The 106,017-nt window shown below is 42.6% G+C and overlaps 5 protein-coding genes across 14 annotated transcripts in view; 3 read left to right on the top strand and 2 right to left on the bottom strand.

Annotated features, from left to right (window-relative positions):
• The first annotated feature begins 6,135 nt into the window (after positions 1 to 6,135).
• hspa12b (heat shock protein family A (Hsp70) member 12B) lies at positions 6,136 to 24,881 on the top strand. Its single transcript, XM_085400345.1, has 14 exons — positions 6,136 to 6,568; positions 8,455 to 8,518; positions 9,093 to 9,175; positions 9,628 to 9,752; positions 9,837 to 10,023; positions 10,236 to 10,340; positions 10,547 to 10,663; positions 13,400 to 13,577; positions 18,735 to 18,821; positions 19,787 to 19,891; positions 19,966 to 20,224; positions 20,319 to 20,422; positions 22,038 to 22,228; positions 22,314 to 24,881. The coding sequence occupies exons 2-14, from the start codon at positions 8,473 to 8,475 to the stop codon at positions 22,785 to 22,787; spliced, it is 2,061 nt and encodes a 686-aa protein (XP_085256471.1). The 5' UTR covers positions 6,136 to 6,568; positions 8,455 to 8,472; the 3' UTR covers positions 22,788 to 24,881.
• Positions 24,882 to 24,979: 98 nt separating this feature from the next.
• cct7 (chaperonin containing TCP1, subunit 7 (eta)) lies at positions 24,980 to 30,393 on the bottom strand. The gene is made up of 12 exons (XM_085400346.1): positions 30,310 to 30,393; positions 28,990 to 29,073; positions 28,807 to 28,876; positions 28,612 to 28,718; positions 28,356 to 28,534; positions 28,096 to 28,267; positions 27,812 to 27,976; positions 27,545 to 27,733; positions 27,231 to 27,328; positions 26,432 to 26,564; positions 25,888 to 26,094; positions 24,980 to 25,796 (listed from the first exon to the last, which is right to left on the bottom strand). The coding sequence occupies exons 1-12, from the start codon at positions 30,376 to 30,378 to the stop codon at positions 25,566 to 25,568; spliced, it is 1,704 nt and encodes a 567-aa protein (XP_085256472.1). The 5' UTR covers positions 30,379 to 30,393; the 3' UTR covers positions 24,980 to 25,565.
• A 1,282-nt stretch (positions 30,394 to 31,675) lies between these two features.
• Positions 31,676 to 38,263, top strand: krcp (kelch repeat-containing protein). Of its 2 annotated transcripts, none has more exons than XM_085400344.1 (14): positions 31,676 to 31,755; positions 31,846 to 31,922; positions 32,227 to 32,388; positions 32,475 to 32,556; positions 32,676 to 32,723; positions 32,833 to 33,073; positions 33,198 to 33,284; positions 34,772 to 34,903; positions 34,992 to 35,179; positions 35,266 to 35,462; positions 35,574 to 35,668; positions 35,766 to 35,820; positions 37,013 to 37,110; positions 37,502 to 38,263. In XM_085400344.1, exons 2-14 carry the CDS (start codon positions 31,861 to 31,863, stop codon positions 37,729 to 37,731), a joined length of 1,677 nt encoding a protein of 558 aa, XP_085256470.1. In that variant the 5' UTR covers positions 31,676 to 31,755; positions 31,846 to 31,860; the 3' UTR covers positions 37,732 to 38,263. The 2 variants fall into 2 exon arrangements, with proteins under 2 accessions (XP_085256470.1, XP_085256469.1); XM_085400343.1 differs by having other exon boundaries at positions 33,195 to 33,284.
• A 5,022-nt stretch (positions 38,264 to 43,285) lies between these two features.
• On the top strand, positions 43,286 to 97,472 carry mark2b (MAP/microtubule affinity-regulating kinase 2b). 8 transcript variants are annotated; one of them, XM_085400336.1, is made up of 21 exons: positions 43,288 to 44,589; positions 67,404 to 67,574; positions 69,159 to 69,212; positions 71,365 to 71,413; positions 71,651 to 71,716; positions 72,105 to 72,175; positions 72,442 to 72,498; positions 74,222 to 74,458; positions 75,518 to 75,637; positions 76,549 to 76,651; positions 76,840 to 76,952; positions 77,193 to 77,231; positions 77,497 to 77,554; positions 77,863 to 78,014; positions 79,368 to 79,462; positions 82,804 to 82,950; positions 87,682 to 87,948; positions 90,236 to 90,262; positions 93,502 to 93,540; positions 94,257 to 94,363; positions 95,087 to 97,472. In XM_085400336.1, the coding sequence occupies exons 1-21, from the start codon at positions 44,539 to 44,541 to the stop codon at positions 95,434 to 95,436; spliced, it is 2,373 nt and encodes a 790-aa protein (XP_085256462.1). In that variant the 5' UTR covers positions 43,288 to 44,538; the 3' UTR covers positions 95,437 to 97,472. The 8 variants fall into 8 exon arrangements, with proteins under 8 accessions (XP_085256466.1, XP_085256465.1, XP_085256462.1 ...); XM_085400334.1 differs by having other exon boundaries at positions 43,289 to 44,589; positions 76,552 to 76,651; positions 77,193 to 77,267; XM_085400333.1 differs by having other exon boundaries at positions 43,289 to 44,589; positions 77,193 to 77,267.
• Positions 97,473 to 100,720: 3,248 nt separating this feature from the next.
• The window catches only part of rcor2 (REST corepressor 2), an 11,390-nt gene continuing 6,093 nt past the window's right edge, over positions 100,721 to 106,017 (bottom strand). For both annotated transcript variants that reach the window (XM_085400341.1, XM_085400342.1), the window contains exons 5-14: positions 105,946 to 105,998; positions 105,690 to 105,851; positions 105,473 to 105,597; positions 105,135 to 105,201; positions 104,792 to 105,031; positions 104,559 to 104,636; positions 104,210 to 104,267; positions 102,545 to 102,612; positions 102,090 to 102,251; positions 100,721 to 101,352 (exon numbers count right to left, since the gene is read on the bottom strand). In XM_085400341.1, coding sequence (XP_085256467.1) covers positions 101,005 to 101,352; positions 102,090 to 102,251; positions 102,545 to 102,612; positions 104,210 to 104,267; positions 104,559 to 104,636; positions 104,792 to 105,031; positions 105,135 to 105,201; positions 105,473 to 105,597; positions 105,690 to 105,851; positions 105,946 to 105,998 — 1,361 coding nt within the window. In that variant the 3' untranslated portion in view covers positions 100,721 to 101,004. The remainder of the gene's footprint in view (positions 101,353 to 102,089; positions 102,252 to 102,544; positions 102,613 to 104,209; positions 104,268 to 104,558; positions 104,637 to 104,791; positions 105,032 to 105,134; positions 105,202 to 105,472; positions 105,598 to 105,689; positions 105,852 to 105,945; positions 105,999 to 106,017) is intronic.

Below are 106,017 nucleotides of genomic sequence, written 5' to 3'. Positions count from 1 at the left end.
CCCATTTCATCTATTTTTGGTCAAAGTCAATGACTCGTGTTCACCCGTTTCCCCCTCGTGCAGTTCTGGAGAGCTGGAAATGGTGTTGGTGAGAGCAGCTGTTGTGAATCAGAAACACTGGTGTCACTAATGACAGTGACATGAACATAAGTGACTTCTCACGGCGTGGTGTGTGCTGAAAACAGAAAATGAGCACTGCCATAGCGTGTCCAAAGGGTTTGAACATTTTCTGTATTATCATCTGCCTACTTATACATAATGCACATAAAATCTTAAGTGTTTGGTTGATTGTTATTTATTGTTTTCCTGATTTTCAACTTAGTATTTTTCTTCTTGCACTTTACTGGAATAGCTGCATATTTCCCAGTTTTTTAAAAAAAAACGTATTTACCCAATACTGGGCCTTAGGTAGCAGCCATGGTGACCTAATACAGCCTTCGTAAGCCAGGGTGTGGGTTTGAATCCCATCTAAGTGAAAGCAGAGTGGTGCAGCCAGAGCATGCTGGGCCAATTAGCCAGAAGGCGATGCGCTGAATCCATCTTCTGCTAGTGTGATTTTTCTGCAGTTAGCCCTCAGGGATTAATAACTAACTTTGCATGACTAGTTTAAAATAAGCTGATTTTGCTTTTTTCCCACTCACAAATAGAATTTGATCAGGTGGGCGGGGCTTCTGCACTCACAGCCACAGCTGTGTGCCTGAGATGACCATAATGTGGATATCAAGTCTCAGAGACATCATACACAAACACTGAAATAGCAACTTCAGGTCAAAGGGATCACTTTTCCACACGTAGTGGGAGGAGTCATCTGCTTCTGAACACGAATAAGACCGGGAAATTGGCGATCGACTTCTGAAGGAGGAGGACGGCTACATGGCCGGTGTCTGTCCTGCGACAGGATGTTGATGTGGTCGAGGAGTACAAGCACCTGAGCGTCCACAGCAACAGTGGGCTCAACTGAGAGATCAGCAGAGAAGCTCTGTCTCCAAAGGAAACTGAGATCCTTCATAAAAGTGTTTTTGTCGTTCTCTCTTTTATTCTTTGAAACTACATTATAGAAAATAAGGAGTCAGTGTTGTCATTCACAGGTTATTTTTAGACACATTTTTGGTTAGCAGCATTGTTTCAACACTTAGGTTTTTGGCACTCTTAACACCTTGCTGAGGCTGAAAGCAAAGCCTTTTAACAGAATAACATTCAGCCTCCGTGCTCTGCCAACATTTCTTAATCCTGGCAACTTTCAGTAGGAAGGGTGCATTACTCTGACATCACAGCGGAGGGCGACTGTTGCACACAGGGTGGCTGTTGGCCTGTATGACGTGCCCTCCGACAGGAACATTATCATTATTATGAAGTAAGTTTGGATCCAAGTAGAGCAGAACAAAGGGAATATGAGCCTCCCGCAATTATTGAAGGAAGCGGACACAGCTTTAGTCACAAAAATGTGCCAGATGACAGAATGAGCAAAGTCATAAAAACGTAACAGTCCATCATTCAGGTTATGACTTTTGAAAACAGTGCAGTGCTCATGATTTGTGTTCTTTTACACACATTGCCCGAGTTCAAAGTCAGGGTCTGGTTTAGGTCTGATTTCTCTGGCACAGACAGACCAGGTTTATACACCACATCACTGCTTTTGACTGTAATCACAGAGAAACAGGACTTCACCATAAATCCTAACTTTAACAGATCCCAAACCTGCTACATTATTTCTGCATTTCAGCTTTATGAAAATACATGCATGTGTGTGTGTGTGTTTAAGTGTGTGTTGGGGGAAAACTCTGTAAAAAAAACCCAGGAGAAATAAAGACACAATGAGACAAAGTTACTTTCTTTATCAAACGTGTACACGGGTGAGCTGCTAAGAACAACTCACAACGTGAACAGAGGCTTGGCACTTTTTATAGGAAAGACAGTGAGAACAGGATAAGAAAAATACAAAACAGATAAAATAAACAACTCCATATGTGGCGCTAGTCTCGTCAGCAGAGAGCTGGGAGAAAGCTGTGAGAGATAAAACAATCTAAAACAATATGTCCCAAAACAGTATGTCTTTGCTGAGAAAGTCTAAAAAGATAATTCTAAACTAATCTAACCATAGACAAAAGGGCATGCTTGCACATTTAAAAGAAGGTAAAGAAACATAGAATCATTTTTCCTGTAACAGTGTGTATTCATATCTTTGTGGGGACCAACATTTGGAAGTTTACTATACTTGTGGGGACTAAAATCCTGGTCCCCACGAGTTTGAAGGCATTTTTGAGACTCAAAATGTGGTTTTAGTGTGAGGGTTACAATTGGGTTATGGTTAGGTTTAGGGTAAAGGTTAGGGTTAGTCATTCACTTTTCATGGTTAGGGTTGGGGTAAGGGGTTAGGGAAAGCATTATGTCAATTAGATGCCCCCATAAGATATGAATACCCGACGTGTGTGTGTGTGTGTGTGTGTGTGTGTGTGTGTGTGTGTGTGTGTGTGTGTGTGTGTGTGTGTGTGTGTGTGCTCAGAAGGAGATGCTAGACATAAAATGAGCATTCAAGCGCACCAGATGTTCCCTATAGTGTCAGCTTAAACTCATGTGTGTGCATGTATCTGTCTGCAGCCGCAGCGATCTCTCCTGTGGGAAACATGCAAAGGGTTAAAGAAATGGTTCATGTCCTTGTGATTAAAGACTAAAACTACAACTAAAACTGCATCCAAACAGCACGCAAAACGAGTTCTAGTTTTTGACTAAAAGAAGACATGCGCTTCAGTTATTTTAAAGGATGGCTTGACAGTTTTCAAGATCTAAAGAAAAAAAAACATCTTAATGCTCTTCCACTAGTTTGATTTAATCAAATCAGCTGGACATCTTCCAGAAGATTTTTTTCTTATGATCAGGTTCCTTCTGTGTGTTGTGCACACGCCTTTCTATGAATAGCAGTTGAGGTAAAGTAACACAAAAGAAGCTGTAACTTTTAAACATACCACTTTTTGTTTGACTAACTCAAACTTCTAAGTTTCAGCTAAACTTTGCAACTCAGAACAAGGAATGCAGGTTTAGTCCCCATCGGGAAACAATCTTTTAATGGCTGCTATGAAACGAATGATTACATCCAACAAAAACGGTCTCAGTGGTCACATGGGTACCAGAGTGTTGCTTCAAGACGGACTTGGAAAACTGAGCATAGATGCACACCACATACATCCACACATATATTGTTATAGGAGTTTGTGGTAAAATAACGAGGTACGCACACATTTGCAGAAATGTTCCCCTCTGACTTTTCCCCCTTTTTCCCCCTCTTCATTGCTGCTGCACCACATCCCCCTCCCTCTTCCCCCTTTCCCTCACTTCCCTCTGCTATAAATTTCATCCCTTGTCTTTTGCTATTGAATCATAAATCATACACACACATCCTGTAACACCCCCACCCCCCCCATCCCCTGCTCCCTATACTTTTTATTACACAATAGCGCAGACTTTATGTCAGAGGGCAGACATACTTAATGTGTTTGTGTGTGTGTGTGTGTGTGTGGGGGGGGGGGGGGGTCTTCCACTCCATCTACTTCAGGCTTTCCTGTGCTCTTGGTCCCCACCCCAGGCTGCACCGGTGACTTAGTCCGATGTAGCTCACACACAGAAACACATTTGCATGTACAGTTTGTGCACACACTGTGGAACATCAGACACACCCTCACACACAGACAAACAGGACATGACTCGTTAATGCACACACACGCAAAGCACCCAAAACTCTAATACTGGCCTTTATTTTTCTGCAGAAACTCAGAATTCTTGCAATATTCCTGCATGCAGGTGCTTATGATCCAAGGTTCTGTTAGCACTGCAATGAACAACAGGCATGCACTGTGTTTAATTTAAGCATGACTAAAAAAAATCCTCATGTTGTACATTTGTTCCTGAAAGTTTGAAAGAATGAGAAACGGCGTTGCCAATACTGCTGCTTCACTCCCCCTCCAGTTCCCCCCGTGTGTTCTACACTGTGGGCCTCAAGTGTTCAGATTCGGGGGCCTCTTGGTTGCTGAATATACTTTGGCTCACATTTATTATGATTTCCATAGTTTATGTATTGTGCCATTGTTATTTACAATCCTGGAAGCTCATATACACACTGCTAAAGTGTCAAATAATGAGGTTAAAGCTTCATTGCTCTAGATGTTGGCAGAGTAGCCCCACCCACCTGCTTTTTTAAACCTTCTGTTTACAAGGGGCAGCCAGTCAGCAGGAACTTGGCTTTAATAGCAGAGAAACAGCCTGTTTTAGACAGTTAAGGAACTGTTGGCTGCACAAAGGTATATGATAAATAAGGATCAGTAAAGTTACTAGCTTTGAAGCTGGAAATGAGTAGAATATGTTCTCTTTAAATGGAAAGGTCTTGCATGTTCATGCTGCACAATCAGTTTGATCAAAGACACTGATAAGACTGAAGCCAGTAATGCCATCAGCAGTGACTTAGTTTATCATAAAACTTAGTATGCTAATTAGCAACATTAAGAAGAGCTAATAAGATAAGATATAAGACTGATTTAATTTATCCCAGATTTAGAAAATTATTTTCTTCTAACAGTTAAAAAAATAGAAGTTGAGATGATCTGGACTTTCTGGCACGGTAAGTTATCCCATGGAAGCAGACGTCTAAAGATGGCTTTAATACAATACTTGTTTGATACTAAGTACTTGTTTTTTAAATATTCTGATGTGTCTGGCACCAACAGCCATACCATGTTCAAAATCACCTTTCTTCACTATTTTGATGCACGGTTTGAACTTCAGCAGGTTGTCTTGACCATGACTGCATGGTTAAATGCAATGAGCTGTTGTGTTCAGCTGATTAGAAAGGTGCTATAAAAGTGTATCATTTACAGAACACAGCGACCTTGATAAAGGTCATAAGCGAAAGTGAAACACATTAGTTAAAAAATAATGTTGTTATTTATACATCGGGTATTACTGGAGTTTTAACTACTGCTTTCTTCCTGCTGTCATTGGTAACCTGAGTTAGCTGGGTGCTGTGACCAAGAAGGAAAGGAACTGTTGTTACGTGGCTCTTCTGCATCAACATTATATGGTCTGATGTTATCTTGGGAGGGAACAGGTTCTCATTCAGGCCGCGTCTGTGACCGTGAGCTATTTAGAGGAGCTGTCTTAGAATTTGTGTTATGGGTGTGTTTCCTTTGCTCGAGGACTTCCAGGGTTCCAGAGATAATGTGGAATTCATGAGAGGAATGCCACGCAGGGGTTCCTTCCTGTCACCTGACTCCATCACTTCCCGCGCTCAGTTTCCGCCGTCTGAATCTCGGAGGAGAATGGTGAGGCTGACGAAAGGGGCAGCGGAACCCGAGCGAGGCCCCTCTCGTAGATTTGATGATGATCGGGATGAAGCCGACTGCTAAACACAATCGAAATGATGAAAAGCGCAGATCTGAAATGTTACCGCTGATGTAAATGATTAGAAAATTTGCAGGAGCAAATGAACGTGGGCAAGAGATCAAATGAAAGGGATTAAACAAAGAAAGAGTTTGCTTTAAATGTGTGTGTGTGTGTGGGGGGGGGGGACATGTGCATGAAAAAAGGCAATAAAGAGAAAGAGAGAGGTGATGGCAGGATCTGTATGGGGCCTCTTGGTTTTTGGGCAGCAAAGGGGAGGCGTGCCAGGTAATGGTTTCCAGACACACACACACTTGCACACTAGTAAGACTACACTCTAATTTGATTTGGAAATCTGACGGGATAAGGGGCGTATATGTGGATGTGTGCGTATGTACCTGGGGCCATTTTTTCCTTCTCACTTCTTGCTTTTTCTGTGCATCTGTGTATCTGTATGATCTGCACGCCTGTGTGAAGAGGTTAAGAAGGCCAGCTGCAATATCAGTGAAAGTGCAAAGATATGAGATTGAGAATGAAAATAGTAAAAAGAAAAAACAGAGAAAAAGATGAAAAGAAGAGCAAAAAGGGAGACAGGAAGAGCTAATTAAACTGTGGAAGGATAGATGTGGAGGAGCGGGTGGGAGGCGAGAGGGCGAGATGACTTAACTTTTCAAAACGACTCCACCCTCAGTCGCCAACGCAAACGGCAATTTCCCATTGGGGTAAATCCCCCACCGTGCCCTGTCATAGCCCTCCTACTTCTGCAACTGGTGTATGCGTGTCTGTGTTTGCATGTGTGTGTGTGTGTCACCACTTTTCTCTGACATTCCTGTGCAGAGCAGGGAGACGGTGAGCTGAGCTGCAGAGAGGCTGAGCTGCAAACCCAATTCAGAAATCCATTTGAAAGCAACTAAGGATTTTCTTTGTTTTCCTGTCATTTTTCTTGCACAAGCCATTGTTTTCTTCCGATTCTTTCAGAGAATCTGCCTGCAAGTCAGCTGGGAAGAAGTCTTGCATTCTTAACACGGGATTCCTAGAAAAGCATCCTCTCGTTTCCTCCTCTTCCCTTTTTCTCTCCATCGCAAACCCCTGGAGATAGATTCCAAGTTTGCCAAGTTCCAGAGTTTGGGAATATTTTTGTGCTGCAGCCAGGAGCGGCTGAAACAACAGGGGGCACAGAGGAGAAAGCAGCACTTAAAGGGTGAGTTAACTTAAAAGATCAGGCTTTTTTGTGGAGTCCAGCTCTTGTTGGCATAATGAGGTTGGTTACTCTCTGAAGAGGAATGCAATAATCCTTCTATTCCGAGCTAAAAAACTTTTGTCTAAGATGGCAAAATCCTGTTTGTGCAGTCTAGAAACTGATAGAGCTTATTGTTAATGGTGCACAAAAGTGGAGCGTTTTGCAAAATCTGTCACTCAGGAGTTTTAGTTGCATGTTCTGCTGATCCACGGCTGGGACTCGGGTGGGTGTGAAGCATCCACCGCACATTAGGCTTAGGAGATGATGAGACGACAGAGAGAAAAAGAATGACATTACTTAGGGGGCAGGTATATGCAAAACGAAAAGGCAGGGAGTAGCTGGGGAGTTTCATCCTCTTTCTGTTTTTAACATCAAATAGTGAGGACAGCTGCTGGGAAAGGAAGCGAGCGATGCACACACACATTATATTCCAGTGTCCCAGGCACAGGCTCGGATAAATGCGCGCAGATGTTGCATGCATGTATGCAAAGAAAGGATGTCAAGATAACTTATGGTTGCTTTATTCTCTCTCTCTCTCTCTCTCTCTCTCTCTCTCTCTTACGCACACACACTCACAAGAAAGAGATTTAAACAAACACATCTTTGTTTCATTGCACTCATCTGTTTAGTTTACTCCTGGCTCAGATCACAGTATAATCCCAGAGCTGTAATCAATACTCATACACACATACACACATAGACACACATAGAGACACACACACACACTGGCCATAGGAAAAAACACACACACACACACATACAGTACTTGCTTTTTTTAGGAGAAATAAGTCAGTTCAGCAGATGCAGCATATGTACAGAGCATGGAGCAGATATACTCCAGCAACAACATAATAACAACATATCTTACTATTTTAATCAACTCTCATTTACTTATATCATGTTATAATCTTTGCTGTGCAGCTCTAACAGCTTTAAGTTTGATGCTGATGTTAGCTGTGAATGATGGTTTGCGTGTGCTTTGTTCACCTCCCCTCCTTCGCTGATTAATGTCACTTTTCTTCGTCCAAAACAACTCCCCATTTTCTTCCTATATCTATTTTTCCAACATGTTTATGCAGCACGTAGCGCCTTCCAAAGAAGTGTCTGCGTCATGCTGTTTGGTGAACAGACCTCGTAATGTGATGCTTTGACTCTGGCACGTTGGTTTTTGTGATGGCACAAAGATCAGGAGTGTTATTACTAATAATAATCCTGACAATGACTTCCAAAAGTATCCCTGAAGGCCATAAAAGTGCACCTGCTAGTGAATTGATGGAGCCATGATATCCGTGTGCTGTTATGTTGAAACATGTGAATAAAAAGGTCAGGTTTTAATCATTGTATCTGCAGCAGATGATAAACTACATGGACAAAAGTACAGGAGCTGCTATGCTGTCTAAACCCATGTCTGCTGCACAGTTTTTGTGCAAGAGGAGGTTTGGAACGGACTTTTACGCACTACGCGGCTCAGCACTCAGCAACCTCACTCTGCAACTAATTTGGAATCACAAAATAACCAAACATTTATATGTTTGGACTGTGGGAGGCGAGAACCCACGCTGGCACAGGGGAAGTATGCAAACCCCCCACACAAAGATCTCTGCTGCCCAGTGTACTCAAATCCAGGACCTTCTTCTTTTTCTGAGGCAACAGTGTTGCCAGTGCGCCTGCCAGATAAGACTTGCTTTAAAAAAAGCTAATGTATCCTATAAATATATCATGAAACTTGGGTAAAGTCCTTTTTCTTTGTGTTAAGAGTCAAATAGGTGATAATATGTATTACAGCAGTGTTTTCCACAGACATCGTTTTCCATTCATCATGTTATCATCGGTTTGTTTCTCTGCAGACCCTGGCTCCTGTAAAGATGGCTGACGTATTGCAGCCAGACTCCAACAGCCTGCAGATACCAAGTGAGATACACACTCAAACACTGACACGCACGCACACACACATCAACACTAGTTTGCTATTGCAGTCCTGTCCAAATGACTTCTCCTTCTTTATCTGTTGGACCGTGGACATGCTGACCTTTCCATGTCCCTCTCCCACTTGGGTATACTACGCACTTCACATTCCAGTGGCATTCCCACGATTCCATTTCATTACGATTATCACTTTTTGATCTAGAGAGGTCAAGTGTGTTTACATTTGACCTAATCTTCTAACATCCACGGTGAAAAATGAGGTGTTTTCTGCAGTTACTCAGCAAATACACTTTCAGCATGTTAGTATCAGTAGCTGAGGACAGTTCAGAACCACCTCCTTTCTTATGATAATAGTGTTCCCATAACTGCATATCTCCTTAAACAGACAGGATGACCTTTATGTTTGTTCTCAGGGAGTGCATGTGGTGCTTTTCCAATATTAAGACTTAAAGAAACTTTCATATTTGAGAGGGGATTCACCTTCACTTCCCTCATTAGCCACATCCCCTGTTAGCACCACTGCATATTCACACATTTCATCTCCTCCCTTGTCTTCCAGGTGAAAACGTATCCACTCCATCTTCGCCTGCCACAGCCAGAAATGACTGCAGCATCACTCCCCTCACACCCTCACCCTCACCGGTAGCTACTGCACGCACACACACACACACACACACACACACACACACACACACACACACACACACACACACACACACACACGGCCACTCACCACAGGCACTCCTACACACTCATTCCTCTCTTACTACTCATTTAACTTTATATAAAGTCCTTAAACGAGGCCTGCAATGCCACATCCACTTCTAACTGCTCTTAGTGGTTTACCATAACATTTACCTTACAGTATAAAACTTACGGAGAGACTGAAATTAGTGGCAAAGAAACACACCAACTTGGCGCCAATGTATGCAAGTAGAGGTCCATCAAAAATAGCTTCTGATTTCTAAGCCTGCTTATTAATTCTGTTCTGACTCTGTCCACTAATGTTAGCAATGTCAGTTTAAAAACACCACCAGGTTTACTGATAGAAACCGTATCCATTCTTACCTCTCTGTCTCTCATCGCTCTCTAAGAGGGTGGAGGTCAGGCCCCGGATGGCTTGTCCATTCTCCGTTGTCATAGCTATAGACTTTGGGACGACCTCCAGCGGCTACGCTTTCAGCTTCACACAGGACTCGGAAGCCATACACATGATGAAGTAAGAGCCTGTGTGTATTCTCATCAATTATATACTCTGTATTTTTATTTTGAAGTTTTGACAGTGGTTCTTCACTAAATGCAGGCGGTGGGAGGGTGGCGACCCTGGAGTGGCCAACCAGAAGAGCCCAACGTGTCTGCTGCTCACTCCAGATTTGCGGTTCCACAGTTTTGGGTTTGCCGCTCGAGACTTCTACCATGACTTGGATCCAGAAGAGGCCCGGCACTGGCTTTACTTTGACAAATTCAAAATGAGGATCCACAGCACAAGTGTAAGAAACAGATGTGAAAATAGTGACATCTCGTACCCGGTGTTAAAGGACATTATGGTGCACTGACATGTGCAAGAGTGGGAGATTTTTATATCACTGCCCACAGCTGAGAAGTAAAACTGTGGTTGAAAGTAACAAGCTTTAACTGGTGCTGCAGACTTCCTGGTGCGGCGTTTTGTTTTTTTCAGCAGTTGTGATTGTGTTTGCTGCAGGACCTCACTATGGAGACGGAACTGGAGGCGGTGAACGGTCAAAAGGTCAGGGCCATAGACGTGTTTGCTCATGCCCTTCGCTTCTTCAGGGAACACGCGCTGAAGGTACACCTCAGATCACTTCATTCACCACTGCAGTACACTGAATACTTTCTCATATTCTAGGATAGGACGTGAATGTGTATTTGGTGTACCTTTGTTTAGCACTTTTAAATGAAACCCCTTGGGAGATCACTTCACTCTGTGTGGTTCACTTCAGAGTACAAGAAGAAAATGATTTTTTTGTGGGGGGGTGGGGGCTCCTGTTTTAGGAGGTGAAAGACCAGTCTTCATCAGTGCTGGAGGGAGATGAGATCAGATGGGTGATTACTGTTCCTGCTGTGTGGAGACAACCTGCCAAACAGTTCATGAGAGAAGCAGCATACCTGGTATGAAAACACATTGTTGTTTTGTTGATTTTTAAAAATTATTTTTATTTTTTACAGCGTATCATGGTGTTGTGCACATGTGGATACACAGGGAATCACTGTGGAGTGTGTGTGTGTGTGTGTGTGTGTGTGTGAGAGAATCGGAAGAATAGGAAGAACAACGGGCCAGTGGAAAGAAAGATAGTGAATAAAGCATGAGATAAGGACTGATGTTCTCACAGAGGATTATTTACAATCTCTTTCACACACACACACACACACACACACGCACATGCACACTGCTCTTTTCCTCTTTGCACATCTTCCCACCCATGCACACACCGTCCTCTATGAACTGTACATAGAAGATGTAGGAAGTGTACGTACAAGCCCAAGAATGCAAGAGGTCCTATCCCAGTATAAATCAATGGGAAAGGACCAGCCTGGGAAAGACTCAACAACCTTTTACTCTTAATGCCACCCTTTCTTTACTGACGCAATGTCACGGATTGCCAGGGCAAGCCGTGTGGAATGTAGAAAAGGACCCAAAGGGCAGCAGCTCTGGAGCAGGTGAGTGTTTATTAACAAAAGAAAATACAAACAGCAATGGCGTGGGTGAAGGTGAAACAGGAAAACCTAAACTGGGTAAAACTAACAAAAACAAACCAGAAACGAAGATGCAGAGGTCCGGGGAAATACATACGGAGAGACGCAGGGAGACCGAGGGGAAACAACACAGACGAACCAGCAATTACTAAGACAGAAAATACAACTTAAATATACTCAGAGAACACAGGGAGATTACACACAGGTGGGAGACACAGCTGGGAGTGATAAACATGACGAGACTAGGGAGGCAAACTGAAAACACTCACATAAGACGCAGACCTTCACAATAAAACAGGAACTTGCACATGAAAGGACACAAACTAAGAAACGCGGACTGGATACCGGAACACACGGGCAGAACAGAGTAAACACTAACCAGAGGAAGAACAGAACCAAAATCGAAGAGAAAACACAAAACGCTGGGTCAAAAGGACCCAGGATCATGACACGCAACAAACACTGTGATTATTTATTTACTTTTATCTGCCATCTACCATTTAGTCACTTTAGTACAGACATGAATAGTCGAATCCATACACTTTTTGATATTAACACTGATACATACACACACACACACACACACACACACTTACCCTGAGCTGGCTCCTGGCTTGATTCTTGGGGCGTGTGCACTTCCTGCTGGTGATGATGTCATCATGGCTAAACAATGAGGGAGACCGGCGTACAAACACAGGAAGTTTAAACTAGACCCCCGCCCTGCACGCACACACACACACACACACACATTGACACTCAACTTTACCCCCAATATATCATGAGTTATGCTTATACACCTCTCCTACTCTATTCAGCGTTTTATCCCAACTGTCAGTGAATTTGCTCCCATTGCTGTCATTCACCATGTGTGTTTGTTTCTATTTATTTGTATCCACTGTAATTCAGTGTGTGTGTGTGTGTGTGTGTGTGTGTGTGTGTGTGTGTGTGTGTGTTAAATAACATTGACATTTGAGTTATAAATATATGAATGGCTCCTTTAATTATCTCTATTATTACAACATGCTTTCACTTTATAATATTTCACTTTATAATATTTTTCTTTTTCTCCCTACATTAGCTATATTTTTAAAATTCATAATACATTCATGATTTCATATTCTAGTTTTCTTGATCAAAATATTAGGGAAATAGTGAATGAACTTGCTTTTAGCAGACAATACCTCCTCCAGAACCAGGCTCGGCAACGGGCAGCCATCTGCTGCGGCTGGTTGGGGGTGAGGGGAGGATGACAGGATAGAAGACACTCTGTGGAAGACAGCCAGAGATTAATAATAGCTAAGGATTAAAATGCACAGTGGTGTGTAAACACATAGAGAGTGAAAAAAGGTGAGTGAAGAAAAAACATTCAGTGTATCACAGGAAGCTCCCAGCAACTTGCCAGACCTATTGCAGCAAAATTAAGGGAGGATTCAGGGTCACCTGATCCAGCCCTAACTATACGCTTTATCAAAAAGGAAAGTTTTAAGCCTAATCTTAAAACTGTCTCCCAAATCCAAGCTGGGAAGCTGAAAGCTGAAGACTATGCCTCCCATTCTACTCTAGGAACCACAAGCAGGCCAGAAGTCTGAAAGCAAAGTGCTATGTGCAAAACTAGGATCAAGAGATATGTTCATGGATGTAAATACAAGGTGCAAACCACTGGTTACACTAAAGAACTTAAAGGCCAAATTAAAATTTGCCAGAAATATTGTAAAAGAGGGGGATCCTTTGGACAATGAAACAAAGAAAGATGGGAAGAAAAACGTATGGAGACGTAAAAGAACAGCTCTTGATGTGAAGCATACCACATCATATAGTGGAGACAATGTTACAGGACGGGCATCTAATGCTGCCAGTGGAATCAGTCTTCAATGATGTTGTGACTGCTAAAAGAAGTATCAGGGTGAATTCAGCCAAATGCTGTAAAACTACTCATACAACACTTCACAGTGCAAATGGATAATACCAGAGAAAGACCAAGTCAACCACCTGATCCTTAACCTACAGTTATTAAATCACTTACTAAAACAAAACTGAGGACGCAAAGATTCACAAACAAGCAACAGCTGAAGGTGGATTTTCATCCAGGTACTAAAAAGTGTTGCCTGTCAGTCAACAATATGGGTAAAGCTTCTTCTGTGTCCTTTATAGGCTGGTCTGGTGTCTCCTGACTGTCCTGAGCAGCTCCTCATTGCTCTTGAACCCGAGGCTGCATCCATTTATTGTCGGAAGCTCCGCCTCCACCAGGTGATTGACCTGAGCATGCAGCCAATCACAAACGGCCTGGAATTGGATGTCTCGCGGCCCTTTGATTCCAGCTTCAGACAAGGTAGAGAACAGAGAGCATGTGTGCATGTAATTTCTGTTGAGCAGGGGTCTTGTTGTTGACTTTGCCATTAGCATGAGCGTGAAACCGCACTGTGTTCCTGGAAATGCTGCTTTTTGATTTCACTTGGGGGTTGTGGGGTCTTTTTTTCAAAGGCTAAATGCGCCTCTGTTAAAGACAAAGAAAGAGAGCGCACTAAGCACAGCGATCTGAATGCAGATACTACTCATGGCTCAGATGACTTTGCAGTTGTGTGTGCGATGAAGTGTTTGGATAGACCATAGGGTCTGATCGGAAACAGACCACAGAAATCCAATGAAGAGGATGCAAGGAACTATTTAACACATCAGCTCTTTAATTAACTTTACGCAGTGCCAGAAAAGCTTTTCCTTAGAAGTGTTTAGTGTTTAGTTAAGTTTGTGGCAGTAGATCACAAGCACTTAACATTTCATAAGAAATCACATGAAACTCTTAAAAAGGAACAAGCTGGAATTTCTACTCCATTTTACACTTTTTAAATGAAAATAGAACTCAAATAGTACTTAAAGGCTGCCACAGTTAGTGCCAAATGACAAAAAAACAGGAGCTTTATATTGTAAGATATTGTTAAGGCCCTACAATAATACAGAGAATAAATCAGATGACTCCCTATGAGCAGGCTCTTGGCAAAAGTGGGAAGGAAAAACTCCCTTTTAACAGGAAGAAACTGAGGGCAGAACCAGGTTCAAGAAGAAGTAGCCATCTGCAATGGCTGGTTGGGGCTGAGGGAAGGAAAAATGTCAGAACAGTGATGCTGTAACAATATAAGTGAAGCATGTAACTGGTTTATTGAATGTCAGTAACAGGAGTGTGCAGTGTGTCCATGTTAAAAATAACAATTTTAAAATACACAAGGAAGAAATACTTAAGATTAGTGTTTTTAATGGACAGGATTCACCAAGTGCTTTGTAGAATATAATCTAAGCTAATAGAAAAAGCAGGTAAATGACACAAAATACAAAAGAACATTTGAAAAACAAATTTAAAAAAGACAAAAAATAATATATAACAAAATTGTAATTATTTAAACATGGCTAAGAGCAGCGCAAAGCCTCAAAGGCTCTATCATTGCATGTCCTTAGATCATAACATGGCGCAAACAGTCATTTCAGATTGTTTGACCTGAATGAGCTGGCTGAACACTAAAGTTAAAGAAGCACGACGACATGCAAGGTAGCGTGACCTTACAATGATCTGTAAGCAAGGGAGAGGATTTTTAACTGGATCATAGATGTTAAAAGAGGCCAGTGAAGGGACATTATAGTGGGGTGATACTGTTAAACATTTACTAAATTAAAAACCAGAAAATTACACGTCAATACAGGGAGCGGTGAAATATTTCCCTGGTGGAAACATTTGTTTAACATGGACAGGGGTTGATCAAGGATAACCTCTAAATTACACATACTGACATTAACAGCAAAGGCCAACAGTCCAGATTATTCTTGATGACGAGGACGACAACCAGAACCAAAATCAGCATCAAGCTGCAGAGTTTTACCATTTTTACTAATCCCTGCTAGCATTTTTGGCATTAGCATTGATAACCTTACAGACCTCATGTGGTTTGAGAAATAAAGCTGGCTATCATCAGCAAATAAGTAACAATTGAGCTTGTTTTAAAACTTTCTATAATCTGTCCCAGAGATGTGAGACAAATGAATAACAGGGGCCCAAGAACCAAGCTTGGTGGGACTCAAAGACACAAAGCCTTGAACAAAGACAGCAAGGTTTCTTGGTATAAGAGATCATTTGAACCATTTTAGGGCTGCATCTGAGTCACGTATGGATGGCCATCAATGTCAAAGGCATCACTGAGGCCTGTGGCTTAGTAAGCATGGGTTCATTAGAAGAAAAAGGTCACTCTCCATCGAACATACCATATAATTAATGATCTCATTTAACTCTTAGTAAGTAAGTCCTATTAACTGAATATGTTAAGTCACTAATAATTACTTTGATTTGTCTAAGTGATGTACTACATTTGGAATTTAATTAAAAGATTAAAAGATGAAAAAACGTCACCAGCTTAAACAAATTAAGGAAATCTGGTTCCTTTTTTTGGTTCTACCAATTTTGGGGGTTTGTAGTGTAGTTGCCAATAGATACACTAAGTAGATCAATACTTAGTCATGTTTTATTCATGAAAATCCAAAGCTATGACCCAAAAGTTTGCCAAATGAAATGAAAATAAATTCAGGCAACATTTCTCGGTGAGTGTATGCCTACAAATTACTTCATTCACATGACACATAGTAATGTGAGCCGCTGTTGCTATAGAAATCTGGATCAGAGCGCAGCTTTAAAAGAAAATTCAAATATGGGGATTTACAGTCGGGAAAGTACCTCCAGAACCAGTACACAAGTGAGAACTTTAACAAAAAGCCAAAATGCAACAAAAAACTTCCAAAACAGAAGAGCGTGTCCTTCGTGCCCACATGAAGGAAATACCACGAAGATGTAGCAATGAAGAAAAGTCATTTCAAGCTGGGGAGAAAGAAGAGTGATGCATAATTCAGTGGGCGCATATGCTGACCAAAATCCCCTGCAAAGGCCCACTTATACATATGCAGTCAGTGACACACACACACACACACACATTCACACACACTAAACACAGGATATTGTAATTGGAACAAGGTGCAGCGAGACTATGATCTCACCCCCTCCTGGCTTGTCAGTCTCCCCCTCCTTCACTCACTTTCATTTTTCCCTTTATTCTCCCAGACTTTCTCTACCTCTTTCGCTTTTTCGCTCGCTTTCCGAGGACTCGAGCAAACAGACGTATTTACACACCCACACTTGGTCTCCCGGTCGTGTTTTTTTACTATCTTTAGCGCGTCTTCCACCTCATTTCATCTCCAAAGATAGCATCGGGGAGTCGTTAACGCACACACATTTTCTTTTTCTGCTGTTTTATGTAAATGGTTTCCAGACTTGCGTTCCATCCATCACCCCTGTAAAACATACACGCAGGCACCGGCGAAATCAAGGCCTGTGTGATTGTGCTTTTCTTCGTTCAGCTTATTTACTATGTGCGACCACACACAAACACACACACACAGAGGTACATACATTACCTTCTGTGTCATCCAAGGTCCTTAAACAACAGTATGTGTATATTTGCTTTCGACACAGTGTTGCCCAATAAGTCTCCAACCTTTGTTCTTATTCCCCCACAAACCCCCGTCCATTACTCTAATTATTGTGGTGTGTGGTGTTCATGCGGTTTGAGAAAACCATGTAAAAACCACTTTCACCAGCACTAACCTCCATCAAAAGCCGTGCTCGCTGCCTATGACACACATGTTTACGCTTGCCTTTCATCAGGCTCACAGTTTACCAAATGACTAGTGCTATATATATATTTTTTACATTTTAACTTTCTCATCTAGTTTTCCATTAATTTGTAACTATTTGGTTCTCAGAACCATTATGTCTCCTTTCATGTGTTCACCTTGACGTGTGCAGGCATATATAGTGTATCTGCTCTGTCAAACAGCCTGTCAGGTATGCTGTATTTTTGCCAGCTGCATGTGAGCCTGCTGTGTTTTTGTTGGCCTCCCCCATCCGTCCACTTAGCCCGCCACTCTCACAGTTTACACGTGGAGAACAAACAGAATGTTGAAATTCGAGCGCATTCTTCATTTCCAACAAATTGCTCCTGTCACATAAAAATATTATGACCGTACGGTTTTCTTGTTTAACTTGGATCGGATGATTTATGCTTCGTCCTGCACAAATGCCATAAACTCTCATATGTAGCATAAATTACAAACATTTATCTCTCCGGTTGAAGTTGAGGAAGATTGTGCTTTGGCTCGAACCTCTTTGCATTGAGGAGTAGTAGTCAGAAGCAAACTTAAGTGTCTGACCGTGCACCAAGTGTGTTTATACAGAGAGATAAAGATTGTTTGAATCCAGGCGAGGCGGTGCATGGTGGTGAACGGTGGTGATGACTCTATGGGCTCGCAGCTGGAGAGAGTCCAGAGAAATTCCTTCTTTTTTTTAAGTGCATTAATCTTGCAATTAGTTATTTGGTCACTTGGAGGCAAACAGTTATATTTATCATAAGTTCTTTATTCCAGATCATATAAATGACGGTCAAATTACTGGACTGCAGGGCTAATGGAGAATTCAGGAGGCAGACCTACTAACAGACACCAGATTTGTCAGCTGCACATCCATGATCCAAATCTCTTTTTTAACCACATCTACTGGATTAAGATCTGGTGACTGTGGAGGCCGTTGAGTGCCTCCTATATGGCACAAGATGAGATGCATACTGTTTCTGTGCACAGCTGGGATTCTAGTGTGTTCATGGTCTGCTCTTCTACTGCTGGGTCACATATTTAGGTTAGCAGATGGGTGGAGGGCTTAATTATCAGTTTAGGCTAACAAGCCTGGTTAGTACGCTGTATCCACGAAATGTGAAAATGTACAGATGGAGATACTTGCTAATTAGTGCTCAGTAACACACTAAGAAAAAGCTGGGATTTCATCAACCAAGCTCAAGTGCAAAAGTCATGGGTGATCAATGCCACACAGCAGGCCATTAATTTTGTTAGATATTTCATTTATATTAAAATGGTCCAAAAAGCCATAAATTAGCAAAGATCGGGGGCAGCTGCTCATCATTCAGAGTGGCTAAAGTGCTAAATTAACCATAAAGACCAAAACTGGTTTTTGTACCAGCCTATAAATATGTTCATGTTACTGATTTTAACCTGATCAAGCGCCTCCAAAGGTGTAATGGATAACACTTGGCAGGTGAAAGGTCTCTGGCTTGATTCCAGCTGGTAACACAAACTCCCCTTGGGGTTGCATCTGCAGGGCATCCTGTGAAAAAACTGCCAAATCAAACATGCAGAGCTACCTGCTGTGGAAACAGCTGATAACAGTGTTTGACAGAGAAGATGATGAACTGTTTTCGAGAATTCCCCTTTGATTCCATGTTTTTCTCCCAAAATTAGTAATCAGAAGCATCACTTTCACCTCAATGCTCAACTTTTTTTTTTTTCGACTCACAGAAAGACAGAAGAGGTTCCGGCTCGTGCCCCTGAATAGCAAAGAAACAGTAGATAAATAAATAAATCATTCTGTGCGTGTGTTCTGTTACAGCAAGGGAGCAGCTGAGGCGATCTAGACACAGCAGGACCTTCCTGGTGGAGAGTGGAACTGGAGAGCTGTGGTCAGAGCTGCAGACTGGTAAGGCCATCTGTGCGTATGTGAGCCTAAGAGACAGGCAGACCCCACATGTGGGAGATATGGATGACTTTGACCTTTAACCCCAGCCTGCAGACTCTGAGGAACAAACCCGCCCACTTTAATAGAGGACAAACCCCAAACCTGATGTTTGCAGGTTCTATTTGAACTGATTTAAATAATCTAATTATGGCTTCCTGATGTGTTTTAATAATAAGATCTTTTTTTTTGTTTGTTTTACTGTAAATATGTATGATGGAAAATTAACAATTACTTTGCATACTTTGCATTTTCCTGGGTTATGAAATGAAAGTTGTTCACTCTGTTGTTGAGGCATGACTGCATTTTGTGGAGCCACGTGCGCCTGCTGACCCTTAGTGCGCTCATCCCTGTCAACACACACACACACACACAGGAAGGACCCAGCCCATGGGACTCTCTGCACGGCAGATACAAGAAGAAGAGACTCTCTTATCTTCCTGCCTTGCAAACATCCTTTGATTCCTCCTCTTGTCTTATATTTTTATTTCTGTTCATTTCCACCACACGCCTTCTTTTCTCTTCCTCACTCGCTTCTACACGTCTCATGAGCTCTCGTGTTTAGGGTGCAGTCGTCAGGGTAGCTACACGAAAACTAACCCTTATCACCGGACATATCACAAACATACACTCTAGCAGGGGAAGAGCAGCAACCACAGATGCCTCAAGGTTGTTTACATTCAAAACACTGCGTGTTCAAGAGTTTCTGGGGAAGCTGCAGACAAACCAAATATACACACACGCATTTTTGCATCGTCCACAAAAATGAAGACACGTTATCTTCCACGATTTCCTCCTACAAGCTTGATGTGCTTGATATGTGTTTTTTTCTTTAAAAAATCTGAAATATGAGGTATGAAAAAGCAAAAAATGTTCTTAGGATGCAAACAAAACAACAGCATGTGTTCATCCGTGCCCTCTCTGTTCAGGTGATAGATATGTGGTTGCAGACTGCGGAGGAGGAACAGTTGACCTGACAGTCCATCAGATTGAGCAGCCACAGGGAACTCTTAAAGAGCTCTACAAGGCCTCAGGTACATCCTTTTACAAAGGACAAAAAAAGCAAACACATTTCCTACAGTTTCTATAGCTGCGGTGTTTCCGCCAGGCGGTCCCTACGGCGCCGTCGGAGTCGACCTGGCCTTCGAAGCCATGCTGTGCCAGATCTTTGGCGAGGACTTCATCCAGAGCTTTAAAGCCAAGCGGCCAGCGGCCTGGGTGGACCTCATGATCGCGTTTGAGGCGAGGAAACGCACAGCGTCTCCGGGCAGGACCAACGCCCTCAACATCTCCCTGCCTTTCTCTTTCATCGACTACTACAAGAGGCACAGAGGGCAGAGTGTGGAGGCTGCCCTGAGAAGGAGCAAGTGAGTGTGGGCTGAGAGGTGCGATGAGTGAACAACGAGCGTACGTGCAACTTTAGATGACAGAGTGATTTTTTACTTCCTTCTGTGTGTGCAGTATGAATATAGTGAAGTGGTCCTCCCAGGGGATGCTGCGGCTGACACAGGAAGCCATGAATGAGCTCTTCCAGCCCACCATCAGCAAGATTGTGAAGCACATTGGTAAGAAAGACAAATGTCCAGAGAAGGGGGCTGCTGCGCACATGCTATACACAAAAATGTACTGATTGACATAAAAGACCCGGGCACTTAAAAACTTCCTTTTCCTTCCACTCCCCACTTATGTTTTGTGTACTTTCACATAACTCTTCTGTTTAACTTTGCAGTAAATCTACTAGGAGAAACCTGAAAAACAACCCCAGGAGAAAGCCAGTGCAAAGGCTTTCCGAGATAAAACTAGTATTCAAGCTCAACGAACGCCGTGCTCGGGCGTCAAGATGAACCTGTGCAGAATAGGCCCTTGAAATTATCGACATTTTTAAGGGTTTTTTGGAACCAGAAGTGACCGTGTTTCAACAACAGGGTAGAGTTGCTTGTTAGCAGTGGCAAAATTCAAGTGCACACATTAAAAACATAAAAAATAGACGCAGCTACCATGAAGTCACCCATTAATCCCATTTTGAAGCCTGGAGCGAGATGAATTTCTGCCATCTTTGTGTTGAAACTGGATGTGAGAGAGGGCGTGTCTGAGCGTAAAACTGCTTGCAAATAGCCTAACCTGGATGATCCTCATTTCTGAAATCAAACGACATTAATATCTTATTCGAAACAAGTGACAAACGCATGTGGGAAGTGTTTATCTGTGTCAAATCAGAGAGCTTTTTCCGCGTAGACAGGAAGTCATTTTGTAATCACAGCTATCGCCATCTGGTGGCCGTTGAAAGGAATGTAGGTTTCACGCGCTGATGCTTTGGCTTCGCAGAAGCTACGTCCATCAATTTATTGTCTGTGAGTGCGCATAACGGGTTAATCATGCGCAATAGATTTCAGCTAATTAGTGCTAGGTAACTGACTAACGAAATAATAGAATTTAACTCATCAAAACTAAATCACCACCTTTTGAAAAAAACAAAAAAACAAATTTAAACAGAATCCTAGCAGCTCTATTAGGGGCCCAGTAATGAAATGCAGTTGTCATGCAGAAGGAAATTAGCTGCACTATTTTTATACCAAGTTGTGACCATGTATTTTCCATCATTCGTAAAGCCTGGTTAGGTTATAGTCTTTTTTAGGACCAATATTTGGTGACTTTTTAATGCAGATTTTTCCAAAACACAAAACAAAAACATAACAAAAAAAAAACGGATTACATGGACTAAAGATGGGACATGAGTTTGCTTAGATTCTTGCACACTGCTTGAACTCCTGACCTTACTAGATTATCGACTGCCAAAAGCATGAAGTGTGCTTATTCAGATGTAAAAGGACAAAAGCTGCTACAGCTACAAATTACAGCTCAAATCAATCAAAACATAATGGCTTTCCTTGAGACCCTTTTCAAGATGGTTGTGATTTCATTTTTATGTTTTCCAACCTTTTCAAAAGAGAACAAAACCAGAAAAATGCAGTCTGTTTCAAATCAAGCACATGCCAGTGGTACATTCAAAACCATGGAATGGTTTCCCAGTATGAATATTTGGTGGTCATTAAAAGAAAACTGGGAGTCAACAAAGGGTTTGACATGAAGAAACACCGGGGACAGCTGCTGGAAAAGGCAGAAATTCTCTCAATGGAAAGACAAATTACTTAAGAAGCTTTATATCTTCTTTCTTCACAGAGGAGCTGATGACAAAACCAGAAGTGCGTGGTGTGCGTTTCCTCTTCCTAGTTGGTGGTTTTGCAGAATCCCCTATGTTGCAAAAAGCCGTCCAGAAGGCACTGGGGAGGACGTGCCGCATCATCATTCCTCACGACGTTGGTCTTACGATACTGAAGGGCGCTGTGCTCTTCGGGTTGGATCCCACCGTGGTGAGAGTTCGGGAATACCGGAAAGTATCGGAGTAGTAATGTGACACATTATCTTACGATCGTTCTCTCTCGCTCTCTGTCACAGGTCCGAGTGCGTCGTTGCCCTTTGACCTATGGTGTTGGTGTCCTGAACAGGTTTGTGGAGGGACGCCACCCACGGGATAAACTCCTCATCAAAGACGGTCGTGAGTGGTGCACGGACATCCTCGATCGCTTCGTCTCCGTCGACCAGTCGGTGGCCCTGGGCGAGGTTGTGAGGCGAAGCTACACGCCTGCTCGTCTGGGCCAACGGAAGATCATCATCAACATCTACTGCACCGCCACCGATGACGTCACATACATCTGTGACCCTGGAGTCAGGAAGTGTGGCACAATAACCTTAGACCTGCCCGAACCGTTACCGCCACCGGGTGCGGTGGGAGGAGCAGGAGCAGGAACCCCAGAGAGAAGGGAAATCAGAGCGACCATGCAGTTTGGCGACACGGAGATTAAAGTCACGGCCGTTGATGTCATGTCTAACCGCTCCGTCCGGGCTTCCATAGACTTCCTGTCTAACTGAGGAGGAGCAGGAAGTGGAGCCGTGGATGCAAAAACACACATTAGCTGATTGGAGGGATGATAATTTTAGAAAAAGCGGTACTTTGGGAGTGGGCGACATGTTTTGTTGGAAAAACACTGCATTCTTAGGAGCAACTTAGGATGCAAGAAGATCAAGAGAGAATCCACGCTTCACAAACACCAAAGTCCTTCAATCTCTTTGAAGTTGAAGAGGGACAAAGTCCGCCATGTCTCGCCTTATAATGTCGTCAGCAGCATTTCCCGCCAACAGTCAGAGAAACACTTTGTGAAAACGAATGAAAGCTGAGCGAGACACAAACTGACTTTACTATCTCAGTGACTCTAACGAAACACAATATGCTACCTAATGAGTGAAACTCGCTCATGTTGATCGTTAAATATACAGACTTTTACCTTTGGGCCTCGTGTAATAAACAATGCCTTATTTAAACCAACGCAACGCTGCAGATAAAACGTCACCGACTGGACCGCAGCCTTGTTTCTCTAATGTGAAAGCACTCCCCCTAGCGGTGCAGAGACTGACCTACAACACTGCCTTGGAATCCGTCAAAACACATACTATAAGAAAAGAACTGTGGCTTTATAACATTTAAAATGTTTCAAACCACTTTGAACAGAAGTTGTGCTATTTGAAGACGAAGCTCATAAACCTATCGTGACCTCTAAAAGTTGTGAGCTTTTATTTTGAGAGGAAACTATTAATTTAAATCCAATGCTTAATTCATAATTCATCAGGAAACATTTGGCTCATCAGCTGATAAACGCCCCACTATGTCCACCAGCTAGTCGCTAACATGTCCTGTTTTAACATATGGACTTTCTCATCCAGTACACAGCAGGAAATAGCCCTCTACAGATGCATCGTTACTACTGGAAACACTAGATGAAGCACCACATGCACATAAGAACTCACTCACTACCTGCAGATGGATGCAGCTTTATGTCTTTAAACTGAAATCTATTGTGAAGTTCCTTAACCCTGCGTTCCTGCCATTTCATTAGGTACACTTAGGCACGCAGACATGGTCATGATGACCTGCTGAAGTTCAAACCGAGCAACAGAATGGGAGCGAATGGCAACTTAAGTGACCTTGAATGGAGAATGGTTGTTGGTGCCAGAGGTGCTGGTCTATTTCAGAAACTGCTTATCTACTGGGATTGTCACACACAACCATCTCTAGGGTTTATAGATAAAGATCTGAAAACTAGATAACATCCAGCGAGCAGCAATTCACACGGGCTCACCAAAACCTGACAAGACTGGAAAAATGTTGCATGCTTTGATCATTCTTAATTGTGCTGCAAGGTTTCAATGATAGCGTCAGAATTTGGCGTCCAAGCAGATAAGGCACGATGTCACAAACTCAAATCACCACACTTCTCAGTGCAGTCGAGCGCCTTTGGGATGTGGTGGAATGGGAGATTTGCAACAACAAATCTGTTGTAACTGTGTGATGCTGTCACATCAGCATAAACCAAAATGTCAGAGGAATGTTTCCAGCATCTTGTTGAATCTGTGCCACGAAGAACGAAGGTCAAAGGGGGTCCAACCCGGTACTAGCATTGGTTACTAATGAAGCAGTGAGTGTGTCGTTTTGTACAACATATATGAGAAAATGCTAACCTGATCTATGCACTCAGTTACAACTTATGTCTAATAAGCTTCAGACCTAAGTCAAAGGTCTTAATCAGCACATGTGTATGTTGTAAATGATGGTCCCCACTGTGGAGGAAAGAGATGATAAAGCTGTGGAAAGCCTAACTGGCAACTACAGAGTTGTTACAAAATATGACTTTGCCAAGTACTTGACATCATAGTTGCGACATCCATCTTTTATAAATACTGTGTAATTGTTACTTTATAGATCTAATAATTCTCAAGATTTGATCAGTGGAGCCTTGTACTGAGTACCTGTACAAAGAAAATCAGGTATATGTGTGGAGCTAAGGTCACGCAGACCTCATGTTTAAACCAGTAACTGTCTTCTTGTGTATTTGTGTAATAACCCTAACACGAATAAATATAATTCCGACCTCATCTTTTATATGTTGTCTAAACTGGGATGCATTTGGATCCACGTCGCTGTTGAACACAACACAGAACTTCACTTGTGTCTGGATCACTTCTTTAAAGATCTGAGTGCTGAGACAGACGTTAGTCAGAACAAACAGTCCAGGTTTCAGCTGTGAATTTATTGATGAGAGTGCTCCAATAAATAGTTTCACACAGCGGGGCTAACAAATGGTTCAGAACTGCTCGACATTGCATCAGTGCTTCACTTTCCATGTCACACAGCAGTTTGTCACGTAACACAAAACCAAATTAGAAGTTATGGAACGACTCCTTCAGATCACAGGACACAGGAGTGTGTTACTAAAGAGGGGGGCTGCTGACAGTCTGCTTTCACTTCACCATTCCTCAGTAAAAAAACATAAAATGTGTGAAAAGATGCAGTGCTTGAAATGTTTAATGGATGTTACCGTGTGAAAGCTTTAGTAAGAAAACCTACAGACAAAAAAAAAAAACCCCCCAAAAAAACAAGAAACATCAGCCGTCGTTCTTCTTCTCCCTGCTGTTTGACTAAACGTAACATCTGCCGTGTGTCTGACTGCTTACAACACCTCATTTTATCCAAAATTAAAATCCAAACGTGGGTAAAACATGTCAAATCTTTGTCTGCATCGCTACAGGAGACACATTCTTTCTGGCGTTTGGATTTAGTCCTTGTTTAAAATGGGGTTTTGCTGTTTCGCGTCGTTAGTGAGCATGGGGTCTCCCGCGGCCTCTGCCCCTGCCGGCGCCACCTGGAGGTCCGTCCACACTACTGCGGGGGTTCTTGATCGTCTCGTCGACCGACAGGATGAGACAAGCTGCTTCTGACGCCGCCGTCAGGGCGTTGATCCGCACTATGGACGGCTCCCACACGCAGGCGACAAAGTTGTCTGCGATGTCCTCGTTGTTGATGTCCACACCGTACCACATGCCCCCCTGACAGGTGACGGATGAAGCGCACAAAGTCACCTTCACTTTAAATACTACCAGGGATTAAAAGGTGTGTGTGTGTTTGTTTGTTTTCTACCTGTGCGTGTTTCGCCCGCAGTTTGTTCAGGATGTTTGTGGCGTCGAAGCCGGCATTGTCGCACAGCTGTCTGGGGATGATCTCCAGGGCCTTGGCGTATGCTCCAATCAGGAGCTGCTGTTTTCCGGGGATGGTCCTCGAGTAGTCCCGCAGGTACTTGGACAGCTCCATCTCTATGGCTCCTCCACCCGCTACAACAGAGTCATTCTAGGAAGAGGGTTGATACAGTTAAGACACTGGAAATCAAAATATACCAATGACAGTGGCGAGCAAAGATAAACCAAACTTACAGGAAACAAGAGTCAGAGACGGGGTCACAGCAACTCAAAAACAAGCTGCTTTCTCCTCATGAAGCATTGCTGAAGCTCTACTCATGTTTCAAGTCAAGCAACCAGTACGCATGTAATTTATCATCATCCAATTACAATCTCACTTTTAAGTACAATCAAATGTTTTTTCCTCCCACGTGCACAAAATAAAAACAGAGACTGATTCTTTAAACTCAACCAGGAATAATCAGCATCTGAAAGCTTGTGCAGCTGACCTTGATGGCTCTGCGCACGATCATGATGGCATCGTGCAGCGACCGCTCCGTCTCCTCTGTGAACTGCTCGGCCCCGCCCCTCAGGATGATGGTGCATGTCTTTGCCTTCGGGCAGCCCTTAAAGAAATTGTACCTACACAGAAAAAAATACACAACAAAACACAAATTTGTCACTTTAAAGTTGCTGCTTTACCAATTTTGCCATTGCAGTGACAGTTTTGTCTTTTCTCACACTGACTAAAATCTCATCCATCCATCAATCCTCTTCTGCTTCTCTTGGGCCGGGGTCGAGGGGGCAGCGGCCTAACGTTGATTTAGACTTTAACCTGCATAGTAACCGGAAACTCCTTTTATCCCTAAACTGCATCCGACCAACATGTAGTTAGATTTCTCAGGGAGGTGCATGTATGCAGAATTATAATACACGTGTTAGCAGAGGAGTCCAGACCTCTTTAACCCCACCCAGACCATTTGAGCAATATAATCTTTCTAGCGTGTCCTAGATCTACCTCACCCAGGAGACGCCAAGTATGCATCCATATCAGCTTTATTCTCGAGCTTTTGTGCTGGGCTGCAACGCACAGAAGCGGAGCTGTGACTGAGACGTGAACTCTGGTGGAGTGAAAGAAACCGTTTTGATGAGGTTCATAACAGCACCGCTGATCTCGTCACCTCTAGTGCAACCCACCACAAACAACTCTCAGAGGGATGAAGAATATGCAAAACTGAATGTAGCATAATTATTATAATATGTTTGGCCATTACACTTATGTATGGTTACAATAGATGCCTCTCTCACCTCTCTCCTCCGACCTGGACCTCTTCAAAGAGCTCACACTGTCCCAGCACATCGTTGGTCATCGCTCCTACAGACGTCTGGATGGAGCCTCCGCAGGCCTAATGGTTACATTACACAGTCAGCTGCTTTCACCCTCAGAATCAGTCCAAGCATCAGCACTTTAAAAGCCAAGTCGGCTCCAACTAGCTGTCATTCTTCAAGCTAAATGACCAACTGCAGTTTTCAACATAATAATCAACTACCAAGATTGATTTTGGATTTTTGGCGTCCCGGTTGATCCATAACAAAAAACTAACAGTTTGTGAATGCCTCACCATCATGGTCCTCTTCAGGTCTTCCTCCTGAACCCGCCCAGCACAGAACAGGTCTCTGTCAGCGAAGAACTGGGTGGCCACATCACCGATGGGCAACTTTGACAGGACCACCTTGGCTCCTGACTGGTAGATCTTCTCCAGCTTGTCGTATAAGATGTTCCACTCTGCATCCACGATGGCCTGGTAGTCCTGCAGCAAAGGTTCAGGTTAGAGGGAGCGTGGAAACAAAACCCTTTCACAAACAGCTTTGTGGCAGCTGATTCGTACCTCCACAGATTTCACACGGACTTCAGCGTTGTCCTTCTCGGCTTTCAGTTCCAGCTCCACATTGAGCAAAGCGATCTTTGGATTTTCGTAGCGTTTGGGCTGCATCTCAAAGCCGGCGTAGGAGAACGTCTTCTTGAACGCAACGCCAGAGACCAGCTGGGACTCCTGAACAATTTAAAAAACCAACATGCTGAGGTAAGACCATGTATGATATATTATCTGCTTCTTTAACACTGTTGTTTTGAAAGATTTTACACAGGAAAATCACACTTCCTGGCACCAACCTCCAGAGCTCCTCCCTGGACCTTCTTGATACCGATCATTTTCAGAGACATGAGCTCCTCCAGTGACATGACTGCATCCACAACCATTTTGGAGAAGAATTCCTTCTGACCGGCGATCAGCTTGGAGTTTAGAGCTGTGGCCGCACATTTCTCCAACAGCTCCCTCTGCTCTCTGGCGCAGTGAAGCAGAAAAGAGGTCGTCAGCTGTACTGCTCACCGGAGAAACATCAAAAGTTGCTCAAGTCAAACAGAGAACTCACTGCTTATCGTCTTTTTTCACAGAGACGGCGATCTCCTTTATCTTGCCGACGGCGAGATTGGTGGCGGTGCGGAACGCTCTGATGATGGTCTGCGGGTGGAGACCCTCCTCCACGTACGACTTCAGCTGCTTCAGGAACTCTGCAGCCAGGAGGGTGACGGAGGTGGTGCCGTCCCCAACCTGAGGAGAAAGACGGTGTCAATCTGAAATTCCTGACAGCATAAACTCTGATGCACGAATGGCCTCAAACAGCTCACCTCAGCGTCCTGGGAGCGAGCAATGTCCACCAGAGTTTTGGCCGCAGGGTGAACCACATCCAGCAGTTTCAGGATGGTGGCTCCATCATTGGAGATTGTGGCCTTTCCTGGAAAAATAAACATTTGCATTACACCGACTGTGCCGCAGACCAATCTAGGAACAATAACGCCTTCTTTTCCCCCCATCCATCTCACCTCTGCTGTCCACCATCAGTTTGTCCATCCCTCTGGGCCCCAGGGTGGTCCTGACAGCCTCAGAAATCACCTGCAGAAGGAAACACGAGCAGCACATTTAGAGGAATTCAAGAATGTTTAGTTAAATTCAGAGCAAATGAAAAATAGACACAGAACTACAAAGAGATGAGTTATTATTCTGACCTGGCAGGCATTGATGTTGCTGATGAGCTGGGGAATACCCTGAGATGTGTCCGTCCCCTCCTTAAGCAGAATAACCGGTGTGGGCTGAAGTAGAGAGGGAGACACAGGAAGACAAGAAGAGAGGGTAAGCAAACTGATAATCTGCTCACACCTGTCAGCAGCATCCATCATGACTGGGCACCTCAGAAATCCCATCATTCTGCTCGTTTCCAGCACAACGTTAGTGTTTTTGGACTCCGCTACAGGAGCTTTGCAACAAAGCCTCTCAGTCTGTCCACTATCTGGAACAAACCATTTTAACACACTTCAGCCTCAAATTTCTTCTGACTGTACCTCACAAATAGAAGGTGGCTGTGGTTCATTTGCTCACATTGGTGCTATTTTAAGTACATGCATGCTGATCTCAGGTGCTTAAAAAGCAGGCAAACAGATTTCTTTAAATTTGGTGATGTTTCCCCTCTCACTTTCAGTTCAGAACTGAAGAAGCCTCTTGGATAAGAGGCTAAATGTCTTCAACCAACCTAAAGAAGTCCACTCGCCTCCTTTCTAAGCTCCTAAGACGATCATGACCCGGATGACTGAGAACCTACACAGACATATACACTCTGACATCACACAAATCCAAGAATAGGAGGAAAAAGTCCTGCAAAAGCACTGTGACAGTGACGATGCGCAAACATCTATTGTACATCCACATTGCCAGAAGGATTGATGTCACATTGTAGGCACTCATAAGGATGAACAATGTGTCAAAGTACAAATGCCTAGGTTATTTATACACGACATCGTTGTAGCAATAGCTTTTGTCAGTGGTGTCAGTGCATGCATGTAGGTTTGTACAGCTCGCATTATTTTCCGGGCCATTAGCTTTCAGATTTTTACTGCTAAAAGCAGAACAACACACAAGCCGGTGCAGCTCCTCAGCCGTACAAAGAGGCTAAACACAGCAGCTCAGCTCATCACAAACTAGGTGGAGGGCGGTATTAAAATCAAATATGTTCAAACGCTGAAAGCGAATCCACGTGAAGTAGATAAATATGTAACTACACGACGCTAGCTCAAATTTTAACACTAGTTTATAGGAAGCCGTTTAGCATCACCGTTAGCATCGTATCCGCCCATTGATAGCGGCTATGCTAGCATTGTCTGGCTAAAAATAATAACCTTTTTAAAAGCTATTTCATAAAATAAGAGCTTTCCGAGACTTCTAACGGCCCGTCACCGACACCAGGCGCACTCCGGGAGACCATGTTCTCTGATAAACTACAGGATGGAGATGGATTAGATGTTGAGTGTGGTGCATGATGTTAGCTGACTCACCATCATCTTTGCAGTTCTTTCGAGAAGCTTTCCACCGGCATCGGATCCCAGAATGCTTTTCGAAAGCATGCGCTGTTGGTGGGGGTACGTTCAAGAACAAACAGCAGTAGTTTATCAACGATTTGAGATGTACTATTTCAGGATGTTATGATACTGAAATAAAACAAGTGTTGGTGATGTGAGCGTGAATTATTTATCTGCAGCATCAAAGTGTCTCGTTTAAAATAAATAAATAAGCAGCATGCAATAAACGTCTTCGTTTGGCTGCTTTATTTAGAGGTCCCAGTGGCAGATCTCCATCTCACTCTATTCCTGGCATCCTCCTCTGTCCTCCTTCACTACATCCAATGATCTTCCGAGGTCTTCCTCTTTTCCTCCTGCCTAGAAGCTCAATCTTCAGCATTCGTTGTCAAATACGCGGCCTCTGCACATGTCCAAACCATCCTACCTCTTTAACTTTGTCTCCAATCCACTCAGTCTTAGCCGTTACTCTGATGTATATGTTTCTAATTTTGTCCATCCTTCTCACTCCCAGTAAAACATCTCCACCTTTGCTTCCTGTCTTTTTGTCAGAGCCACCATCTCCAAAGCACAAAGGTCACTACCATCTTGAGTTTCACTCTTGCTGCTATCCTTCGGTCACAAATCACCCCTGACACTCATCTCCACCCTGCCGGCACTTCTTCTTCACCTCTTTTGTGCAGTCGATTCCTTTGAATGGTTGACCGCAGGTATGTAAAATCATCCACCTTCACTATGTCTGCTCCTTGCATCTCCACTGTTACAGCTGTCTCACTCTCATTCACACACACATTCTGTTTTGCTTCTACTTACTTTCATTCCTCTTCTGCATACCTCAGCCTCCCAAGGCTCTCTTCCACCTGCTCCATGCTCTCAATACAGATTATAATGTCATCTGCAAGCATTAGAGTCCACAAAGACTCCTCCTTCATCATCTGTCAGCCTGTCCATCATCATTGCAAACACTCTTCCTGCACACCACTTGGTCCCATAAAGGTTGTAATTTATGCACACCCACTGTATATAATTTGTATAGTCTATGTTTCTATTATTAATTTGCTGTTTTAATTTCTAAATACCGGATAGGTTTTCTTAATTAGTAAATAGAATTAACTTAGTAATAAAAGTAATGCCTTAATTAAAGTAGAATTCACCGTTTTGTTGAAGGTGTTATTGAACGCAGCTTCTGTTGCGTCTCGCAGCGCCTCCGAAATCAGGCCTGCGATTGGCTTGGAGCCCCCAAAGTTGCAGCCCTGAGTCTGCTTGAAATTCTTATCCGCGTTTGCCGTGCGGGCGGAGAACTGGTTTGCTGTGTAGCCTTCAGCGTCTACTAGAAACTGTGGTGACAAAACACGCGCACCTAAACTGACCCCAGAGCTCGCGCGGAGTTCAGATACTGTACAAACAGCGGTGGCGGGAGATTGGGTAAAGAGTGATTTATTGAGATATTTAAAATCGTACTTTTAAATAAAAGAGTATAGTCGGAACCGGGTGGATGTTGTTTGTGTTTTTCAGGAGGACTTCGCGAGGATGGATGATTTCGGAGTTTATGCGGTTTTCGGAGTAAACGGGCCGCCTCAGAAGCTGCTGAGGTAACGCAGGCTTTCGACTCGCACATAATGTCATGTATTTGTTTTTCGTTTGTACCCGTGAGACGCTCATATGTGTCTTTAAATAGCTCAGTCGCCTTCAGCTAAAATTGCTGGGCTCAACAGCTCTGTCGCTACACTTTTATTGCTCCTCATTGGCGCCTCTTTGAATTAGACCTGTTTACACACAGTCGCTTAACTTCTCTTTCTTTAAAACAGTAAATACTTTTCGCCTCTCGTTTTTCTGCATGTAAATCGAGCAGTGTGCCTTTATTTGCTTGTTTCTTCGTTTGTTTTGCCGTGTCAGCGCTGAAGGCTCTAGCAGGGTCCGTGTTGCAGTTCCACCAAGCGTCCGCCAGGTGGTGCTGTTTAGCAGCGGCCGGTGGGGGGAGCGGATCTGCGTCAACGCAGAGCTCAGCGATTCTGATCGGATGCCCATCACTATTGGAAAACTGACTCCTTATAATAAGTAGGTTCGCCCTATTTATCCGTTTTGTTATTTTTTGTAATGCACTCTAACAGCCTTTCTGTGAATGATGCATATTTCACCTTCAGATGTTTGTCATGGGAGCAGTGGGAAGAGGAGACCTGGATAGACAGTGTGACACTGAACGTCTCTCTGGAGGGAGGAAACCTGGTAAATACTAAGGAAATCTAAAGAGCTTATGAAAACATTAGGATTTTCTTAAGTTAAAACTTTAAGATATGGACAGATGTCACAGGTTAATGTATATAATCTCCCTTTTTTTTCTTTAGTCAACAGAACCAGAAGTCATCATGGCCGTGAAGGAATACACTCCAAAGGTAATCTGATAAGGATGTACTGTGTCTTATAATATCACAAAGAAATGTTGCTGCTGTCGGTGAAAGCAGATAGCGATAATGACATTATTTCAATTGTGCTGCATCTCAGGACACGGCTGCTCCACCCGCAGCCCGAGAGCTCCACGGCAAGAGGAAAAGAGAGCAAACTGCAGAAGAAGAAGAAGGCAATGACTGGACAAAGAGAAGAGAAGAAGAAGAGAACACGTGTCCAAATGCAACTACTGAGAAGACCACACCTGTGCGCAAGGTCAGAGGTCAAGCCAAAGGCAGCCAAAAGCTGTTTGCAAGCGGTGCCGAAACCACCAAGCTGAAGGGAGCAGGTGGAAAAGGTGTTTGTTTTTTTTTTGTTTGTTTTTTTTTCCGTTGTGTTTTAAAAAAAAAAAAAAAAAAAATTTCTTTAGGTGCTATTTCTTCTATCAAACCTGCTTTCTCTCTGTCCTCACTACACAGCAGCAGAGATGCAGGGGACTGTGGGAAGAACGCCTCCTCAGAGTGCAGTCCGGACGAAGAGTAGGCAGGCCAAGGCTCCCACACACACTGGTACTGTTTCTTTTCTTCTTCCTTTTTCTGTCATATTTATTTCCTCTTCTGTCCCAGCAGCTGACACAGCCCATCCCGCATTCACGCATAGATGTTTTCCATTCACTGCTCACTTGCAGGAAAGTAACATAAACCTGGGCGTGTGACTCACGCGGGGCTCGGCTCCCTCCGACTGTTTGATTTTTAGATTGCGCTGTTGGCGTTGTATCGGTATTCCTGCAAGTCAAACAAATGAATCACTTGGAAGAGCATTTGGGGAATTATTAATCTAGACAGCGTTTCTCACTTTATTATCAGCATGTTGAAGCGCTGCTGTGTTTCATCAGCCAGAAATTCGAATTTGGCCTCTCTAAGGTGGCCATCAAACCAAGAGGTCAAACCAGGCCTTCCCAGTAAAGCAGTGAGCGAGTTTGCATTCAAGAGGCAATGTTGGGAGCATGTGACCAATCGCACCTCGTATGCAGCTATAGTCGAATATGTGAATGTGGCTTGTAGTGTAAAGTGCTGGTGTCAGACTGTGTGTGAGCACATAAACAACAAATATGAGACCTGTTTGCAATTACAAACAAGGCTCTGCAGTTTTAGGGCTATGTTGCCATATGTCTGTAGAATAATGAGACTGTCTGCTCTGCTTAATGAGAACTGCTTGCAGCTGGCATCACAAATGGGGGAATATAGCAGGGCCGTCAAACATGCGGCCAGGGGACGAGAGCAAGCCCTCTGCATGGCTATGCAAAGTGTAATAAATTGCAGTCAAGTCATTTTTTATGTCACCATTACTGTGTGGCCATACAATGTCACTATTACTACACAAACTTGAAATGAGAGCTGCATCCACACAGGAAATGATTCGCATGTCACTTTAAAGCTGAAGCCAGTTTCAGGGTCAAGTTGTCTAGGTAAACATCTAATGTAGTCATAAGCCAGTCAACAGTCTCCTGTGCTCTCATTGGTAGTTGAGAAAAGTTTATTTGTTATCTGTGAGTCGCTCAACTTGTTATCGCTGCTGGCTTTTTCACCTCCAGCTGCTTAAAGTCATTGAATATCACTTTCTGTGGTGTCTGGTTGTCACGTCACTGCCAGTGTGGACACAGTTTTAGGGCTTTTGTTGTTGTTTTTTTCACCTTAAAAATACAGGTTTAACTGGTCGAGCTCACTTGAGAACTCAGTCAGTTTGACCCTGACTCTACAAAACTTGCACATGGAGGTCCAGAGCAGGTTATTTCTACAAATCAGGTTACTATGGAGATGTAATCCAGTAATGTAACACTAAAGTGAAGTCACTAAGCCCCAAATCCTGCTTGTAGTACACAGGATTCATATGATAAACATCCAAGCGCTGGAATGGGGAATACAGTTGAATTAGCTGACTTTGACATGGTTGTTGGTGACAGGCAGGCTGCTGGGAGTGTTTCAGAAACATGATCTGAGTGATGATCATGTCTGGCTACTCCCAACAGAACATGACATGTCGTGTTTTCTTGCAGCTCCGTTGGCCAGCCCGTCAGGTCGCTGGGGTCAGACGTTATGTCCCATCGATGCTCAAACAGCAATTCTGATTGGAGGCCAGGGAGCCAGGATGCAGTTCTGCAAAGATCCCATGTGGAAGCTCTGCACAGGTCAGTCAGTTCAACAGCATTTTAGACTCTCGTTGATACTACAGCTCAGGTGAGAGCCGTGTTTAAGGGGACGTTCTGTGCGCAACAGAGGACGTGTCCTGGGTGGCCGCGGAGACTCTGGCTGAGGGTCCGACTCCTGAGGCCAGGATCGGCCACACAGCCATCTACGACCCCGACTCAAGAAGGATCTTTGTGTTCGGGGGCTCTAAAAACAAGAAGTGGTTCAATGACGTGCACATCCTGGACACGCAGAGCTGGAAGTGGACCATGGTAGAGGTGCGTGGTGATCTGTGTCCACACGCTGTGCTCGCTTTATTTCTGTTTTTGTTTTTAAATGACTTCCTCCTGCTCTTCTTCTTCAGGCTCAGGGTAAGGTTCCTCCCCTGGCCTACCACAGCTGCAGTATGTTTCAGGGTGAGCTGTTCGTGCTGGGAGGGGTGTTTCCTCGGCCCAACCCAGAGCCCGATGGCTGTAGCGACTCTCTGTATATCTTCGACCCCCGCCTCTCCATCTGGTACCAGCCCATCGTCACCGGAGACAAACCCTCCCCCCGCTCAGGGTAACACGGCTCAGTCCAAAGCTTTATTTAACGCACACTTTCTAACTTTTTTCTTTTTAAATATAATTGCTCCATATTTTTAACCTCCTCTTTGTTGTTTTTGTCTTGCAGTCATTCTGCATGTGTGATGCAGGAGAGGAAGATCTATGTGTTTGGTGGCTGGGACACTCCTGTATGCTACAATGACATGTACATGTTGGACCTTGGTGAGCAACACACACACACAAAGTATCTAAATCAGGGGAAACGTGCAACTACACATCCATGCTTGCATTATTAAAATGCAACGTGTTTATGTCTTAGGTCTGATGGAGTTTTCTGCAGTCAAAACAACTGGGAATCCCCCCTCTCCTCGAAGGTATCGCACATAACACTTCAAAATATTATGTGAGCGTGTGAGACGTCAGAGCTGAGTTCAGTGTGACGATGGATCTGATCGTGTTACGCGTGCTTTGATGAACAGCTGATGGGCATCCTCTGGGGATACTTTCTTTATGTGTCTTAAGGAGCAGGCAGCTGCGCTTTATTATCCGCTGCAGAGCCATTTGGGTACTGTGTCAGGATGCTGTGAGGACATTTTCAGTTGTGCAGAGGTAGAAAGACACCAGGTTTTGAGGCTGATTTAATTTCCTCAGTTCTCAGAAAACAGACTTTTTTTCCCCCTAAATGAGGCAGTGCCTTCTGTGTGTCCATGGAAATCTTCTTTGATCCCAGAAACCCAAAACTAAAGACTCTTCACGTCCTCTCCATTTATGTTCAGTGACAGATGGTCATTCTGATTTCTCCTGAAACTAATGAACAGCTCTTTGTGTCTCCTCCAGTGATCATTCCTGTCTTCTTTTTGTGTTGTCTGCAAACTTAATGGTGCCATTTGTGTTGTGAGATGGTATCAAGGGCTCAAAACAGCCTGTGGTGCTCCTTTGGAGAGGATGGAGGGGTGGTAGGGGACCCATCCTGATCAACTTTGGCCAGGTTCTCAAGAAAGCTAGAGTCAGTGGGCAGATGGTGGTACAGTATAGTGTGGTGTGGAGGACACTGGAAATGGCAACATCTGTTGGCTTATTGGTTCTGTATAAATCCTGATGTGGGTCCAGAGTAGGTGGGAGTGTGCTTGATGTATTTGAGGATCAGTCTCTTAGTGTTACAGCCTCTGGCCTGTAGTTACTGAGGCAATTTACTACAAACTGTCTGGAAACATGTGCTATAATGGATGTCTTTACCCAGGTGGGGACATCATGTACTGTGATGGGGAAAGACCGATGATGTTTGTGGGTAGCTCGGTTAATTTCACACTTTAGCCTCTGAGACCAGCTGCTTTTCTTTTATGTAGGCACAGCTGTATTATAAACATAACACAAGCAGTAACATTTAGGGACAAATGGGGGCTAAATGGAGACGTTTACGTTCCTCAAATTAAGGTTTAATACGATTTTAATAAGACAGGAGATTAAAATGAGAGCAGAGATTGTTACAATATCGTCTGCAGTCGTTTTAAGAACCTTTAAGCAACTTGAAGTTAAATGTGAACATTGTGTGCTCGTGTGTTTCAGCTGGCACGGCAGCGCTGTGCTGTCAGACACAAAGTTCCTGATCCACGGTGGTTACAACGGAAACAATGCCCTCAGTGACGCCTTCGTCTTTGATATAGGTGAGCAGAGGTTTGGTTTCTGAAAAGTAGCTTTTTTTTTTTTGTTGTTAATGACAGAGTCTGACTGATAGAGGATTTAAGATCAAGACAGAATTATTTTAGGGTTTTGGTAACGTAATTCCCAAACTAGGTAGGAGACACTGCTTATTCTACTGTTCCTGCACAATCCATACTGTAGGTCCGGTTGGTTCTGTGCCCAAAAAATATCTCCTTCACGTCCTTAATATTTAAAATAAAAGCCACAGACCTATAAGCAATAAAGTAGCTTACATAAGTAACAATGTGTTAACCGCCACCTTCACCTGACTGTTGAGTTTATTCTGAACATAAAGTGTAAAAACGAGAATTAGCGGAAAAATACAAATTTCGTGCCTTTGTTTTGCGGTTTCAGACACCAACAGCTGGACAGAGGTGAGCGCGCCTGAGCTGTCTGTACCCAGGGCGGGGCACTCCATCATCACCATGGAGACGGCCGGTCACCGCTGCTTCTCGGAGGAAGATGAAGACGCGGATATGAACGGCGGCAGAACCCTGCTGGTGTTCGGAGGCGGCGACAACGAGGGCAACTTCTACTCCGACCTGACGACTGTCGCCGTGGAGGAGCTGCTCGGTGCTATTTAAAGAGAGAGCGAGTCAGAGGTGAATCCTCTCTGCCTCGCTGGATGTAAAGCTATTTTAACACCCTCACCCTTTGTTATTTATAATCCTGTGGGTTTTTATCCCTTTCTGTCTCCTTTCTTCTTTCGCTTTAAAAGGTTTCCCGGTTTTATTTGATACATCTGAGCAGGATTAAGAAAGATTTCTCTCATTATGGAGCTCCACTCATAAAAACAATATCTGCTTTAAAGGGCAAATTTGATGATGTAAATATGTTTGTTTTCCTCAGGTACTTTTTTTAAAATGTTGGTTTATATTGATTGTGTTTTTTAAAAACTGAGGCTAGTTCAGAATTTATTTATTTTTTCTTGCAGATATATGTAAGTGCATCAGAATTTTTTACAATGTTTATTCCTGCTTTTGTTTGTATTTGTCATCATCTTCAAACTATCAGCGGTGGGGAATTTTCCATTCATGTCACTGGGCTGTACCATTTTGCTTTTTAAAGGTAATTATTGTTTAACTATTGTATTTTCCCTTATTATATATATATATATATATATATATATATATATATATATTTTTTTTTTTAGATTGTGCATATACTGGTTCAATGTATATACACTCAGCTTCAGATTTTGTTTTGTTTTTTTTACCTCTTGGATCAGTTTGATGTCAGAAAGAGCAGATATCCTTAATATGGTCATTATGGCAGAATGCCCCACCTACCTGCCGTGTAAAACTTCTTGCAGCCAGTGGAAGCTGGTTTAAAGGGAGTTATAATGGCTTGTATCAGACAGTATGAATTGATGGATGCACCTGACGCCCTACATAAAATAAACAAGGATTATTTTGAACTATGAATCATGCAAAGCTACTCTAGCAGAGTCCCAAGAATGAAAGTACGCAGCTGCATAATAACTGCTCAATATTAACATTATATCAAGTTAAACCCACTTGCATATTATTTTCTACATGGATAGTATGTAGAGTAGACTGTACAGTCTATGCATTACTGCATGGGAATACAAAATCAAACCAACATCAATTAAAAGAGGTTTGACAGCTTTAAACAGAAAAGGCCGTTCATGCTGCTGTGGTCACTTGACAGTAACGCAAGCTAACGTGAGACCTGCAGCGTGACACTGTTATCTTCAGAGAGCCAGAGCTAAATGGAGACTTTTTAATAAAAGATTAATGGAGCGTGGGAGGGATTAAGTTCATATCCGCTCGGTTCCTGATAACGGTGTCATGACTGTGGCTGTGTTTGAACTTTTTTCACTGGATTAAACAGACAGCCCCACGTTGGGTAACTTGAGATTAACAGAGGTCAGTAAATACACACTTAATTTAAAACAGAGATTCGTTCTCACAGCACTAAGAAAGAGTTTTAAGCGTGCGTCATCGTCATGGCCAACTGTTCTACGTACCTTAATACATAACCTGCAAAAGAAATGCGATCCACATCATCCCCAGCTGTAAATGTATTTAATGCAAAAGTTAGCAAACTTGCATGTTTATCTGATATGTGATGTATGGTGAACATGCCAGAGTCAGCTGATCCAGCCATAACGATAAGCTTTATCAAAAAGTACAGTTTGAAGCCTAATATTTAAAGTAGAGAGGCTGTCTGGATTCTGGTAGCTGAAGACTCCCTCTAATTCATGTTTTAGAAACTCTAGTCAGCCTGAATTCTCACAGTGAAGTGCTCTGTTTGTTTAACATGGTACTTTAGTCTTAACACCTCCAACTACCACATGCGACTTGAAAAACTAATATGCGAGTGATATCATCACAATTCCTAGTCCCTGTCGGGATTCTTGCTGCAGTGTTTTGGATCAACTGAAGGCTTTCCTGAGATCTTTTAGGGCAGAGGTGGGGAACTCCAGGCCTCAAGGACTGGTGTCCTGCGGGTTTTAGATATCGCCCTGGGTCAACACACCTGAATTAAACTATTAGTTCATTAACAGGCTTCTGGAGAACTTCAAGACATGTTGAGGATGTAATTTAGCCATTTAAATCAGCTGTGTCGGATCAAGGACACATCTAAAACCTGCAGGACACCGGCCCTTGAGGCCTGGAGTTCCCCACCCCTGTTTTAGAGAAACCTGATAAACAATTACATAAATTCAGCCTAGAAGTAACACGTTGAATAGCTTTTCAGCATCGTTGAGACAGGATGTTCTAGGACTGCTACATGTACATCAAACCTTTAGTTTAATGACCATCCAACTGAATATTTCAACAGTAAAATTCTGCTTTATTTTACATACAATTAAGACTTCAGTATGTTATAGATATCTTTGTCAAAGTGTCTCTTGGAAGGCGGCACATCTGCTGAGAGAGGCAGACATTTGCAATTTTTCTACCTTAAAAACTCAAAAACAAACTGGTCCCAATCAGTTGGAGGCCATCAAACTGCTTTCACCTACTCCATGGTATTTCCTGTGGCGATACAAAGGAAAGCCCGACTTCCTCAACATATTTTATTTTATACCTGTGGATATAAAACCGTCCTCACTTCATTATTTCACAGACTGTTGGAAAAAAAACAAAACGTGTTGCTATGCATCGTGCTTAATGGGCCACAAAACAAGTCTTTATTATGTTCATCATAACTAACGGTGATGTGCTTCAATCCGTTTATCTAATTACACGGTGTTGCACTTACTGTGATTATAGCACAGTGTGGATAAAAAGCCTGGTTTTTGGCTTTGGTTCTTTCCGTACTACTTTTGCCCACGCTGCGAGTCAGCAGCTTCTAAATTGCTAAGGTTAAGGGCAGGATTTTCACCCAGCGGACTGCTGAAGAAAGAATAATGGTTCTAAGGGAATCACTAATTTTATGTTTGTGTCCTCCACTCTTTTCCTGGCTTCCTTGGATTGCTCCATTTGTTTTATAGCCACCCCTGTGATACTTCATTTAATCTTCTACATGGTGGATAAGCAATATTACACTTTAATGGCCCAAAGCACTCCAGCATGCATACCTTTACACTCAATACAGGTGTTAATTAGAACTATTTGAAACATATGTGGGTGTTAATAATGCTTGAATTTGTCAGAGAACAGGAGATTATAAAGTATGACACAAAACTACAACATCAGTAGCTCCAAATACATGCATGTCATGCATGCAGTGACTTGAGCCATGGGTTATATAACAGTGTTGAAATATCAAAATTATAAAATAGTTAATAATTGCTTAAAATTTTGATTTTTCTCATGCTCCAGTGGATTTATAACTAAATAAGGGTGCTGCTTTAATCAGGTGCTGTAGTAGTAAAGATCTGTATTTTTCCACTGACTTACACACACCCAGGCTGAGGTGGATTTCAGAGGGGAGTTGCTGAAAAGCACAACTGCTGGAAAAGCCTGACGATCACAGATCAAAGTGCTCATGGGGTTTTTTTGGGGTTTTTTTTTTTTATCTGCTCTACTGGGAAAACTATTGACTGTATATCAAAAATAACTGTTACATATTACATCCTCAAAGCAACCACATACATTTGGCACATGGAAATAGTAATTGGAGACTCAAAGGCTGATATATTTTATTTAATGTTCCTCCAGTGACACTTAAAATATGCTTAGATTAGTGCAATTCAGTCTGCGACTCAGCCTCCTACACAGAGTGTTGTTTCTTCTCTACTGCAGCCAGAAAATGCGTTTCAGTGCAAATGGATGGATGGATGGATGTAATATAAGGAAGCCTCCTGCAGATGGCGACACTTCAGCACAGATTTGTCTGTAAGCAGCTTGTCTCCTGCTAAAATGGTCCATGTACAGTCTAAAAAAAGACTGTGGTGTCACTGAGTTTACATATTTACTGTTTTGCTATAGCTTTCTGACATTTCCCCCCCAAACTGGCATCCCTCTACTTTGATCCACCATGAAACTGGACATGATCCAGGTTTATGCACTGAGTGAAAGGTGCAGTGATTCTGCATTAACAAGGTTCATTATTAAATATATAGAGGGTAGATTGATATGCTAAAAGCAGGTGTGTGTGTTTCCTGGAACATACCCAGTGCACATACCCTGGAGTGCTCTCCCTCCATCATCAGGGGGGTGATTTTTTCCCCCCTTCGTTTATCGGGAAATCCTGCCAGTTGGATGCTCTCCCGGTCGTCCCCAACAACCTTTTCATACCCGTTCATATCCTGAATTCTTCTTTTTTATTTTGCACAACATCCTCACATTGTTCAAATGATGATTTTTTTTTGATATTGCACCTCTGCCGACCTCCCAGCTGACAGACTTGTGGCATCACTACTTCCAGTGGAAGTCATATTACCTTTGTCAGTCTATGGCTGTTGCTAAGTAACTTGAAAATGTCTGTACCTGCAGTCAGCATCTCACATTTTAAGATGGCATGAGTTTCTAGTTACATGTTATTTTTACAGCTGTGGCTGCCAAGAGGTACTGTTCTGTAATTGGCTTAAAAAAAATCTGTCTTCAAATGGATTTGTATATCAACCAAAGTATTATTGTTTTAGTCCAAAATATCAAATCCTAGCCAATAGACTAGTTTTAGGCTTAAAGATCGAAGTGTTTATGTGCTCTCCATAAGTGTTGCACTGCACTGTAACAGTGTGCCTCACTAAATGAGCACTGGAATTCTTAGAGGTGTGATGGGAATAAGCTAAACGTGTGACAGATGAAAGGAAACAGGGATGTGACTCAGTGGTAAAAATATCTGGCAACTCTTGTATGTGTTGCCTGCAGAACTGGAGCTTCCAGGGATGAGCAGAAAGAGGCGTGTGTCCATAAGCCTGTTTACAGATGAAATGAATCTGTGCAGACATAATGAGGAAATACTAGTTACTCACTGAACGAAAGTCCAGCTTCTCTTTGGCTTTACTGAAAGGGTTCATGGGACTACGTGCATTCATGCTGTAGGCACTTCTCTGGGTTTTTTTTTTTTTTTTTTTTTGGTAATATCTGTAAAGATCAGAAACTTCCTCCAATCAGCACATTTATAAGTATTGAATATGACCATTAAATGCAGATTAGTGTAGTAAAAAAAGTGCAATCGCTCCCTCTGAAATGTAGTGGAGTACAGTCACATAAATCCGACATACTCGAGTAAAGCTTCTCATGTTTGTAAGATAGTAGACTTACTTGGGTGGGTTAAATTCCATCACAGCTGGAAGCAGAAACATGCACATTAACTTGTCAGGAGCGCTCTGTAAAAGACTTTGCCACAATATTAACAATGCAGGAGGCAAAGAGCCCGATAAAATATTCATCGGCATACTTAAATAAATCAATAAACCAAAAAAAAAAGAGGAAATTAACTGAAAGACCGGTGAACTTTTGCACCCCGGAGGCTCCAAGTTTCTCTCTTCCATTATGTCTGGAGTTGAGCCTTCATTCTTGCCAGGTTGAGGAGAACAATTACAGTCTCCCGCACCTGCCATTTACCAGCATGGAGGAATTGCGGTCATTCAGCAGTAAAGGCTCGGAAAAAATCGAGTGAAGCCGAACTCAGAACTCCCTCCCTCCCCTTTCAAGTCGTGGTGCAAGCAAGCAGCCATGTTGCCGCGAGCTTGTTCCGGTATGAGGGCAGGATCGTGCGCATAGACTGCATTCGGGCGCAGCTCCTCGCTTTTCTCCCCCCTCCCCGTGACACGCACCTCCGAGCAAGAAAAGCCCACTTTGCTGATAATGGATTTTACAACTTGATGATTCCTCCTTCGGTCGGCTGGTGACTGGAATATTAGTCGGTGTACCGACAGGACGAACTGGTATATCGCCACACTGCAGTGCAGCACTGGTGAACGACCTTATTCCAATCACGCAACACAAGGAAGAGCGCCGGTGATTTCCGTGGATTTTGAGCTCTGTGGGTTGCTCTCTGGCAGTCACCGCCACTGCGGTCGCTGGGGAATAAGCTAACGAGCTAGCCTTACCTCAAAAAATCCTGAATTAGCTAGCTACATGGGCTAATGTCGACCAGTTAGCTAGCGGAACAAATTAATTTGTGATTCTCACCTGCCATGTGACCATTTCACAAGGTGCTGCTTTTATTTTTAGGATACCCTGGCCCCGGATAACTCACTGGGAATATTTGAATTTGCTTTGTGAGAGGTGGGAAGGTCGAGACCTCGCCGGGAAATAACTTTGGCCCGAAAGTTTGTAGACCTCGGAGCTGGTTTGAAGACCTAAAAGGAAACATCTCTGCCACAAAAGGAGAAAGACAAACGGCGACACTGCGCGATGAAAACGACGCCGTGTCAACATTTGCTGTAAATTTTGGCAAGCGGTCATTGGTTTCCCCAAACCTCAGTTGGCAACCTTACAAGTTAGCACGATAGCCACCTATCTGAACCTTGTCTTCTTTCAATACAACCATTGCCCAACTTTTTCTTCAGGCTAGCATAAGTAGCTAGCTGATCAAAACGTCACAGCAGCAGGTAGTTAGCTCGCGTCTTACATCCGTGCTATACCTCACTGTTCGCTATCGACGCAGATCAACTTGAACTGGGAACTGAATGCCTTCACACCCAGGCCGGAGCTGAAGAAAACATTAGTTTTTCCCATTTTCTGCTTGTTGACAAACATGAGACCTGCGGTTGCTGCTGCTAGCTAGTTTCGAGCTAGCTGGCTAACTCGGCTAGCCGCTGATGGTGGGATTCAACTTGTTGATTCACAGGCTGTCTGTCGCGCTGCTAGCTGGCTAGCACTGGACATCTGTTGGAGATTTTCCTCAGCTATCAACTACACAAGTTTTAAATGCTCAGCAGAGACTGACGAATCGTACTAGTTTCAAGGTTCCTTTTTCCATTTTTAATTTTTATTTTTTTGGCAACACAGACTCCTTCAAAAATGTCAACAAGGCCCCCACTGGTTCAAGTAATTGAAAATTCGGCCGGGCAGGTAAGATGTCCTTGTAAATGACTCTTAAAAATGTAATTATTTGTGATATTTGTCCACAAAATTACTTGAAGTTCTCATCTGCTGGGGAGAGAGGCCTTTGTTGGCCTTTTACAGGCTTTGGTTGTCTCTGGTTGCTTTTTTTCTCTCCTTCCTCTCCTGTGTCTCTGTTGTCTTTGCCACAGAGCAGTGATTCACCAGCTTGCCTACGCACTCACATTGGATTTCCCACTCCTTACAGGATAGCAGAGCAAATTTAGGTTTCTGTTTAGTCTGTGTTTAGACATGTCCTCCCACTTGACTTTTTGTCAGTTTTGACCTTCTGCAATACAGGCAATCATAAAGCTGAAAGTCAGTTTTCAACACATTTCTTTATCACCAAGTTTGATGAAGACATGTAGATTTCTTTTTTATTTATTTATGCTAATTTGCAACTTACCTGTCCTTCTGGAAGAAAGTTGCTTGTTGCACTCTTTATTTGACAACCTTAAATGTGTCACAAAGCTATCAGACAGAAGAAGTGGCATTTAAATGGAAATGAGAATTTGTATTTCAAATGGGAACTTGCAAGGAGGTTTGCGCTTGGATATATCCTCAGTTTATTAACAATAAACCCTTGTAGATCATTGTTCAAGGGGAAAAAAGTAAAACTTGGATTGCAAGTAGGGCTATAGGGGGTGACTGAAGGCACTCAGGCTGTGCAAACAATACGCATCTTCTGACCTAGTAAAAGCCTGCTAACCCCCATCCATATGTGAAAGAGCTCCAAAAAATCCCAATAAAAATTGAGATTCATCAGTTGCAGAGGCTGTGCAGATATGGTTTCCCGCTTCAAGAACCCTTTTTTGTCTATACATTTGATTAGTAGTTCTTTGAGGTATGTGCTCCAAATCCATACTAGATCGCTGGAAATAAGCTTCCATATCTGCAGCATCTGTCTTAATCTTGCAGACAGTTTTATCTTTCCATTATGAGAAAGCCGCATTTGCTCACATGAAAGCTATTATAGCTTCTAGTGAAGAGTGTGACTCGGGCAGTCCATGTTCAGCATCACGTGGTATTTGCCTCCTCATTAAAATCTCTGAATGTTTGATGGGGAAGGAAAATTGTCTAGGTATTGACAGTGTAGCCATTGGATGATGTCAGCAAGCGTTTGAAGCTAAACCCACTTTGCGGTGCTGTCCTACGAATGCATCTGTGGTGAGGATTTGCTTTTAGCAGCTGATCAGCAGTTTTGACGAGCGTGGGAACTTAACTAGAACTATTGTTTCCGACGTGCAAAGTATTTTTAATGAAACCTTTGTGAAAAATTAGATGCGTGGCTATGTAACACAAAAGAAACACAATAAGGGGAGTGCTACAGTGCACTCTGTCAAGCTAAACAGAAACGACGAAAACCCCAAACTTAAGTGTGAACTGCTGATGCATGGCCCTACCAAAATACAGAACTTATTTTATTAGCCAATAGGAGTGTGTCTTGGTAGTAAACACTGAAGGGTTCAAAGATATTTTTTTCTGTCTTTACTTCCCATAAAAGCAAAATGCTGACATAAGTTTACCAGTAGATACAACGCACGTGTACCGCTGCCTGTCGCCACTTCTGTTAAACCACTTTTTTTTTTCCTTACACATGCAGTGCAGCTGGAAACAACTTCTATTTATTACCTGATGGACATATGTGCAAGAATGCAAATGTCTGATCAGACAAACTGTCTTTAACCTACCAGCTTCCTAATGAGTCCACATGATCAGTCAGATTTCACCCAAACAAAAACTTTTAGACTTTTTCACCTGTTTTCTGAGTTGTTGTTTAAAAACAGCATCAGGGTGTAAAGAAAAGTGGACATACGCTTATATTCATATGTAGGCAAATAAGTAGACACAGTGAGAATGAGACATGCGTACACAGCTACACCCTTATGGGAACAAAGGTCAGCAGTAAGGCAGTAGAGTCATCCACTGTAGCTGCCTTTCGCACACAGTACAAACAGACAGGGCATTTCCATCTCCAGTGGGATCTTAAAAGTTGACGTCATAGTGAAAGCTGGGCGCTTTTGGACATGTTGCTGTAAGAGAGACACGTATAAAGTCATGAGCAGAAGCTTCCTCACTGTGTTCAGTGTGACAGCTTCTGCACAGGACCTTGCCGAAAGAGAAGCGGTTGATTAAAATGTCAGACCTGGCTCCACTTTAGCCAGATCTAGAATGGACAATCAAACATTGCCCATTCTGATAGGCAAATACTTGAAGGCAGAATATGGAGCAGTGTTTAGTTTGTAGCACAGGACACACAAAGCAGGAAGGGAGATAAGTGCTCCTGTGATATCTTGTCAGGCTCATAAGAGTGTAAAACCTAACTGCGGTACCTTGGCGATTAATAACCCCTCAAACTGAACTTGTTGTCGGACGCTGTTTGTGCGGCCTTAACCTTATGTCGGTTTGAAATAATCCTGCTGTTGTTCTGAATGCGTCCATTCTCGTCCCACAGCATCCAGTGAGGATTTAGGGTTGGATTTGAGGGGTAAAAAAAGAGAAAAGTTTGGGGTCATGGCAAATTCTTAACTAGGTTTGTAGGCAAAAGGCCATGGATGAATACTCCCACACAAGTCCAGTCTGTCTTTAAAGGCCATGTATAGAAAGCCTTTGGTGTCAGGTCTCAAGATACGGGACAAAATGGCACCGGGCATGAGGACAGGCTAAGTGTTGACGAGTCTCTCTGTGCCCGTCAGAGATTTAAGTCTAGGTTCTGATCCTTTCAACCCACGAGCAGGTTATGATCCGCTTGTATCTGCTAAAGACGGCTTGATTGCAGTGGTTTGTTTTAATATTTTGAGGAACCCTAATTGGGAGCTGCTTTACTTGGCTTCAGAGTTTGCAAGCTTTTCTTTTTTTCCTTCTTTACACATGACTGCCAGCTAATCTGTGAGTTAATGGTTCTACAGGTCTGGGGGGATTGTGAAGTAAAGTTACTGACCAACACAGTTTTCCATTCAGTCATCATGAACAGTTGCTGCGCACATATAATTAGAGAGCTGTCAAATACAGAGAAGTGACTTATGACATCTTTCTGACGGTGTGAAATGGCAGATATGTTGAGTGGCTTTGATCGGACACGTTCTCACGTTGTGCAAGGGTTCAGGCCTGCTGTTAGTTTGAGGAACTTATTTGTGGTCCACATGAGTGTAACAACATTTCAGTGTTAAATAACAGGATAAATGCATGTTTACTACGTGTTAGGTTGTATTTTTGTGTTTAAACTACCTGGTGTTAAAATATTACATGAGTGCAGTTTGAAATAGGTTTTGGCACAGGTCATCTTGTTAACAAGTTTGCACAGTTTGTCCACTTCCCTAGACATGATCACTGAACTGTCTGATTTCCTGTTTTACAGTGCTCTCCCTCTATTCATTAAGCCACGTCTTCTGACCCACTAATATAGCTAGAAATACTGGTATGGCTCTTCAGGTCTGTCAGTTCATCCTTTTTTGTTTGGATGGTTGCACACTATGCCGGATCTTCCGCACATTATAGAGCCAAGCCATTAATTTGTCAAAGTTGAGACATTTCCTTATTGGGTCATTGGGAGAAAATGTAAAACTAACTGAACTAGATTTGGAAGTGGCGTTAGAGGTTTTGAGTTTTCATGAGGTTTATTTACACAAGTCTTTATTCCCAAAGGACTTGCAACAAGGAACAAGGAAATAAAACACAATAGGAGATAAAGCACTTGCCCACCTCCAGCCAGATGTACATAACAGTACATACAGATGTTACATCCTCACACACTCCTATTAAAATCATTATAAAATGTGTGGGGAGAATTTCCTCACCTTCGGATCAGACATAAACATGTTTTGTGTAGCTCACTGTGGTTGATATGAGGTGGTGGGCACGCACAATGGGATGGAACATAGTGATCTAGTTGTCTGTTTATTTGTTGTGTAACTCCACTTTTGCACTGGCTTTTTCCACTTTAGCTCCTGAAAGAATTTAAAATTGTTTTGTTTTTTTCAAGCAAAAACAAAGGAATAAACAACAAGATAAGCAAACAAATATCTATATTGCTCTGGGGCAGACAGATATTTTTACAGTACAGAATATCATCATCGGTATATCGGTTTCTTTTCTTGTCGTGTACACAGGACTATGGAAAATTTCAAACTTAAGGCATGTTCATATGCTTTATCTTAAACGGCTATTAATGACAAGTGCAGTTCGTAAGCCTTTTTATGAACCGTCATTTCTCCCGTCATACCTCCTTTGTCAAGTGTGTTTCAGTGCTGGGTTAATCATTGAGCATCCTTCTGACGCTTAGTGTGATTGAGACTGGTGCAACGTCATTTTGCATCAGACTGATTGGAGTTCACCGAATTAGTGAATGATTGAAGGTCGTCGACCACGTCTGCCATTGCTTTCAGTCTTGACAGCAGTGCCTTGAGCCTATGGTAATTAGTGAACTTGAGTGGATGGATATTAGCTTGACAACTGAGGGTTAAACTGTATTAGATAGTTACTTTTGACTGTTTTTAATAGTTACTAACTATTCCAAGCAGGATACTTTTTTAACTACTTAAAAACTGTTTAAAAGTATCCTGATGAAAAGATGCGAATGTAGCTCAGGTTTTGTAAACAACCCCCCCAAATCTTATGGATAGTTTGATCCTTTTACCTGTGGAAACCATAATCAACATGAACTCGGGGTTCCCAGCAATATACCTACAAAGTCGATGTGGAACTCTCCAGGCTTAGGTTGGTCAGGGTTGCAGTTTACCCTGACATTGGTCACTGGCAGACACCAGGTTACTTCTAGTTAGTGAGTGGAAAATGTAACTTGTGTACCAAAAAACAAAGTCATTGAATGAAGTGCATGGTAGTTCATTGATCTAAATCAGTTTATTGATTTATAAAATGGTTAATATAACTTGAACTGTTACAGTTCATCAGCAGTAGTTTCTATTTTAGCTTGACCTTTGTAAACGCCACGAGAACTGAAACAGTGATGCTTGCAGATTCAAAATCCTGTTGAGCGTCACAACAGAAAACATGAAGGAAATAGGAGTAGAGCTGAGCACAGTTTGATGCTTTTCACTCGATACCTCAGGCGTATGAAAGAAGGCAAGAATGTCCCACCAAGCTGGGGAGCTGGAAATGTAATATAGATAAGAAAGGAGCACTGAACGTGTGAGTGTGTTTACTTGATCTGTGTTCACCTTTCTTTTTTTTTTTCATCTCTACATTCATGCTCTTTTTGGATGAGTCATCGTGTAAAGGAGCTATAGGACACATGTATGCACACACAAGTTGCTGTAATGCCCAGGAAACCATAAACCATGTCTCTCCCGCTCCTTATTAGAGCCATCACTATGCAGATGAACAGAGAGACAAAGCTGGCCAGGGCCTTAGCAACAGAGAACCTGCCTTACACACACAAGCGTTTACTTCCTCACACTCGGATTTGCTCCTGCCTATACACACACACACACACACACACACACACACACACACACACACACACACACGAGCAGTCTCTCATTTTCCCCTTACAACTGGGTACGTTCAGTTAGTCAACTGCAAGTGCATTTATACCTGAAGGTCCGGGTGCAGGTGCTACCGAGGGATCTGACCGACATGCACTGAAATTCTGTGTGTGTGTGTGTGTGTGTGTGTGTGTGTGTGTGTGTGTGTGTGTTTTGTGTCTTGAGGGAACAGGGTAAAACAGGCCCTACCAGTTGAGCAGAGTGGTAGGTGTGGCGGCCAACTGTAGATGTGCGATTTGAAGAGCCTGACGTCATTTAGGTGAAGGTGTGGGTTTCTTTCACCACTTCAATGTAATTCAGTCGCTTGATATCAGTTTGCTGTGAATACTTGGATTTCTTCCTGTAATCCAGTGTGCCTGGTTTTTGTGTCAAGGAAAAGTTAAAAACTTGAGAACATCATTAAATTGTCACATTTTTGAGTATTAACTTCTTCATAATTGTTTCCTGAAGTAAAGCTATTTATGTAGTTTGACCTTTAAAAAACAAACATCTTAGTTTCAGTTTAAAACGAGGGCTTTCAAACATGCATCCGAAGTGCTATTGTTTTTGCTCTCTTGACTACATTCATGCTGTTGTGGTGCAGCTCAGTATCCAAAACATATTTCCCAAGGCTGAGACGGGCTGTGCCAGAACTTGATTTGCCTACTTAACTGTCTTTTTGAAAGTGGTTTTAGTTGCCCAGCTTAATATTTAACTTCATACTGCACTCATCACTATAACATTTGTGTGGATTAAACACTACAGGTACATTGTTACCACAAACCCATCCAAAACCTTACAGTGTAACCTGTGTCATAACCTGATGGACACTTCCCTAGAATTTTGACTGTGTTGTTGCAGCCCGCACAGGTTTAAATGCTGGGAACGGCGTCAGGCACCTGCTCAGGCTATGTTATAGGCTTAGAGAGACGTCATCTCTGCTTAGGGCTGGGTGCTGCGGCCAGAAATCATTCAAGTACAAGGACAGGACTGAAAGTGAGTTAAACAGCAGCCAGTATCCAAAGAAAAACTTTGAAAGTCTTTCAGAAAACCTGGAGATCTATAAAAATGTAAATAACTTTAACTGTCACTGGGCTCCCTCAGTTGGGGATAGTTCAAAGTTTTTGGAGTTGGCATGTATGAGGTTCTGATCCAGTGTTTCCAAAACCAGATGGAAATCAGTACGCTCCGCATCATGGAGTACTGACCAGCACAGAAGCCAGGCGATCTACAAATGGATTTTAGTAACCTACAAAAAAAATCAATCTCTCTAAGTGTATGCTATATTAAGAACATTTTTAGGCCTTTACTTTCAATCAAAAACCCGTTATGCACCATCATCAAAGCAAACTCAATCGACAGTAATTTTACTTTGCATGATGAGTGAGTTTGCTGCTCTGTCTACAGCCTGCATTGGTTATGTTTTTGGTTTAATTTGTTAGTTTGGATCCGCAAGTTCAAATGACTGTTTGTGAGACTGATTGTTTGAAAAATAAATTCCCACACGACAAATTTCGTCGACTTTTGCCACATTGTGCATTTGTATCAGTTGTTACTTATTTGTGTGACCTAAGTATTGCAGTGGAGCTTTGAGAATGGGCAAGTAAATGTGTTACAGGGTTGTCAGAGAGCATCTTTGTTCAAAGCGAGGTGGCCGGTCGTGGTGCTTCATCTGCATGTAACACGCATGTAACCTTCAGCTTTTCCACCCTGTGAGAGCTACACAGACCTGTTTACTCTGGTGGCTCGCACACACTGCTCACACCCAGTGTTACATAGCAGCAGGAGGAGGGCACACAAGGAAGTGTTATGCAGTGTGTCCCAACTGTGACAGCAGTAGTGCAAACACAAACTCTGAACTGATTTGACATGTACACACACATTCACTTATCTAGGGAGTTTCAGTGTAAGAGAACACACACAACACTACATTGACAGCAAACTGAGATCGAGCGTGACACCACCTTGTTAAAGTTAAGGCCTCTCAAAGATTTACTTGGCCTCATGCGGGGTGTCAAGTTTGTTTGGCTAGTATGGCTATATAGTAGCTGTACTGTACATAACATGTTAGCCTGCAGGATTTTAGAAGGCATGACAAAGAAGCAACATTAACCAGTGTACTAATATTACAATCGCTTTTTGTCCTGAATTCAAATTGAGATGGAGCTACACCTGGATTTATGAATTACTGCTTCAGCTGAAATGTTGCTTAATCACGTCATTGTTCCCTACACCCGAAGGAAGGTGCAAGCTGATATGCATTGGCACATTTCTTGGCACTTGCTATCAAAATTATTTCTCCTTTGTGTTGGCGTCTAACTGTATTTTAAAAACTGTCCATTAGAGCTGGGCGATAGAACGATAACGATATGTATCGCGATATAACTTTTACTCGATAGAGAAATTAAGCTATCGCGATAGACCTCGCCGCTCTTGTCCTCAAAAAAAAAAAAAAAAAAAAAAAAAAAAGGTCAGCCAATCCAAATTAAGTAGCGCGGAGCCGAACCAATCACAGCCGCAGCGTCACGTCGCGTGACTTGTTACCGTATAGCACAAGTGCCAAGCCGCACGTGTGTTTGTTTGGGAAGCAGCCAGCGGGTAATGGAGGAAATGAGTGTGCCGACTAGAAAAATCAACCGAGCGTGACCGAAGAGAAAACAGATGATGGTTCCAATGCCGGAGAGATTGTCGAACGGAAGAGCCATAGAAGTTCCGTAGTGTGAAGGTATTTCGGCTATTTCAAGTCTGACAAAAAACAGAGTAGCGTGCACTGTAAATTGTGCCGAAAGCAAGTCTGGAAATACAATAAACTGGTGCATGCGTCACACTGTGCGCCACGTTATTGTTTCGGTGAAATGAATTTCTACAATACTGTTACTGTTAATTCTACTCTCTGCAGTGTTTAAATGCTTACATATACACACAGTTACTGTCCGTCCACACACACGACTCGGTTCTGCTTCTATGCCCCAGCTTTGTTTACTTTTTCCCACCGAGGCTTCTAGACTTCTGATTGGCCAACATTTCTTCACGGTTAGGAATCTAGCGCCACCTGCTGCTTTGGCATGTTCATAGCAGCGTTTTCCTTCATTTCTGCCTTTATGTGTGGACGGGATTATTTTTTAAAACGAAAACGGAAAATCTCAGTTTTCAAAAATACCCGTGTACGTGTGGACGTAGCCTCAGTCTCTGACTGGAAGCGCTAATTCGTCATTCGGCTTTTGTCAGACTAAAGTAACTGTTAAAACTGTTTGAAAAGCTAAGCTATACAACAAGGAGAGATTGAGAATTTCCTTTTAGTTCTCAGTTTATTTGATATTGACAAAAGTTAGTCAGTTTTGTCTGTTCTTCTGTAAAACAAACTAAGATTTATTTTTAGAATTAATATTTTGTTTCTAAGTGGAATTGACAATTTAGTAGTCTGTTTCGTTTGTTCTATTTTGAAACTTAAACGCTTTAGCGGCTGCCTTTTGTGTAGTTTGCAATATTTGCCTTTATCTATCTGAAAAAGTCTCATGTTCCTTAAGTACATCTACCCTGTTGAACTTATTATGGGAAATAAATATTTAAATAAAAACAAGCTGCTGATTATTTCACATTTTACTTGTGAGCAACGGCATATTTAAATCTTACAAATATAGTTATTTGGCTTATATCGTGATAGATATCGTTATCGCCTGAGATGAAAAAAACATATCGTGATATGAAAAAATCTCATATCGCCCAGCTCTACTGTCCATTATTTATTTATTTTAATCAAATGAACGGTGCATTTTCATATCTGCTCTTAAGTGAGGCATTTTTCAGACACTCGATATGTAACATCAACATTCTGCAAAAGTCTCCCATTCAGACATGGCCTGCTTCTTTTCCTCGTGACTTCATTGAGACATATCATATCAGTGATTTGTGAGTCTGTGTGAGCTTGGTGCTGGCTGATGGGCTCAGAGATACAGATCCCTCTTCTGGAGTTTGAACAGCAAAAATTCATTGTAGATTAATATTTCAATCTTACTGTAAATTAGAAGTGGACACCAGAGATGCATGCTGTCGGGGTATTGTGTGTGCATGAGGTAATACTGCTGCTTTGAAAGTTTTACGTAAATGTTCCAGTCATTGACTGTTACAAAAACACGGCCAGGCTGCTCATTCAGGCATAAAGCATACGGATTCTCTCAGACTAATATTAAGAAATGAAATGTTTATACTGTCCATGGTCTGAAAGCTGAGCAGAAAGCACTCTGTTAAATCCCAGACTCTCCCAGGGGCTTTAGCAGTAGTTTATTACAGAGTAGCCAACCCTTGTGTGTGTGTGTGAGTGTGTAAGAGACAAACGCATGCCCTCCAGTATCTGAGCGATTGACCACTTGAATTAACTTTTATTTCCATTAGCGATGTCTCCACAGCAGCAGGGAAGTCAGTCTGTTTAGAATGAGAATTGTCTGCAGCTAACGTTAAATCTATTTACCGATCTCCAACTTTCTGAACTGTTTTTGCAACATTTAACAAAAGCCGTTCTTTTGTATATTCCTTTTCTTTTCATGCCGCCCACTAAGACTAATTTCTAGGCTATTATTCTAACCCACTTCACCGCTAAAGCCCTGATTTTGCAACAAAGAAGCTGTCTGATAAAATTCCTGTTCACATGAGTCCAAGTGTATAAAGGTCCAGTTCACCGAATGCCAGATGTTCAGAAGGCTTGGTTGACGAGGATGAGTGTAAAATGTAACTCTTACACTTGTACAGCAGTTTATTTTTGCCCTGTAAGTCATGCATAATGCTGATAACGAAGCCTTATTAATCCTTGTCTAAGATGGCCCACAGCTCCTTGCGTTTTATCATGTAGAATTTGTTTAATCTATTTTGTAGTATTCACAAATAACAAGGAAATGCATAGATTTCTGTCAAATAACACAACCAGGATTGATTGGAGGCTGGTTGCCTTTAGTACCAAAGCCCCATTCTGAGCCAGGAAAACCCTGACTATGGTGATTAGATAATAACAGTGTGCTCTGTTCAGATGGATTTTTTCTGACAGTTATGATACACAAAATATTGCCATCTAAGGACAATTAACTCTCTTTGTCACGTACACTTTTTATGTGCTTTGATCTTGGGTTGAAGAAAAGAATTACGGGAAGGAAGAGAGCACAACGGGTAATAAAAGAAAAGAAGTATGAAGAAGAAACCAGCATTAAGATAGATGGCAGGATTTAGGAAGTGACAAATCTCCATGACAACACAGCCATCATGACTTCAGCTTGGTGTGTGTGTGTGTGTGTGTGTGTGTGTGTGTGTGTGTGTGTGTGTGTGTGTGTGTGTGTGTGTGTGTGTGTGTGTTCCCTCTCACTCAGAAAGTAGAAGTAATGCAGCTTCTGTCTGTAGTTGTTCTGTGTGTAGTAAAGTAAGTTTGCACATTGAGTCCAAATGTTGTTGGGGGATTGAATCCTTGATGCAATAGCAAAGTTTTTATGACTTTAAGACTTGAGTTATAACTGTTGTCCCCATATTACCTAATTTCATATTAGAAATGTGCACTAGTCAGCTAGACATGTAAACATTGCTGCCTTTGCTAGTCAGAACCAGAAATGCTCGTTAAACTAAATATTCTTTTTTGGAATAGAAGGATTATTTTTGTTGCATCATTTGCTGGCTTTAAGATGCTCTGCAGCAGCCTCCTATTGGAGCTGCATTTCTGCTAGGTGGAAAGTTGTGATGGATTACAGCTGTGAAAAGCAGCACATTTCTGCACTGTTTTGATCTAGAAAACCAAAGGTGGTATGTAGCCTGTGTCATAGTAAGCTGACATAACCGCTTGGTAGAAGCATCGCATAATTCTATTCATGAAGAACGCTGCTGGTGCTAGCATTTAGACCAACCCTTGGCAAACTGACGTGGCATATGCATGCCAAAAAGTGCTTATAGGAATATGATCAACGTTTTCAAATCGCACACGAATGGGGACCAGCAGCTGCTTTCAGCTGCTTTTTCACAGGGCGCCTGTGTTGATGCCATGAAAAACAAACTGTGCTTTAAGTATCACCTGTAGCGAGAGCTGCAAGAAAAGATTATTTTGGATAGTCAACTAATCTGCCAAATTTTTCTTTGATTAGTCAATGATTATTTCAGTAACTGTTAACACCACTTTCTGTGGGCAAACCTCCTGTTCCAGGTTCCAGTACCTCACCTGCTCAAGTCTGCCCAACTGTGAATATCACCCTGTTGTCTGGTCCCACAGGCAATAAAATTAATGACCCAGGAAACACGTGAATTTGAAAATAGTCAAAAGTATTTTAACATCACTTAATAGGACCGTCAGAATAAAAATTAAATAAATAAAAATAGCAAAAATGAAAGTGCTAGTAATGTTTAAGCAAAAGCTAATGTACAAATGGGGAAACTAAAAAAAGCTTTGAAAGTTCATGAGTTTACAATTACAGTGGACATGCTAACGATGCTCTCTCTCATGACTTCAGCCATTTGTAGCCACTCCTGTTTAATGGCTTACTACTAGCTAACAAAATTGAAATGGTGTTCGCTTAGCAAACATCATTCGGACAAGTTTCTGACAGGTAAGCTAACATAAACACTACTGTACAAACATTAACATAAACTAATTTAACTATTCATTCTGAAACGTCACAGCTCCAGGGTGATGACGTTTTAAATGCTCGTGTGCTGCAGCACTGCTGTCGTGGAAGGAAATGTCCACGTTGCACAGTCTGCTTTAAATTAGTTTTCTGTCAAATGCTTTCACATTTTTAAAAAGAAAAAAATATATATATCTTGTTTCCATTTTCTTCCGTCCTTTGTTCTTCTTCATTGGTATTGCGTGCGGTCTTGACAGACGATACAGGCGTTACTGACCCCATAGCTTCCTGTAGTGTATTCCGGTTACAAAAACGCATTTATGTGACTTAAGGATATAACTCAGCGTCGACATCATCGATTACAACGACAAATCGTTGCAGCCCTACCGATAGGACATTAGCTTACTGCACAGCATTCAAGGACATTGGTAGTGAGCAATTGGGGGCAATAAACTATAGCTTAATAACTTTGTTTCTTTTTATAGCAGCGTGGCTGCACTTGATTAAGCCCAATTTAATTTTTATTAAATAAGATTAAGTTTGGACAAGTGTATTTAAGGAGGACTGCTCTCATCAACTACACATCTTGCCGCCAAATTACAGCAAGAGGCTCGTTACAGACCACCTCAGATTTCCTCACATGGTAAATTGGCTATTTGAAGGCAGCGTACAAGCCTGTTAGTAAGATCACATGTAACTGACATCGCAGCAGCTCTTTTAATGAAGTCAGAGAATCTGGCTGGGCTTGAAAATTTTCCATTTTTCTTGTTTGGATGTACAGGCTTTCAATTACAGCTGAGTATTGTTGTAAACGGTCTTTAAAATTGAAGAAAAGCGAAAATTCTGAGTTTTAACTCTGGATTTAATTGGAAATTGTCCAGCTCCATGCCCTCTTTATAAGTTATAAGCTTTATTTTTTGATTAATTATCAGCTGTTGTTTTCTTCATTTGTAAGGTTATATTCATTACAAATTTATGAAGGAGTAATGATACCTAGAAAGCACGGTTCAGTATAAACCTGCCATGGTTTGGTACATTTCTTGGCTAAATCACTTAAATGCTCCATACTGTCAATAAGAAAATACTCAGCTCTTTACTCTTCACTGCAAAGCAAATAAAAGTGCATTCTACATATAATGAACAGAAATAAGCAATTAAAACTAGCGATGAAGTAGCACTAGTTTTCTACTTTTGTTAACACTGAGGACATGGCTCGTTGTGTAGACAGCTGATTGTCTCCCTGCTTATTATCAGCTGATTTGTAGGTTTTTGCTTTAGGGTAAAACTACAGATATTGATGTGTTGTCAGATAGGAAACTCAGCTCATTACTCATGCATTTAAAAAAAAAAAAAATGAAAAAATTGTTTATCAGTTACTTTTCAGTCTGAAATACTACAGTGCAGTGTGTTGTTTCAAGCTTTCTCTGAGCCTTCAACAACAAACTGAAGTTGTCTTTAGACAAGAATGAAACGAGTCACAAATTTTTAGTTAATCATTTCAAATGAGGGGGAACATTGCGAGAATGTTTAATTGTTAACAGCAGTTTGGGATGTGCAATTTAAAAATGTAATTTGGAAAGAAAAACAGCATCTAATAGTAGCTGCCAGTGTACCATGTTAGTTGTTGCCAACATTGGCAACAAAGTTGCAAGGTTTTAATTGTGTGTAATTGCATTAGTTGACATGTCTTTGTCATAATGCCGCTTTTTTAGAATTAAACTCGCACAGTTTGTTACACTCTACAGAGATGTAACAAAAATAATCCTTCTATACTAATTTCAGGCCGTTTCTCTTATAAAAACTAAAACTTTCAGTTGTGATTACAATTGAATGTACACTTAACACTTAATCAGTTTAATAGTTGATAATTAACTGGCGTCTGGTAGTGGTAAACTGGAAAGAATGAACAGTGTCTGTTTCTCTTAATGTGCTGCAAGTTGGGTAATTTTAATTTCTTACCCTAGCTCAGTTTGTAATGATCATTTTTCTTGGTGTGTTTAAAGTTCACCTGTTCCCTGTTTTTTAAACCTTAGGTTAGCCCTCTGTTGTTGAGGTCAGTTGACACAGGCCAATCTCACATTTGGTTTCGGCTGTCCTACTATTAGTGCATAACGCGTACTTCTTGTGCAGCCCTCCCTTACTTTCGTAACTGCACTGTTGTATTTAAAAGAAAAAAGGCTGAATCTGATTGCCTTTCTCCCAGAACTCAGACTAGTAAAGGTCAGTGATTGGAAGTCAAAACACAGGCAGTACCTTAGATTAGCTCGACTGCTTTGTCTGTGTTGTGGTCAATTGCAAATGCTTGTGCTTACAGTGTAACAGAGAGTGGATTTAAGCTGCAAACATCTTGTCAGTGACTTTCCATCTTGAGTGTGTGCTGGGAGGTGTGTTTTAGTTGGACTGGGTCTGAACACTATACTGCCATTATATTTGTTTTAGAACAGGGCTGTCCTCACTGCAGATTAGTTGAGACGCGGTAGCCAAAAAAGTGTGGCTCTGAGTTTTGCGGGTGGCTTATCTTCCTTTATTTCATTGTACTGCAGATGTGTAACAGGTTGGTAAACCTTGTGAACTTTCACAGCCAACCTTGTATTAAGTAACAACAATATGAAACGGCCAAATTACAAATGAACTAAACTGTAAATTCACTAAAATTTAAATATAACTTTGAATATGGGCATTTATTTATAGTGGGGAAAGGGTACATCTGAGTAGTGTCCTGTGTCACCCTTACTGCACAGGCACACAGTTTCTTTTAGTATGCCTTAACAGTGTCCCCACAGTCTTAAGTTGCAAAGTGTATGAAGATAATTAAAATAACCCCATGGTATCATGTATTGCTTTAAAATTCATTACTTTATACAAACCAGAAACTTGTGTAAACATGTTAATGTTTGTGTGTTTACTATAAGGAAGTGGCTTACAAAGCTGTCAAGACATGTGCACAATGTGCACGTTTTGGTTTTAAGCATTCTATAGATGCTGCAATGCAATCGCCACAGGAGTGTTTAACTAAGAGATAATAAAAATAAAAGTTTTACAGTCCATATTTGGACTCGTTTTTTGTTTTTCATGTCAGCAACATGAATCTCCAAGTACTGTCTTGGAACAGAAGCACATAGTTGGTCCAGAGAAAGTTAGGAGTCACCATGGCAACCAAGAAAGTGAAGTTTTTAAAGAAGTGGCAGCTGTTGTAAGTTTTAACCCAAGCTTGTGGTTTGGTAAACCTGACCCAGCAGCTTTTGATGCCTAAACATAACCAACTTGTTTTTCACATTCAAACCTAAACACGCCCTCTGTACTCCATACACATGACTAATTTGTTTTAGGATAATGCAAGAACTTAATTAGGCAACAGCATTTTAATTATTAGCGTATTTAAAAATGATAAAAATCTGAGATATTAATGACCTGAATTTTGGTCTCTGGTAAGACAGCCATCTCTGCCACCAGAACCTCCAAATTGTGCAAATGTTCACACTGATGGCTGGTTGATGGATGGTTTGTGTGGTTTTCAGTTTGTAGTAGTTAGAATTTTTTATTTGAAAGTGGAAAAACGTCAGTTGTTCATGTATATGTAAGAGAAGTCATGTGCAGGCATCGAAAGTAAATGGTGGTAAATCTTTCTTGAGGAGCATGGGGGGGGATGTTTAAAGTCCAAAAATTCTAATCATTAGTTTTGTAGGTTGTGACTATTTCATGAGATGACACGAGAATGAGTTGACTTGAAGTTGTCTGTAAAATCTGGACTAAATTAACTCTCAGACCTCTGAGATAGCATAATTGAATATTTCAGTTTGAAAATTAAGACTTAAAAGCATGCAGCTGGTTTCACTGGAAAGGTTTTTTTTTTCTTTTCAATTTCATCCTTAATGTCCCTCATTAATGTGCTGGTATTAACTAAGGTTTAGAATTGTGCCTTTAATTTCTGTCCTTATTTTAGCGTTGCTACGTAGATCTGTTGGGATTTTTGTCTCCAATTTACTACCTAAGCTTTTTCCACTGAGAATAGGATCAACTCTCCAATGACCTCTGATGGTCTTGACGGACATGAAAATGTATATTACGCTGAGTCTTTGTGTGGTTAAACTCTTGTCTAAACTGTGTATATTACCAGTTCCACGTTGGTATTCATGAGTCAGAATCAACTTCAGAGTAATATGAGTAGAAAACAATGATGTCACTTATTGTCCTCCGACACGTCTATAATTAAAACTGGGGGAAGTGAGTATGCATGTGTGTGTATACTGGGGGAGGGGGTTTGCATGGTCTGCAGCTGCCCAAAAATGAAGGAAGAATCAGACGACAAAAATAGTCAGACATGAAAGAGGATAGGAGAGGAGGAAGACTAAAGAGCAGAGAGGTGTAGGAAGCATGAAGGAACTTGGAGGAAACGCACTTGAATTGTAAAGACCAGTATTTGCCCTCAGAACTAGTTTGCAGGACGTGCTATCCCAGCAGGAATCTCCACTGATTGTAGCTGTTTAGAGCAGCCACAGTCCAGTGGCCGAGCGAAAAGTCGGCTATCACAGAGTCAGTGAGGATGCGATACTGTTTAAAAAGCCGAGCTAATTGTGCACTTCACATGAAAAAGGCCACAAATACAGTAAACAGGCGAAAAAAGGGAGAACTAGATGAAGTGGTACAATGCCCCTGCACTCTCTCTCTTCATCTGGGTGTGAATTTCAGATGGTATTGCCCTCAGAAGTGAAGTTTCATACTTTACACTGCCTCGGTTAGCCCGTTTACTTTAAATATGCTTTAATGTTCTTCTGGCTTCTGTTTTCGTGTGTCAGTTTCTGTTTTAATGTAATGTATCAAATTGCGTTGTGACAGCAGGCACGCATTAGCCCTTTGAAGTGTCTCTCACATTTACATTCAGTCATTGTTTATGAACTAATGTTAATTAATACAAAAAATAGAACCATCTTTACAACTCCCAAAGATTATGCAGAGTTGCTCATTCACATGTAGATATTGTTCAGTAACCTTGTTGTTACCTGAAATACTATGTGTTTAGAAAGGGGCTGTCCCTGGAGTCTAACATGCTTTTATGGACAATCGCACTGTGGTAGGGAGCTAGAAGTGTAACATCCAGCAATCGGGCAAGAGTTCAGGTCTTCAGCGCGCGTGTGAAAAATTGGCTTAAAGTGTGGGAAAGCATCCTAATGACAAATTGTCCAGTCTTAACCTTATAGTCATCTAGATTTTCCTCTCCTTCAGCAGGAAACTAAAGGATTCACACTCCCACAGACTAAACTTTTGCATTTGCAGTCTCAGTTCAGTGTACGCTTGTCTTTTATTTTTAAAGTTGCCACCCAGAAATTAAACAGCGTGAATGACTCCTGCTGCTGTCGCTCTGGCAGACACAAATTGACAGTTCCTTTACTGCTCAGCAATCGTGATTACAAACTGTTCTCAACTTTACACCGTCACTGTATTGACCCCAAAGCGTGCACAGCTGAACAGTGGCAGTGCTGTGCTGCACCTGTGCTCTCGATGCAGTTTCTTCTGGATTCACAGAGCTGTTCCTCTTTATCTCCTCTTGCGGCATCTTCAGAAGTGTATCTCTGATGGGGATTTTTTTTTAAATGCAGATTGGAGACTAGAGAGCAGCCCTCAAACAGGCGGCGTTGCTATAACTTTAATGCAAGTAAACATAAAAATGTAATGCAATGTGTGGAGGATTACTGAAGTTTGGTTAGTTGACATAACCTGATGCACTTCCTCGTGGTAGCTGCAGAGCTGTGGTTAGGCCGTTATAACCGCATTAGGGAACATGTAAGATGGGGGTTAAATTGTTCCTAATAAGAGGCAGGCAAATGCCATCATGTGACAGGAAGTAGACAGAAAACAGACAAAACACCTGAAACGACCTTATCCACAACACAAGGTTAGTCATTCTTTGTTGCCGTGTGATAAAGTCCTGATCCTAAGATTAGCGTCCACACTGAAATCTTAAATCTCCTCATAGTGTTTCTTTTCTGAAGCATTCAAATATTTGACACGTGGAACATCGCGATGTCTGTTTTTCTCTCTATGTGGCTGTAGAGTCTGAGGCTGACAGCTGAGTAGGTTTCGGTTCACTGGAAATGACTCGACTCTTCCCATGATTTACAGTGTCTCCATCGCCACTCGTGTATTGTAATGCGGTCTGTTTGTGTGCAGTTGTCTTTATTTATTTAACACAGAATGGTTGATTTATTTTCTTAGTTATTGTTGACAGCGACAGCTTCACCTGTCAGTCTGGCTGGTACTGTCATTTCAGTCATATCCGCTGCAGTGAAGTCAAAGCACACATCACTGATTCCTGCAAACAGTTCAGTCATGGAAATGTACAGTTTCTTGTCTAGCTGAAAGTGCACTGAGAAGAAAAAGCCATGATGTGATTTCCTATGTACACATGGAACGTTATTGCAGTATAAGAGAAGTACAGCAATTTTATGTCGTATACTGGGATATTTGTAATTAGAGCTGTTTATATATAGTAGAGCTAATTTGTTAAATTTTGTGGTTTTTATAATGTGTTGTGTTACGAACTCTGAGGACAGCCCAACTGATGTAGAAGCTTTGCACCGTCAGATTGGGCCTCATTGTCTCAAGTAATGCCCACACTGGACATTTTGTCTGTCTCCCTCTCCCACATGTTCCAAAAATAAAAATCATTTGCTTCGCCCCTCACATAAGTGCACATAAGCCCCCTTCTCCTGTCCTCTGGGCTTAATGTAGCTGTCATTTGTTTTTTTTATCTCAATTCCCCCGATTGTGTTGGAGGTCTGCACTGTCAGGATGAGGATGCTTGAGCATGTGTGCGCGGGGGTTTGTCGGGACGCAGACGTTAGATCATACCATCTGGAGCAAGGAACACGCAACCATAGTGAAGTAATCACGGTTATCTTTCTTTCCCGTGGCACAAGATTTGCTAACGGTGAAGACGGTGTTGATAAAAACGTGGTCTGAGGGTATTTTGCAACCCAACGGCAGCTTCTCATTCGCGCAAGCCAAGGGGAGATAATTGGGTGATTAAATGACCGGTCAGTGGGAGACGATGAAAGAAAGGGTCAGTTTGTACTGACATCTTTACTCTTTACCAGCAGTGTGAATTTCACCTGACGCTTTCTTCTGTTGGTATCAAATCTCTGTGAGATGTGTGCAACTCACACCCTCACCTTTGTGTGTATTCTAGTGTGTGTGTGTGTGTGTGTGTGTGTGTGTGTGTGTGTGTGTGACTCGTCACCCTGGAGCCAGTCGTTCTCTCCTCTGACCCTGATCCCCGTCACCTGTCTGCTCAGATCTCACACACACAGACACACAATTGCTGTGACCCTTTCCTGGAGCTGAAATCCAATCGCAGTTGCCAGCCATACAAAACTTGCCAGCACAGCAAGGTTGTGTTTTTCTTTTTTTTTTAAATGTTGGGGGGTGTATGTGTTTGATTCGAACAACTTACTGTCTGCTTTGAGATGAACGAAGGCTCAGTACGACCATGTTAAAGGACTTAACACGTACACATTGACCTTGGACTGAGTCGTGCAAAGAACTTAAATGATGTCTAAGCTTTTTTCCAAAAAAGCCCAGTAGCTGAGTTAAACAGTAGTTACACAAAATATCAAATGTTACAATTCAGAAACTTTTCCTAAATCACTGAAAATATGCTGAAAAACAGTGTTTCATAAAGTCCATCAGCTACATTAAATCTTTTAGTAATATGTAAACATGCTTGTGAAATCTCAGTATGCAAGAGACAAATCCGAAAACCTAATATTAGATGATCTTCATGTGGGACTGCACTAAAAAATGATGTTTCTGTACTCGAACTCGATGGATCGGCTCAGAAACACTTGGAACATCTTTATTAAATGGATCAGTATTTATTTCCTGGTTTTCTACTCTGTATGAGTAAATGCAATTAAAATGACTCTGGGGTAAAGCAGAGAATTGCCATTTTCTGTGATGATATTGTGTGATAAGTGCAAAAGCCACAACTATCTCATACGTCTTGTAAGGCACAGTTTATGCTGAACCATATTTACAAATTTCAGTGCCACATGCTGATGTTCATGGTTTTTTGGGGAAGGCCTTGCATACGTCATCGGGTCCTAATAGCATGCTAAATGTATACCACATGTATGGCTAGCGTAATGGTCTGGGTGCCCTACAGTCCAGACCTGTCACCAGTTGGACACAAGGCCCCAAATTGTTAAAAGCTGAGAATATGTAAACATGTTGAGACTGGGGAAAAATATTTGGCTTTGAGGAAAAAAAATCTACTTAGTAACTAAAAACTTGTTGCTTAAAAACAGGGTCAGCATGTCTAGATTATAACCAACCTCTAAGGGTCTGCTTTTCCTAGTGACGTAAACTTGAGACTGAGCGCACAGGTTTGTGTTGTGGGGATATCCGCGTACCTGCTAATTTTTTGCGACTTTACAATGCACCAACGTCACCTCAGGCAACAGACTTGAAGAAAACCTCTGAAGTGCAACAGGAATGACTACTCGGCCGTCACGTCTCCAGCTGCCTGTGACCACAACAGAGGATAATTGAGGCTAGAGCTGGGCGATATGAGATTTTTTCATATCACGATATGTTTTTTTCATTTCAGGCGATAACGATATCTATCACGATATAAGCCAAATAACTATATTTGTAAGATTTAAATGTGCCGTTGCTCACAAGTAAAATGTGAAATAATCAGCAGCTTGTTTTTATTTAAATATTTATTTCCCATAATAAGTTCAACAGGGTAGATGTACTTAAGGAACATGAGACTTTTTCAGATAAATAAAGGCAAATATTGCAAACTACACAAAAGGCAGCCGCTAAAGCGTCTAAGTTTCAAAATAGAACAAACGAAACAGACTACTAAATTGTCAATTCCACTTAGAAACAAAATATTAATTCTAAAAATAAATCTTAGTTTGTTTTACAGAAGAACAGACAAAACTGACTAACTTTTGTCAATATCAAATAAACTGAGAACTAAAAGGAAATTCTCAATCTCTCCTTGTTGTATAGCTTAGCTTTTCAAACAGTTTTAACAGTTACTTTAGTCTGACAAAAGCCGAATGACGAATTAGCGCTTCCAGTCAGAGACTGAGGCTACGTCCACACGTACACGGGTATTTTTGAAAACGGAGATTTTCCGTTTTAAAAAATAATCCCGTCCACACATAAAGGCAGAAATGAAGGAAAACGCTGCTATGAACATGCCAAAGCAGCAGGTGGCGCTAGATTCCTAACCGTGAAGAAATGTTGGCCAATCAGAAGTCTAGAAGCCTCGGTGGGAAAAAGTAAACAAAGCTGCGGCATAGAAGCAGAACCGAGTCGTATGTGTGGAGGGACAGTAACTGTGTGTGTATGTAAGCATTTAAACACTGCAGAGAGTAGAATTAACAGTAACAGTATTGTAGAAATTCATTTCACCGAAACAATAACGTGGCGCACAGTGTGACGCATGCACCAGTTTATTGTATTTCCAGACTTGCTTTCGGCACAATTTACAGTGCACGCTACTCTGTTTTTTGTCAGACTTGAAATAGCCGAAATACCTTCACACTACGGAACTTCTCTGGCTCTTCCGTTCGACAATCTCTCCGGCATTGGAACCATCATCTGTTTTCTCTTCGGTCACACTCGGTTGATTTTTCTAGTCGGCACACTCATTTCCTCCATTACGCGCTGGCTCCATTACGCGCTGGCTGCTTCCCAAACAAACACGTGCGGCTTGGCACTTGTGCTGTACGTAACAAGTCACGCGACGTGACGCTGCGGCTGTGATTGGTTCGGCTCTGCGCTACTTAGTTTGGATTGGCTGACCTTTTTTTAAAAAAAATTTTTAATTTTTTAATTTTAAGAGGACAAGAGCGGCGAGGTCTATCGCGATAGCTTAATTTCTCTATCGAGTAAAAGTTATATCGCGATACATATCGTTATCGTTCTATCGCCCAGCTCTAATTGAGGCTTAAGCCCACAGTGGTAGCGCCTATCCTCAGTACATAAGAGAACCAGTTTATCAGACTGTTAGCTTAGTTTTAGAGTTCAGCAGTTCTCTGACGTCTACACATGCCTAAATAATAAGCACTGTCATAATGTGGTAGGTGCTACAGGGAAAACTGTGAATTTGAATCTTAAATGTTAGAAAGGGTGTAATGTGAGCAGTCCACCAGCAGAACCGGTAACCTATACAAGTTTTAATAGGAGAAAAAAGGGGAGTTTCCATTTCTTGCTGTATTTTTAATCAGCATTTGCTTCCCAGCTATTTACAGATTTTCTTACATCTGAAGCAACAGATGTGGCGTTTTCTCTATAATGGTGACAGCTGTCGGATGAGGACGGTTTCCAATTACATCTCTAGGTTTAAAATGCGTTATTACTGTCTTCCTCCAAAAGTTCACAGAAAAAAACGTGTGTTTGTGTGTGATGCTTATTTTGTTTCACTTGGGTAATTGTTATATAATCACTGACCCAAATGCTTTAAAGTCGTGTCCTTTTTTTTTTTTTTTTTTTTTTTATATAATCACTGATTCTGTGTTCTTGCAGTTTTAAGGAAATAGGGCTGGTCAGTGGCACTAAAAAGTCAGCGAATCACAAACCTTTTAAATGCCCTGTAATTTGTGCTCTGTCATGTTTCTTAGTTAAATTTCTTTAGCCTTTTGCTTACAAGTCATTACATTGTCTTTATGGTTAAACTGTACTCCCTCTTTCACAGGAGTCCAAGTTATCATCTGTCCGCTCCAGTACGTCGCGAGGTCGAAACTCCGTGGCCACGACCACATCAGACGAGCAGCCGCACATCGGTAACTATCGGTTACTGAAAACCATTGGCAAAGGCAACTTTGCCAAGGTCAAACTGGCACGACACGTCCTCACCGGAAAAGAGGTAGGCATGAGTGCACGCGCCCCCACACACACACACACACAGGCTAGATTGGACTGTACGCTTTAATCTTATCCTGCGGTTCCACTTACAGAGTCGTTCTGACTTTGTGAACTTGGCTTTTATTTTTAGCTGCTTCGATCACATTCAGGAGAAATGCTCTAGTATTGACTCTTTATTTAACCAGAAACAGGCTCGTCAGTGTTTCAATAACAAACAGGCTATGCTAGGGAAACTGCTGAGACATGCTGTCATGTTGTGATGATGAAACCTGATGATCACTGCTGGTGGTGATAATAATAACAATAATAATAGTAGTAATAGTAATAATAACAGAAATAGTAATAATAGTGTACTTATTGACAATACAAGTATACCTGGTAATTAGACTTTGACAGAAAAGAAGCCTCAACCTTTTCTTTCCAGTTAGCAAAGATGGTAAAAAGCAGGAAAAATGGCTGCTAAGTGTTAATCTGTCTTCCTGGTTGCTGAGTGTAGGGGAGGGTTCATGCTGTGCTACACAGTTTGGTCTGAGGCTTGCATGGCTTTGGAGACAGTGCATCTGCTGCAGGAGATTAGTTCACCATTGTCAGCCTGAATAGAGACGCCCTAAATGTCTCCGGTTTACTTTGAATTCCAGATGTGATGTAACCCGGTGATCAGTCCCTTTAAGGGAAAAGCTGGGACTGCAGTGAGCCCATGCTTGGTTCTGTCTGTTGCCCAGTCAAGTCGGCTCTCCAACTGTGTGTGTGTGTGTGCATGTTTGTGAGTGTGTGTGTGTGTGTGTGTGTGTGTGAGAGAGAGAGAGAGAGTGGGGTGGGCGTGCTCTGTCAATGTGTGACAACTCTGTGCCTGACACCCTGATAACATGCCATGTGACCTGCTGGCTGGCGCACACGCACTCTCGCACAAAACGAAAACAAGGGATAGTCAGAGGGCACGAAGGAGTCAGATAGACGAGCACGACCAGAAACGGTGAAAGAAAGACGTTAGTTGACAGGGAAAGACAATAATTGGACTGAGGAGTAGCCCTCCCTTTCCCATGTCCCTTTGAAGACACGATTCTTTGTTCCCCCTGCCTTCATGTCCTCTCTCCTCATTTTCTGCGTCATCCTCTTTTTCCTACAGCTCTCACTTTGAATCCATCCCATCTGTGCATTTCTCTCTTTATATATATTTTTTTCCTCTGCGGCTATTTTGATTATTTGTCTTTGCCCTTATGGCTTTTTGTTTTTCAGTCTCCCTTGCTGGGGACTGCTGTTGGATTATGAGCTGTAGGCCCTTAAAATGGCATGGATAAAAAGCATGCTTGAGCTTGAGAGTGTGTGTGCCTCTCTCCTATTTTCTATCCTATTATGCAACTATCACCTGCTGCGATTGTGTATTTATCACTTAATGCTGTGAAATTGTATCGTGTGTGTGTGTGTGTGTGAGATGTGTCCCAAAAAGAGAGAAGTGTGTGGACATTTGTGTTTGTGCGTGGCTGTCGCAGGCTGTGGTTTTGTGGGTTTGTGTGAGCAAAATGTGCCATAATAAATGAATCAAAGTGTAATGACAAGTGAGCACATTCTTGCTTCTTGCTTCTAGGTGGCTGTAAAGATCATAGATAAGACACAGCTCAACTCCTCCAGTTTGCAAAAGGTGAGTTACCTTGCTTTCTTTCTCTCTCTCTCACACACACACACACACACACACACACACACACACACACACACACACACACACACACACACACACACACACACACACTCCCAGCACAGAATTTAAACCTCAGTCCTTCTCATCCCTTTTCTCAGAAGTCATTTTAAGCCACTCTCCCTGCCCCAAGTGTCTTTTTCTCTCGTTCTCCCTCGCTCTCTCTGGCTTTCTGAAGTGGTCTAGTTTTCGGAGAGAGTTTTAATTACAGGAAACAAGCTGCAATTACTTCCTTTGATCGTGGCAGGGTGGGGTCTGTCCACTTACACGCACACACTGTCTAACCATGTATACGTGCACACTGAATGCACACACCAACCACTCCACAGACAGACAGACAGACAGATATATATATATATATATATATATATATATATATATATATATATATATATATATATATATATATATATATATATATATATATATATATATATATATATATATATATATATATATATATATAACATAACATAACATAGAGTATGTACTTCTATAAACGCCGACGCACAGATGATAAGGAAATGTAAAGACGAAGGGAAAAGGTCACATGGAAGTTAGAACAGGAATTGGCAGGGAATGCTAGTTAAAATACGCTATCATATCTTGAAGTGTCTTTTTCTTTCTTTTTCTTTTTTAAACATTGATTTATATAAAGGCCGAACTAAGAATACGTCAGTCTGAAGCCTCAAGTCTCTAAATCTTAAAAAAAAAAAAAAAGCCAAGCAGTTTTAGTTTCATTCAGCATAAGATTTAAATATGTTTACTGTGGACTATATAATGTGGCGGATTAGTACACGTTTGCACTCCAGTGCAATGTGGCTCATTTATCTGTTTTATTTGGGTTATCAAACAGTTAATACAAGTTAGTTTGGATTGCAATCCAAACTAAGAGGCTGTATTTTTGTGTATTTTTTCTTCTAGCTGCATAGCACACAATAGGTGCAACAGTGTAGCCGCTTTCATGTTAACATAAGCATAAACTCAGCTTTAATGTTTTGATGTCGTTTTTAGATTACGCTCAAGGACGGCAGTCTTTGAAGAAGGTAACACTTGTAACAAAGCAATAAATATTTTACACTGAGATGCTGCTTTAGTGGTGCATTTAGGGCTGTTGGTAACTTTAATAGTTCCTGGTTTGCATAGTTTTTATATGGATAAATAGTTAATGTGCCCATAAAGTGCTCAGTCGGCCTCGCTTGACCTTATCTGCTGACTCAGAAGAAATATAATGAGCAGGGAGCAGCGCATCTTTACGCCCTTTCCTGATATGAAATATGCAATGTTTTATACTACATGCACGATTTAACACTACAGTCTAATACATGGACTCAGAACCTTTTAAAATTTGGGGTCTGTATTTTGATACTTGGCTATTGTGATTATTAAAAAGGCCATACTCCCTTTATGCATTTATGGGAATGCAGGTTATTACAGCTTATAAACTGTGCCTCTGTAGAGAACACAATCTCTCATTTTGGAGAAGCTTATGAATAGATACTGCTGCTGCACGATGCTGGAGGCATGTAATAAACTCACATGAAAGACTTTGAGAAACATCTGGAACCAGTAGCTGTCAATTTGGCCGTGCGGAAACAGACAGAAGTGTTATTGGGTCTGATCTAGAAAGATTATGGTTCTGACTTTAACAGAAAAGTTATTGAGCTGATATGTTCAGATGTTACCTGCAGGAAGTGCTTGTCTAGAAAACGCTAAATAGTCGCCTTTAACTCATTTCTGTTCAATTATGCAATTCTAAATTGCACCAGACTTTAGATTGGTAGCTGAGTTACTTTGATCTCTGTTGGTATATCATCACTAACTGTTTTTGTTTTCCTTCCTCCTCTTGAACAGGAAGTGAGTGGTTGTGTGTCAGTGTCAATTTACCTACCACAAACAGAGACTCTGGAGTCTTTGTAATCACACAGAAATTACAATACTGGCGTTTGTTTTCGCTCCCTGTCATTTGGAGCAAATGCACATAATCAAGTGATAGACATTTACACTGGAGAAATGACCGTATAAATGAGTGTCACAACAAGAACAACTCCCTCTGCAGTCTGATGGCGTGTTTGACGGTCTGTCTCGTTTCTCACAGCTCTTCCGGGAGGTGAGGATCATGAAGATGTTGAATCATCCCAACATAGGTGAGTCACCCTGAAACATGAGGTTCAAGTGTGTCGTCACTTGCTGGGAGCCAGTGTTTTTAAGGCCATGTAGCCAGATAATATTAATCCTGCTATTTGTTTTTGGTTTTTTTATCCCTTTTTGCTTTCATTCTTGCTCTTTGCTCTGCTTCTCCCTTTATTCTCTTCTTATTCCCTTGCCCCATCACTCCCTCCTCCTCCATTCCTCTTGCTTTGCCTTTCTCTTTCCACCTGCAGTCAAGCTCTTTGAGGTGATAGAAACAGAGAAGACCTTGTACCTGGTAATGGAGTACGCTAGTGGAGGTAAGTGCGTGTCACTGTGAAATGATTCCCCCTAAAAGTTGTCATTCTGTGATAGACTATAAGTAAAGGAAAAAAATAAAGACCTTTATAAGCAGGATCATTTGCAAAGAGCTTTATTATTGATAAATTTGCTGAAAAAGAATGCCACTGTAAATGTTGTTATAATAATCTATTTATGTTATTGAGTCAATGTGATGACCAGATTTTTATTTATTTATTTTGGTACTGCTGTTGTATCATTATAAGTCAAGTCTGTAATAAAACAGAGTATCAGTAATAAACTCCTAAACGACAACGTTCAGTTCAGTACTCCTGACCCTTTATTCTGGAGGCAGGTATCCAGTTCCAGCACTAAATCTGCTCTCCTCCTCTTTCTGTCGTCTCCCAGGAGAGGTCTTTGATTACTTGGTGGCTCATGGCAGGATGAAGGAGAAGGAAGCCCGTGCCAAATTCAGACAGGTGTGTTGGGTTGAAAACGGCTTTTCCCCCCTCCTTTCACAGAAACTAGTCCAACTTTGTAAGCGTCGTATGTTTCAAGCCAGTTTGGACTGATATTAAGAGTGTACAGTTTGTACTAAGTCTTGCATCACTAGCTCTATCCCGAAATTGCTTTTTGGATGAACTCCTAATGAAGAGCTCACTGTTTGAACCTCTCCATCCTGTCATCCCTCCTCTCCCCTGCTTCTCCCCGTTCCCTCTCTCTCGCTCACTTTGTCACTCTCCAGATTGTGTCAGCTGTGCAGTATTGCCATCAGAAGTGTATAGTACACAGAGACCTCAAGGTGAGAACACACTCGAAGGCATTATTGAATTAGAGTTGGTGTCAAAGCAACCTCCTCCCCTCTCCTCACCTCCACATTTAATCTTCATACAATTGGCTCTTTGAGCTGAAATCCCACCTCTGCAAACGAGTCACCCAGACGATATTCACAAAGTCTGTTAAACGCAAACATGTATTGTATACATTTCTCCTCCTATGTCATCGTTTTGTTGTTTTTTGTTATTTTTTTCCTTTCTGCCAGCTCATCTTAGATTATCCCAAAAACCAAAGCGCACATTATGCACACACAGATCCAAGGCCTCTGGGTCAGTTTGGTTCATAGTATTATTCAAAGTTGTAAATCCTCTTATTGTCCCACCAGACAGACCTGTAGTCAACACATTATCATGATTAGTGGGACAGAAACCTCCTATTTCAAAGTTGTTTCTAGTCTATTTTGGGTTTTTAATGAAATTTTAGCAGCTTTTAGCAAGGTTGGATTTCCTACGGATAACAGTTACTAATGGTTGTCATTTAAAACACACACACACAATAAAAGGCAGGCTTAGAAGTAAGCCGTTTCTGGTTGAGACAGAAGGATTATCATAACGCTTGCCTTCCTTCACATTAACACAATCACTGTTGATCTGAGGGTTGTAAAATAAAATAAAAATCGAGCACAGGCTTATTTCTAAGAAGTGCTCCAAAAGGGTGGCTGTAGACCTGCTGGTATCACCCATATTTGGCCATAAGGAAATTGGTTGGCAAGGTTGTAAACATGTTGATCTTAGACCCTCATACTTAGATTGACCTACTTTTAGAGCCAGCCTCAAGTGGCCACAAGATGAACTGCAGGTTTAGGCACTAATGCCATGGCTTCATTTTTCAGGGCTGCTGTTTGGTCTTACAGTGAGAGCAAATTTTGATGAGTGTGCATTTTCACACAGAGACTAAAATGACCCCATTTGAGTGCCAAGACTTAAAAAAATAAAAATAAATGAATACTGTATCGTTGATGTCATGCTCTACTGTATCTCTGCTTCTTTTCATGAGAGATAATAAGGTTGATGTGGATGACTAATAGGTGATTAATATCAACAACAAATCATTAAAAACCTGTGATCTTCCTTTTTTTTAATTTATTTTTTTTTTAGCTCAGAGGTTAGAGATGATGTCAGTATTGTATTTAATGTGTGCATGCACACTCTCACACACTCAAACGCACAGAAGCTGCAAAGTATTCAGAGCAAGTGAAAAGGAGAGCGGACCTGTTGCTAGGCAACCCCAGCCTCCTTGCTCACTGGTTCACTTCAAGCTTAAAGATACAAACACGCAGGGAAAAACTGTGGTCTCTCACGTTTACCCATTGTGCGCTGCTTGAACGGCACAGACGATTCCTGTGAAAGCTCTCTTTCCCACACAGCTGTTTATTTTAACCCAAAGAAAAGTGTTTTAGAAATCCATCTGTACCATGAATGTGCTACCTACAAAGCCATTTGCATGTCAGATCATGTTACATTTGATCCCAAGCTAGTCAGTTTCTTAATTCCACTTTGTCAGCAGCTCAGATTTATACTTTTTGTGCCTCTGATCTGATGAGCCCACAAAGCAGATCTTAAGTGTTTTTAATTTTTTGGCACATTTGGTATGGCGTGGTTTCTTTCCTCCTCTTTATTTGCGCTCCTGTATTTTGAACATAGTAAATGCCCCTTCTTCTGACCTCTCTCCTCGCCGTTTGTCTGCAGGCAGAGAACTTGCTGCTGGACGCAGACATGAACATCAAAATAGCCGACTTTGGCTTCAGTAATGAATTTACTCTGGGGAACAAGCTGGACACGTTCTGTGGCTCCCCGCCCTACGCAGCTCCAGAGCTCTTCCAGGGCAAGAAGTACGACGGGCCTGAGGTGGATGTCTGGAGCCTCGGAGTGATCCTCTACACACTGGTCAGCGGCTCGCTGCCCTTCGATGGACAAAACCTCAAGGTCGGAAGGATGAGTGTGTGTGTGTGTGTGTGTGTGTGTGTGTGTGTGTGTGTGTGTGCACGCATTACATAAGTGGAAGTCTGTATTCTGTGGGTGGTTGTAGTATTTGTCATGCTGGTTTCTGTTCCCTCTTCCTGCAGAATGCAGAAATTGAACTCTAGAATGGGTGAAAGTTATTATCTCTCTGCCTGTATTGACTTTCCAAATTTGCATTCGTTGATGATATGTGTTCGGTGTTTAAAGAGAGATTTAATGTTTCCTGAACTGCTTTTGCTACCAATCATTCACACCACCTATCACACTGTGCATTCAGTCAGTACCCACATGAGTCATTCTGGAAGTGCAGACACATTTTGGGTGGGCGATATGACATTGAATGTGATGGTATTGATATTAAAATGCCAGAGAAATATAATCTAGGCTTACTGAGCATGCCTTTTGCTCTACCTCCTATTGAGTTTTATGAAAATGCAGTGCTTGACAGAATAAGCACATTCATTACAGCTGAGTTAACAAGCGTTACTACGTGCATTAACCTGCTCCGTGTCTGAGCACATGAAAGTTGATAAATGAGCTGAACGGTGGTGATTTAAAAAAAAAAAAAAAAAAAAAAAAAGTTAAATTGCGATGGTACTCTGTGCCTGGGAACTGGAAGTGCGTTCTCGTATTAAAGCTAAAGAAATACCCACAAGTCAGTGAATTTCATTTAATGCTTATATCACCCACGTCCTGTGCTGCAGCTCTGATTGAATCAGAGCTTTTTGAAATGCTAACCAGCTTATATGAATATGGTTCCTGTTTAATAAAACTGTAATTCATTTGTAAGCATAGATAATGTTTAGCTTGGCTATGTGGAGCCATATCTGATTGAGGTAGGAGAATACTGATGAGATTTCCTCTTCACTCGCATCATAAAGTGTTTAATCTTTACATAAACCTTTGGATGTTTAGTTGCTTTGCTTTGCCCAAATTTATTTTCAAAGCAAAGCTGTGTTTGTGTTTAAAATTGCTGATTGTTTGCGCTTACTGTTAACTCTTCATATACCTGTCCATCTCCAGGAACTGAGAGAGCGCGTGCTACGTGGTAAATACAGGATTCCTTTCTATATGTCCACTGACTGTGAGAACCTGCTCAAAAAGTTCCTCATCCTGAACCCTTCAAAAAGAGGCAGCCTCGAGGTATAACGCACAGCAGTGCCACACGCACACACACAAGTCACAAAATGCCTTTAATTCAGTTACTGCATTTGTTTCCTTGTGAATGAAACGATCATTTCAGCCACCTATATGTTACTGCGTGAGTCCTACAGATGTTTTGAATGTAGCTCGTTGCTAAGAATGGTGTTTACAGCCCGTATAAGACTGTAAAGTTAGACTTGCTTCATCAGCCATATGTGAGTTTGTTGCTGAGGTGCAAAGTGCTTTTTAAAGACTTAGTAAATACCTGTTAAGAGTAATTTAATTTGGTTGCGCTGAATGTGGATGGAAGGTAACTTGCTCGGATGAAAAATATTACTAAGGTGACAGGGAGGGGGGAAGTGTTGCTGCTTGCATTGGCTTGTCAGGTTGTAGGTTTTGTCAGCGTATGTAGTTATTCCCGATCCTTGATTGGTCATGCTAAAACAACCCCATAAATTCAGTTTAATGTTTTTAAAAATGAGTCATGTGCCTGTTCGTTTAAACCCACTTAAGATTGTACGCACTTGTTTCAATCGGCAAAGTGCATCTCGCTCAAACAATGAACGTACAGTCTATTCTGCTTTAAGAAGCCAGTGGATCAATAACTCTTAACTGAACCCTGCTGTGATTGCGCTCAGCTTTTATCAGACATACAGTCTTTATATAATGTCCATTTTCATCATCGTGGACTCTGCAGCGTATGAGCGATATTGTGGGCTTCATCCTTAAAGTCTAAATGCTTCTGTCAGTGTAGTATCTGAATTGTGACACCGTTAGTTTCCCAGGAGAAAAGTATGGGTGAACTACTACTACTCTGTTCATCTTTCATCCTTCCCCACACTCCTTTCTGCCCATTTGTCCTTTTTGCCAACTCATGCCTCCCTTTATCTGTTTGTTTGGCTTTCTACCAGCAGCAGATAATGAGAGACCGGTGGATGAATGTGGGCTATGAGGAAGAGGAACTCAAACCCTACATCGAACCTCAGCCAGATTATAAGGACCCCAGGAGGACAGGTAGGCAAGAAAAAAAAAAAGAAAAAAAGATGACTCTCTAAACCCCCTTTTCTTCATCACACACAGCAACACCTAAGCCTGTATACATTCTCTCTTTCTCTTCGTCTTCTTTTTTAATCTTTAGGAGTTATATAAAGTTGGTGTCAGCTCACCGTTCTATTTATAACATGGTTTTACTGTATGTGCAGACATCATGCTGCAGATGGGATTCTCTCAGGAGGAGATCCAGGACTCGCTGGTGAACCAGAAGTACAACGACGTGATGGCCACATACCTGCTTCTGGACTATAGGAACTCTGAGGTTACTCAGGTTTTTTTAAATCATGCTTCACCCTGTAATACCAGAGTCATAATAACTATGCAAGGTACTGTTTGTCAGAGCTGAGCTGTCCTTTATGAAGAAGTGACTCTATCTTTATATATCTTCTTTTTAATAATATGTATATGATTTTTTTTTTTTTTTTAGTCCTTTCTGTTTACGTGACCTATACCAGTTTCTTTCTCTCTTGTATTAAGACGTCTGTTTTGGTTTTTCCCTCAGCTTGATGAAGGTGGCATCAAACCTCGGCCGGGAAGTGATGTAAGCAACATAAATGCTCCCCCCCCGCTTCATAAGGTATAATGAGAACACATAATGTCTTCAGCTAGCGCTTAATGAGGTTTCCCCAACTCCAGCAAGCGACACAGATACACTGACTTGACCACACACATGTAGCAAAAGCTCTTGATGTTTGAGGTTCTTAATCATACACATAGGTCATGGCTTCTACATTAAACTATCCCATTGTGTATTTAAGCATGTTAAATGCTGCTCTGACCTTTTGTGTATCTTTTCTCTCTTTAAGGTACAGCGCAGCGTGTCATCCAACCAGAAGCCTCAGAACCGCCGAACCACCGACCAGGGTGAGATTGGTGTGTGTTGAAGGGGAACGGGAACACTGGAGACATAGTTGTAGTTGTGTTGTAGACATGGAAGATCAAGACGAGGATAAGATTTAGGCTGGAATAAAGGTTAAGAAGGAAGAGAAGGTTAAGCGAAGGAAGTAGAAGAGTGAGTGCATGAGTAGAGGGCTTGCTATGACTGCTTCTTGATTGATTAAAGTAAAAAAGGAAGTGACAAACCAGCAGGCAAAACAGAAGAAAGGTCCAAGGTTCAAGCCTATTAAGTGCTGGTCTGACGCACTGTCTTCCTTTTTTTTTTTTTTTTCCAGGCTCCTCCTACTCCAAAAGGGGAGGTCAGACAGACAACCGGTCAGCAGGGGAGGATTCTGGGAGGAAGGGTTCATCAGGCAGCTCCACCACCAAGGTGCCGGCCAGTCCTCTGGCCTCGTCCGACCGCAAGAAGAGTGGCACACCCTCCACCGTGAGACCTAATACCCATGCTGCTGATATATTTGCATTTAAGCCGTATCAAAAACACAAAGGGTTGTATTTGCGTCATCGCTTGGTACACACACAAATTCCCAAACATGCGCACAAGTAACTGCTGCGTCTGCAGAGCTGTAATTTTTGCCCTTTAGTGTATGCTGTCAACAGCCATAATTACTCACATGCTGTGGTCCAAAGATCAAAATAATTCCTAGTTAATTATCAAACTAAATAAAAACAAGTGGCTTTTAAACTATGAACATCTTAACTGCTCTGCGAAAGTGAAACTGTGCGGGTGTGAAGCTGTTACACTGCCGTGCTATGTAGTTGCTTTTACATTAGAAGATGGTTAGATAAGGCCTTTATCTTTAAGTTATGTACACCCAAAACGTCTCACCGGGGATGAGAGCAGCGTCCACAAACCTGATGAAGAACTCGATGTTTCACAGCCTTGTGCCGGGCTCAGGCCTCCGAGAACGAGAGCTCAGAAGCTCGTCTTTCCGGTTACTCACACAACCCTGAACAAAGAGAACATGCATTCCACAGCACATCCGCCCGCATTGGTTACAGCTTCGTTCATTTAATGACATAAGCACGTGTCACATGCTTTAAGTGCAGTCACCTGCTCTCATCTGCTCAGTTGGCATCAATTGGCAGAACCCTGAGGGAGTCTTATAACCTTAACATCTGACACAGGAAGTGCCTGACAGGGATCTGTATTTGACGCCTACCATTAAACTAAAACGTAACTGTAAAGGTCGAGTGTGCATATGAAAAATATTTTAGGAAATTTCATGTCCACCCGTTTTGGTTTAAAGCCCCTGGACAGACCTCTTGGTAGGACTGTGTGGGTGTTTAGAAACTTTGCTCGATGGACTTCTCTCTTGAGGTTTGTTGCACCTGTCAGCTCGACACGCCTTTAGACATTTATTAATCATTTATCTGTGGGCTTTGGTGACATAACAGACATGTATTATAGCTCTGCCCAACCTCAAGCTGTGCAGAGCTTAACTGTCATTCTCATGGAAAGTGCACACGTGGGAGTGGAGAGGTTTCAAATGACTATTCAACATGTCAAGGTGAAAATGAATTGGGGTTTTTTTTCTTGTGTCATTCACAGATAATTTGGACGAGGGTGCATGAAAATTAATTTGATCCGGGAAATTCTCTTGAGCGCTAATTACGGCGGTTTTTCATTCATATTAGGTTGTTTAAGCTGCTTGTCCTTTTTCCATTTAGAAGTTTGCTGAAAGGCTGTTCCCTGGATACCTTGGTGGGGTCATCAACCCTTAATCAAACCTTTGTCCCTTTTTTCTAACATTTCTATTTTGATGCTCCTCCTTTTCAGAATAGCATCCTGTCCACCGGTACCGGCCGCAGTCGGAATTCTCCTCTGACCGACAGAGCCACTCTCGACCAGAGCATTCAGAACGGCAAAGACAGGTACGCAAACGCACGCACACTAAATACACACACAGAATTACAAATGAGAGAAGACAAGGGCAAACGCAGCCACTCAGGCGTTCTCACAGGCACTCTTTCTCGTCATTCAAAGCCCAACTAGTTGCTTTGAGGCAGCGCCGCGTCTTCACTCATATACACATAATACAAACACACACTCACCATGGTTTGTGAATGAAGCAGCCCCACAGCTGTCTCAGTGACTGAATCCCAGACCTTGGCTGGTACTCTCCAGAGCTCTGCCAGCTGGCTCAGGGAGGCCCGCAGCCTTCCCCCAGGGTGGGGTGAGCTCTGCTGGACATGGAAATCGGGCTCTCTCTCGGGAATTTAGGCCAAACCTCCAGAAGATTACAGATTACTCGTGATGGCCTGATGGAGGCCGGGAGAAAGCCCTGACGTGGAAGCATCCAAGTGTGCAGGTTTACGTACGCGATCTTCAAACGCTATAAAAACGCACAATAGAAGTGTGACACCTCCAGTCCCTCCAGAGTCCCTTCAGGTGTCACACCCATGCTGCACCCAGGTAAAAGAAGGTGCAGAAGTGACATTAATCCTATAAAATCACAGATGGCTAAAAGCAGCATTTAAGTTAAATAATTGATTTTCTTTAGCCTTAAGTCAAGCTTCCATCTTTTTCCCCCCTCCTTGTTCACTGGAACGAGCTACTGTGGAGTTTTATGGAGTATTCCCCCTATTTTCCACTTTCTAATTTCTCATTTTAAACTTTCTGCGTGTGATTCATCCTCCCGGCTCTCCTCTCATCCTGGATCCCCTTTCGGTTTTTAAAAGAACGGTCCAAATCTTGTTGCCCTCTGACGGTTCTGCGCGTGCTAACTTCTGGTGTCAAGCAGCTCATAACACGTCCCCGCATACAGCTATACGCACATCACTCATGCTTAACCCAGCCATGTGCTTTGTGGGCTTTTTCATGAGCATTAAACATAAAACCAAACCATAATCCCTACTAGGACGCAGCATTCATGGTCATGGTTCATACTGCTTTGTTTACCTGTTCATGTGTCCGTCTCAAATGACCCCATTGTTCCCAACGTGGCGCACCACCTGCAGTATGGCAGATTCAGTTGAATCCAAGTAGAGGCTGTAAAATCAAGTCTCCTCTGCGTTCACTGTTGGAAACGGTCATTTGAGACAGCATTGCTTTTTTAGTACTGTGGGTCTGTTAACTATGGTAGGCTCTGCTGACTCAGTGGTTGTCATCTGCTTTGATTTTAAAGTTACTTTATTTGATCATCACTAATGCTTTGAAGTTTGGGCTTTTATACTTGTTATACCCTACCCACACCACCCCCCCTTTCTGTCCTTTTCTAATTTCCTTAATTTGGCTTCTTTTATCTGCTGCTGAGCCTCCCTCTGGAGTCGCTCACATTTTCTTGGCACCTCCTTCCTTTGCTTTATTCGAGCTTCCTTTTCCCCCCCTCTTCTTGTCCTTATATTAATCTTTCTTCTTATTTCTTTCTTTTCCTCCCCTCTCTCTAAGGAGATTAGAGACTTGTGATGGAATATTAACTCTTAGTAGCACTATATGGTCCTCGCGTTCACCTCCTAATAGGCTTACATATGCACAAATACATCCACTCACATGCAGAGAGGCGGCTGGGCATGCACAAATTTCAACACGAGTCATACACGCTCACACTCACTACACACTGGGTTATCCAGTTAATATTTTCCATCACCAGCCATGCTAATCCCTGTGTTTCTCTCAGCTGTGTGCTTGTTTTCTGTGTAAATGTCCCTCTTTCTCTGTGTTCATTCTTCCACACTCTCTTGATATCTCTTGTCTCTCCACGGTACCACTCTCCGCTGTCCCTTACACTCTGTGTGTGTGTGTGTGTGTGTGTGTGTGTGTGTGTTTTCTCTTGTGCATGTGGATAAGGTCAAGTTAACGCCGTCGGTAATGTGCAGAGCTTTGTAGGCTGTAGCAGCCTCCTGATTAGCAGAGGGTTCAAAGAGGAACTCAGCATTTTTTTTGTTTGTTTGTTTTCTTAAGTAATTCTTAAGAAATGTCAGTTGTGCAACTTTGTAGGTAATAAAATAGATGGAAAAAGTTTGGATTGTTTACATTTGAGGAGGTATGTGAAAGTGGTAAGTCAGGAACTGCAAGCTCTGATCTCCTACCCAGCTGGTTTACTGTAAGAAACTAAACTTGTTAACGTGTCATTTGCTGGAATCTGCATTTTTGGCATGACTGTTTGCAAAGGAAACAGTTTGTTGTCAGAATTGACTTAATATAGCACATTTTGCTTCTATCAGTAGTATTTATTTTGAAAATGTAACGAAGCAAATTTGTCTTAAAAGAGGCAACAAAGCACATTTATCCACTGACGGGGGAACTTAACAGGAAAAATATTGTTTGTTATTTTACTGTGTACATAAAGGATGTCGAGCTTTCGAGTGTGTTTTTCGTTTTTCCCCAGTGATGTATACACGTAAGGGAAATTTGGCCGATCTCTGCTGAACGCTCTGTTCAGAGGTTTTGTCAGGCTGATGCCTTCTCGGTGCCAGTTTGACGTCTGTGTTGAACTCACAGATGCACGAGTGCAGGTGGTCAGAACGGACTTTGGGGCATTGCGCTAAAGATAGAAGCTACATTACACTAAAGCCTCGCGTTGTCATGGAGGGAAGATCTGGCAGATTTTATACCGAAATGAAGGCACGGATGGTTGTTTTATTTATCTCTTTAATTTATAGGCAAAACTTTGTTTTTACTGTGTTTATTGACTTTATCCACATAATTTGACTTTTTGCTGTGCTGTGTGTGAGAGATAAGAAGCTGGTCTCCTGTGCTCTGCCCTCTGTGTCACGTACATTTTTATATGTAAAGTTAAAGGGACAGGCAGCCTTTTGAATGAGGTTTCACAATGAAGCAATGTTCACAGCAACGCACTGGCCCTCCTCCTTTGTTTCTGTGTGTGTGTGCGTGTGCGCGCGCGCGCGCGTTTTCTGTCGCTCTTTGTTTCTACTTCCTCTGTTCTTCCTCTTGTGTCCTGTTTTCTCTGCTCTTCTCTCCCTCCTCCCTCCCCCCCCCCCCCCCCCCCTTACAGTGTATGATAAGTGCTGCTTCTAACCATACTCCACTTCACCTCCCTGCCCACCTACACACAAACCCCGCCCGGTGTGCTTGTGTTTTGTTTTTGTTTGTTTTTTTTGGGGTGGATGTTTGATTGTGTCTCTGTTTGGCGTGCCTGTCCTGTCTTACTCACGTTTGTGGGTGTGTTTGCATATACGTGTGTGTGTGTGTGTGTGTGTGTGTTGGGCGGGGCACTCCTCCTCCTCCTCTTCCTCCCCGTCCTTCCTCTCAGCCTAAACACTCCGGGTTCCCGCGCCTCCACTGCCTCAGCCGCTGCCGTCCTCTCCTCCTCCTCCTCATCCTCGCGTCCCCGCCACCACAAGTCCCTGTCCTCCTCCAATCATCCATGCCCCTCTGACCTGCACGCACCACGGCCCAGGCAAGTCTCTCACACTCTTTTTGTCTTTCACACACACACACACACACACCTCTCTGCTCAGATCATCATCTTTCCTGCAATGGACACAAAAGAAAAAGAAGAGATGAAGATGGGATAAAGTGATTTATCCCAAGAAAGGTCCTCAGATTGTGTTACACCTGCTCATCTACACTAAATGCAGAATTGATTAAAAGCTTCTAAAAAAAATGCAGCTGATTACAGGACCAAACATCACAAAACAGTAAAGTGTACAGTAATCAGAAAAAAATCCTCTTTTTCTTATGATGGATATCCTGCATAAAGCTTACGGTCACTGTATAACTTCATGGTAACAATTATTCCCCCCATGACGAAGCAGAACTGTGAAGAAACGTGCAGCAGCAAACACACTAAGTAACACTGCCATAAGTGAGGCTTTGCTGCTGCTATTCTTGCTGTGATATGCACTGTCGGCATGTATACATTCTCCACTATAACATCACCATAGTGAGATGGTCAACATTTCTAAGGCTTGCAATCATAGGCTCACCAGTTACTTAGCAACGGCCAGGAAGTACATCGCGGAGCTCAGAAAAGCTGCACAATTGTGGAGATGTTGACATAGCTCGTCTTTGGCCAGTCACTCACATTCAAAGCTCTCATCTATCAGTGGAGACATAACTGAGCAGGCAGGATTTGAGAACAAGATGAGCAGGTTCATTTTTTTTATTTTGATTTTTTTAAGCTGTCCTGTACCTCTGACAGGCCAGAGCTGTTTTTCTACTTGTTTTTGTTTCCTCGCAGCATAAACCATCTGCGGACTAACAAGAATTATGTCTCTATTCTCAGAAGCCTTAATAGATTGCATAAGAATCTTGGTTTGATAATCCTACATCTATTTTCTCAGTCCAGCGTATGAAATAGAAAAGCTGAAGGAGCGGACAATCCCTGCGTTGTGTCATTTAGAGGAAGTAAAAGAATGTGCAGTTGCTCTGGGGAGAACCAGACAAATTACAGATGTAGCTGTGTTACTTTCTGTTTATGTGAAAACACCTTTGTGTTATCTGTTGCATGTCCTCTATAGGTATTTTCCCTTTGTCCCCGATTTGATATTATGGCACACATTGTGTTTGTTGATGAGGGTTTTCCCCGGCTGGTAGAAATGCTTTTCAGCTGTTTGTGGGAATTTATCCACCTTTAAGGTTTCCCAGCCTCAGTGTTTTGTTCCCAAAGGCTCTTTGAGGAAGATTTTCCCCTCATACAGTCTCCTTCTGACATGTGTAATCCTCCTTCAGTTATGAATTTGCCTGGGAAAACCCCATTTTCATCTATTAAGCATTAACTGTGCTCTGACATTGTTTCTGTGAGTCAGTGAAATGGAGTAATGACCCGAGGATCCTACTGGTCATATGTGTGTGAAATGCCTGTGTGTATTTGCCATCTGTGTGTTTGTCTGTATATGTTGCTCTGCTGGCTAGCTCCCCTGCTTCACAGTGTTTGTTTCACGGGCTACTTTAACATTTTTGGGCTTTAGTTCAGACAGCCGTGTCTCACAGAACAAGGTGGAAGGACTGCATGTGTCCCTCAGCTACCTTAACTTCAGTCTGCAGACCCTCCAGCCATTTTTCTGATAGCTTTCGACCCTTTTTTTAAAACAAAAAAAGACGACTGCTAAATGTCTGACTGATTCCACCCATGCACGTGTTAAGGTGGCCCTTTTTGGCTGTATGTGGTTTTGTCTGCTCTATGTTGAAGTCTTGTTCTGTTGCATGCGTCGTTCAGCAGTCAGCTTGAGCTGTTCAGAACCTGGTTGGGAACGCTGGAGAGAAGGTACCGCTTCAACACGTAGACTGTACCCTGAGTGATGATTAGGCACCTTTTTTCCAGAACATAATCTGTACCCTTAACTAGAGCAGGGCGATATGGCCAAAAATATTTATCACGATATATATTTGAAAATTTGCGATAACGATATAACCGACGATATAATTGATGCGAGACAAAATACAACTCCACAACATTACTAGCGCAAAAAGACAACCTTCCATTTATATTCACTTAAACAAGAAGCTGGTTTTTATGTACATTAAAGCTTTATAAAAATGTAACAGTGCAAATGCAAATTCCTTGCTGAAAGTTTAACCAAAAGGCATTTCCAGTAGAAATGGGCTGACATATCCTGAGCATAACCATGTATAATATCCACTGAAGTTAAAAAGAGGTGCTTTGCAACATTAAACTGCAGTGTGCAGTACGTATGTTTCAGACCATAAGGTGCACAGGATTATAAGGCACATTAAGCTAAACAAAGCAGTCAGATAAATCAAACTTTATTAAACTCATTCTTCTTGCTTCCTCCACTTCTGTACCATTGATTCATTAATGTTGAATTCTCTGGCAGCTGCTCTATTCCCATGTTGTTGCAGTATATTAATGACTAACCTCGTATTGTGGATGGATTATCTCAGTTGTTCTCCTGACTGAAGTTTGGTCCGTTTACAGCATCCTGCCATGCGATTGCATTTGTCTCTAACCATGAGGAACCTTCACGTTAACTTTTATAAGTGGAAAAGTGTTAGTGTTTGTCCTCCAGCTTCACTGTTTATGTTATGCTAACATAGCTGTGTCGCTAGCGATCACGTAGCACATCATTATATACCAGCTAGCCCAACTTCAGTAACCCTACAAACGTCACTGCTGTTTAGTTTCCTGTCTTCATTTATGTTGGAAGTGATAGCAGAGCTGTACGTTTGATTTTTTTCAGAAATCTCTCAGTCAGAACATGCAATATCATGCTTAGGTAACTAGCGAAACTAGCGAGCTAACTTCCGCTAGCTTCCTGCTAACTTCTAACTCCGTTAAATGTAATAACTTTTGTTTTCATGGATGCCTGGAAGTTAAACTTTATAGTTACACCTGGTAAAGCAGCAATGCTGATCGTTTTATTAAAGATGAAAGAATTTAGACAGTTTTTAACTCTAAGTGATGCTGCAGTGTTGTTTGACCTGAAGCATACGGAGTTTAGGACCCAGATTACTCCCAGATTTAAGAGCATCTTAGTCCGACAAATACGACAATAACAACGGCCGCTTGCATGTTCTGCAAAAAAAATGTGCTTTGTTGTGTATCTGACGGACAAACACCAAACCAGTTCCACATCACGGAAGTTGCACCATTTTTACAAACCAATTCTGGTTCATCTGTTTCACTCAACAATCGGCCATGTGCGTATGAAAACAAAGGCACTGCGCATGCGCGTTTTACTCCCATTCTATCGCGATATTTCATTTTCCTATCGTTGCCTAACATTATACCGGTATTACCGTGAACGGTATAATATGGCCCAGCCCTACCCTTAACTCACATCCATTCCTGTTTGATACATCTAGTCTGAAATCTTTCTGAGTGACGTGTTCATAACAGTACTGCCATAAAGCAGGTTGGTGCTGAAACGTATATAGGGTAGGAGCAGACTACAATATGACCCTGAACCACCTTAGAATAAGCCTTTTCTCCACTACTTCACTTAATGTGCAATGAGAAGGAAAATAGGTTGAAACCAATCAGAAATATTAACCAGTCTGATTAAGTTTATCATCTTCAACTAAAACACTGGATACTGGTCCCTACTAATCTGCCTCATCCAGCTTTTCTCTCCTTGAATTTGCATCTGTGTGTGTGTGTGTGTGTGTGTGTGTTGGATACCTTTGATCTACTGGACAGCATGATCACATCTACATCAAATTAAAGGACACCCTCGAGCTGTTTTTCGCTCGTCTCACTGGTGCTTTGAATGGAGCCCCTTCTTTGGTCTTTTTTCTTGATTTTGAAGCTGTCAGTGGGATTGTGCAGAACCCTTTGGTTTCTGTTGCACTTGAGAAACTGCATTTTTGATCAGCACCACCTGCTCTCATAAGAGCTCAGCAATCATTCGAGCTAGACTGTGATCATACCAGTTACTGGCAACAACTTTCAGCTGGTAGGCAACTGTTAAGATGGGTACCTGAAGCGTCCGAGCGGACTTGCTACATTGCCAATAAGTGTTCATTTTTGTATTGCTGCTCTTCTGTGTTGGTGTTTATCTGTGTGTGTGTGTGCATGCATTTGTGCTTGTTTGTTGCCATCTGCTGCAGGCGTGCCGCAGCCACACACTGTCATGGAAGATGCACATCCCTACAAAGCAAATCCAGCCTTTTAGCTCAGTGACTGCAACCAGTCACTGAGCTAAAAGCGTTCTCGTGTGTGTCTGTGTGCGTGCATGTGCACGGGCCACTGACCTCATGTGGCTCTAAATACTGACTTGAGGGATTAGATGAAACACGACCTTGCGCTGAAGTTAACAGCACATCAGAAGGTGATTTTTAATCTTTAACTGTTGGACTAATTTTATGTTCCTGTCCCACACTCTTCTCCACTGCAATCCTCTCTCTTCATCCCTTTTCTCTCCTCCTGCATCACCTCCCACACTTCACTTTCGTCTCCTTCATCCTTCTCTTTCCGCGTTTCCTTTATCTCCTCTCTTCTGTTGTCTCCTGTCCCATATCCATCACCATTCTTTTTCATTTTCACCTCCTCGTTCCCACCTCTTTACTTATCGCACCTTCAAACCTTTTCTTGCTCACAAAAAACGTTTCGCACTTCTTTCCTCCTCCTCATGACCACGTCTCCGCTGTCCTTCCTCTGTGTCGCCTTTTCTTTACCATCCTTCCTTCTCTTTTTCTCCTTCTTGTCTTTCCACCTTCTCTCCTGTAGTGCCCCGGCGCAGCGGGCACCCGGCGCCTCGCCTTCTGCCCACAACATCAGCAGCGCCGCCGTGTCAGACCGTACCAATTTCTCCAGAGGGGTGGGCATCCGCAGCACGTTCCACGCAGGTCAGCAGCGTAGTGCCCGGGACCAGCATGGCTCCGCCTACCCCGGCGGGCCTGCTTCTCCATCACTGTCGCATGGCAACAGCCAGGCCCGAAGAACACATGGCGCCACGGGGATTTTCAGCAAGTTCACATCCAAGTTTGTACGCAAGTGAGTAACGGGCGTAAGCCGCACACAAAAAGTAAACACTGGTTAGTTGATGTTTGATTCTGTAGCGTTAGAGAGGAAGGAAGGAAGGAAGGAAGTCGAAAAACCTGAAGTACAGGAGAGGACGTGTGGTAGAAGGAGGAAGCGTGGAGTTTGGTAAATGCAAAGCCGTTGTGATAACAGCTAGTCTCTTTATTATCCAGTTACCAGTGCAGTTTAAAGTCTATGAGGTTTCAGCTTGAACCAGAAAATGACTAAGTTTCCATTACAAGTCATTTTGATGTTCTCCGAGGAACATTGTACTCTGTGGCCGTATCATCACTGAGTACTTTTTTAAAGGGGCTGGTCTCGTCTGTCACTAACCACGCGCTGATCTGTAACTGTGCTCAGAGCAGAAAGGGAGAGGAAGGGAACAGCTGTGCGTCCTCTATAATTTTGCTTGGAGCAGTGGTGACGGAGGAGTAATTTTGGTTGTGGTTCCAGTCTGGCCTAGTTTTCATCTCAGTCTTGTAGTGCAGGTTGCAGCAGTGAAGCCGCTGATCAGGGTACCTGATTGTAATAAAAGCCAGCACTGTTTATTTCGATATTTATAACTTTCTCTGGAAGTAAAGTGAACTTTTCCTGGCTGTCTAACTCTGCTGGGTAAATACAGGATACTGATTTTTACATTTGTCAAATAAATAAGTTTTCGTTTCAGGAGAATTCGATGTTGCTGATGTTAAAAAATGTTTAAGTAATCAAATAATGAGGCTAATGTGATCTAAAGTGTTGTTTTGATGGGTATTCACGCATGTTTCCTACTTTAGCATTTCCAGCAGCAGGTCTGCGTATGTGGACTTTGGACCTGACTCCAAATGAACTGCACTGTCAGTGTTTGTCATATAGGAAGAAGAATAGCATTCTGAGTAAATAATGCAGATTTTAGTGGATTTATTATTGGTTTTATTGGTCTTAGAAGATTTGTTGACTGACTCATTCCAGTGAACTACCGTAAACCACATGAACACAGTTGATTTTAGATGCATGGCCTGCAGGTTGTTTTACACTCGGCAAAGTTGATCAAGATGTTACATTTAAGATATCATATACTTAATAAGAGGAGTTTTTAATGTAGCTACCTCACAGTGAGAACAAATGCTAGAATGAGAGGTGCTCAGGACAGGAAGTGAAAACCTCTGACAAAAGTGAGAAAAGTTCCAAGTGAGCAATGTGCCACAGCCACCATATAAGGTTTTTTTGTTCTTTTATCCTGCGTGTGTGTGCGCGTGTGTGTGTGCGTGAGGAGGGAATATGTTTGCTTGTATTTTTAGTTGTTTTTGTCTGCTTAAAAAAATGATCATATGTGTAGCCTACGTGCATGGTGTAGAGTCTGTCTGTGTGTAGGGTACAGGCACAGCCACTCTCCAGGCCTCCCACTCAGAGATACTGTAGCTCCGTGGCGACAGTATCCATGGTTACTCCGGAGATATCACTTTTCCCTCAACTATAAATACCGCTACTGGGGACACCTTGATACACATGCTCACACACACACAGACAGTTATGTGCCTGTAGCACAGCAGGCAGACAGATTGTGTTGCATTTGTACATTTTGACCAGTCTCTCTGTCTCTCTCTCGCACACACACACACACACACACACACACACACACACACACACACACACACACACACACACACACACACACACACACAGTAAATCTGTGTGTTTTGTTACCGTATCATATAAGGTCCCTGGTCTGGAGAGCGATGGTTTGTCTGTGTTAAAGGAGATAAAAGTTGTTGCTTAACGTCTGCTTTTCTTTTTGTCATTTGTACATGTGTGATTTGTGTTTTTTTTATAGCAGCCGTTCTCTCGCCTTCTCTCTTTCTTTTTAAAGTTTTATCACATTTGAACTTTTCACCTCACAAACGCTTCTTTTCAGGATCATCCCGGACATCTTTGTGTAAGGGAGGGGAGTGTGTTCAGAGAGAGCCCGTTAAATCCCTCTGAGGTGTTTTTGTTCACACATTCACACCAATAAAGGGTACATCTAAACACGTTCAGATTGCACGTCGACAGCAGTGCAGTAACTTCTTCTTTTTGTTGTTGTTGTTGTCCTTCTTCTCTTTGTGTTAACTGTGGTGTTGTTTGCCGTTTCAATCCCAAGTGAGTCTGGACTGATTTTTCTTTTTTCTGTTGAAGTTGGCTCCTCAGAGGGCAGCTTTGTCTTTTACAAGAACGTCATTGATATATGCGTTTTACACATACGTTTTTTTTCTCTTTCTTTATCCCTCTTTTGTTTTTGTAGAAATCTCTCGTTCAGGTTTCCGAGAAGGTAGGCAACATCCCCAACGTTAAATATAACCCCTTGATTTATATAAACACACGTCTCTTCTTTATATATATTTTACATATATATATGCATATATATATAAATACTTCCTCCCCTTTTGGTGTTTCGTGCAGCTTTTTGTTGAGATCTTCCTTTTGTGCCTTGAGCCTTTATCTTTTCACCTTTTCGTTGTTGTTTTTTTTGTTTCTCTGTGGTTTGGCCCCTTTGTTTTTTGAGCCTTCTGATTTTGAGTGCTGTGTTTTGGTCCATTTTCTTTCTCTTTTTAAAAATGTATTTCATTTTACTAACTCCCCTCCCTCACCCAGCCATCCACTCACTTAACTCACTCACTCCATCATCACGTGGCACATTAACACCTCACTTATCTTCCTCTTCGTCCCTCCATCGTCCCTCCCGCCCACCTCTACTTCATCCTCACCCCACATTTGTTTTCCAGTTAGATTGTGTGTGAGCTTGCATCTCCCTGTAGAGTCCCAGATTTAGGTCATGACGAATCCATCATCAAACTCATCCATTCCCTCATTTAACCCGTTCATAGCTTGAGGTGCCAGTCATGTTATTACTCTGGATCATAGTAAAATGTAAAACTAGTGAGGCAATACTAAAACGTGTCATGTCGCTGACCACGGTTTACAATAAATAACTCGGTGTAGAAATAACAGAAGCACAGCAATAGAACCAGTAGTCTCTTTAAAGTGTGGCTAACCATTACCCCAGCTAACCAAACCATCACCCATTTCACCTTCCTGCTTTCATTAGTTTGGCCTCCGTAATCTGAATTGCCTTAGCCACGCAGGCTAAAGGTGTCCTGTTGTTAGATCCCAGTGGGGAGGTAGCTTGGAATAAGTCAGCATACGGTTGTAGTTGTGGACGAAGTCAGAGAGGAGGAGGAGAGGGCCCAGGAGGGACGGGGCTGCACTATTTCCTGGAGGCTGCACTCTTTCCACTCATTCATTGCTCTGTTCTCACTGTAGCACTGGCTCTCTAACAGCAGCAGAAACACAAGTGGATGGCTTTGACCTACAGTGGCTGGAAAAGAAGCTGTTTGTTTTTTGTTTTTTTTTTAATGCTGTGAATATATAAACACAATTACATTTGTTTCACATGTACGCACACAGACACACTGAGCTCAGTGTGTCTGTGTGCGTACATTAAGATAAAAACACACACCTTATTTCCATGTCCATCTACATATTTAGTCTAAATGAAAGACACGTGTTGACACATTTTACATTTCTGTATGTACACAACCAGACTGGACATGTCTCCTGATTAGTGTGTTGGATGATTTTAACCAGCAGGTCTTAGAGTGGACCATTGCTCCACCTGCTGGCTTAAAGCTGTTACTTTATTATCACGGTGAAATTATTATAGCTGTGTTTTCTCTAAGCTGTTTAGTGACTCTAAAAATATTTCAAATTGAAAATGTAATAGTAGAAAATGTCTAACTATAGGGTGAAATCTAAAGCCACTGCTAAACACATGACTAAATAGTAGTCACATATTTCCAGTGATTATCATACCTGTATGTTGGGACTGAGTAAGCTGTATTTAAAATCAATGAATCATCTGATCAGTCTTTTGTTTTCCCTTCCACGGGAAAACAAAAGACTGATCACGGTCACGGTGTTCCTACTCTGGGAGCCATTTTGCATCCCTTCATATCAAGTTAAATGGCAATGGGATGCAAAATGGCACAATGACTTTACATTGTTACAGAATTCCTCATCTACAGTTTGTTTGGGGTCTCCCCACACCCCACGCTCCTCCTCGTCATTTCCACTGTGCTATATTTTTAACCATGGCTTCTTTTGCAGAAGGTATTTGACATGGTGTTTCTGGTCATTCTTCCCCACCCCCCCATTTTCTTTTCAATAATGTAAAACAAGAATTTTGTCTTTGTCCGAAACAAACTGAATTGCAAATCATGTGTTGAATTTTTTCCATGTTTGTGTCACTTTCCAGGCATCGTCTGCACGTGTTTGGCTGTTGTCTGTGTTTTTCTGTTTGTCGTCTGCTTTTCTTGCTTTAGTCTCGTTTGTGTGCGTTCGTTGTTGTTTGCAGGTGTGAGAGAGGATGCGTGTGCATATGTCGAATGTTAGATGGGCTGCAAGTTCATGTGTTGTTTACAGGGAGTGTGTGTTCGTGTGTGTGTGTGAGAGAGAGAGGTAAACAGCTTTCGTGTAGATCAAGTGTTACTAATACAGGTTTTAACGCAGTGCTGGGATTATTAATGCTCCTAACCTCCTCCTAGCAACAGGACTCGCCCTCACCATGCCGACCATTCTCTTCCAAACCATTCCGTTTGGGATCTAAACAGTTCCACTTCATGATGTGTTCCTAACTTTCCATGTTTGTTGGATTCCACTCCACTCCAAAGTGTTACACCAGTTACCCCACCGTTCCATTCTGTGAAAGTCCGTGCTGTTCCATACTCTTCAAATTACCCCCTTTCTGGTCCACAGTGAGCCGTTCCATTTGTGTCTAGCTATTTCATTCGGACTCGCTTCATTCTTAATTTATTTCGACTCAAACATTTTCTCATCCATCCCAGAGCGAGTTGAACCAGTTCCTTAAATTCCACCTTATAACTTTGGGTGTTTTCTAGGTAGAGTTTTCTAACATTAAAACAGGTTGAACAAGTCCATAGTGACGCATTGAATCTTTTGTTGTCGTTGGGTTGTTGTTTTTTTTAGTGTTAGTAAATACATGTTAATGTTGGCAGCAGCAGATGGCTTCCCCTACATGAGCGAGGTTCTTCCACATGTTCCTTCCTGTTAAAAGGGAGTTTTTCCTTCCCACTGTCTGACTGTTGGGGATTTCTGTCTTATTGTAGGGTCTGTGCCTTACATTATACAACTATTTATATTGGCAACTGCTGTTTTGATTTGGCGTTGTTTAGATAAGCTGAATTGAACTTGTTAAATTCCACTGAGTGGTGGTACTATGATAGTGTTTGCTCACAGTGGACTGGTATTACCTGGAACACCTGCAACAGCAATGCATTGTGGGCTGTGGAGTCCTTTTAGGCAGTTGGAGTGGAATTCAATATTTGGCACACACTTGAAGTGGTTGGCTTGGAAGGTTGAGGCGGGCATGGTGAGCGGCGTGACTGTGTTCAGCCAGCTGGTTTCCTGTCTGTGTACGAGCCCACTTGTTGCCATAAGCCCTTAAAAAAATATAAAGACTAAACTTGTGTTGATTTTTTTTTTTTTTTCGAGGGGTCCATATGAGGGAGAGGGTGATGATGAGGGGAGCAGGTGAGATACAGAACAAACAAAAAAACTCCCACAAACCTCCCAGACGCTACCGAATCGCCTGCCAATCAGTAGAGTGGAAGAAATGAGTAGATGATCTGAGCTTGTTGTGAATGGTGGGGGCTGGGGTGAGGGGCGAGCTGTGGATGTGTAATTAGTTGGTGATGGTGGTAACGGTTTAACCAATCAGGGGATGGGAGATGAGAGGTGAATGGTAGCGTCTTAGAGACTGAGAGTGATGGTGCGGAGGGTGATGCTGCATGGTGGTGCCTGTGTGTGAAGGGAAAATCAGAATCCAAGCGCCCCCGATGTGCGTTTGTGCGCTCGCACACCCGAAACGCAAACGCGCACTCGGGCCTGATCGACCCGCGTGCTGCCCGGCGAGTCGCGTGCACAAACGCACATCGGGGGCGCTCAAATTTTTCTTTTTGTCTTCATTCATTTCCACAATCCTCATTATTTCCTTCCTCTGCATTCCTCCTCCTTCCACCTTTTTGTCTCTGCTCTTTAAATAATTCTGATTTCTCACACTTTTATCCTCATTTTCTCTCTTTGCTTATGCCCATCCTCCCTCCTTTTCCTGCCTTCTCCCCTTCCTTCCTTTTCTCCACCCCTCTTGCCCCTCCCCCATCTGTCCCTCTGGCCTCTCTTTTCCCTTTTATCTTTCCTCCTCTCTCGCACTATCTCCTCCTCCTCCACCCTCCCATCGCTCCACACAGGCCTGTGCTGACCAGTACTGTAGACAAGTCCGAGAAGACGTCCGGTGGTTTGTCCTCCTCTTCTAACAACGATGAGAACAACTCGTCTCCAGGATCTGGAAACACTGGTGGGTTCATGACAATTTGACTCTTCTCAACTCAGTTTTGGTCATTTTATATGTGACAGATACACAACACAGCAATGGAGGACATCTAGGCGATAGTATACCAGGGTGGTGTTTTTTCTGCTGCCGCTTCCCTTTTTGCAAAGGTTAAAAAATGGCAGGTTTGATATTTCTGGAGGAGACAAGCTCATGACTCAGAGTGATGCCATTGAGTGGCCAATCGGCGGCATGCTCTCTGTTTACATCACATTTTCAGATCAACTCGGCTCGCTTGGAACCCTGATCGAGCAGGAACTAAAGTACCTGGTACCAGGTGCTACCACTTAATGGAAAACCCTAAAAACAGAGTCCAGACAAGCTGAGTAGGTACTCGTGGAAAAGGGCTATAAGAGAAACTCTACTTTTGGCCACTAGAGAGCGCTGTTGAGATCAGATATGGCAGATTCGATAAGTAGCTACATTTCCTGAAAATTGATCATCTCCAGGATTTTAAAGTTTCCTCATTCAGGCACACTAAATCCACCTCCGGTGCTGTTGAGGTCAGCATTTTCTTTTTAGGCAATCGTCTTAACCCTGGAGAACCCATGGGGTCAAATTTGACCCCATGGTTTCCCTAGAAAACCAATGGGGTTGGCTCTGACCCCATGGGTTCTCCAGGGTTAGTGAGGTTTTAAATTAGACATTATTGCTTTCTCCTCTCACTGTTCTTCTTCCCTACTCCTCCAGGTGGCACTGGCACCCCTCCCGCCATCTCCAGCCAGAAGGACCCTGTCAAGCCGCGCTCGCTGCGCTTCACCTGGTCCATGAAGACCACGTCGTCCATGGAGCCCACGGAGATGATGCGCGAGATCCGCAAGGTGCTCGACTCCAACAGCTGCGAGTACGAGCTGCGCGAGCGCTACATGCTGCTGTGCATGTCCGGGAAACCGGCGCACGACGACTTCGTCCAGTGGGAAATGGAGGTGTGCAAGCTGCCGCGACTCTCCCTGAACGGTGTGCGCTTCAAGCGGATCTCGGGCACGTCCATCGCCTTCAAGAACATTGCCTCAAAGATCGCCAACGAGCTCAAACTGTGAGCGCAGAGGAGCAGCGAAGAAGAGATGCAAGGGTGAAGGATGAGGGCGAGAGGAGTGATGATGCTGTAGGTTGGGTTAGGACGTAAGCTAAGGGGTGGGATCACTTTAAAAACGACACGATTGTTACGTCAGGTCTGACGTCGGGCTGCCAGTTCTGAGACTAGAAAACTTTTTTTTTTTCCTTAGAAGTTTGTTCCATAAGTTCCCCGAGGCGCTCGGATTAGAGAACCGGAGCCGAATTCCTCTGAGTTGTGAAGAACTTACAGGCCGGTCTTCTTCTTCTCCACCCCCCTGTAGGGTGAGGGGTTTCTGTCACGTTCTACTTAGACGTTCCACTCTTCTGCATGTCCGATCTTCTTCTTCTCTGTTTTTTAGGAGGCACACTTTGACCACTCCTATCATTTCTTCCTGCTATTTATTCCGTTTTCTCTGCACGGTTCTGATGCCAGAACGGGACAGGGTGGGGTGGGGTGGGGTCAGGCGGGTGGATGGGAGATCAAAGCAAACAGAGGGATGCTGTGGGGGGGGGGATCTTTGCTCTGAATGATTGACAGAAAGTTCAGAATGGATCATGGAGCCTTATTTTGCTGGAAAACTCAAAAAGAAGTTTTGCTCTGATTCTCCTCCAAACCTGAGTGGACTAGAGCCTGAGCCAGAACACACACACACACACACACACACACACACACACACACAGAAAAATCTAATCCATCCACCTCCCTCCTGCCCTCACACACTCTTCGCTGTCTCTTCCTCCGCCTTCAGACTGAAGTCAGCACAAGCACATCCATCTTCTCACCTTTTCACTCCCTTTCTCCCCCCATTATGTTTTTTTTTTTTTTTTTTTTTTTTTTTTAATCTTTCACACAGTCACGTCCGAGGAGGTCAGTTGATCCTGCGGGCTGCAGCTTTGTAAGTCCGTACTTTTAGTTCTGTTTTGTTTTTTTTAAACTGAATTTCTTTATCGGCTTTTAAAGAGTTGTGCACTGGAAAAAGATCAGCATCTTATTAGAGGGGAGGACTGATGATGATGGAATTTTTCTTTTCATTTTAAAGTTGCCTTTCTTTTGAAGAATCAAATCTGGGCGTTTGTTTTCATTGCCATTTGTCAGCACATAAACGCTCAGATGATTTCTGGTTTCCTGTGGTTTTCTTTGGTACCTCTTGGTTGGCATCACGCCTTCATATCCAGAATGTCAACCCAGTACCGACGCATTTATACGCCCCCCGCCCCAGCCCAGTGTTCCCAAAGAGCAGACACACAAGTCGTGGTTGTTGGTATGTGTGTGAGACTGTTGTAAGAGATCACTGGAAAAACTAAAAAGCAACAAAAACGATTAAGGACGACATTGACGAAGAATGGTGAATTATTTTCTTCTACTTTTGATTTGATAATATATTTTTGTGTCGTCGAGTTTGTACAGATTTGGGGCGCAGTGAAGGCTCACTGTCAGATCACATCATCGCTGCCTTTTTTTAAAGTTTTTTTTTTTGTCCCCCCCCCCAAAGTATAAGCGCACCTTCAACACACGGACAAACCCAGCCCCCCTCCTCCTCTCCGGTGCAGGACATGTCGATGTATTTAATGATGTTGATGGTGGTGGTGTTGACGACTACTGCTCGTTCGTTTTTGGCCTTTTATTTTATTTTAATTCGTTTTCTTTTTTTATATATATAAAGGACTCGTTGGTCCAGAGTAGTTTGGAGCAGAGAGAGGAAAAAGGAAGAAAAAAAAAAAGCAGGAAAGACTTCTCAGAGCACACGTTCACTCTCGAAACCACAAGCAGAAGAAGTCACTTCCTTTAACTCGTTTTCTCGTTGCGTTTGATGCTCCGGTTTTGTCAGTGCAGAAAAAGAAACCACACACAGAGAGACACACACACACGCACGGACAGACGCAGGGGTCGGAGTAAGGCTGGTGCCCGTCAGCTGGTTGTACCTAACTGAACACTTTTCCTTCTTTCTCTCACAATGACACACTGTCGTTTTATTTTTTTATTTTAATTTTATTGTTTTAGTTCTTTCAGTTTTTAATACGTCAGATTTTCCTTTTAAAACGTTGATCATTGTATTAAGGTGCTGGGTATTGGATTCTAATTATTCTGGCTGTTGCTGTTATATTATCTCTTTCAGGGTTGATTTTATTTGACATTATTTCGTTTTACATTGCTGTAATTTACATTGATTTAAATGTGTTTTGAGCGAACTGTAACTGTAGTGGTGGGTTTTTTGGGGGGGTTGGGAGGGGGTGATCAACTCCTGAAAAATGTATTATTTGTTTTGTTTTTTTGTTTCTTTTCTTTTTTTTTTGTGCAAAGACAAAATGATGAAAAATTACAATGATAGTAATAAAAACAATGATATAATGATAGCCGGACTCTGAAAATCCATTATATGAGCAGCAGTTGAGGTTTAGTGTAGTAGCCGCTGTGAATCTATGTCACATCACCTGAGCAGATGTTTGTGTTCAAACTTGGGCAAGTGGATGTTGTACAGGAGTGAGACCTTTTTTTTTTCCTTCTTTCTCTTTCGGCTCTTCCCAACGTGACTGAATCTTGGTTTTCATTATGATTTTTATGAAAGCTTTGAAGTTCAAGTTTGCATATTTATCAGAATATGCTTTGTTTTCTTTCTCGTTCTGCAGAAAGTCACAGAGGTCAAGCTCAGCAGGCTGGTGTCTGCAGCCCTGCATGTGATGAATGCAGGTGATCCAACCTGTTAGAACTAAACAGGGTTTTGATGATTTGGCATTACGAAGTCATGAAACTCCCCTGCAGCACTTTGGCCACTTTATTACATACACCAGTTTGGATGTCCTTTTGCTTTCAGAGCTGCCTCAATTCTTCGTGGCACTCCATATTCCAGTGATTAGATGGCAGACTTTCTGCACTTTTGTCTTGATGGGATTCTCCAATTGCACCACATCCAAAAAGGGGGTGGGAAAACTGTGGTAAAAAGGATTTGCATAGTCAACAACCACACTCAGGTAGCCTCTTGATCCTAAGGGGCCCAAAAATGTGCCAAGGGAACGTCCCGTGCACCATGACACCACCAGGAGGGTGGGAGGGATCCATGCGTTCATGTTGTTCATGCTAAATTCAGACCTAAACATCTAAACGTTGAAGCAGAATTCAAAACTCAGACGAGGAAGCATTTTCCAGTGTTTCACTGTCCAGTTTTTGGTGAGCTCAGAGTTGTCCTCAGTTTCCTGCTTTTAGTTGACAGGAGTGGCACTCAAGTGTGGTCTTCTGCTGCTGTATCCCATCTGGTTTGATGTGTACATTCAGAGATTCTCTTCTGCACACCTTGGTCATAACAAGTGGTTTTGAGTTACTGTTACCTGCACGTCTTGTGGATCATTCTAAGCCCCTATCGTAAATCCTAGTAGAGCAGTATTTTTTTGTAACACTCAGACAGTCCCGTCTGGAACCAAAAGCATGCCACATTCAAAGTTACTTAAATCACCTGCCTTCACCATTCTGTTTGAACTTCAGCAGGACTTCTTGAACATGCCTAAATGCACTGATTTGCGTTAACAAATAGTTCAATATGAATAAAATGACTATCTATGACAGAAAATATAGCTTAGCTGGAGAAATGTCTTCAAAAACCGACATCATGAAGAATTTGGTCATTTGTTTATTCAAAAGAAAAAACGCCTCAAACAGTTCAGTTTCCACAATGTAAACACCTTGGTACATACAGTACACACAAGCAGGGTTTTTTGGAGGAACAAACAAAACAGGTGAAAAAGGCAAAACTTCTATTAAAGCCAAACGTAGCGATGCAGTTTCCGTTCCTCCTCAGTGCCGCGTTCAACTGAACGCTGAAGGCCTCTGCTAACAAAAGTAGGTGATTTGAGGCTACGCTTGGGGCAACACCACAGTTTAAGGAAGCTTAACCACTGACCTCAGATCTGCATAAAAAGGCAGCGATGCAGACAGCTGGATAAGAGTAGTCTAAGACTAGCAACAGAAATAAACAACAAAGGTCATCCAGACAGATGCTTCAATCATCTGCATTTGTTCATCAGGTTGTGCCATACCATCACTTTTGGAAGCACTAGCCATGAACAGAAAACTGCACTGTTGCACAACTCAGAAGCACTCAGTTTATTGGATAAATGAATCAAGTGGCTGACGCTGCAGCAAAGATGTCTTCCAGATCTCCTTTGACCTCTGCGCCAGGACAGCACAGGACTCGAGGCTGCCTTATCTGGACTGGGGGGGGGGAACACAAAGTCATCACCTCTTTGTAAAGTCACTTCTATAAATTACTCAGACACACTAACCGAAAGTCGCAACTTGCACTATTTTGGGTTTAAATGACTTGTTTGGCATTTTGACGAGTGCAGAGAGATACCACTCTGAAGTGGTAATCGAGGCTGCCGCTCGGAGACTGAGACCCTGCGAGAGCACAAACGAGTGTTTCCAAAAATGTCAAACTCTTCCTGTGTAAGAAACAATGCAACCATGTGAAATGTCAGACTCCTCTCTGACGCTCCGTGCCTAACTCTGCGTTTAAAGCAACAAAACACTTTGGCAGGCGCGGCTGTCAAAGATCAAACATCACTTATTTAGAGAATATTAACACCATTATTGAAACATCACAGACTGATGTTTAGAGCTGCACTGCAGATGTTGGGGATTGATCACTTCAAATATTCCTCCAAAGTAACAAGATTTGAACACTGAGCAAATGAACAGCTCCAGAAAGGTGAGACAGAGCATGTTAACGGGCTCTTTTTCTCCTTTACGCTCAGTAATCAAAGTACACCATCTAATCTACTTACAGTAACTAACTGCCTACCTCAGGCACACCTTTTAAAATTCTAGTTGAACCAAAAAAAAAAAAACCAAAACACCACTCCAGTTAATACTAGCAATACATGGCTATGAGGGAAGATTTCGCCCAACGCAGAACGAAAAGAATCAACAATTCAAAACCAAAATAAAAGATTCAGCTTTGATCACAAAGCTTTTGCAGAAGTACCTCCGCTCCCCTTTGAGGGTCTAAATCTGAAAGAAGAAAACAAAATGCTGCGTGTGACGCAGACGCCCTCTCAGGAGCAGCACGTCTGGCTCAGCTGTGGGCCACTCTTCCTCTTTCCCTCATTTATTCCTTTTCTTTCTCCTGATGGTTGTGTGGATGACTAGACCGATGCAACTACAGCATATAGATATACATAGTGTTCATCCACAGTCCTCCAGATGTTCAAGAGTTGCCATGGAGACGTGCAGGTGGATTTGCACTCTTGTGGTTGTGGCTTTCTTTTAACTGCTTCATGATCCAGTGTCTCTTCTCTGTGTTGTGTGCAGGTAGTGTTTGGAGTTCCTAGCTCTGTGTGTGTGTGTGTGTGTTAGAGGACTGTGTTGGAGGTAGGTGTTTGTCAGTACAGTAAAGGAGCTTCACGTCACTAATGACGATTGATGTCACACTGGGGACCTGAGCGTGTCATTTGATGTGGTCGTGTGATGGTCCCAGGGTGAAGGAAGAGAAGCTTTGTGTTTGTGTGTTTTTTATGTGTGTGCGCGTGTCTGCGTCTACTCCTACTGCTGCGTGTGTCTATCAGTGTGAGTTGGGCTGCTCCACTTTAAGCCCGACCAGTGATGGAGGCATCTGAACTGCAGCGGAGGAAGAGGACGAGGTGGGAGGAGAACCCCTGAGACTCCCGGAGGAGGTGGTGGTGGCGGTCACTGCGGGCCGGATGAGCGGAGGTGGGGGGTGGTTGTGGGGAGCTCTGTTCTGAAGCGGGCGCGTCTGAAGAGGAGGTGGCTGACGGAGGAGGCTCGGGGGTGCTGAAGGAGGAGCTGGACGCAGCAGCGGGGGAGGCTGGGAGAAAGAGGACGGGGCGTGAGCGGAGGAGGGGGGAGAGGAGCTGCCTGTGGCGTCTGAGGGGGGGTCCTCCATTTTGACCTGAAGGGGGAGGAAAGAGACAGATGGAGGAGCGTCAGGAGGAGGTGCAAACAGGATGTAGAGAGGAACAAAAGCGGTGGGCAGATAAAAACTTTACGTTTTGCAATCGGATGCTGCGTTTGGCTCTGTGTGCTGTCACCGAGTGAGCAAATAGTGTGTCTGTGAGCACAGAGGCCCCGCCCACCTGCTGGTGGGTCGGACAGAGGGGTTACACCGACACCCAGTGTGAGATACATAGGGATGAGTTTGAACTGTGAATCACTCAAAGTTGCATTACGAGGTCTGTCGTTTTAAATCTGTCAGTGAGACACAGGACAGGGTTGGTGGAGATGGCAAAGCTCCCAGTCCTACTACTTCCAAATATTACTGAAGCTACATGTTGCTTTAACATGCTGTTGCATGTCCTACACTCAGTCATGTGCTCTCCTGCAGCACACGTGTTAATCCACCGCTGAAAGTAGTTCCATCAAACTAATAATTATTTACAGAGATACAAATCTGTTTACAGCCTTTGTCGTGTGTTTAATCCTTTATTAAAAAGCAGAAGGTGCAATTAAGATAGAACAGAGGTGTACAGATTCATGTGCAGCACTCACATGCTGACAGCTTTATATTAAATACAAATAATATTCTTACAACCTGCTTCAGTTTCATGTAAAACTTCTCTTAAACAGATTTCACGTGACAACAAAATCTGAAACTCTTACAGGCACCTCTTGGGTATTAACTGTCCTCACCTCCTCCTCCTCTACGCCGCCATCTGTAGCCGTTGCCATCTCCTCACCACTCCTCCTGGGGTCTCTCTGGTCTCGGCTGGTGGCCACTTGCTCCGCCGCCCACTCCCTTAGCACTTCGTCTAGGTTGAAGCGGCGCCGGTAGCTCACGAAGAACGAGCTCACCTGAGCAAGCCGGGGAGAGATGGAGAGTTGGCGAGGAAGAGAATGAGGACAAAGTGATGCCGATCTCAAGGACACAGAGGCGGACGTTAGAGGGGAGAAGACAAATGAAAGCAGGGATAATGGAGATTACAGAGATCCTATAGAGGAAACCGTTAGGCGGAGGATGAAAGGGAAAATGGAAAAGAGATGAAAAGCTGATAGGCAGCTCGCTCAAGTGCACTGCTGGGTGAGGTCAGAATAAGACGAGAGGTGGTCTTCACACACTTTCAACATGTGAGAAAGAGGAAGCTCACCTGAGCCGGAGTCTTAGTCCCGATCACTTCAGCGATGGCGGTGAAGTCTTTACCATAACGCCGGATAGCTGGAAAAGAGAAGTCGGGTTAATGTCCTGCCTGTACCAAGCAGCATATAGCAATCAAAAGCAACAGAGTCAGCCAGCTTCCTCTCGCTCAGTGAGGGGTGTGTGGCAGAGGATGTGAGAGGAGGGACAGGAAGAGTCACGTATGGTGAGCATGTTTACAGTTAACCTCCATCTGAGCTCAGCTGGCTCAGTGCACCTGCTCTTTTCCCGCCCTGACCTGCTTCACTGCACACTTTCAGGGTTTTTGTTTTGTTTTTTCTGTTGGAGCAGCTGTACCACATGGAGGTACAGGTTTTGCTCAAAGGCACACGGGCTGCAGCTGCTAATTTTACCTTCCACTTTTGTGGCTGATACGCTCCTAACAACTTCTGATTTTCTCTCCTCGTGCTCGCTTTTAAAGCTGAAATAATGCACACGATGAACAGACCTGAAGTTTACGGCACTTTCCAGTCCAACTGCACCCTGTAGCTCCATCGTGTCATGAAAAACTGAAACAAACAGGGCTCTCCCCCTATAGACTGTATACTGGTGATGGAGTTAAACGTCAGAACTGAGTAGATTAGAAGTGCCTTAAATTTGCATTCTGTCTAATGACCAGCAGGAGGACTCATCTATGGGCAAAAAGGGCATTTTAGGTCTTAGAGGTATACTGGGAAACAGTCCCTGGTTCCCTTGCGCTTTGACCTCAGTGAGCACTTTCTTAATGACTTTGAGCTCAAATGCTTGTTTCATACCAAATAAAATGACATAAATTTTGTAAGTTATGGTCTCCATCAAGGACAAAGCTATAGATTAATTAGGACAACCATTCCCAAAGTCAAGAGTGGTGCAGCCCAGTTAAAAAACAAATTCCCACTAGGCCCACCCAATCCTAAACCTTCATGCTAATCAAAATACAAAACAGAAGTGATGCATTTCCTAGGAAATTTGATCCAAAATCAAACAGTGCAGGCGGTTGGCTATACATGGCTAATATTATTATATTATATGCAAAGTGATGAGGTCAATGTGTGACCCTCCTGTCACTGGGACAAAGACTTCAACACAAGGGTAGAGTAATGAGTAACATCACAACCCAACTACCTCCTATTACCACTAATTTCAAATTGAATTTCTGTTATTACTGCGATCCACCAGGGGGCCTCGGCCCTCACTTTGGGAACGAGCTAATGATAAGTTTTTGTAAGTGCTTCACTCACAGTCAGATCACCCCATACTCATGTCTGTCTTTAAAAGAACTAATATAATGAGGGCAAATACACCCAGAGGCTTCACAATAGGACTTCGTCACTTTTCATGTCAAAATAAAAATAAAATCTCTTTTAGGGGCAAAATTAAGCTTTCTAAACGTTACCATCCCTAAAGACAAAAACTCCCACCAGCATCAGCCCATTGCAAAATATCCAAAAGTAGCTCCTGGAGAAATAATCGAGGAGCTTGTACCGTACCAACACATGAGTACAGGCAGCTCCTGTGTGTGCAGAATATCAATATGAATGTCTAATAAGACATCTGGCTGTGAATGGGAGGCAGGTAGAGGAGAGCTGATGACAAGAGGTGCCTCTTGGAGGGGGAGGAAGCTACAGCCTTCACTCACCCTGCACTGCAAGGAGCTGCTCCTCTGTGGTCCAACGAGAGTTCATCTTAGGGGCAGGCTAGGAGAGAAAGAACTAGAGATTAGAATGAGAGTGAGGTAGGTGGTAGGAAACAAGGGGGGGAGAGAGGGAGGAAGATGGCAGTAAGAGAGCAATGAGCAGGTTAAGACTAGAGTCAGTCCCACGAGGGGTGAAATACTGTCTGGAGGGAGTTGAGGAAGGGCCGCGTGAATAGATGAGGAAAGGAACAAACTGGAGCGAGATCAGGGGAGGAGAAAATTGAATACAGGCAAGAAATAAGGGATATGGAAAGGAGGGAAAGGGCATAGAGAGGGGAGTTTCAAGACTTACGTCTGTAGGTCTGGAGCCATCAACACCTTCAGCTAGGCTCTGCTTAAAACTGCTGTTGTTCTGTTTGATAGACTGGACCTGAGACAGAGGAGGGGCAGTGAGGTAGGGTTATTTTTTAGCTGGTAGTTCTTGCAGCTAAAACCTGCTTTGAGAACATTCATGTGCATTTACTCTTTGCATTTATAATCTGATGACCAAAGACATCATTAAATCCACACTGAAAACCCTGGCACCTGTCTCTTGAGTGAAACCAGCTGTGTGTCCAGCTGGCGAATGGTTAGAACTCCAGCATCGTGAGAGGCCGACAGAGACATGATGTCCGCCTGCTCCAGGTGCATGCCTTTGGGTGGCCTGCGGCGGGCTCTGAGCGGGTGGTGTCTGTACTGAGCTCCGATGTTCTCCTTCTTCACTGGACCGGAGCGGCTGGGCGTGGCTTTGTCAGAGCTGGTGCTGCTCGCGTTCTGTTTTGCCGCCTGTGTGCACATCGAATCACAAATATCATTCAAGTGTCAAGGCAGCTCGGTCCTCACCTCACAGAAGTTGTTTCTCTGAATGTGCGCACACACACTTTCTCACCTCTTTCTTGGCATCAATTTCAAAATCACTGTCACTGGCCTGCTCTCCTTCTTCAATCTCATCATTACTGCAAGACAAAAAACATAAATTACACAAAGCACACCAGTGTTTAAACTTTGTGCTGTTTTATTGTTGAAATTTCATCAAACACACGTCTGAAATGCTCTAAAATGTCAGCTGAAAAGACAAGAAATAATATCAGCCTGTCTTATTTATATTCATGAGCCTAGTTTCCCAGGATGCCGCGCTCACTGAGTGTCATTTAACAAAAAAGTTCTCCAAATGTCAGATCTCAGGTGAGCAGTTGTTTCTCCACGATTGGTGAAGGCATCTCAAACCTGTCATCTTTCTCTCTCTTGTTGATCAGCCTCCTGGCCTGTCGGTCCATGACTGATGTCCTGGTTCTGGTCTTCTTCCAGCTGTAGTAGTACTTTACCAGGCTGGAGATCAGCTTGTCTGGAAGCTACAAACACGAAAAAAAGAAAATTTACTTTTCATCACTCGTTTTAAATATTTAGGGTGGTAAGTGCATGTGTGTCTCTCTCAGTCACGCACCATCTGCTGGATGCGGTGGAAGCTCTTGCCGTGGAAGCTGAAGGCCTGCTCGAACAGCACTTTATCTTCAACTGTCCACTCATCCGGGAAGGGGGTGAAGTTTGCCAGGTCGGCCAGTGAGCGCTCCACGTCGTGTTTGTGCCACAATAACATGCCCAGAGCCTGATGGAGCCAAAAGTCAGGAAACCAGGAAAAGTTTAGGTCAGAAGACAGAAAGAAATATAAACATCTGAGCTTTTGTTTCTGATGCCCTTACCTGCTCCATGTTGTATCCGTGTTTCTCCTTAGCCATGAGGATGTACTCGTCCACTGGAAGAAGATAGAAAAA

This window comes from Rhamphochromis longiceps, linkage group LG3, assembly GCF_057381845.1.
Source record: "Rhamphochromis longiceps isolate RC_006_pf linkage group LG3, R_longiceps_female_GT1.1, whole genome shotgun sequence".
NCBI classification, from domain to species: Eukaryota; Metazoa; Chordata; class Actinopteri; order Cichliformes; family Cichlidae; genus Rhamphochromis; species Rhamphochromis longiceps.
This window is presented reverse-complemented; position numbering and strand designations above follow the sequence as displayed.

Coding starts and splice junctions, on each gene's coding strand:
- hspa12b (XM_085400345.1), top strand. CDS start 8,473: ATGGCTGACGTATTGCAGCCAGACTCCAACAGCCTGCAGATACCAA. Junction 8,519..9,092: donor CAACAGCCTGCAGATACCAA/GTGAGATACACA, acceptor CTTGTCTTCCAG/GTGAAAACGTATCCACTCCA. Junction 13,578..18,734: donor TGATTCCAGCTTCAGACAAG/GTAGAGAACAGA, acceptor GTTCTGTTACAG/CAAGGGAGCAGCTGAGGCGA.
- cct7 (XM_085400346.1), bottom strand. CDS start 30,378: ATGCTTTCGAAAAGCATTCTGGGATCCGATGCCGGTGGAAAGCTTCTC. Junction 28,719..28,806: donor ACTGATGGTGGACAGCAGAG/GTGAGATGGATG, acceptor TTATTTTTCCAG/GAAAGGCCACAATCTCCAAT. Junction 25,797..25,887: donor TGCGGGCGAAACACGCACAG/GTAGAAAACAAA, acceptor GTCACCTGTCAG/GGGGGCATGTGGTACGGTGT.
- krcp (XM_085400343.1), top strand. CDS start 31,861: ATGGATGATTTCGGAGTTTATGCGGTTTTCGGAGTAAACGGGCCGCCT. Junction 35,180..35,265: donor GGAAGTGGACCATGGTAGAG/GTGCGTGGTGAT, acceptor CTTCTTCTTCAG/GCTCAGGGTAAGGTTCCTCC. Junction 35,669..35,765: donor CATGTACATGTTGGACCTTG/GTGAGCAACACA, acceptor TTTATGTCTTAG/GTCTGATGGAGTTTTCTGCA.
- mark2b (XM_085400333.1), top strand. CDS start 44,539: ATGTCAACAAGGCCCCCACTGGTTCAAGTAATTGAAAATTCGGCCGGG. Junction 71,414..71,650: donor GTTGAATCATCCCAACATAG/GTGAGTCACCCT, acceptor TTCCACCTGCAG/TCAAGCTCTTTGAGGTGATA. Junction 74,459..75,517: donor TCGATGGACAAAACCTCAAG/GTCGGAAGGATG, acceptor GTCCATCTCCAG/GAACTGAGAGAGCGCGTGCT.